Here is a 144,179-nt window from a genome sequence, read left to right on the forward strand (position 1 = left end):
AAAGAGTCAGAAGAAGGTAAAGAATTAAAAAACTATAAAAAAATAAATAACAAAGAGTAGGCAGGTAAGGAGGCTGGACTAATTAAATAAGTATCTGAAAATGTGATGTTACTTCCAAGAAAGAACCTCAGAAGGAGGGTGCATCACTGGGGTAGGCTTTATGTGGCCCTCTAGGATGCTGAAGACAATATGGCAGGGATGAGATTCAATATTAAAAGGGCACAATACTGAACAGAAGGATGTGGAAGACAGCAGTGTTTCCCTTATTGGCTTAAATATGAAATAAGTGTATTTCTGTGCTTGTTAATGCACGCTGTATATTTCATTTTTATGTTTAACTGGCATCTGTGGATAACATATTAGAGGAAGTTGTATGGCAGCTCCCAAAAATCTCAAAATCGGAGGATATTTATGCTCTCGGTTCATAATAATTAACTTCAATAGGCTTTGGGTTTCCAAAGGGAATAAGGCACAGAATATTACAAAATATAAGGATAGCCATCGCAAATTTCCATGACTGTATTAAAGTCCTAAATCACAAGCCGAGTGCTTTCACAGCAGTGATTTCTAATACAGAATCCTCATTCCTTTCTCCTATTTATTATAATAAACAAGCTTCATTAAGGGGTGTGACTCCCACTACTACCAGTGATCTTTTACTTGAAGGCATTACTAAGCACTGTTTATAAGAATATAATTCAGAGGGTAATTATGGCTTTCCTATATTATAAATAAGATAACGTACCCCTAGTTGAAAAATAAAGACAGAGTCACTAAGAAGTCTCTTGACCATATCCAGGCCATGGAACTCCATGGTGACTTCTATTGTCCCTTGGGTACATTTTTTCTATAATATACATGGCTTTAGTGTGCCATGTCAATTTCATCAACTGTTCTTTAAAGGGGTGGTTAATTTTTAGTATGTTATAGAATGGCCAATTCTAAGCAACTTTTCAAATGGTCTTCATTATTTATTTTTTATAGTATTTTAATGTGTCACAAACTGTAACCTACAACACTTTAATACCCCTCCGAATTGTGTCTGTAAGTTACTCTCCCATTTAGACTGTAAGCCCTACGGGGTAGGGCCCTCCATCCATTTGTCTCCTTGACACTGAGCACTTAATCTGTATTGTGAATTGAATTTCTAATAATGCACTTATTGTTACTTATTATTGCAGTGGCCACTTGTATGTTACTACTAGTTTATTGTTTTGCTGTGCAGTGCTTTGCCCTCTTCTAGTCATATTCCAGGACACAGGATTCGGATGAACGGAGGATAGATTAAAAAACTGGTATCTAATTGTGAGCAAGTTTATGTAGGGATGAGTAAATCTGTCTTTTTTTGCTTTGACAAACAAATTTGCGAAACGGCAAAAAACTCTTGAAACGCATTGAAGTCAATGGGCATCAAAAAGAATGTATGTGCACAACAATTTTTTTTATTGTCGCTTCAAAATTCTCAGTGGCAAACTTTTGCTGCAGTTTCATAAAGTGAGGAATTTCGCCACAAATCCATGCCTATCGAATGAATCCACTCATTACTATGTTTGGGCAGAGTTAAACATGAGTATCAGCCAATGCACATGCCAATCTGTAGACAAATACCATAGGGGCTGCTATAAGATGCCATAGACAGTCACTATTTAGTGGGCTGGTGGGGGCTGTTTGGGGCTCTGTGTACTTGAAATGCCTATATTAAAAATCCATGCATTGGGTTTGGGCAGTGCTGGGGGGCAGGGGAGGTTCAGGTACAAATGTTACTATCCTTATTTTTGTAGGGCTGACATATTGTGCAGCGCTTTACAGATCTTATACAAACTAGGAGGGCACAATATAGGGCACCTATCACATCCACACACACAATGTATCATTTTATCAGGAGCCAGTCTGATTTTGGAGTGTAGGGGGAAATCAGTGTTGCACAGCAAGTTAGTATTTAACACTGCAAAGTCAGTGTTCAAAAGTCAAATGGATCCCCAAAATATAGAGTTGTCCCAGATCAAGTCTTATAATGTCATTTGGGTCCAAAAGATAACAATAGAACTAGGGATGCACCGAATCGAGGATTCGGTTCGGGATTTAGCCAGAATTCTGCCTTTTTCAGCAGGATTCGGATTCGGACGAATTCTTCTGCCCAGGCGAACCGAATCCTATTTTGTATATGCGAATCCTGCTGAAAAAGGCAGAATCCTGGCTGAATCCCAAACCGAATCCTCGATTCGGTGCATCCCTAGTTCTATTGTTATCTTTTGGACCCAAATGACATTATATGACTTGATCTGGGACATATTTTGGGGATCCATTTTGACTTCTGAACACTGACTTTGCAGTGTTAAATATAAGGGGTGGGAGGGAAATCGCATGACTTTTTGTCACAAAACAAGGAAGTAAAAAATGTTTTCTCCTTCCCACCCTTAATTTGCATATGCAAATTAGGATTCAAATTCAGTTCGGTATTTGGCCAAATCTTTCTCGAAGGATTCGGGGGTTCGGCAGAATCCAAGATAGTGGATTCGGTGCATCCCTAAATTGAACAAATACTCAATATGCTCTTGTTATCCCCCATGTATGGCTTTAGTTTCTCTTTTTGTCTGACTTTTTACCCACTATATTTGAGTAATTAGGCCTTCACGAAGTGGGCTGGAATTAACTGTTGTTCCTAATTGTAGGGTATCAGTTCACTGACAGATCGCTCTGATCTGTGGGAATGTATTGAGTTAAAGGCTAAGCAGTGGTGTGTAGATTTTTTTGACCTGCTGCCATCTGTCAGCCTGAGTGCAGCAATGAGTAGGTCTAATGCCACCAATACCTGATAGCACAATAAAGATGGGAAGAACTTTATGTGATATCTGCATCAAACCATAGGCTAAATGTGGACACAGATAAATATGTCAATAAAAAAATGTCATGATACTGATACCACAAACTGCATGTGGGTGTGTGATCATTTCCATGAGCCAGGAAGCTATTGATTTTGTTCCTCCTAGTCAACCCCTAAGCAGATGATGATGCAACAATGGAGAGTTAGCATAGAGAGGTAACAAAGAGAATATTTCCCAGTAGCTGCTGGTCAGCAGCCAAGGCACTGTACCAGTATAAAAGGGGTTGTTCACCCTTGATTTAACTGTAAGTATGATGTAGAGAATGATATTCAGGGGCAATTTGCAATTGGTTTTCATTTTTTTATTATTTGTGGTGTTTGAGTTATTTAGTTTTGTATTCAGCAGATCTCCAGTTTGCACAGTCAGTGTCCAATGACCCTAGCAACCATGAGTTTATTTGAATAGGAAACTGGAATATGAATATATGAGGGTCAGAATGGAAAGATGGCTAATAAAAAGTAGAAAAAACAATACGTTTACAGCCTTAAAGAGCATATGTTTTATAGATCGGGTCAGCGGAAACTGCAAGGAGAAAAAAGACAAACCATTAAAAAAACTATAAAAAAATGAAGACATTCAAAAGGTGTTTAGAAATGGCAATTCTATGATTAAGTTTGAACCACCCCTTCAAATAGTGACCATGTCAGGCACTGTGACTTGTAGTCTAGGAAATCACCTTTAATTTGGGACTCTTGGTGGCCCAGCTCTGGCTTTTGAGAGTCTGCCCAAGGGCTCCAATGTTATAATGTTATTTGGCACAGTACATGAAATATTGTTTCCTATTTTTTTTTTCTTGAGCTCTATCAGGTTAACAAAAAACTCCCTTTCTTTTGCTCCATACGCGAGACAAAAACAATCAGGACGTGTCTGAATGCAAAACAACAGGCCTCGGGCCATTTTTCCTCATTCTCCACCACTTGGGATTTTTTTTTCCATGAGAACAAATACGCAGGGAAATCAGGCGGCATTTTGTGCATCCACCTGCCAGTCAGAGTCTGAATGGTGAATGAACGAGAAAGAGCTGCAATAACCCAAAGATCTGCACTTGTAATTGTGCGAGGGGGGACGGGATCTAGGAAATTTGGGAAGAGGAAAATGGGGTTCGGACACTAAAAGTTGGTCATTGGTATAATCTAATTTATTCTACTTCATCTGTTTAACACACAAGGGGCAATGCATGTTTCCTTCAAGGTTTTTTTTTTTTAATAATGTGACAGTTAGACCAATGTAAGTGAGATAGAAACCACAGAGGAATTGACCTTGAAAAGAAAACATCCATTAAAAAGGGCCAACGCTTGAAGATTATCTCAGATTAATATTTTCATTGGGGAAAAGAAAGAATGAAAACGAAAAGCACAAATCCGGGAGAGCAGGGCAGTGGCATTACACCCACACTCCAGGGTTACTATAGGCACATCCGCCTAAGTGAAGGCTTGATGCTGTTTAATTAGTGATTGCCAGATGTCTGTAGTCCAAAGGGACCTATGCCCCAGTTTCAGTAATTAGTAAACATTTTGTACACAATTTTCTGGTCCTTTAACAAGATCTTTGTCCTTGGGAGTTTGAAAAATGATTTCCTGGGTGTCGTTGGAGTATCTGTTCCCACTCCCCAACACAATGTAGGATCTACACCCCAGTAATGGCCATCGAACAGACTTGCCATCCCCTTTGTGCTCCATTCTTAGCGGATTCCATGTTACATGGAAAGGGATATATCAACAGCTTTAAAACATTGTACTGCTTTAACCTAATGCTTTTCCGAACCCTTATATAACTGAATATGGCCCTTCACTGATTTGTCTAATTTTCTTAAATCTGAAAATGCAAATTATGGTTAGGTTTCAAATCTTCTACTCAGAATTTGGCTGAATCCGGAAATGATGGCTTTGGTGCATCCCTAATGTTTTAAGTATTTAACGTTTTGTTCTGCAGCTGTCCAGTTCGGAATTTAAAGTGCATGAATTTCCATCATGACAAGGTGAATAGCAAAAGGTCTGAATATAAAGCAAAAAAATGCAAAACAATAACACAAACTGGATGTTGCTAGCCCTGGGCAACAGATAGCAATAAAAAGTAACACGTACCTCCTAACATTTGAAAAACTAAAAGAGGGACAAAGACTTGCCCATACCAATTTTATGGCCACACCCCCAAATTACCATGTCCATTTTACAAAATGTGTCAGGTTATTAAAGTCTGAACACATTTCTGGGAGTTTTAGTGCAATGTTTTATGTGTTATAACAGTTTTGCTAATAAAGGTGAAATTGCCCTTTAAGCTTCAAGTCACAGTTTCCCCAAGAGACCTGCATATCTTAAATAATTTAATTGTATCTTTGCTTATCTTAAATTGTTACAAATGTATCCAAGTGCCTCTGCTCAGTGTTCTGGGCTCTCTGCCAAAAAGCCTCTTATTTTAATTAAGTTTTAGAAACTTTGTATATTTTTCTATTTTTATATTTGTCAGTGCAGGAGATCAATGAGAAAGTTGGGGCATTTCAGTAAGACTGAAGACTGCGGGCTGAGCTTCATTTCAATTTCACTAGACCAACTGGTATCGAAGGCAAACTTTACCCCTGTTTCTGAATAATTCAAGCCCATCTAAACACCCATAAGCACTCATACATAGTTGTCTCTAAAGCTTTAAAGCTGGTCAGTTTTTAGACTAGTGATCATGCCCTTTTCCCAGCAATGTTCCTGAGTTTGCTGGCGATAGTGATCCAAAAGACTTACCCTGTTCTAGGATGCTGGCATGTATTTTTGTGAATGGCTGTGTAACTTGCTGTCGTTAATATAAATAAATGAAGAAGAAAGAAATCCAGTAGCACACAGAGATTGATGCACAATCCATGGTGATTTATTTAGCCCATATTTGAAAACAAGGGCAACGTTTCGGGCCCCACTGGACCCTTTATCAAGTGGGGCCCGAAACGTTGCCCTTGTTTGTTCATATATGAGTTAAGCCGTGCGTGCGGCCAGCCAAACAGCCGAAATGCGGAAGTGCACAGAGAACAGCCGAAGGACCTGAAGCCAGGAAAACAGCCGAAGTTCCAAAGCGGCAAAAAGACTCGAAGACACGAAAACAGCCAAAATGGAAGTCCTGAAGCTGATAAAAGACCCAAAGTCACAAAAGGAGGCGAAGTTGAAGTGCTGAAGCCACAAGTTCAATTCTACTGAACACCAATGTGGGTTTTTTTTTAAACCCCTGGCCACCAATGTATTATTTTAATATTCTATAGGCCCCTGTCACCAGTGGTTTTTTTTTATTATTGGGGCCCCAATTTTTTATAACTTGTAAGGGGGGCCCTGGCACCAATTTATTAAAAAAATATTTTTTGGGGCACCAAATTTTTTAACTTGTAAGGGGGGCCTTGGCACCAATGTTTTTTTTAAAAAATGTTTGGGGACCCAATTTTTTTTAACTTGTAAGGGGGGCTGTGGCACCAATGTTTTTTTTAAAAAAATGTTTAGGGCCTCAATTTTTTTTAACTTATAAGGGGGCCCTGACCATCAATAGCTTTTTATAACTTGTGTGTGGGGGGGGTTACTTTTTTAGCGCTGATGTCTGTGTGGTATTTGGGCGGGATGGAGTGGGGCTTGGGTGGAGTGGGCGGGATCTGGGGTTGGGGCTTGGGCGCTAGTGTGGGCAAATTTTGTTGTACGTGGCCCTGTAATTTCTAATGGCGGCCCTGAATGCTCATACACACGACATAAGCCAGCAACCACCTATAGCAATCTAGAGAAGCTGCTGCAAGGCCGGTGTACAATACCGTGCACATCATTCCAAAGCTATTCCTTGGTTTGCCTTTAGTTAACATAAAACCAAATTGTAGCTGGAAACATTTCTTAATTTCAGCATTGGCCTTAAAAGAAGGTTGTACAGATTATCTTTAATCTGAAATATTATTATAATAGTGCCATGCTTAGAACAATTCATATTCCTAGAGTAAAGAGTTCCTAAAACTATTCTCCTGTTTCATTTCTATTTGGCCTGCAAACCATGTTGGCCACCAACATAATGCAAACTGTCAGCTATGAACAACCACGATGCAGAACAATAATTTTTAGCCCAGATAGTAAAATCGACCTCCATCCAAACACTTACCTGACAGTAGTAATTTCCAAATTGTGCGACTGGATCTCATAGGGGGCTTGGAGCGGCAGCAAGGGGGTAGATTTCATCTTAAAGGACAGTTTAGCTGAGATTTGGGCAGAATATATAGTTTTCTTCTACCTAGAAGCCCAGCTTGAAGTTCAGTTAGGATGAGATTTGGGGTGAAAACTTACTTGCTGCCCTGCATATTCTTGGAACTATGGCTGACTAATAAGCAACTGTTATCCTCTGTCTGTCCTGTTATAAGCTAAACAGGGGCCTGACCAAAGGATGGAATTCCAAGGGGGCTTGCGCTCAGAATTTCTGGCAAACACTGCCCCACAGTCACTGGACCTTAATACAGGTACAACCCCAACCAAAAGACATTGAATTCAGGAGCAAGGGAAAACCTTATAAATTGTTGGTGTCTGTTCTAAAATGATGGTAGCCTTAGTCTTTTCTGTCCTTGTCAAAGGCAAGCCAATTCAGTAAAGGTTCCTATGTGTGGGTAGACATGAAGGAAATTGTCCAACAGGAATCTGAACACTTAAGGGGCACATTTACTTAGCTCGAGTGAAGGATTAGAATGAAAAAACTTCGAATTTCGAAGGTTTTTTTTGGCTACTTCGACCATCAAATTGTCTACTTCGACCTTAGACTACGACTTTGACTTCGAATCGAACGATTCGAACTAAAAATCATTCGACTATTCGACCATTCGATAGTCAAAGTACTGTCTCTTTAAAAAAAAATTCGACTACCTACTTCGCCACCTAAAACCTACCGAGTACCAGCCTATGGGGACCTTCCCCATAGGCTTTCTAAGTAATTTCTGATCGAAGGAAAATCGTTCGATCGATGGATTAAAATCCTATGAAATCATTCGATTAGAAGGATTTAATCATTCGATCGAACTAAATGTGCTATTCGAAGTGTGATATTCGAAGTCGAAGGATTTTACTTTGATGGTCGAATATCGAGGGTTAATTAACCCTCGATATTCGACCCATAGTAAATGTGCCCCTCATGTGTAAAAGTAGTTTTTCACTGGGGTAGCTACGAAGAGAGTTGGTAAGGGGCTTCATTGTGTAAAGTGTCCAGTGGACTGAAATTTTCTCCCACACCATGTAAAATAACTGGAACCCTTACTTTACCTTTACATGAACTTTTAGTATGATGCAGAGAGGGATATTCTGAGATCATTTGTAATCGGTTTTAATTTTTTATTATTTGTGGTTTTTGAGTTATTTCGATTTTTATTCAACAGCTCTCCAGTTTAATTTCAGCAATCTGGTGGATAGAAAGATGAATAATATAAATTTGCTATAACTATAAACTTGTAGCCTTACAGGACACTTGCTTTAAGATGGGGTCAGTGACCTCCATTTGAAAGACAGAAACAGTCAAAAGAAGAAAGCAAATAATTCAAAAACTATAAAAAAAAAAAAAAAATGAAGGCCAGTTAAAAAGTTGCTTAGAATTAGCCATTGTATACAGTGGCGTAACTAGTTGTTACTGGGCCCCATAGCAAATTCAATTTAGGGCCCCAAAATATTTATAAGTTGGCCTATTTTACCAAGATATATTAAAATTGCTAATTAATAAGGGTCTCACTGGGCCCCCTACACTCCTGGGCCCCCCTGCAACCGCAGGGTCTGCTTCCTCTATAGTTACGCCCCTGATTGTATAACATAGAACCCCTGCACCTGGCGTAGGCATGCAAGATGGAGGCTGAGGCGCTGAGCATATATATATGTAGCCTTAGGACAAGCTGGTTTAAATGAAACTGACACAATATTGTCCCAGTTTCCCTGGTACTTTGACAGAAACCATCATTGGTGCCAGTGTTGTACTTTAAACTCCAAACTCCGGAAGAGAACATGAAGCTGGCACAAGGATTTCTCCTTGGAGTGACATCAGTACTTATGGAGTGGATCCAGGGATAGCAAAATCATGAAGAGGGACAGCACTCTGGATAAAACGCAGGTTTATTGCTCCAGACAGCTGATGATTAAGCCTGACGCGTTTTGGGAATCACTAGCCTATGAATAAGGGAGTGATTTCAGGTGTAATCATCAGCAGTCTGGAGCAATAAACCTGCATTTTATCCAGGGCTTTCCTTCTTCATGATTTTGCTACATTTATAGAAGGGGGGGCCTGGTTATACAGGAGAAAGGAGCAACTTTGGAGGGCCAGTCTCTTGTTTCTAATAGTGTGGATCTGCGGATAGCCATGCGAGGAATTACACGGGCATTTGATTTCATGTGTTTGGGCTGATAATGTCATTTCCCTGATGAGCGAAATCCAGATTTCTTTCCCAAGCAGCAGATCTGCCGAGCAGAGAGGGGGAGGCGAGAGGTATGCAGAGCAGATGTGAGCTGTGGGTCATTGCAGCAGCACAACACTTATGATTTAGGGGTAACGATGCTGACAGTAACAGCATGAAGGCTGGGCAGACAAGCATAGGGAGAAAGGAAGCTATCACCCACAGACATGTGCAAGGAATCATGCACCATAAATCAACCCTCTCCCCCCCCCACACACAGACACACACTCAAGGTGCAGCTCCTGTCTGCCCCTAAAAAGACCCCATTTGGAAAGAGATCTTGTGTGGCACCTTTTAACCCATTCAGTCCAAGCAATGCGTTTAAAATAACAAGAAGGAAAATTGCATTTATAATGATGAAGGCAAAGGAAGAGGTATAATAAACAGGAACCTCTAGAGAAGGTTTTTTAAGCAGAAGGAAAGGCGTTCTTTACTTGGGGGTGCTAAGGAGGCACCCCCAAGTGATTGTATATACTTACCTGACACCCCCGGTCAGTGCTGTTATCAGCAGAAAACTGCACTGGTCCGGAGGTTATTTCAGTGAGCACCACAGAGCGATCGGCTTCCTTCTTCTTCTTTCTTCTTGCAGGTGCGCATGCTCAGTAGCACGAAAAGCTGAACTTTAACGAAGAAGTCACCTATTTCGTTCTACTGTGCATGCGTCTGCCCAGGGAAATTCGAAAAAAGAAGAAGGAAGGCAGTACCGGTTCTGACTTCTGAAAACACAGGAAGAAGCCAGCAGAATAAAAGACCCAGATGAGATAGGACTTCTGTCACATTGTTTCAAGAGTCAGAACCAGAGAACAGAAGGGGATAAACATTAGTGATGGGAGAATTTCTCCCGTTTCGTTTCGCCAAAAAAACGACAAAAAATTCACGAAAAATCGCGAAATCGGAAAGTTTCACAAAAATATCGCGAAATTCAGACATTTTCACGAAAAAAAATTTGAAAATCGGAAATTGACGCCCTCGTCCAATCTGATGCGAGCCGATTCTGACGCGAGTGACTTTTCGTCAAAACAAATTTGCTGGAAATTTGACGGAAATTCGTGCCAGGCAAATTCTATATTGCAAATATATAACGTTAAAGGAAAGTTCCTCGGAATGACATTTTCTTTCATTAAGGGGGGAGATCCCCTCTAAATATTCTTTAGTGTCCCTTTCAGCAGTATGTAGAATTAAGCAAGGCCTAGTTTTGTCAATGTTCACAGTGGAATGATTTGGTTAGGGAATGGATGTAGGGGCATAAGGTCAGTAATGGAAATATAATTAATGAATGAATTAACTTAGTTAACATTTAACTGAGCTTGTTACCAGCTCACTCTGTTATGTAATATTGTCTTGTATTCCCAGAGGTCGTGAAACAATGCTTGTATCTGCATTCCTCATTGGCTAATCAAGCCATGATCCATTAGTCACAGTGGTACAATTGCTCTAATACATGTGGGACAATTGCGGTGACCACAAATTTGTCCTCTTTTGTTCCCAGATCTATGCAAAAAAATCCATCATTATATAATATAACGGCTTTATGGCATTCTGTTCTTACTGGTCTGGTGCATCGGTGGATAATGCGAGCAAGAAGTCATTCCTCTGTCAGTGCCTACAAAACTCATCGGATTTATTTACAAGCAGCCTCCCAGAGGTAGCCTTGTGTATACAAAGAACCCTTGCAGTGTCAGTGCAGGTACATGTTCACTGATGACTAATGGAAACTGCATGTGAGTAGGGATAGATACTACCCCACTCCAGCTGTTCTTCATTTTCTATCTTGACTGAGGACTATGGGAGTTGTGGTACAACAAGCTTTGGAGGCTGTATTCTGTAGTCTGGTTATTTCAGAGCAAAAAGGAGAACTAATGCTGAAGTGAGACTTCTTTTATATATAGTATTTATATATTTATTCTGTTTCAGACTCTGTTAGCTCTGCTTGGGTCATGTCCAACAACAGCAGAATACGATGTTGATGCCTTGTACTTTTGGTGTGTGACAGGTCCTGGGAGGTACCATAATATTCCCAAAAAACTCTTTTTTTTGGTGACTCTCCATACAATACTGCACTGATACCTCACCCCTTCACCAATTTCCATGGCACTCCATGCCAGGGCTCCTTCAAAATCACCATGCCGTCTCATAACATAGTAAATTATGTTGAAAACAGAAGACACACGTCCATCAAGTTCAACCTCTCAACTATATATAACCTGCCTAACTGCCAGTTGATCCAGAGGAAGGCAAAAAACCCCATCTGAAGTCTCTCAAATTTGCCTCAGAGGGAGAAAAAAATCCTTCCTGACTCCAAAATCGGACTAGTCCCCTCGTGTCTTATTTATTGTTATTGCCTTATAATACACAAAAGCTATGAATATCTTGTAAATTATATCCTTATAAACAGTGAGTTCTGATGTCATCAGTTATAAATGGTGAGTTCTGATGTCATTTCTGTCACATGACTCACTGAGACTTGTGTATTATAATAAATAAAGTACCCCCAGTTGTAAAATATGAGGATATTAGAAGTTACCTTGGAGTTCCATGACCTGTATAAAAACACTCGGCCTTCGGCCTCATGTTTTTATATGGTCATGAAACTCCTCGGTAACTTATAATATCCTTATATTTTACAAGAGGGGGTACTTTATTCACTATATATTGTCTTCTACTTTTTATTTCTCATCTTTTTATGCAGGCCTCTCCTATTGATATTCCAGTCTCTTATTCAAATCAAACACATGGTTGCTAGGGTAATTTGGACCCTAGCAGCCAGACTGCAAACCAGAGAGCAGCTGAATAAAAAGCTAAATAACACAAAAAATTAAAGAATTAAAACCAATTGCAAATTGTCTCGGAATATCACTCTCCGCGGCATACTAAAAGTTAATTTAAAGGTGATAGAGTGCTAAAAAAGATAGGGGTTAAATTGAACCAGTGCAGTTATCCCTAGAAACCAATGAGATTGTTGCGTTAGCTTTCTACCCTGAAGCACAATGATCAAAGCTAATTGTTAATTGGTTGCTGCGCTGATCCAATTTAGCACCTACCACAGAGCGCTGCCTTAAAGGACCAATCAGCATGGCACCTATAAAGAAATTCTGCTGGTAATGGGACAAGCCGTCTTTAAATAGTGTTGAAGCAAGTGTAGGCTTTGATTTAATGAAGCTATTTTTTCACTTTGATTTTAGTTCTCATCTACTGTACATTTATGCTTTAACATTGTTTATAAGAATGACCTATTTTTTTATAAAGCGTGAGCATATATTTTATTGTGTGTGCTGCTCAAAGTCATATCTTGGGAGGTATTTCTTGGAAGAGCTTTAACCCATCACGTGCCTAAAAAATCCAGGAATGCTTTTCAAAACGACAGTGAATTAAATGACCCTCATGCGAATGTCCCCTCCAATTGAGATTTCTCCACAAACTGTGAAAATTGACCTCAGTTCATTTTCTTGCTTAGGTGACTCTATTCTGAGAATGGGATGATTACCCTCCCGATTTAGGAAATTAGATTGTCAGCTGCTCAGGGCATATATTTTTGATTACCGTAAGAGCACCTGCAGACACAGAATTATCTTCAAAAATAGCCTGTTTTGGCCGCAGAACTAAGCTGGAGCTGGCTGATTCTTTTCTGGCTATTTATATTGCTGTCACACTGTAAATTCTCAGTGGAATGGGCTCCATCTGCCTTGAATACAATGGGCCGCTGGGGACTTACGTATGGGGAATTTACAGAATGTGAGACAGAAACCAAGGTGACAGCAAGGGTGGGGAGGGGGCACCACAATCCAAAACAAGAGAACAAGAATAAAGGAAGATTCTGTCTGCTGACCACAAAAAATCATTCACCATCCCCCTGGTCCCCTTGAATTTTTATTAGGTGTCCTTTCAGCCCATCTCCCCTTTCGGATATTATCATACTGTACGCAATCAATGAGTTAAAGACTAATTGTGGCCATAATGCAAAGAAATAAAGGGATTTATAGCTGAACTCATCTCCCTTCTTTGTTCTCTATAGATTGTTTTTATTTGTTTTATTATTATGATACCAGTGGGAGATGCACTGGCAATAATATGTGGATGAACAAGCCGCATGCAAGTGGATTTTCTAAGGATATTCCTCCCTGAATCAGCTCTTCCATCCTACTATTATATGACCTGCCTTGCACATTAGTGCTCTGTGCCTCTCTATGTAAGCAGACTTAAAGGGGAAATACAGTGTTTACTAAAATCAGCCTAGTCATGTAGACAATGATGAATGGTATCTTTACCTTAAAATATGGCACCTTTATTTTAAGATAGTGTTAAAATAAAAGGTGCACAGCAGGATGTTAATAGCCAATCACAGTTCTGCAGAGGTAGACCAATAGGGTACCCCGTCTTGTGCGATCAGTTACTGATTGGTCATATTCCTAGTATAATACACAAAAGCCATGAATATCTTGTAAATTATATCCTTATAAATGGTGAGCTCTGATGTCATCAGTTATAAACGGTGAGTTCTGATGTCATTTCTGTCACATGACTCACTGAAACTTGTGTATTATAATAAATAAAGTACCCCCTGTTGCAAAATATAAGGATATTAGAAGTTACCTCGGAGTTCCATGACCTGTACCTAAACTCCTCGCTAACTTGTAATATCCTTATAATTTACAAGAGGGTGTACTTTATTCACTATATATTGCACAGCCTGGAAAATCAAGGGTGTTTGGGGAAATTCTCAGTAAAGCAGTAAAAACAGCTTTTGAAGGCGTATTCCTTTTAATGGGCATATCAGTCCTAAAATCAAAATTTGCCTAATAAAAGAAAAGATAATTCTAAGCAACTTTCCAATATACATTTATTAAAAATGGGAGTGCTTTCAAAGTTATTTGTAAAAACAATTGCTATTGAAAGCAGCATTTGCTTAACTTCTGCTTGTTACTTTTTAAACAATTTTGCAAAAGTCTTAGGACAGGTCTGTAAATCAGCTGCCTTGTCTCACATTGTTTCAACAGTCTGAGCCACCAGGGCAGAGAATAGAAAGGAAATATATACACTTAGGGGCACATTTACTTAGCTTGAGTGAAGAAATAGAATAAAAAATACTTCGAATTTCGACCTTCGACTACGACTTTGAATTGAACGATTCGAACTAAAAATCATTAGACTAATCGACCATTCGATAGTCGAAGTACTGTCTCTTTAAAAAAAAGTTCGACCACCTACTTTGCCACCTAAAACCTACCGAGCACCAATGTTAGCCTACAGGGAAGATCCCTATAGGGCGGCTTTCTAGCCAATTTCTGATCGAAGGAAAATCGTTCGATCGATGGATTAAAATCCTTTGAATCTTCGATTCAAAGGATTTAATAGGTTGATCGAACTATTATTCCTTCGATCGTACGATCGAACGAATATCTCTAAATCCTTCGACTTCGATATTCGAAGTCGAAGGATTTAACTTCGATGGTCGATTATCGAGGGTTAATTAACCCTCGATATTCGACCCTAAGTAAACACCATAGAATTTTTGTAATGAATGTATATTGCAAAGCTGCTTAGAATTATGTTTCCTTTTATTAGGCAAAAAGTTATATTTTTGGGCTGACATTCCCTTTAATGCAATGGCATATACTGACAATATATATTTAACTATTGCGAAAATGTAATATAAGCTTCATCATACTGAAATAAGAAACTTACTAAAAACAATCAATTAAATATTCTGTATCGTTTCTGAAATAATCAAGTTTATCTTCACTATCCCTCTCTCAGCATCTGTTTCTCTTCATTCTGTCTTCATGCAGCAGTTGGGTGTCAGATATTCATTGACAGTTAGATCCAATGGGGGGCTTCTTTCCTAGCAGATGAATTAGAGCTCACTCAAATAACCGATTCCAGTACAAACAAGATCTAACAAAATAACTGCCTTTTGCACAAATCCTGCATGTAGAGAGACATGATGTCTGGTGATTTTAATAGAGTGAGTTCTAATACATCCAGAGCCGGGCCAACCCGCCCAGGTCCCCTAGGCAACCTGGCCAGCCACGGTGCCGACTGAGTGCGTTCTTGATTGTGCATGTGCGAAAATGCTCTCAAGTGCGCATGCCCGAAACTGCGATTGGCCGTACCTGCGCGAAACGGCGTGGGCGCATGCGCAGGAGCGCATTTGCGCAAAAAAATCTTGCTGCAGTCGGGGAGAGACGGGACCAGACATGGGGTAGGCGACACAGCAGGTACGTGCCTGGCGCCGGCCCAGCTTTGCACCCTAGGCACGTGCCTACTCTGCCTAGCCCTAGTTCCGGCCCTGAATACATCTTCTAGGCAAAAGGAGCCTCCCAATAAGATATATTGGATCTCACTGCCAATGAATATCTTACACCCAACTGCTGCACAAAGACAGAATGAAAAGAAACAGATGCTGAGAGAGGAATAGTGAAGTTAAACTTGATTATTTCAGAAACGGTACAGAATTTTTTATCGATTGTATTTAGAAAACTTCTTATTTCAGTATGCTGAAGCTTATATTAAATTTTAATTTTCACAATAGTTCCCCTTTCTTAAGTATAGAAGGGCTAAAGCAACATTACCAGACAGATGATCCAGAGAGTTGCTTTGAAATGTAGCTACGATGGATAAAGATTGCTGGAAGACGTGAGGAAGGGATTTCATGTGTTGCCAGGGATCACAGCCTTGGAGGGGGATTGGACAGGTGCCCTAGATAAACACAAAAATTATATTTAATATCAGTTAACAGTTACTTGATTCCTTTATTAATAATGGCAAAAGAGGGATTTGTGCACACTGGGCCCCACTGCATATTTCTGCCCACCACAGGCATGCCCCCTTTCTATAATATGTAAGGTGCTGGACCTCCTCGCTGGTATCTGATTCCCAAACTTTACTTCCTCAATACAGTAAGGTTGCAAGGATCCGTTAACCATTATCCGGAAACCAGTTATCCAGAATGCTCCGAATTACGGAAAGGCCATCTCCCATAGACTCCATTATAATCAAATAATCCAGATTTTTAAAAATTATTTCCTTTTTCTCTGGAACAATAAAACAGTACCTTGTACTTGATTCAGCCTAAGATATAATTAATCCTTATTGGAAGCAAAACAAGCCTATTGGATTTATTTCATGTTTACAAGATTTTCTAGGAGACTTAAGGTATACCTAAAGATCCGTTATCTGGTAAACCCCAGGGCCGGGCATTCAGGAGGATAACAGATCCCATACCTGTACCAAAATAAATGTATGTATGTATGTAGGAACAGATACGCCAATGTAGAAACTGTGCCGCTATGTCATGTTTCGAACTGTGGGCTTTCTATAGCCGTACTTGCAAATCTACTGTATAGGTGCAGGCCTGGGGGGGGGGGCACTCCCCACAGGCCCCATATAAAGACATACAGGGTGAATTAAAAAAAGTGCCATTGACATTCATTTGGTATTAAATTCAGGAGTCAAATGTTTGTTTACTCCAGTAAATCAATCAGTACACTAATTTTTTTATATTCCATTCTATATCAAAGAGTTGGTCTAATGCTATTTCGCCAGTTTAGCTTCATCTCTCTGATTTTGATGTTAAACCCTAAAAATTAAAACTGTCATACAAATAAAGTTCCACTAGTAATCCCTAGAATAGGGGCCAAATCAGCAGCTGGAATCTGTTTTTTGCATTGCTTGACACCAACTTCAGGGGTACTCTGGAACAACAATTTAACAACAAATTATTAGTAGTAGTAGTAGCAGTAGTAGCATTATTATTATTAATAATAATAATTAATATAAGTATTTTTAGAGCACCAACATATTCCAAAATGCTGTAAAATAAAAAGGTTTATACAAAGAACATACAGAATTGTATTCATAGAGACCAGTAACTGATACAAAGGTGAAGAGAGCCCTGCCCAAAAGAATTTATAATCTAAAATTAATAAATTAAGGCTTTTGTGAATTTGACACTCTTTTAATTCAAATTATATTCCTTATTCAATTTCACTTTACTCCACTTTTGAGAATTCCTCACTAGATTCCTCACTAAATCACCTACTCCACCATAATAAAAGGTGTGTGGTCCTCCAGCTGTTGGTCATCCACAACTGCCATACCATACAATAGGCCCAGACTGGTATTCAAAACAGGCCCTGGTATTTCAAGTACTCAGAGGCTCAAACAGCCCTACAGCCCTAATAAATAGTGACTTACCATGGCGTCTTACAGCAGCCCCTGTGGCATTTGCCAGAATCCACAGATTGCCAGTCTGGGTCAGCCAAAGCATAATTAGTTGTATAATACACAAAAGCCATGAATTTAATATAAACGTAATCCTTTTAAATGGTGTTTTCTGATGTCATCCGTTATTATCAGTCATGAAACTCCTTAGTGACTTATAATATCCTTCCATTTTACAATAGGGGTGCATTATGACTATTTCCATACCTGTCAACTATCGCGTTTTCTGTGGGACAGTCCCAATTTTGACAGTTCAGCCAGCAGTCCAGGAATTTTATTAAAATGTTCCAAGTTTTGCTTTGATCTCCGGCCACCCTCTGAGATGTTCCTTTTTGCATAATAAAACTTTTATTTGCATCTATTTTGGAGTGAAGTCCAGTCTTTGTGCCAGCTTACCACTGAATTCTCTATGTCTGATACTATCTCCCCAAGCTGAAGGTCTGGGGCTTGAGCACCTGGACCCCCTGTCAGTATTGGTAAATTTACCTTACTATTCACCAGCTTTGCAACATTGGATCTTTTTTCCTAATCCCCCATCCCATGTTACCCCTGCACAAATTTACTCCTGCACTGACGTCAGAAAAAGATACAACGTTTCTGAAAATTAAATAAGAGGCTTTTGACAGAGAGCCCAGAATATGCAGCTCCTACATTTTTATACAATTGTAACTATTTAAGAGGTCTCTTGGGAGAACTGAGACTCACAACTTAAAGGAGAAGGAAAGGTTAAAACTAAGTAAGTCTTATCAGAAAGGTCCATCTAAATATACCAGTCAACCCCCAAAGTAGTGCTGCTCTGAGTCCCCTGTCAAAAGAAACACAGCATTTCTTTCCTTCTATTGTGTACACATGGGCTTCTGTATCAGACTTCCTTCCTTCAGCTTAAACCTCATTGCCCTGGGCAAGAGCATGCTCAGTTTGCTCCTCTTCCCCCTCCCCCTCCCTTCTCTACTGTAATCTGAGCCCAGAGCAGGGAGAGACTCAGGCAGGAAGTGATGTCACCCCACATTAATACTGCAGCTCCTATTCTAAACAAACAAGAGAGTTTCAAGAGCTTTTTACTCAGGTATGGTAAAACATTCTACAGAATAAATATAGCATTCTAGCTTGCACTATTGCAGCTAATCTATTGGCGATAAAATGCCTCCGTAGCTTTCCTTCTCCTTTAAAGGGCAATTTCACCTTCATTAGCAAAACATTTATAAGATAAAACACATAAAGCATGGCCCCAAAACTCCCAGAAATGTGTTCAAACCTTCATAACCTGCCAATTTTTTTAAAATGGACATGGTAATTAGGGGTGTGTGGCCATTAAATGGGCGTGGTCCAAAAAGTTCAGTGCTACAAGTGCCAGATCTTTTGGCCCTCTTTCTATTTTCCTAATTTTGGGAGGCAGGCTATATTAAGCCCCCAAAGTTTTTGCCAGTCCTTATGCTCAAGTACTTACCACATATATATATATTTATATTTATATATATATATATATATATATATATATATATATATATATATATATATATATATATAGATAGATAGATATATATATATACCAATTATTCTGAGACCAGCACTCCCTGTTATAAAAGCCAAATTCTTTATTATTCCATTGTGAGAGAGAGAGAGAGAGAGAGATGAAGAAGAATTCTTGTTAATGATTATTTGTTCCACTGTGCATACCAACATTTTGGTCCACATTTGGATCTTTATCAAGGAGTCAGACTATATATATATATATATATATACAGTAACTTTCAGTACCTACCCCCTTAGGGTGAGAAAGAGGGGTGACAGGGAGGCTCAAAAACAAGTCTGGGGGTCCCCATCTTTTGGATGGTTACATAAACTAGGAATTCCTGCCTTTCAGCTGGAGGGCTGGACATGCTAAGCGTTTATAGTGACAATAACATTTGTAGTTTGATTTTTACAATATAACACGCTCTGTGATTTTTCTAATACCACCAAGCTGCACCCTGTTGTAATAGGGATTGCATTTTATTTTGTAGTTGGTCCAAAACAGAGACTGAAGTGCCAGTTTTGCGTAAAAAAATATCCTTTTTGACTCTTTATGTGGAGGGTAAAGGCAATTAAGGTTAAAAGTGCCCATTGTGGCAATTGCCACACTTTTGCATCAAACAACATATAATGTGTGAGGCTCCTTTGAGTGTGCCCAGCAGGACCATGCTTTATGTTTGGCCTATAGTGGCTGTTTGGGTATTTGTGCCCTTGAAATGTCAGGGCCTAATGTGAATCTTAATGCAGATATGGTGCCAAGTTTGTTTCTTGTTGGTATCCATCTGATTTTCTGAGAGACCCATGTGTGAAAATAGGCCAAACCCTAGAAAGCACACACTTATGCAACACATAGGGACACTCCTTCCATGAGGTTAGGTGAGAACTTTGCATCAGACGGCACCACAGCAGTGAACGTCCAATTACCAAGGAAGGCAAAAAAGGAAGGCAAAAAGCTGCCTCTGGAAACTTTAAAGGGGTGGTTCACCTTTAAGGTAATTGTTATTATGTTATAGAACAGCCAATTCTAAGCAACTTTTTAATTGGTTTTCATTATTTATTTTTTATAGTTTTATAGTCATTTGCATTTTTCTTCTGACTCTTTCCAGCTTTCATATGGGCATCACTGACCCCTTCTAAAAAATCAAATGCTCTGTAAGGCTACAAATGTAATGTTATTGTTACTTTTTATTACTCATCTTTCTATTCAGGCCTCTCCTATTCATATTCCAGTCTCTTATTCAAATGAATGTATGGTTGCTAGGAGAATTTGCACCATAGAAACCAGATGGCTTAAAATGCTAACTGAAGAACTGCTGAATAAAAAGCTAAATAACTCAAAAACCTTCAATAATAAAAAATGAAAACCAATTGCAAATTGTCTCAGAATCTCACTCTTTACATCATAATAAAAGTTAACTCAAAGGTGGACAACCCCTTTAAGATTCAAATGTCCACATTTCTAAATGTAAAATTGGTTCCATTAGGGCAGAGAGCACTATAGCACTCATTGCACTTGTAGTAGGGTAAAATATTAATTGTTTAAAGCAGATATGAAATTAATAGTTCATATAAAGAAGATGCTGTTTAGCAATGGCGGAAATTGAAAAAAATCTATATGGCACAGGATAAATAGTGGATAACAGATAACATTATGTTCTGCTGAGCTTATCTGCTGTGCAACCTGAGCCTTTTTTTCTTTGAATGGCTGCCCCCAGTGCTACACAGGAGCTTATTTTTATAAACAATATTGGTTTAGTTTTTATAATAGTGTTTCTGAAGCAAACCCACCAGTGCAGGGTAACACTGCATCATATTTTTATTACTTTAAAACAATTTCATTTACGGTCCTTTAAGAAAAGTCCCCAGTGGGTCGAGAATAGGAGGCTATAAAAGGGAAGGTTGCAGGCAGGGATTTTGGAGATGCATTAAGGGAAGAGGGATGAGCAGCAGGCTTGGGAGCAGTCATCTCTTGGAAGAGCTATTGAGCCTAGACAGTGAGAGGGCTAGTGGTGAACAGCACGCTCTAGGAAGTGTAAGATAGGTGACTAGCATGGGCAGCTTTGGCCCCTACAAGGAGGTAGTGGGCATAGTGTTCCTAGTGGGAAACCAGCCAGGGCCTAAGAGGAGAGGCTTATCCAGATACAGCGTGTGTCTTTACTGAAGGATTTCCCCCACACTACAGGTTGGTGGTACATTGGGGTTAATACGGGCATGGCATAGAAGGCAGTTGCCAGTAGCCATGCAGCCCCCTCTTTGACCTGCTCCACCTTCAAATCTAAAATTTTAAAGTACAAGTAAACCTTTAAAATAAGTGAATGAGGGTGCGATTCTAAGCACTTTTGTCATTTACATTCATTATTTATTTTCTTTTAATTCCAAGATATTAAGGGATACATGTGCTGTTGATATGAATGAATTTTGTTACAACAGTGTCACCTGCTGGTTATTTTCCGACCAGTCTGACCACCAAGTAGTCAAGGAAATTGTCAGGAGAAAGAAAGAGGCTGCTCTGATGTTCTTCTGCTTAGAAAAGATGTGAGAAAAGTTTCTAATTTTTTTCCTAAGCAGAAGAGCATCAGAGCAGCCTCTTTCTTTCTCCTGACAACTTCCTTGACTACTTGGTGGTCAGACTGGTCGGAAAACCACCAGCAGGTGGTGCTGTTGTAACAAAATTCATTCATATTAACAGTACATGTATCCCTAAATATCATAAAAAAAAAACAAAATAATTCATGATTGCACATTGCAATAACACATTTCTTAGAATAACACAATCATCAATTTTACATTTACACTTGTTTTAAAGGTTTACATAGCACCAGCACTTTTTATTTCCCACCAAACCGGGGGAAGATGCAATCTCCTTTGCCGGCACCAATGATGCTACCGTAGTTAACCCAAAAGCCACAGTAATGTCTCAGCCCGTCCCTGACAAACTTGCTTTGTCCCTTCTGATTCAGGTGCAAATTGTTGTTTTCTTTTGGCAGTTGTGGGAATGGAGGCAGGAGATGCCAAGACACAGGAAATAAGGCGAGGGGGGCTCTGTCAGCGCCATCAGCTGCTAAATTCATTGTTCTTGGCAAATTTGGATAGAGTCGGGAACACCTGGGTTGGCAAACGTCCCGGCATTGACTAATGTACGGGGGAGCAGGGGTCTCATCTGTCTTGTGCGGGGTTTCCTAAAACCTCGCCTCGGAACATGTGTTTTCACTTTTCCCCTTTCTCTGCAGGAAATGGCAAGACAGTGGAGTTGTGGAATAAATGAGTTCCCCTCTCTGGGGTCAGCTCCTCTGGGACTTCACCAAAAATAACTGTCTTGTGAGAGCTTGTTAATAAGCCTCAGCTTCTCCCTGCATCTTTCCAGACCGGGATTTGTGACAACACAGAGATAGGAGGAACCTCTGCATCCTTAAATTACAATGAGTGGAGCATTGTTTTACTAGAGGATCCAGCCTATGTGCTGTGCAGTCACGCCCTATGCCTCACCTTCTGTACATGTAACATCATTAATATTGACACAGAACAGTCAAACCATTTTAATGGAGCCATTTAAGTTGTTTGTTTTTAAATCAGTTTTATTCCCCATCTATTGCCTTGGGGGTTAAAGGGTTATTTCCCTTTACATTAACCTTTAGTATGATAAAGACATAAGAACAGTGTTGGACTGGACTGGTAGGACACCAGGAAAAAACAGGAGTCCCCATCTTTATAGGTCCACACCGGCACTGTCCTCTCTCCCCGATGACAGCTGCAAGGATGGAAATACAAGGCAACGTGCGTGCGAGGGGGGGTCTGAGCGCTGAGAGGATGGGGGGGGAAGTGGGGGAGTATGTTCAGTTTGTATGGAAGGCCCTTCAGCTCACAGTCCTGGGCCCCCCCCCCGACGCCCCAGTTTGACCCTGTTTATGAATTATTTACAACTCTCCTGTTTGAATTTTCAACTGCTATTAGTTACTAGGGTCTCTATTGCCCTTGCCACCAGGAAGCAGCTTTAAGTACTCTGAATAGAAAATGAATAGGCTTGCGAGCTGGTAAAAGGCAGAAGGGCTAATAATCCAAAGATTTTACAGATTAAATTATGTTTAATCCATAACATACTAAAAGTTCATTTTAAGACAAACTTCCACTTAAAGGCAAAACCCACCTTATAGTTGAAAAACTGGTCAGGTCACCTTGTGCAGTTTGCCATCGTGTGATACTGCTTATCATTTATATATATATATATATATATATATATATATATATATATATATATATATATATATATTCACATCAATTATCAGCTCTCACCAGTGGCGGAACTACCGGGGGAGCAGGGGGTGCGAGCAGGCCAGGGCCCGCACCCCCTCAGGGCCCCCCAGCAGTACGTTCGCCGCTGAAAATGCCCGGCCCGGCTGCGCGTCACGAACCAGGGCCCGTCCCCCTCTAGGATCGCTACTGGCTCTCACCTAATATTTAGCCAGGTCCCGGGTGCATCTGCCACAACTTATCACAGCAATTCATGAACATAAGTGCAATGGGCTGGTTTTGCTTCCAATAAGGATTAATTAAATCTTAGTTTGGATCAAGTACAAGCTACTGTTTTATTATTACAGAGAAAAAAGGAAATCATTTTTAATATATTTGGAAAAAATTGAGTCTTTGGGAGACAGCCTTTCCATAATTCAGAACTTTCTGGATAATGGGTTTCTAGATAACATATCCCATACCTGTATATATATATATATATATATATATATATATATATATAGTCTGTGACAAACGACCGCACTCTGAAGACCGGACTTAGTTCTCTCTTGGTGGGTGCAGGGTCCAAAAGATTCATATAACGATTTGTCAGCAAGGATCCGCACACCAAAGTTTTCATTTAACCAAAGTGTTTTATTTCGTACATAGCTCCAACGTTTCGGCCCACATTAGGGCCTTTCCTTGAGAAAGGCCCTAATGTGGGCCGAAACGTCGGAGCTATGTACGAAATAAAACACTTTGGTTAAATGAAAACTTTGGTGTGCGGATCCTTGCTGACAAATCGTTATATATATATATATATATATATATATATATATATATATATATATATATATATATATATATATATATATATATATATATATATAAACAAGAGTTTGTTTTTTTTTTTTTAAAGATTTTATTTATTAGAAACTTTATATACATTTAGACATGGACAGAGAAAAACAATAAATCATAATACAAAAAGAAAACATAGACATTGCAGTCCTTTGACTTCATTCTAGGATGTTATCATGCATATACAACCACCCGCTACCATAGCTGTACTGCATTACCTGTCTGTTAAAACTGTGACTTTATTGGCTGGGTAACCTTGGAATCGATATCTCCGGGAGGCCTATTGTTGGGTTGGCATCAAGCCATGGTGTCCAAATTTTCTCAAACTTTTGGGTAGCGCCTCGGGCAAGATATGTCAGTTTTATAACCGGGATTGTCTTATTCACCAGGGCTAGCCATTCAGGTAGTGTCGGACCTTCAGGGTTCATCCATTTTATTGCAATTAATTTTTTAGCATAAAAAAGTAGTGTTCTCATTAGGTTTCTCTGGTGAGAACGTAGGACCAACTCGTCAACTATGCCTAGCAAACATACCTCCCGAGACTTAACCCTGGGCAGACCTAGTTGTTCTTCCAGGTAGTTTAAGACTTCAGACCAATACCTCCCAATGTATTGACAATCCCACACCATGTGAGCGAACCCGGCATCAACCTCGCGGCATCTAGGGCATTCTGCATTAGGAAGTTTCCCCATATATTTGAGCCTAATCGGGGTGATGTAAATTTGATGACAGAACTTAAATTGAACAAAACGGTCCCTTGTAGCTATGAGGAAATCATAGATATGATCCACCGCCTCTTCCCATTGGTCATCAGTCATAGTTGGGATCATGACCTCCCACTTGGTTTTGGCCCTATCGAAGGGGAACGGTTTTACCTCTATTAAGACCTTATAAAGTTGGGATAATAGTTTCTCTGTGTTTGGGGACCATAACCGTTCCTCCCATCGGGACATTCCTAATTCTAGTTTGAGTGAACCAAATTGTGCCTTGAAGGCATGGCGCAGTTGCAAGTATCTGTAGAACTGTAAATTAGGGTTTCCTATTCTCTCTCTGAGTATATCAAATTGGGGGAAGTAACCTTCCACGACAAGATCAGAGAGATCTTTAATGTCCAATAACGGCCAGTAGTGCATGTCTGGGAGCGCCCTTAAATGTGGAAAATTCGAATTCTTCCAGAGAGGCGTATGTGGAGAATAAACTGGCGTTACATTTGCTTTTAGTTTTTGCACCGTAGCCCATGCTGCCATAGGAGAGCTAATCGCTTCTGGCAGAGGAGGCATATCTGTCTTATGTCTGTATGGTGCGTTCCTTAATGCCTCAAGGGAGCCCATTATATTTCCATGAAGTGCCGTTAGGGGGTTGTCTGGGTCGGGATTAAACCAATTATGTACAAAGGTTAATTGCCCTGCTAAATAATAAAGATACATGTTGGGTAACGCCAGCCCTCCACTTTGGTGTGGGGCCATTAGTGTTGTCCAGCCTATCCTAGGGGTTTTATTAGCCCACACCAGTGACCTCATTTCACCATTCAGTTTTTTGAAAAACTTTTTCGGTATTACTACTGGAGCATTTTGAAGTGGGTACAGAAATTTGGGCAGGTAGATCATTTTGAACAAATTTATTCTACCCCACACTGTCAGAGGCAGTCTGATCCAGTATGTCACCTCTTTTTTAAACTTATTCAGGATAGGATCTAAGTTGGTTTCTTCATATTTAGTCAAGTCTCTACTAATAGTTATGCCTAAATATTTAAAGCTAGAAGCCCATGGGAGTCCGTGTGCCGTACCTCCTGCAACGTTTTGGTGCAATGAGAACAAATTGCTTTTCTGCCTATTCACTTTGAGGCCACTATGTTCACTAAAAATTTCTAGGATGTTCAGGGCTTTGTCAAGTGACCCTTCTGCATCTCTTAAGAATAGGACAATGTCATCAGCGTATAACGCTATTTTGTCCTCTACCCTATTTATCTTGAGGCCTAGGACTTCGGGATCTAGTCGCAGGACCACCGCCAGTGGCTCTATCGCTAGTGCGAAGAGTAACGGGGATAAGGGGCAACCTTGCCTGGTTCCCCTACCCAGTTTGAAATTGCTGGAAAGCGTGGTATTAACCCGTATACGAGCTGACGGCTTTTTATAAAGTAGTTGAATCCAGGCAATAAATCTGGGGCCAAAGCCGTAGCGTTTTAGTACTACCCAGAGAAAATTCCAGCTTACTGAATCGAAAGCCTTAGATATATCTAATGCTGCAAGTATCCCCCCTGTGTGAGTCAGTTTGGAGTGTTGTATATGAGTAAAGACCCTTCTCAAGTTTAAGGCTGTTGTTTTGTTAGGCATGAAGCCCGATTGGTCACTGTGGATCAACTCGGTTATGACTTTCATTAGTCTGTTGGCCAGCAGTTTAGCCAGTATCTTTGCGAAAACAAGAGTTTGTTTAAATATAAAGTCAAGTCAATGCTGGCCACCAATGAAATAAATTAGCTCCCTGAATTGTTTGGGCCAATCCACGGCTTGCTATCTACAGACATGGAGCCACAGGAAAATGTAGCTCTTCAAAAGCCACCAATTTAAAAAAAATTGGTTATAAATATGAATATAAGTTAAGATATTTATAAGATATTTATAAAATAGTAATAAAATATACAATACATTGTGTTTATTTTATACTATTCTTGCATGGTGGCACAACGATTAAGTCTTCCCGTGTCTTTGTGGGTTTCCTTCCACACTTCAGATACATGCAGGCAGGACTTTAAATTGCAAGCTCTTATGATCTATGTACAGTGCTGCAAAATAGATTGGCGATATATACAGAATAATAATTCATACTATTTATACACATATATTACATATATTGCTCTTAACTAGAATAAACAATCCATGGCACAGAACAGACCACTGGCTCCTGAAATATTACTTGAGCACAATACGAGGTTCCTAAATAGCAAGGTTTATAATTACTGAGCTATGGGAGAACAGTTAAACATTTCCTTAAATCCATAAATGCATTTTTAAGTGGATGAAAAAAAAATATTGCAGGAACTCTAGAGGGGCAACAATTACAAGAAATAGTCAATTTAAAGATCCCGTTGTTTGTAAGAAAAAAAAAAAAAGGAAATAAAAGATGAAGAAGAAACCTCTAATTAACCTTTCCTAATTTATAACATATGAACCCTAATCCCTTGATATATCTGAGTTCTACAGTTGCACCGCTTGACAAGAGCTCTGGTTTGATTAGCTAGATACATTCCATGGGATCACATTTGGCAAATTTTCTCTGTGTATCTGAGAGTGAAGCTACAAGGGGAAATGTGGGCATGTTGATGAGTACTTGCTCCGCCACAATATTCTATATAGACCCATGAACACACAGAAAGGTCACTGTTTCTAATGCCCAATGCATTTGCATTAACTACATGTAATATAAAGGTCAGTAGCACAATACAGCACCTTATCCAATCAAAACACACAGATCATACAGTTTATTGAAGTTAAAGCTTTCTCCTAATGTAGTGCTTTTCCACAATGAATAAAGGTATGGGACCTGTTATCCAGAATGCTCAGGACCTGGGGTTCTCCAGATAATGGATCTTTCCATAATTTGGATCTTCATACCTTAAGTCTACTAGGAAATCATGTAAAAATTAAATAAAACCAACAGGCTGGTTTTGCCTCCAATACAGATTAATTATATTTTAGTTTGGATCAAATACAATTTGGATATATTTGGATAAACTGGGGTCTATGGGAGACGGCCTTTCTGTAATTTGGATTTTTCTAGGTAATGGGTTTCCGGATAATGGATCCCATACCTGTATCATAACGATAGATACCTCAGCTGTGGTTTTATGGAAAAGGCTTTCAGAAGTGTAGGGCCTGGGCTAAATTAAAGGAAAATATTTGGAATAAATATAAGTATAATGTAAACATATTGATGACATTTAAAACTGCCAAAAAAATTTAGTAAAATTTGGACTGAGGCTATTTGTAAATAGGGAAAATTTATCTTATTTCTAAGCAACTTTTTAATTGATCTTCTTATATATTTTGTATGTTTTTTTTAAATATAATTTTCCCTATATTATTGCCTATTCTACATTGCAAAGTGCTGCCTAGTAATGAGGGCAATTAAGCCTAGACAACTGGACAACAGTTGTAAATCCAAGCCTGAGACTTGCCAGCAAAAAATAAAAATAATAAAATAATAAAATAAATAAATAAATAAAAATAGGAGGACTAGTGTCAAATTGTCTTAGAAAGCTGAGTATTGGCATCAAGCTGAAACATAGGGTGAACTTTAGCATTTCGGTAACATGCCGTAATTGTAAGAGCGAGGATATAATATGTCACAAGCAATAATCTGTGTTCCATAATTTCCAACTTCAAGTGTTTTTGCTGCTTCAATCTTTAAAGGGGATTGGGCTCCATCTGCTGCTCACAACATAAATCACAGCTTCTCTTTCATTGTTGCTGCCTTGGAGGAACATTAAACCAAATTAATATGGGATTTCATTTTGTTGCAGAGGTAACTTGTTATTCTGATAGCTGGTTCATACTGGGATTGGATGAGCAGCCACAGCCAGCGTGCTACGTTACTGAAACTCCCAAAATAGTAGTAAACCTGTTTATAATACGGTATAGTGAATAAAATACCCGCTCTTGTAAAATATAAGGTTATTATAAGTTACTGAGGAGTTTCATGACCATATAAAAACAGGAGGCCGAAGGCCAAGTGAATTTAAACAGTTCAAGGTGAATTCTAACATCCTTATATTTTGCAACATTGGGTACTTTATTTATTATAATACACAGGTTTCAGTGAGTCATGTGACATCACTAAGCTCCGATTATAACCGATGACATCACTAAGCACCTTTGTAAGGATATAATTTACAGGATATTCTTGGCTCTTGTGTATTATTACTTATAATAACCTGGCAGTGATAGATGATCAGCTGGAGCCTATACTTCTCTATGTGTGTAGTGCATTACTGACTTTATTACACACAGGCTGCCTCACTGATATAGTTCCCAGGAATAACACGTCACAACAGAGGGCAACTATATAAATAGAGGAAGCCTATAGGCAGGAAAATAGCACTCAAGTCAGCTAGAATATTAGGGTTAATAATGGTGACACTATAACAAACAAGGGGAAGTTGTGCACACCCATAATTTTTAAAACCATTTAAAGGGGGCGCAATGAGGCCACAAAATTCATACAGACAAACACAACGTAGGGAAGGGCAAATTTTTTCACCTTGTTTCGCAGCGGAAATGAAGCCCATAGATGTAGCCTTGTATGTCGTGTCAAAAAAAAAAAGACGCGTGTCAAAAAAAATCTTTGGCCGTCCATAGACTTTAGGTCAAATTCGCTCATCCCTAAACCAAAGAGGTCCTCTGCACTCAATCCATTATCAATAAGACAATGAGACATTGTGTGTCTTAAGCTACTAAAAGCTTTGATGTAGTTGGCCATCTTAAATTATTATTAACATGTATTTATATAGCGCCAACATATTGCGTAGCACTGTAAATATATTGCAATATATGGACAAACAATCCCTGTTTTGTTTAAAGGGTAAGGCATTTTTCAGTAGCTTAAGGCACAAAATGTCTCAATGTCCTCAATATATTGTTAGTGCAGAGAACCTCTTGTTTTTGTGAATATTGTGGTCACAGCCTCATTGCACCCCCGCTTAATGGTTTTAAAAATTAGTGATGAGAACAATTTTCCCTTGTTTGTTATAGTTATACAGGAGCAGTGACCAGCTCCATGTTGTAGCTCCCACCCTTCCCAGCTATAGTCAGGTGATCCCACTGGTGTCTAATAAAAGGGCAGCCAAGTTTGGGAGTTTTAACCTTGAAAGCAGCAAGTAAGTTACAGGTAAAATTTAGTCCCTGTGTAAAATGTATAATGAAGTAATAGAATTTTTAATGAATCAGAAGTAACTTGAGTGTAGGACTTGCCATACCAGGGATGATTACCTTATAACATTGTGTTTACGCCATTGCTTCTTTTAACCATTTCTTACATTCATTATAAATCCCATCATATGACCTAATGTGAAATTGCTCAGAGTCACCTGGAGCAATAAAACTGAGGTGTCGGGTGTCTTGTCTTATGGCTTCAGTAAAATAACATTTTGCCCTTGCCCAGGCCAAACAGGTTACACCCTCTTGATTTTGGCAGTGTAAATAACTGGTAGTATTGTAACATCAAGAACAAATTCAATTAAATTAATGGCATTTTGATCAGAAAAGCGCTCTGCAGGGGTGGTTCACCTTTAACTTAACTTTTAGTTTGTTAGAGAATGGCTGATTGTAAGCAATTTTTCAACAGGCCTTAATTTTTCTTGTTTGTAGTTTTTGAATGATTTGCTTTTTTCTTCTGATTCTTTCTAGCTTTCAAATGAGGGGGTCATCTAAAATGACAGATCATCAGTAAGGCTACAAATGTATTGTTATTGCTACTTTTTATTACTCATCTTTCTAATCAGGCCCTCTCCCATATTCCAGTCTCTCATTCAAATCAATGCATGGTTGCTAGGGTAATTTAGATCCTAGCAACTAGATTGCTGAAATTGCAAACTGGAGAGCAACTGAATAAAAAGCTAAGTAACTCAAAAACCATAAAAATTGCAAATTGTATCAGAATATCACTCTTAAAAGGTGAACAAACCCTCCCTTTAAGTTACGAGTCACATGTTCCATATCTGGCCACTAGAGGGAGAACCACAATAGGGAACCTTATTTCTCCAGTGGTTGGTCTTCAATCAGTGCTCAATGAAACATCAAATTAGAAGATTGTATGTTTATACATAGGCCTTACTTACTAAAAGGCACTGGACAAGTATCTATATATTACTCACAAGGAAAGTTTTTTGATGTTGTTGCTTCAAACTGACCAGAGACGTGACAGACGACTATTCCCTGTTCACTAACTTTTGTTTCTGACCAGTGCAACGTTACAAAATCTTTCCTTTTCTGACTAACTTAATTTTCTTCCTACTGTTTCCATTTGACCTTAATGAACAGCGGGTGGTGATGTAGTATCAGTGTAAAAAATGTCTTGAAAACGAAAAAAGTCAAATTGCAAAAGTGCTCAGAAGAACACTACAAGCAATTTTACATTAATTTGTTTCTAGAGTTACGTTTCCATTAAAGCTGAGAACTTTTGTCATGATGGTTTTCATTTAGGCCCCAGGCACACGGGGTATTTGTCAGTTGCTTCCCTCTGTAGAACAGAATGACTCTCTATCCGCTCCCATAGAGCTCCATCTACATAGACTGCATTATTACTATTATCAGTTTTGGACTGGCCCATCGGGATTGCAGGAAAGACATATCTTTTACACCCTCCAGGTACAGTTTTCTGGGGATGAGGCTGTTTATTTGTACCCCTGTAAAACATTCACAATGAAAAACAATATATTTATGTGTCTCCTGGAGAAAAAAAAAACATCCGCACTGATCAGTTCTGCAGAGTAAAGGAGTAAATTGAAGCCAACGGATGCCCAAATTACTTTCATTCATAATCTGACTCCAAAATCCATTCTTAGAAAGGAACCCAAATTCTGCCCACCACAACTATACTCAATAGTTTCATAAAGTTCTGCTTTGATCCATTTCTGGTCCATCTGGAAAGCACTAATATTGTATGGGAATAGGCAGAGGACCACATAACTTTCTTTTTCCTAAAGCCACTTAGTACACAGCTTTATGCAGTACTATTATTGCACATATTCCACAGCCTTGGTGCAAGGTATGATCGGTATCACATTCACACACACACACTGGGGTCAGTTAATATTATTATTAATGAATAGTTAAACACAAATGGGTGACAATAAAGCCATATTAATTATCCTAGGGTAGGGAGGCCACAAGCAGATGAAAGCTGCAGCCAAGTTGTTCCCTCAAGACTGAGTGAGCAGCATATCTGCCTATGTATGGGGTCTTCAGGAGCTTCTGCCTGTTTGATGTCTAGCCAAGGTATCAGTGGGACACGTTTAAATATCCTCTTGGATAAGGACCGCAGGGGTGTAGCGCACCATGTTACTGATCTTCCCATGTATGGCTAAATAAAGTCCCAGCTGGCAGGATTTTGACCAGTGAATATTATGTCTAAGTAGCTTGGACTCCTTATGGGCATAAGTCCTGGGAAGTGACGACAATTACATTTCTGGGTTAATTTTCCTTTCCATTTCTTGGACAACTGGCAGGGGCAAAACTACCATCAAACAAATGGTGGGCAGGCAGGGTTACTTTTGAGCATGTATTCCTTTGGGTACATAGATATCCACAGTGAAAACCGTATAAGTTTGGGGCTATGGCACCCAAGGGCCACCCTGTTAAAGTTGCCACCCCCTGGGCACAGTTCATATATATATATATATATATATATATATATATATATATATATATATATATATATATATATATATATATATATATATATAAATACAGCCTGGAAATTTGCATTTCTCAATGTTGCCTGTTAATTAAAAGCTGTGGTGCTTATTCAGTTCCAAACTGAATGCTGTTCTTCGTCTCCTAAACCTTAATTTGGGGGATCCCCAATGCTGACCCTGCCCATGTCATCATCGACATTTATAGGTAAAAAAATTGAAAGTGACCTATAATGAAATATTCTTTATGACCGATATTCCTAGTCCATGAAGTTTTTGAATGCTTTGTGAAACTGGGGAACACCCAACAGAACCAAAGCTGTGGCTGCCTGTGAACCGGCAATGAAAGGGTGTGAGCGAGGGAACAGAATCCTAAACATTGCAAAAGTCGTGTTTGCAGGGAGAATTTGGCTGCGGAGGTCACAGAAACCGCAAACAAAATATTAAATGTGAAAAAACTCCCCCTTTCCTGTCAGTTGATGAGTGAATCCAGCTGAAAATGATTTTCTCAATAAAAAGATGATTATTACTTAAGAATAAAAAAATAAACATCTGCGCTGGATCTTGAAGCTGCCAAAAGCCCTCTTTCCTTTCCCTGAGCTCCATGCCTTAGTACAGAGCAGAGCTCACTTGTCGCTGACAGGCTGGAGCGGAGCTTTGTGATACACACAGAACAGGGGCTTTTGTGGGATCCCAGAAACAAGGCCTAATTAATCCCTACAAAGCCCTCAGGGCTCCACTCACGCAATGCCCTCCTGCTGGTAATAAGCTACAACTCCCAGCATCCCCAGCCGGCCTGTAGGTGTTGCAGGTACACTTTAAAGCAACTGTGCTGTCTTTGAGTCAATTATTTCTTCCCACAAAATGTATGGCTGCAGAGCTTAAAGGGCATGTAAAGGCAAAAAAATAAAATCCCATTTTTACTTTCTTTAATGAAAAAGAAACCTATCTCCAATATGCTTTAATTAAAAAATGTGTACTGTTTTTATAAGAAACCTGACTGTATGCAGTGAAATTCTCCCTTCATTTACTGGATAGGAATTGTCAGACGGCCCCTAACTGCTGAGCAGGGAAACAATCATACTTATGAACAGCAGGGGGAGCCCCCGCCTTACTTCCCAGCCATGCAGAACTCAAACAGCTTTGTTTATGACGATCCCTAAGCAGCCCAGACCACACTGAGCATGTGCACAGTCTTAGTCTTGCAAAGATGTTTAACAAAGTTACAAGATGGTGACCCCTGTAGCCAACTTTGAAAGCATAAATTATTTGTTTGATTAGGCTTGTGGTGCAGTAAGTTCATGTTTATATTTAGTATACAAAATACAGCATTTCTAGCCTTGTTCTATTTTAGACTTTACATGCCCTTTAACAGTAAATGTTGTGCCCCCATAGACTTTTTACTGCACTGCATTACAAAGGAAGGGACATTATCTGGCCATTTATGAATTATTTGCATGGCTCAGTGAAACAAGGGCACTCTGTAGATAAGCAGAACCTTGCCTGGGTTAGGAAACACAATGGAGTGGCTATCCTCCAGCTCTGGTAAATGTTCCGTCTGGGGCAATGCTCAATGCCCCTGCCTCTTCTGCTTCACTGTCAGAACAGGGGTTCTCATTCATTTCATAGTGACTGCCACCTACAAGTAACATACAGGCTCATCCAGCACCGTTAATGCCTGCACTGGGCACTGGGCAGCTAAGGGGATTTGACAGTTGCCAAAGGGTTGCAGGTAATTCTAACACTAGTGTGCTCCATTGGTGGTATGTCCTGCCATCCCAAATAACTTTCTACTCTAGGCCCAGACTTCTGTGGACTTCGCATGAATTCAGGCCAGAACAGAAATAAAGGGCACCTTTTCCAGTATTTACGGAGGGTAGCAATTATTTTTTCTCATTCTGGGGTCACAGTGTCATTATATGCTGGGGTAACTGTGCCACTTAATGCTGGGTGACTATCAGGCCCAGATTTTCAGAGCAGGTATCCCTAGGCCAGATGAACCTCATCACTACTTTTCGCAACCTACTCCTCTTTCACGCATGCTATTTTCACTTGTCGGGTCCAGAGCACTGGAAATTTGAGCGACATGTAAAGAGCTATCAGATTTCCTGCACGTTCCCAGAGCTTTGTAACCAAGTTAGATGCGGTTGGATGGCCATCCCAAAATCCTGCCACCCTAGGCCCAGGCATTTGTGGTCTTCCCAAAAATCAAAGCCAAGTGTCTGTAGCAATATATGGTGGAAGTAGGCACTTATGGTGAACATGGTGGAGACCAGAAAGAGGTGATTTCTGTAGAATGTACCAACCATATCCATTAGGTGTGGTTACAAAAGTGGCACGGCATGTGCATGCATCCCGATTTAATCTTACTAAGTGCCCGTCTGGATGGGTTTTCGTAACTAACCTTTCTTGAACTACTCTTCCAGAGACCCTGTAGGTTTCAAAAGGATAACTTATCCCAGCCCAGGGTTCACAAGATCAATATTCGGCCTGCCCTCGGCCCATAGAATGTCAGAGAGAGGGAGTTGGAGAGCGCCGGAGGGAGAGGGAAACAAAACTGAAGGGAAATAAGAGCTCCTTCAGAAAGAAAAACATGCAGGGGAAAGACGTGGGTATATCAGGATACATATGGGCCACTGGGAACGTGCATTCCATTGGCATGATGTTATGAGAGGGGCAGATACCAGAGCACCTGCAAGGCTTCAATTACATGCTTCTCTTGAGCACCACAACATCACGGCTGGAACATGCCAGGAAATGCTCATGTTTTATATCAAACCCGCTTCCATGGGAGCAGATATGGAATACATCAAGTGTGGCTCTAACGGCACATAATCCCCCCACCCCTCAGATGAAGGCTGCAGATGTAATAAATCAAAACATCTTCACCAAATTAGAATGCAGGGGCAAAAGCAGGGTTTCCATTAGGGGGCAGTCACTGCATCCACCACCAAAACATGATGTGCCAATGGAGCCAAATGCAAAGGTTCTTGCTCTTGGGAGCAGTTGGACAACCGCCCCCCCCCCCCATTCCTGTGGGACTAATTGACTGGAGTAGGTGCTACTTTGCACAAGTGCAGTTAACCGTACAAAAACATTAGAACTTTGCTTTTATCTTTTCAACATGTCGTAGGGTGATCAAAACAGGTTCCTATGGTTACTAACAGAGCTGTTTCATTATACCAAAGTGGTTACCCACAGCAACCTATCAGCTTGACATTGTTAACTTTTCCTTCGATTATTCCAGATAGGTTTTGCTTGGGCTGATCTTAATGTTACACAAATGAAAGTGCAATTAACCGTGGGCAAAAAATCTTACCATGCGGCAACTGGTAGATATAGTTTCTAAATTTCACCAAAGCAGTTACCCAGGTACCCAATCATATCTTTGCTTGCTGAGTGCTTGATATGAGGGTCGGACTGGCCAAACCCATGCTCCGATCAGCTGGCCCCTACAGTGTGGCTCGATGCCGATGGTATAGAGCTTGGGTCCAGAGTTTGGAAGTGACTGTCAGGGGGGCCCTTGGGGATGCAGCCCTGGTGGGCCCCCAATGCTCCAGTCTGACCTTGCTTGTTATGGTTGCTAACATAGTTATTACTTGTAATAGGGTGATCACTCCTGGTTGCTATTGCAATAAAGCAATTGAGTCCATAGAAATGAGCCCCTAAATGCGCTGAAGAAATCACTTTGAGGGTCCTGCTCTTACACAAGAGTGGGCAGTAGCTTCCAACCCATGGAACAGAAAAGCAAGAGGAGATAAAAGCTCACATACATTTGAGATCTGTTAAAGGACATGAAAACCTTTGCAAATTCTTCTGAGCTTTTTGGCAATTAAGCTGGCCATAGACGCAAAGATTCACCGTGTGTGGAGTGTCCCGACATTTGTCGTGTTATGGTGATCGGTCGTTCAGTCGATCAGACAGGTTAGAATATTTCTGTCGGCTGCTAATAATTTCTCTGCATGTATTGCCGATTGTACGGTTTTCAGTGGGAGACTGTCACTAGCTTTTGTCGGACATAACTTTCGTACGATTGCTTTAGGGGCAGAACATTGTCGGATCTGTTCTTTTACTACTTTATTTGATTTGAAAGGTTAGTGGCAGGTCGAGAGATTGGGACGTCCGATTGTTCGTCCGATATAGCAGGTAAATCTGCACGTCAGATTAACCCAAATGTTTTTTAAGCTGTTAGCTGTTTTTACACTGATCATGTAAAAAAAGCAAACCAACAGCACCCCCTGTTGGTCATTTCAGCCAACTGGATACAGTCGGATAAAAATGTAGTGTAGTGATGAGCAGCACAGGACCGGAGAATCCGGGACCCACCGGGCTACTGTGTCAGGGACTACACCCCCTATGGCCCCCCACCCCACCTGCAACACCCCTATGCCTTCTCCATGCACCTTATTCTTTTTTTGGCCACAAATGAGGCCAGGGTGGAGGTCAAGGGGTAGCACCCAGAATTTCAAGTCACAGAGAGGGTCTTGGTTGGCAGGGCCCACCAGGTTTTTTCACAGTGTCCGGCCGGTACAGTCCAAAATGCATTGGAGCCAGTGGGTATGGCAAATGAACGCATGCTAAAATTCTAGGCAGAAACTCAAAAATGTTTGGCATTCACGAAAATGTAAATTTTGCCACAAATCTATAAATCTTGCTAATCAGCACAACATCACATGAACAGTCAGTTGAACTGATGAGTAGTGAAATCAATGATTACAACAAGTCCAGTTGTTTTAGAATTACTTCTACCAGATATAACATGGCAAGACTTTCCTTTTCTTTTCTTGTCAAATAGCCAGCAGGTGGCGATGTTGTTTAAACTCATTATATTAGCAGTGTAAATACTGAACAAAAATATCTAGAAAACTAGCGCAAAAAAAATTCATGCAAATTACATAAGTGTTTTGAGCAATTTTTACATTCGTTTGTTTCCAGGGTTTACATTTCCTTTAATGGAACATTGCAGAAACACCTTTCTTTGTAATTATGGTATTATTGCCCTTGAAACGGAAACAGTATCAGCCCACAAGAGCTTGCAGTCTAATTCTGCGAGAAGGATAAGGCAGGGCACAGTAGCATTACTAAGTCCTTGTTTTGAGTCTGGACTAAGTCGGCTGCTGGATGTGTTACAAAATGTCATGCTCAATTTCCCCTGCATGGGTTCCTGATACTAAAGCGCTGCTCTCTACTGTTCTCACACTCCTCAAGATTTTATCCGACCTTCTGCCTGGAAGGTCAAAATGTGGAAAAGAAATTAGTGTCTTTTCGGGTTTTTTCCAAGAATTATTATATTTTTATAAAACCCAGCAGTTCAGCCCTTCCTCAGCAGTGCAGTCATCTCTAGTAGCGACTCTCATTAGCCACAGCTTGGGTGGGTTATGGCAAAGGACTTTTAAAGGAAAACTGTACCTTTAGAACTGATACCATATATCAGAATAAATGAGCCATTAGCACATACTACTAGAAAAGTATGTTTTTCATGAAAAGCCTGTATATACAACCCTATTTTACATGTGATTAATTTTCACAGTCCTGCAATAAGTTTCCGTTTATTATTATTATAGTGTATATTATAGTGTTATATGAAGCAGCAATGTTTTCTGCAGCACAGTGCATTAAACAGGGACAAATCAATGCAAACTCAGAAAAAAGGTGGTAAGTAATAAGTAATAAGTAAAAACAACTTTCTGTAAACGGCACAAAAAAAACCTGATCACACACATTGTGTAACTAGCTGCAGGCCTCTGTGCTCCTTTTTAGAGACTGCATTAGGAAGCACTTGATCCCAGGGGGTTGACTGAGAGATGCCCACCCACCTCTTATCTTCCCCAACTTACGGATTCTACGCTACTTCCACAAGTGGTAAGCACAAGGCTGTTGTGCCTCCAGACCCCTGGAAGCAAGTCTTACTTAGATGAGCACTAGGCTAAGGAACCCCCTATCCCCCCAGGCAGCGCCGGATTTCACTTCTGGGCGCCCCTAGGCTGCGCAGTCCGACCAGGCGGCCCGCCTTCCCAGCGCACCGGCAAAAAACGCCGGCGCAGCTGGTGTAGTTGAACGGCGGCTGGGCGGCATGCAGCCCCTATTTTTTTGCCGCCCTAGGCCCGGGCCTATGCGGCCTTGCCGCAAATCCGGGCCTGCCCCCAGGATGTAACCCTACCATTCAATTAAAACACAGAGACGTATTTTGGCAAAAATCCGTCACAGGCTTTATTTAACAGTTTAAGTATCAAGGACTAGGTACACCCTGACCCCAGTTGCGGCTCTTATTCTCCAAACGTGGGCTCACTGCCCAAAAATTGGTCAAACATGAAGCAGGGATCATGGGGCGGAGCACCCTCCATGAACGCTTTTAAGCCCATCCCCCTGCTCCCTCGTTGTGCATAAATGGCACTAACCCAGTCTCTTGCATGCCTCAGACAAGACCGTGCAGTCCAAATCTGATGCACACTTGCGACTCCATCAAGGTAGGCCTGCACCATGACCAACTCATACTCCTAGTGTCATACTTCTAGAGCCGCACTGAAGCACTCTGGCTCAATACCACCTTGACCTTCCTTGAGCCACAGCTGACCCAGGCAAGTACTGTTGACCACCACAGATAATGGTACTCCAGAGGAAGGCAAAAACTCTAGCGCTTTTCAGCCAATTAGCACTACAAGAAAAATTCTTTCCTGACCCCATCCAGGGTCGTAAAACAACCTGGAGCACCGTTGTTTCAAATGGATCCATTTTACCTAGGGAGGGAGGGTGGGAAACAAAAAAACACAAGTAAGTCTGAATTATTTTACTGTACATCCCCTTAAAAACCCTTCCAAACCAGCACTCCTCCCCTTGCCTCCTCCCCTAGCCTGTCCCTCTTTTCTCCTCCACTGTTAGCCCCCCTCCATTGTTCTTACCTGGGGGCTGGGTAGTGAGAGACTAGGCTACACCTGGGGGGAAGGGGGGCCACGCCTAACCCCATGTCAGCCCTAAACGGGCTTCATTCCTCCTAAGGGGCATACTCTCAGTTGTAATTGGAGAACTGAAGGATAGTATGTATAGACTAGTCCAGGCACGTGGGGCCAATTGCGGACTGTTTTCAAATTTACACCGGCCCTCAGCTTCCATCATGAAATGAATCATATTGTGGCCCACCAGCATAGTGCGATCAGGAATCTCATAGCCGTAGCAGTAATATTTAGTATTAAGTGTTAGCAATAGACACATATGGCACTTAGTGATGCTCCGCCCTCACATACTTCTTTGGGGCTGAAGGTGCAATACACGTTCTGATGTTCCAGTACAGTAACACACACACACAGCAGTATAGACCAAGTGGCAGATCATTTCACTAATGTGCCCAAATATTACTGCTACAGCTACACGATTCTTGTAATTTAATGATTCTTGTAAAGAATGTCAGGCTGAATGGTCGGCCTCCACACATTTTCACCTCACCAAATCTGGCCCTCGTTGCAAAAAGTTTGGACACCCCTAGTCTAGTCAATTGGCAACAGTAACAGTACCTCTGATGAGGTTAAAAAGGCTACTGATTTCCAACTCCAGCAGTCCAGTGCCATAAGTTAGCCTCTCTCTCTTGATCTGCCTCCATTTACCTTCCCAGTTACACAAACCAGCGTGGTCACACCTACCCCAACTGCATTATATTGGTACACAGGGCCCATGTACGGTTCATGAGGGAGGGCCACACCAAAGAAGCCCCAGAAGATACGAATTGGGCAGGGCTTTATCTTATACGGCTTTGGCTGCCAACCTTTTATCTTAAAGGGGTTGTTCACCTTCCAAACAATTTTTCAGTTCAGTTGTTTTCTGATTGTTCCCAGAAATAAAGATTTTTTTTCAATTACTTTCCATTACTTATTTTTTACCATTTTGCCAAAATCGAAGTTTAAAGTTCACTATTCATGTCTGGTGTTTCAGTCTGGCAGCTCAGTATTTCAGATGCAGACTAGAATTTCACAACATTTAGGGTAGAACTACATGGCCAATTTCAATGCGTTTTCGGCGGATCTGACGTGCTGCACCAAAACGCAGGCGTCAAGTCAGATGCGACGGAAAATAAGGTAAGTAACAGCAATGTTGGATGCTGTTGTGCCTACATCCGACAGTCGTGTCGGATAAACACTGCGACACCATCCGACATTTGTATTACTTACCTTATTTTCTGTTGCATCCGACTTGACGCTGGCGTTTTGGCGCAGCACGTCAGATCCGCAGAATATGCACTGAAATCGGCCGTGTAGTTCTACCCTATGTTGATACAATTGGGGGCAAATTTATCAATGGTCGAAGTTCGAAGTTAAAAAAACGTCGAAATTCTAATTAAAAAAGAATAGAAGTCGAAGTTTTTTGGGGGTCCACATTTCTTTCCTTCTATTGTGTATACATGGGCTTCTGTATCAGACTTCCTTCTGTCAACTTAAACCTCCAGGGCTAGGGCATGCTCAGTTTTCTCCTCTCTACCTCTCCTCCTCCCTTTTCCCCCCTCCCTGCTGTAATCTGATGCCAGAGCTATGAGTGAGCAGGGAGAGACTCAGACAGGAAGTGATGAAACAGCAAGCTAATATGGCAGCTGCTATCCTAAACAAACAGAGAGAGCTTCTAGAGATGTTTACTCAGGTATGGTAACGCATTCGGCAGAATAAATATAGTGTTATCGCTTGCACTATTGTGGCTAATCTATTGCCAATAAACTGCTTTAGTAGCTTTCCTTCTCCTTTAAGTTAAAAGGAGCAGTGTTTTGCTTCCCCTGGTAACCTGCACCTAATGTGGAGTTTCCCAACTCACCTCATGGCAGCAACTCCCATGGTGGGGGCGGTGGAGCATAAGTGAGCGAGTAGAAGTTTGGGGTCGGATGGCCCTTCCAAGGTGAATTTGGTGTAAACTCTTATGAGCAAGGCCTTCAGATCCCATTTTTTATTCTGTAACCTTCCTTGTAAAAGACCCTGTTTGTTAAAAATGATTGTAAAGTGCTGTGTAACCTGCTGGCCACAAAGCCTGGGCCTACGGTGGCACAAATAAAGTTTTTCAGCATCCAACAACTTCTACATATTTTTAAGAATATTGGGAGCACGGGAGATTTTGCTTCTGAAACCTCCTACGCCGATAGGAGTAGTGGGGGCAGTGGAGAGTAAGCATGCGAGCCCTTCCAAAGGGAATTTGGCATTGCGGCACCCACCTGTAAACATGGGCCTGATGATGATCATGATGAGCGGTTTACTATTATATTCCCTGATTATATTTTGGATAGCTGACAGATGTGGCCTTATAAAACTTTACCCCTAGCCTGGAGATATGGCTGGTACTGGGGTTCTTTTTCTTTCATACTGTTGGGTACTTTATAGGGATGCACTGAATTCTACATTTAGTCAATTTAAGGGTTCTGTCAAACCCTGAACTGAATTAAACGGGTGGTTCACCTTTACCTTAACTTTTAATATGTTATAGAATGGTCAATTCTAAGTCACTTTTTAATTGTTCTTTATTTTTTTATATAGTTTTTGTAATTATTTGTATTCTTCTTCACTCTCTACATCATACTAAAGGTTAAATTAAAGATGAACGGCCCCTTTAAGCAGGACTTGCCCGAATCGAATCCAAACCCTTCAGGCCACGTTGATTAAGGGGATCAAAGTTTTTCCTGCAAACTGACAAGCACGAACTCTCTTTCCCCCTTCCATCTCTTTATTTTACATATTCAAATTGAATATGCAAATTAGAGTTCAGATTCAGTTCAGAATTCAGCTGAATTCTTCCTGATTGCAGAAGCCTGAAAATAGGGATTTGGTGCAACCCAATGCATCACCCATGCTTTGGATGAGATGAGGGGTTAATTATTGCAGTAAATATGTACATTATGTACACTCATTTTAAGTGGTCATTACTTATTTTAATATTACATATAAAAGATCTGTGCATGGGGGATACTGGCATTACTTTCTCTTTCTGAATCTTATATTCTCTTGTATCATGCAACCCACTTCCTAAAATGTAATTATTCAATTATCTTTATGAAGTTTCTTTATCGAAAAAACTTTATCTTTAAGCAGTGGTACATAGAATTGTTAGATATGTGTTGAACAGGTATTTGACAACAAATTACATTTTATTATTGAATTGTAATTTAGGGATAATCATACACAGTAATGGGCTTATTTACTTAAATCTGCATTGACTTCTACATGATCTCGGCAGGTTTGAGATGGAGGACTTTTTTATTCAGACTTTTAGCAGCATCAATGTTAAATAAATCATGAAAATTTCAAAAAAAATTCTACGAAAAAATTGTGTTTTTCCCCTTTAAAACGTACTCCCTCAAAAAAAATCATAATTGAGTAAATAACCCTCTAAGTGTCTTTCTTTCTTTGCATTAATACTGCATAATAGGGAGAGATTGTGCCTATAGTAACAGTGGGATAATAGTCTCTGGGAAGGGAGTGTGACCGTGGGATAGCAGGTATAGTAGGGAGAGATGGTGCCTATAGTAACAGTGGGATAATAGTCTCTGGGAAGGGAGTGACTGTGGGATAGCAGGTATAGTAGGGAGAGATGGTGCCTATAGTAACAGTGGGATAATAGTCTCTGGGAAGGGAGTGTGACTGTGGGATAGCAGGTATAGTAGGAAGAGATGGTGCCTATAGTAGCAGTAGGATAATAGTTTCTGGGAAGGGACTGTGACTGTGGGATAGCAGGTATAGTAGGGAGAGATGGTGCCTATAGTAACAGTGGGGATAATAATCTCTGGGAAAGGAGTGTGGCTGTTGGATAGCAGGTATAGTAGGGAGAGATGTTGTCTATAGTAACAGTGGGATAATAGTCTCTGGGAAGGGAATGTGACTGTGGGATAGCAGGTATAGTAGGGAGAGATGGTGCCTATAGTAACAGTGGGGATAATAATCTCTGGGAAAGGAGTGTGGCTGTGGGATAGCAGGTATAGTAGGGAGAGATGTGCCTATAGTAGCAGTGGATAATAGTCTGTGGCTGTGGGATAGCAGGTATAGTAGGGAGAGATGGTGCCTATAGTAACAGTGGGATAATAGTCTCTGGGAAAGGAGTGTGGCTGTGGGATAGCAGGTATTTAAGAGGGAGATAGTACCTAACAAATGTCACAAAAAACTTCATATGATAGCCAGAAAGGTCCAATAAATATCCAGACAGAGGAATAAGAAGATGATATGGAATAAGAGAAGCCTATAGAGCAAATCAGCCACCTCCCACCTGCAGGCTGTAAATATGTGTTATAATCTGGCTGTAGGTTTGTGTTGGCAGGAAAGCATGAGGAATAAAGGAGAGTTAGCAATTGTCGGTTGCATTCCTCCTTGCGGCCTGAGCCAGAGAGAGAGAGAGCGGCTTAAGCAGAAGTCAGGGGATTTGGCGCCTGTTGTTCTTGGCTGCCGTTCATCTGGAAGTTTTTCCATTCCATCCCTTAGCAGTAAGGAAAGGGTTCTGTGAAATATGACACAATAAAATCCATTCATGACATCCGCCTCTTCTTGCCTTCAACAAACAAAAATGGCGGTTGGGTTCAAAGACTATGCAGGGGGGCAGGAAAGTGGGGGTCATAGGGGCATTGGAACATTCCCAAAATTAACAGCAGAATTCTGCACTCAGAATGTGTAGCCTTTCTGCCTTGCCACTATACGCCATCTTTCCCCCCATACTCTGTTCCCAGCTACTCGTTAAGTGGCTAATTGCTCTCTCTTCTGCGCAGCTTAGCAAATCTGTACCTTTCTCATGGATGGATTGTGGGAGTGCCATACGCCAAGCTGTGGGAAAGATCCCTGGAGTCCCATCTAACATCTGATTCAGCTTTTACTTAAGCCCCAAACATACAGCTGAGGCAGTTTCTTTAAAGAAAACACAAAGCCATTAGGTTTATTTTATAAGCAAATATCAGAAGATTAAATCTTTACCTGCCAGAATACAATTTTCCTCCTGCTAGATCTTCTCACCCTAATGGAGCTGCGGTATTTTGTTTTTCTGTTTTTAAAGGGCCATAAACATCAGGATATGATAAAAATGCAATGTATGCACTTACACATAATAGTAACTAAAGCTTAAAGTACAACTAAACCCTAAAAAGAAATATGGTTACAAATGTCATTTTATATACTGAACTTGTTGCACCAGCCTAAAGTTTCAGCTTCTCGATAGCAGCAATGATCCAGGACTTCAGACTCACAGGGGGTCACCATCTTGGAAAGTGTCTCACAAGCTCAGTGGGCTCTGAGCAGCTGTTGAGAAGCTAAACTTAGGGGTTGTTGCAAATTAACAAGCAGAAAATGAGGTTTGTCTGTAATATAAGCTGATGCTACAGGGCTGATTATTAAATTCTGATGCTAATTGCTTTGGTTTCTGTGCTGCCATGTAGTAATTATCTGTATTAATTACAGCCTTATATTGTGACATTTATATTCTATACATACAGTATATTGTATATAGAGTCGGTTCCTAAGCTCAGTAAGTGACAGCAGCACAGAGCATGTGCAGTAAATCAGCAGAAAAGAAGATGGGGAGCTACTGGGGCATCTTTGGAGACACAGATCTTTACTGCTAAAGGGCTGTGGTTACATAGTATATTTTGCTGAAAAAAAACCAAGTCCATTAAGTTCAACCTTTTAGGTCTATATATACCTGCCTTACTGATAGCTGATCCAGAGGAAGGCAAAAAAAATCCTCTTCAACCTCAGAAGGGGGAAAAATTCCTTCCTGACTCCAAGATGGCAATCAGACTAGTTTCTGGTTCAACTTGTACTATGAGCTATTTCCCATAACCCTGTATTCCCTTCCCAAAAATCCATCCAACCCCTTCCGAAAGGTATCTAATGCATCAGCCATCATCACTGATTGAGGGAGAGAGTTTCACATGTTCATAGCTCTCACTGTAAAAAAAAAACCCTTCCAAATATTTAGCCGGAACCTCCTTTTTTTCTAATCGGAATGGGTGCCAACGTGTTGCTGGAAGGATCTACTGGTGAATAAAGCAACAGAGAGATTATTATATGATCCCTTATACATAGTTATCGTATCACGCCTCAAGCGCTTCTTCTCCAGCGTGAACATCCCCAATTTGGCCAGTCTTTCCTCATAGCTAAGATTTTCCATACCTTTTACCAGCTTAGTTTACAAGCTTAGTTGCCCTTATCTGCACCCTCTCTAATTCAATAATGTCCTGTTTGAGCACTGGAAACCAAACCTTGTTGCTGCTGACTGGCATTGCTTGCTACAGACAAGTTTATTATCTACAAGGACTCCAAGGACCTTTTCCATTATAGATATGCCTAGTGCAGTCCCATTAAAGTGGACCTGTCACCCAAACACAAAAATCTGTATAATAAAAGTCCTTTTCAAATTAAACATGAAATTAAATTTCTATATTTTATTAAAAGCATTCATAGCTGTAAGATCAATTCAAAATTTCAGCTTAGGCATAGAGGCGGGGCAGACAAATACTTTCACTTTCCATTCAGCACTTTCTAGATGTCACTACTCTCCCCACATTCCCCTGTTCTCTTCAACATTTAATTGTGTAGCCAGTTCATGGGGATGGACATCAGGTCCCCCATTCTGGTGCAAAAACATGATTCTGAGATTCTGCCTGCTTGCTGTAATTATGAATTCCCAGACTGAAGGAAACAAGATTCAAATAATTTATATTGTTAAATTAAAGTTCATTTTGCATGACCAATGTGATAAAATAGGATTTTGAATACATTTTTGGGTGACGGGTCCCTTTTAAGGGAATACATCCCAGGTGCATGACTTTACATTTATCATCATTGAATCTCATCTGCCACTTAGCCGCAAAGATTGCCAGTTTATCAAGATCAAGGATGCCGCATTCTGGATTGAATTAATTGGGCTGCATAGTTTTGTGTCATCTGCAAACACGGATACATTACTTACAATACCCTCCCCTAAGTCATTAATGAACAAGTTAAATAAAAATGGGCCAAATACCGAGCCCTGAGGGTCCCCACTATGCTCCACATGCTGATTGCTGCTCATAATGCCATTCACCAGGACAAAATGTTGAATGTGATCTCTTAACAAGCCGTCAAATACTTTTCCCATAACGGATGTCAAACTTACTGGCCTATAATAGCCAGGCTGAGATCCTAATCCCTTTTTGTATAACTGGAATTACATCATCTTTCCTCCAATCCATAGGTACCATACCAGATTAAACAGAGTCTGCGAAAACCAGAAATAGAGGCTGGTGTAAAACTGAACTAAGCTCTCTTAGTACCCAATGGTGTATTCCATCTGGCCCTGGTGCCTTGTTCACATTATTTTTTAGCAAAGCTTTATGAAAAATATTTTGTCACTGTCTAGTTTGAGATGAACAGTGCAGCTGTGAGGTGGGTCTTGATTCATCTACTATACAATGAAGAAAAGAACTGATATAATAAATTTGCCTGTTTAGTATCTGTTACAACCATGCTGGCACCATTATTTAAAGGAGCAACACTTTCAACCCACATATTTTTATTATTAATACACTTAAAGAAAATTTGGGGTTAGACTTTGACCTCTGCCGCAATGCATTCCTCATTTTCTATCTTTGCCTTCCAGATTGTTGTTTAACAACAATTATTATAGTGTTTATATTCATTAAATGCAGCTTCCGTTGCACAGACTTATAGTTTTTAAATGCCTTTCTCTTCTTTCCTATTAAAGAGGTTGTTCACCTTTGAGAACTTTTAGTATGATGTAGAAAATGATATATTGAGATAATTTGCAATTTGTTTTAATGCTTTATTATTGAAGGTTTTTGAGTTAGTTAGCTTTTTATTCAGCAGCTCTTCAATTTGCATTTTAAGCAATCTAGTAACTAGGGCCCAAATTACCCTAGCAACCATGCATTGATTTCAATAAGAAACTGGAATAGGAGAGAGTCTGAATAGAAGGATCAGTAATAAAAAGTAGCAATAACAATACATTTGTAGCCACACAGAGCATTTGTTTTTTTAGAAGGGGACGGCGACGCCCATTTGAAAACTGCAAAGAATCAGAAGAAAAAGATTAATAACAATAAAAAATAATGAAAACCAATTGAAAAGTTGCTTAGATTTGGCTGTTCCATAATAATAAAAGTTACTTTAAAGGTGAACCACCCCTTTAACTTCTTAACTTCTATATTAAGCCATATAGGGTGATTGTTAGAGCTTCTACATTTACTTCTTAAGGCAATAAATTGAGAACAGCAATGATTTAATATAATTTTAAATGACAACCATTGCTGTGCTGTGTTTTTAGCTGAAAACTTAATGCCCCAATCAATGCTCTGCAGGTCAGCCCTTAAGAAGCTAACATTTGCTTTTCTGAAATTCATGTTTTTTAGTTAGCCCAGTGTATATTTGTTTTTTGCACCAGCTATTAAATATCACATTATGGTCACTGTTACCCAGGGGTTCAATTACTTGCACATTTGCTGCATGTTCTGGGTCATTAGAGATCACTAGATCCAGAATAGCATTTTTTCCGATTGGTTCCTCAAAACTTTGTGCCATAAAATGGTCATGCAAAAAGTTTATAAACTTGTTCCCATTAACTGATCTGGCAGTACTGTTGCTCCAGTCAATATATGGATAATTAAAAATCCCCCATTATTACTTTTCCCAAACTAGCAGCCTTTTCTATTTGCATCAGGAGCTTAGCTTCACCCTTATTACATTAGGGGGTCTATAGCATACTCCTACAATTTATTTGCTGTCCACTTGTTCCCCCACATGCCGAACCCTAGCACCATGTAAGCAGCAGACTGTTCGCATGCAGGGTCCTTGCTGCAGATCACCCCTATTCACCTTTCTAATAATTGAATCCCCTATAACTAAAACCTGCCTTTCCTTCCCCAAGAGCCATATTAGAGGCACTGCCTCCCAGGGATCTCTGAGAGTCAAAATGGCAAATCTGTTGCTTTGGCCAAGCCCCCAACAATTCTATCCCCTACTTCTCCCTTTTTACTGTAACAACCCTGTCTCCCACAATAACCTCCACTGGCCCTTCTCCACCAGCCACTACAATGGCCCCTGCTAGTGGTTGCTCTGTCCCACATTGCTGCTGCCATCAGTGCTACAAGTTCCCCCCTTAGTTCAGATTCCAAGATGAAAACCCACCAGCATCTCTCACACATAAACACTGCATGGAACTGCTGCTCCAACACCACGTACATGTGACACAAGCTCAAGGCCACCATTTGAAATCATGGGGCCCGTACAACATTTTTGGGGCCCCCTGGGCCCCACCCACTCCACATCACAGTTAAAAGACCACATAGACATCAGCGCAAGAAAAGTAACCCCCCCCCACAAGTTATAAAAAGCTATTGATAGTCAGGGCCCCCTTATAAGTTTAAAAAAAAACATTGGCGCCAGGACCGCCCCTTAAAGTTTTTTTTAAAAAACATTGGCGCCAGGGCCCCCCTTACAAGTTAAAAAAAAAATGGGGCTTCAGCTCTCTTGGATTACACTGACTGGTTACCCTGGTTAACAGGCAGTAACCAATCAGAGACTTTAAGGGGGGCCACATGGGTCATATCTGTTGCTTTTGAATCTGAGCTGAATGAGGATCAATTGCAAACTCACTGAACAGTTATGTCCCATGTGACCCCCCCTTATAGTCGCTGACAAACTCAGAGTTAGAGAGCTGAAAAGCAGGAAGTAGTGTTCTGGCTATTATATTAGACATTCAGTCACTCCAGCCTTTATACATTACATTTTTGGCTAACTATATTAGAAACATTTTTTACTTTACACAGCCTATTTACACAGATTTTATTTTTACACTGAACTGTACCTTTAATTAGCAAGCAGAGGGAAAGCAAAAAAATGCTGTTCGCTACCAGCAGTAAAAAACAACCCCTTATTAACTTTAAAAAATGTTCCCCTTAGAAACTATATCTCCTACAAAAACACATGCACTAAATGTTTCTACCAGCTTACCCCACACACATCTGTCTCAGGCAGATCACACTCAGAACACACAGTAGTCAGTTATTTGCACTTACTCCCTCCTTGCACCCAGCACTCCCAGCTTGCACCAACACCTTTAGGTTTTTAACACCTGCTAAACACTTAATTCACATGCAACACTCGCTTAGCAGCTCCCACACTTGCTGTGCAGTCAGAGACTTATTGAGGTATCAAAACCCTTGCCTTGGGAAAGAAAAGACCCCCTAAACATAATGTGCAGATTTCTAGTGCAATTACTCAGTAGGGTAGAAATGTGTAATGTTAACGGGACACAATACCTTCATTTTTCCTAGTCTAATGGAAATTTTAAGAATAGTATGTTTATTTATTTTATATTTGCTTTATTTCCCCAAGCTGTGAAAGCAGTACTGACTCTGGTTCAGAAGGTGGTCTTGCCTAAGCAGCCATTATCTCACTGACAGGCAAGCCACAAGTTCCATATCACCTGCCTTAGGAACTATAATAATTCCATTGCAGATAGCCAGAAGAATATAGGCATATTATTGCATCACTGGGAGGGTTAGTAAACAGCATGTAACCATGAAAAGAATGTACCAAATCCCACATTCAGTTCAGGATTCATTTGAATTTGAGCCCTTTTAGCAGGATTCTGATTTGGTTGAATCCGAGAGCCTTACTGAATTACTGAAAAAGCATAACATTTTCCACAGGCGCTTCACTTGGCCATTTCTTCTTGCGAGCCTGCAATTAACATCATTATAGGTTCGGATTCAGCTGGATCTTTTATGTAGGATTTGGCCCTATTGGAAGGTTTGATGGATCCCTAAATCCTGAAGGTTTTTTTGTCCTATTAGTGATCTTGCAAAGCCTAAGATAAAAGTCCCATATTTTTATTATTATTATTTTTTTCTATAACTGGTATAAAAGTGATTTTCTGTACTTATTTAAGATAGGTGGAAAAATGAGCCAATATATGAAATGTGAACTTAAACCAATTATATTATCTAGCGCACCAAAGAAAAATGGTATTTCCCTTTGAGGCTACATGTGGGGGCACACAGTCATGCTGTAACAAGTAGTGGATAGTTGCAGCCAGACAATCATCTTATGAAAAAAAGATGGATTTGTAACCCAATATGGGGTTCCAGGGCAGTATATGAAAACACAACTTTTCCATACCACCCAACATTTTGGAAACAGAAAGAGGGACAAAAAGATTCTCTGCATAAAGAATTTTTTTTGACCACACCTCCTAATTACCATGTCCATTTTAACAAATTTGCCAGGTTATGAAAGCTTGAACACATTTCTGTGGCTTTTATGTGTTATTACAGTTTTGCTAATTAAGGTGAATTGGCCTTAGTTCCCCCATGAGACCGCCTTATATAAAACTGTTACAAAAGTATCTAATTATCTATTCTGGGCTCTTTGCCAAAAGCCAATTAAGTTAGAAACGTTGTATCTTTTCTGGCTGTTCAGTGCAGTAGATCAAAGAGAAAGTCGGGACGTTTCAGTACAAATGCGGGACTGCGGGTTGAGCTGTCAAAAACGGGACAGTGGGGATATATGCTTTTTGACCACAGTTGCAGATTTAATTACCCTTTTGTATTTCAAAAACCGCAGCCAACCATAGCAGAAAGTAAGCTGCAGGTACTGCACAATTTTTCCAAAGTACATACAATAAAAGTGCTGCCCGCACAGTTCAGATACATTTAATATTAAATTCAAATAAAGAATGTTGAAAAACGCCCGTTTTTACATAAAAAGGGAAAATGGACTCACATTAAAAACAGACAAATCTTTACATGACGCGCACAGTGAGACATTTAAAAGAGTTGAAAGCCTACACTTAATAATTCTTCCAGCTGCAAGAAGAAGAGGGCTGCACCAGTTAAACACACTGAATGTTTTAATCCATAGTTTCGGCTTTCGGATGGGAGAGTTCCACGGTTTTGGAGAAACTAGCAGATTCACTCCAGGTGAAGTCACCAACAGATGGCTCCATGAAGGGTAGAGGTGCAAAGAGTCCTCCTCCGAGATTTTTTGGCTACGATGGAGACAGGTTTGTTTTCTTTAGGTGGGCTCTGGATTTGGTCCTTAAGCAGCGGTTGGGAGGTTTCCGCTTGTGAAACTGTAGACAAACATATAGACTTTCTCCTGCCTGTTTCTTTCCTCTTTTCCTCCTGTACCCAGGACAAGCCAGCCACACCAGAATCCCTTCGTAGCCTCATGCTTCGTCTCACCTTCTTCTCAATTGGAAAGTTGGACCTCAGAGCATCTTCTATAAAAAAGTCTTCTTCTCCCATGCAGTCGCCTAATTTATCCTCCAAACAAAGTGATTCAGCAGGAGGATCACCTCCTATGCTCTCCTCTGCAGAAACTTCTGAATGAGCCAAAGATAAAACTGAGCTCCTGCGATGGAGCCTGGAGGACCGCCTAGATTTTTTGGCTTCTACGGTTTCTGTTGCAGAAAATAAGACATCATGTCTGCTGTTGGTGCAACTGTCTTCTGGTGAATTCTCACTATGATGGGATGGGATAACTTCATTGTTAACAGGCTGCAAATCAAATGTTTGCTTATTTAGACTCTCAGTATTGAGTGCTTTGGTTTCCAGTACTGCTTCAGTAGGTCCCTCTTCTCTTGCTTGCTGTGCCCCAATTTTACGCTTAATAGACTGCTTCCTGGTGCTGTTCTGGGAAGGTATTTGAATGGCGACCATACACAATTCCTTCCCCTCCAGAACAGGCTGCTGCTCCTTCTCTTCTAACCTCGATTTGTAAGTGGAATGGAAGGAGTCTTCGCTACTTTGGGAGTCAGTCTGGATGAAGGAGTCTAAACTAGTCACTGTAAATTGAGATATATTTGTAGGTGGGTCAGTACGGCCAGTATTAGAGGACTCAACCCCTAGACAGATTTGTCTACTGTCTGCTTCTTGTATGGTTCCCTCTGATCCATCCTTCTTTTCTTCTACTGCCGGTGCCACAGAGCCATTATTAGAGATACTGAGTGAGAAACACTCAATGTTGGGTTCAACTTTTCTACTTCTCCTTAAAACACTTTTTGTCTTTGCGGGTCTCTTTTTATGCGCTGGGTTCCCAAGTCCTAAAATGTAAAAGAAACATATAAACATATATTTAGTCTGAGCATGATCTCCCTAACACCTGAAAGGGATGCTGTGCTATGTTATTCTAGGGTTCTGATGTTCTGCTCCAGCAACCTTCTCCCAAAGTTTTCAGAATGCTCCAGGGTTGACCTTGTGATCAGTAGGGTCAGATATGAACTGATGTATATTTTACTTCTGTAAAATATATTTTAGGGGTCTGATGGTGGTTAATACTGCTGTACATGGAGAGTACTCACTTTTGCGTTGAGAGTCAGGAATAAAGTATCCCTGTAGGCTGGAGAAGGATCACCCAGTAAAGTGTGACCGACACAATAGACTCTCTAGACAAGCAGGGTATGTAGAAGTGATCCTTACACCATTCTTGTTATTGATTGGAAAAGATCAGTATCGCCTTAAATGGGATGTTCATTGCTATATTAACCTTTAGTACGTTATAGATTGACCTTTCTTAAGAAAGTTTTCCATTGGTCTTTGTTATTTATTTTGTATGATGTTCAAATTATTATGTTACTATTCCATCTATGTCTAGGCTGCAACCCTCACAGGTACACAGTTAGGGCTGAGATTTAAATAAATCCCCTCACAATAATTTTTAAAGGGGAACTATCACGAAAATTTTATATACAGTAAGCTTCCTCATACTGAAATAATAACATTTTCTAAATACAATGAATTAAAAATTCTGTACCATTTCAAATAATCAAGTATATTTCTTCATTCTCTCTTCATGCAGGAGTTGGTTGTCAGATTTTCATTGAAATTTAGATCCAATATGTCTTAAAGGAGGGCTCCTTTTGTCTAGCAGATTAATTAGAGCTCACACAAAACTGATTCCAGTACAAACAAAATCTAACATAACTGCCTTTTGCACAAATCCTGCATGTAGAGAGACAGGATTTCTGGTTAGTGAGCTCTAAAGCATCTTCTAGGCAAAAGGAGCCCCACTCATATAAGGTATATTGGATCTAACTGACACCCAACTCCTGCATAAAGACAGAATGAAGAGAAACAGATGCTGAGAGAGAAATAGTGAAGATAAACTTTCAGAAATGGTACAGAATTTTTAATTGATTGTATTTAGAAAGTTTCTCATTTCAGTATGATTAATCTTACATTAAATTTTCATTTCCGTGATAGTTCCCCTTTAAACTGAAACCAACTGCAAATTGCAATACAATACAGCAAACTAATTGCAAGGTGAACTTCACCTTTAATCACCAATACATTTTATTGGCCATGCATTGAAGCGGTGTCCATGCAAAAAATAAGAGCAGCTCATGGTTACATGGTTAGCATATGGAAAACTAGCATTGTCAAGAGAAAAGTCAGAACCGATCAAACAGGGGGATATTGTTGAAGCTGCTATTGTGGCCAGCAGTGGATTTAAAGGCAAACTAAAAATATAGCTAAAAGTACCATATTTTATATACCGAACGTATTGCACCAGCCTAAAGTTTCAGTTCTCAATAGCAGCAATGATCCAGGACTTCAAACTTGTCACAGGGGGTCACCATCTTGGAAAGTGTCTGTAACACTCACATGCTCAGTGGGCTCTGAGCAGCTGTTGAGAAGCTAAGCTTAGGGGTTGTCACAAATTATCCAGCAGAAAATTAATTTTGTCTGTAATATAAGCTGATGCTACAGGGCTGATTATTAAATTCTGATGCTAATTGTACTGGTTTCTGTGCTGCCATGTAGTAATTATCTGTATTAATTACTAATCAGCCTTATATTGTGACATTTATATTCTATGTGTACTGTATATTGTGAGTCGATCCCTGACAGCAGCACAGAGCATGTGCAGTAAATCAGCAGAAAAGAAGATGGTGAGCTACTGGGGCATCTTTGGAGACACAGGTCTTTACTGCTAAAGGGGTGTGGTTGCCTTGGGCTGGTACAGAAGTCTAAAACATAATGTACAGCATTTCTAGCCTACTTTTTTAGTTAGGCTTTAGTTCTCCTTTAAAGCAATTTCAGGAGATGTCCACGTTGTGTTATATATTGGAATAATTATCCCCAATGTAGGTTGTTTGCAATACAGGTGTAACTTGGCATAGCTCACAGCTGAAGTCTCTTTAGTTTCTATTACTATTGTCACTTGACATATCATATTCCAGTATAGTTTTGTTGGAGAGATTTCTATGTCTTGGTGACGTTCTGGGGTAAGTACAAGTTTGTGCCAAAAATGCTGCTAAAATGGTGAGTTTATCCCTGAGTGGAAAACGTGTGCTGGCAACCAGTATTCTCTCATCAAAGAGATGAAGACTCACAAAGAGAAAGACTTTAGGACACAAAACATGTGCTTACCCTGCAAGAAGTCTGGGGCTGGAGGGGTGGGATAGCACTCGGGCAGTTCTGGAATGGGACTCAGAAGTGGCTTTTTTGAGACCATCTCCCGTTCCAAATAGTGGGGTTTCCGGTTACTCTTCTTGGATTTCCCTCTGCTCTTCTTTGCTTTCCCACGAGCTGTTTTGATCTGATATGTTCAACAGGGAAATCATTCTTATTGGCACACAGAGTTGTAGGACAACCACTTACACTCTAATTAGCCCTCAGATGGTCAAACATTAAACCAGGCTGGTCACTAAGCACATCTATCAGGTCACTGGCCACACAAGTTGTACTTCCCCACAGGTACCAGTGCAATTTGGCTTATGTGTGTGTGAGACCGGATTTCACAAATCAGATGGATATTCAGTTTCTTGGCCTGTGAGTGGACAGCTTTAGACTACGGACGTCCATTGAGTTTACTGTATATAAAATATGGCAGATATTTTTGTAACCTCTTTAAGGAGGCTCAGTCAAACCCCCATATTTTCCTGCAATTTGTATTTGCTATACATTGCCCTGAGTTTCCTGCTGATTTTCCAGTAACTGTTGTGGTGCTAATCGCATGTAATTCACAATGTATATTTTAGGGATGAACCGAATCCACTATTTTGGTTTCGGCCGAACCCCCGAATCCTTCGTGAAAGATTTGGCCGAAAACCGAACCAAATCCTAATTTGCATATGCAAATCCTAATTTGCATATGCAAATTAGGGGTGGGAAGGGGAAAACTATTTTTACTTCCTTGTTATCTGACAAAAAGTGACGTGATTTCCATCCCCGTCCCTAATTTGCATATGCAAATTAGGATTCGGATTCAGTTCACCCAGGGCAGAAGGATTCGGCTGAATCCAAATCCTGCTGAAAAAGCCCGAATCCTGGCCGAATCCCGAACCGAATTCTGGATTTGGTGCATCCCTAGTATATTTAAGCTGAAACACTATTATAGTTCATATAAACAAGCTGCTGTGTAGCAGTGACGGAAATTGAAAAAAGGCTACATGTTAAAGCTACAGAGCTTATCTGCTATCTGCTGTGTAACCTGAGCCTTTTCTCCTTTGAATGGCTGCCCCCATTGCTACACAGCAGCTTATTTATATAAACAATAGTAGAGTTTCTGAAGCAAACACACCAGTTTTACCAGGGCAACACTGCATTACACTATTATTACTTTAAAACAATTTAATTTTTTGGTGTTAGTGTTGCTTTAATTTCCTTGCCAGGATTCCTTCTGCTTTGGCTCTACATTTGATGATCTAAAAAAACCTGCATTTCCACGGATGAGCCCTAAACAGGGGTGAAACTGGTCCTTGTTTGGGACCTGATCAGAAATTTTGCCGATTGTGCTTTCATACACAGTCGGTATAAGATATTGCATGAAACTTGAATTTGTTTCAGAGTGAAATGGGGTTTCCTTCCCAGGATTCATTGCATACAAATGAAAAGGAGGGTCTTCTTCCTCAAGATGCTTCTCGTGTGAATCCTATTTTGCTATCGCTGCACAAAAAGCCCACTCAATAGGCACATTAACAGAAAAAAGTGGTTAGCAAGTACTTGATGCATAAGTTGCCAACTTCAAAATTGTCAGACTGTAGCATTTATGCACTGGATGCCATGCATCCATGTGCTGCCATTAAACGATCAATGGCTAACAACACATCATTTTGATTCATTTGGAAAGAAGACTTTCTACCGGTGTTAACCCTTTACTTGCTGTTGAGTGACTAAACAAGAATGCAAGAACGCAGCATCTTTATATGTAAGGCAACTTTTGATCCTCGGCCTGTAGGAAATCAGTAGTAATGCAAAGGGTTAACCAGTGACATTCTATTTGGCCCAATGCTAAATGTTTAGAATTGTCTGCTTGTCGAGGAAGTGGTTTGCAAACTGCAATTCTCCCATGACAGTTTTCCAGTCATATTTGCACTGTATTTATAACTGGGATAAGGAGTTCTTGGTTCAGCTGGCTTGGAAACTTGGATGCAGATGCTGTTGTACCTCATAATGAATCAGCTCTATATACTGGTCTTCAGATACTTCTGCTCTGCTTTGGTTGAATAGGACTGGTGAAATACTCTGCTGCCTGCACTGTGCCACTCCCTGTCACAAACTGTCAAATAAGCTGCATAAGCTGAGATAGTTTGTAGCGCTCAAACGACCTCAATGAGCTTCTTGACATTTTCACAAACAGCTGGAGAATGTTTTCCAGTGTTTTGTATCAGATATGTCAGTAATATTTAGAGGATTTAGCAGTAACTTTGCAGTTGTTAAAAAGACAAAAAACAAAAGCAACTTGCACCTGTTGCTATTTGAATAATGTACCTTAATGAAATGTGAAACAGTCAAATTGTATATGGACAAGATATTCAAAACAATCTCAAATTCAAACAAAACTTTCTCAAAGGGCTAAATTATTTCATTTTTCTTATTTGTAAATAATATATTCAATTAAAATCACTGTTATATCAGAATATAAAATATGGGTATGGGACCTTTTATCCAAAATGCTCGGGACCTGGGGTTTTCCAGAAGTATCTTCATACCTTAATTCTACTATAAAACCATTTAAACATTAAATAAACCCAACAGGATGTTTTTGCTTCCAATAAGGATTAATTATATCTTAGTTTGGATCAAGTACAAGCTACTGTTTTATTATTACAGCGAAAAAAGGAAATCATTTTTAAAAATTTGCATTATTTGGATAAAATGGAGTCTATGGGAGACAGCCTTTCCATAATTAAAACATGGGTAACAGGTTTCTGGATAAAGGAATCCATACCTGTACTTAAGTGACAGAAGCCCTTTAAATTACTGTATGCTATGCTTTCTTAGCTTCTGGCTCAGCAGGTGAGAAATTACACTTACTATAAATGTGTTTGTGTCCGACTTTTTCCCTAATCTTATATACAACCCTATTACTTGGGATCAACATCAGTTTTGCCTTGCAGGGCCTTCCAATAGATCTGAAGAATTATTCCTCCTCCTTACCTGGTATGGGATCTGCCATCATCTTTGACCCTACGTATGTCAGAATCTGGCCAGGTTACAGAATATAAAAATGCTAAAAGCTATACATCTCCTAACCAAGCCCACCGTTATTTGTAATTTTTAGGGCACACTGAGCATACAAGAAAGTATATAAATGTCTGAAGAATAAAGAAGAGGACACGCTGTGTTCATTTGTCTGGGCATGACAAGCAGATACCGTTACCTGGCCTTTGCTAAAATGGATCCTACACTGTGTGAATATGATTAGGGACATTAGATTGTAAGCGCCACTGATTCTAATGAGAATGATATACAGTCTTTGTAAAGCTTTGATGAATATGTCAGCACTATAAAAAGAAATAAGAATAATGTTCACGTGCTTTACAGACCTGTCCTTTCTTGGCCACAACTCTTACAGGCTTCTTCTCCCTTGTAGACTTGCCCTTTTCTGCAACATTTGCTAAGCAGTTAACGTCCTCTGCCTGTGAGACACTAGCAGAATCTTCTTCAGAGCTGCAACTCTGTAGACAAATAGAAATTTCCTGTAATATCCACTGTATAATGTAGAATACAACATTATACAGTGGCTTCAAAACAGCCTGCTCAAGCAAGTACTGTACAGGCCAACACATAGGGCTATACACAGGGCCGCCATCAGTGGGGCACAGGGGGTACAAGTGTACCGGGCCCGGGCCTGAAGGGGGGCCCATCTGTGCAACAGCTGAAGTCCCGAAAAGACAGAGCTGAAATTGAAGTCCTGAAGCATTGAAAAGACCTGAAGCCACAAGTTCAGTTCTACTGAACACCAATGTGTGTTTTTTCTAAACCCCTGGCTACCAATGTATTATTTTAATGCACATATATATATATATTTAATATTCCCTGGGGCCCCAATCTTTTTTTAACTTGTAAAGGGGGGCCCTGGCGCCAATGTTTTTTTTTTAATAAAAACTTTTATGGGGGGCCCTAGCGCCAAAGTTTTTTTAAAAAAAAACATTGTATGGGGCCCCAATTTTTTTTTTTAACATGTAAACGGAGGCCCTGGCGCAAATTTTTTTAAAGTAAACTTTTATGGTGGGCCCTGGCGCCAATTTTTTTTTTTTTTTTTAACTTATGGGGGGCCCCGGCGCCAATTTTTTTTTAACTTATGGGGGGCCCCGGCGCCACAGTTTTTTTTTTTAACTTATAAGGGGGCCCTGATCATCAATAGCTTTTAATAATGTGTGTGTGGGGGGTTTACCTTTTTAGCCTTGATATCTGTGTAGTCTTTTAATTGTGGTGTGGGCAGGATCTGGGGTGGGGCTTGAGGGCTGGGATGGGCCCCCGAAAATTTTGTTGTACAGGGCCCTGTGATTTCTAATGGCGGCCCTGGCTATACAAAAAAAAAAACAACAAAATGAACATAATGTGCATATCCTGCAATAATGTACCTTTTTCTTCAAAGTAGAGCGTGTCACTCTGTTACCAGCAACAGAGGCAGCAGGTCCTGGGACATAGAAGCTTTTATCTGAAATACATAAATTAAATCATCAGAAAATATGTGGATTCATTCCAGAGTGGAAACAAATTGGTTAGAATTCTCAAGGTGGGCAATATCGGGCTGATCCGATCGTGGGCCCTCGGGCCCAACGATCAGATCCTAACAAATGGTAACGGGTGGTTGGATCGTGGGACCGCATCAACGAACAAATGCGGCCGCTATCCGACAGGATTTTTAGTCCCATCCGATCGAGATCTGGCCGACTTTCGGCCAGATCTCGATCGGGGAAGCCCATCGGGGGGCCCCATACACGGGCCAATAAACTGCCGACTCGATCTGTTGGCAGCTTTTATCGGCCCGTGTATGGCCACCTTTATTCTTAATCCACGCCTGCAGTTTTCAGCAGAGGGTGAGCATTTTTGGGTGCGAGAGCTGGACTAGATCACTATAAATTAGAATGGTGTTTAGCTGCTGAAATCCAAACACATTCTGATGAACGGAGACATGGATCTCCTTTAATAAATGTGTCAATTGATTAAAACCTTCCCTGTTGATAAACAAGGAAAATACTGAATATCTGCTAAATCTGCCAGAAGACCAGGCACACTTTGCATCCTTCTCTTTAGAACTTGCCACAATAGAGCTTGTTGACTGCCAGCAGGGGCACTGAATAGTGTTACCATTTACACTCTCTGTGTCTGACTGCAGAACAGAAGGACTCTTCTCTGGAGAGGAGACAGCTGGGGAAGGGGCGAGACCCAGGTCATGTTGCAAAGTGGACTGATCCAGCCTGCTTTCTTCCATTTCATGCCTTGGCTCAGCGTTGTCCTTATGACCTTGAAATAAATAGGATATGGTTATAAAAATAATAATGCACTTACTATAGTACGTGGAAACCATATAAAATATGTGGAAAGAAATGTTGTTTGGCAGAATAATGACTTTTTAGTACATTTTACATTTGAACTGCTTTTTGAATGAGAAGGAAAAGTACAGTATAATCACTTTTGGGGTGCCAAATTGTAAGGCGCTTATCTGAATCCCTGGGACATTGCTTCCCAGAAAACTGCACCCAGGGTAACACTCTTTCCAGAGATCCCTCATGGCCGATATGTGCAAGTGCATTGAAAAGTTGAACTTTAAAGCAAAAAATATAAAAATATATTTTTGCTCTACTGCATGTGCATATCCATCGTATTTTCTTGTTGTGCATGGAATCCCTGAGCAGCAGTGTTCCCAGATTGAGCACCACATTATGTGTTAAACAGAACCTGGATTTGCGTTAAAGTGATCTACGTAGATCTACAGTAGTACCCCTGGTAAGCAGTTAAAGTGATACTGAAACTAAAAAACTACTTTTTAAAATATGAATATACATTAAAGGTTACCTATAGGTCATGCCAAGAGGTTTGTTTTTGTAAGTGTTAGCTGAAGTTCCTAAACCTGACTGTTTTGCCAACCTGACTGTCCCATCTCAGCCTGTCAGTTAAGTTTCCAATGCTAACCGACTCCTGCTGCACAAATATGGCAGCCCCCTCATACAGGAACATGGGGCATCAGACAGGTAATATAAAAACATTGTGCAAATACTTTATGGTAAAGTTATAAGTAGCTTTCAAAGTTAATATTATGATATATGTAAAAAAAAAACAGTTTAATTTCTGGTGTCAGTATCTCTTTAAAATCACTGGGTAGTGCCTAACCAATTGGTACCCCCTGTGATTATACCTTTACTTCTCCTTTAAGTGTGTCAGTGGGGAGCCAACATGCAGTTTTATGGCATCCCTTTAAAAGGGGTAAGTTACCTTTCAATTCAATTCTAAAGTATGATGCAAACCGTGCTCTACCTAGACAATTTGTAATTAGTCTTCATTTTGTGTGCCTTTCATTTTGGCATTTCAGCAGCTGTCCGATTTACCCTAGTAACCCCTGCAGTGGTTTGACAGAAATATTGGATTATGAATGGGACATGGACTGAACAGGAAGATAAGGAATAAAAAGTAACAATAAAACAGTCGCAGAGAACTATTTTTTTTTGACTGGGTTCAGTGACCCCATTTGAGAGCTCGGAAGAGGACAAAGAGGAAAGTAAAGGATTCAATAACTATTTACAAAATAAAAAGAAGCAAAAAATGAAGACCAATTGAAAAGTTGCTTAAAAAGGGCAATTTTATAAACTAAAAGTTTACTTAAAAGTAAAATACCTCAGTAAATTACAACAGACTGCTTCTGAAAGGAGAACACATTTTTCACAGTACCTTCAGTTCCAGTCAACTCTGCTTCAAAACACAATGACAGTGGCTTAAGGGTCTCCTCCTGTAGAAAGAGAGAAAACATTGTTCAAAACATAACATAAAATATGTCAATGTCCTTAATTTAGTGATAATGGGTGAATGCCTGTTTTGTTTAAAGGGTAAGGCATTTTATAGTAGCTTAAGGCACAAAATGTCATTAATGTATTGATAACAGGTGAGTGCAGAGGACTTCTGGTATTTGTCTATATGAATTATGTGTTCACAGCCTCATTGTCACCTAATGGTTTAAATATTCATGGTAAACACAACTTTCCCTTTTTTGCACAGAGAAAAGTTTTTGCTTATCAGCAATTTTGCCACCAATTTCTGAAATTCATTCTATTCCTTAAGTCTCTAGTCCCTAAATAAACAATTGACACAGTTAATTCTCAAGAAAGAGCAGCTTAAAAAAAAAAAAAAAACAACTTATGAAATAATGAAATACTTATGAAATATTTTTTTTCTGCATTGTAGCCAATTTATTTACACTATGATCAATTGGATAAGTAATATGTAGTGTAACTGTTCTTGAATTTTGTTTTACAATTCATGAAAATTTACACTACTTATCTAATTGGTCCACAATTCTCTCACCGAGAGAAAATTCAGTTTAATGTTGTATAAATCGAACTTTGCCTTGTGTGATAATTAGCTGGTGCTAGTATATTTGGCCTTAAAGGAATTGTTCAGTGTAAAAATAAAAACTGGGTAAATAGATAGGCTGTGCAAAATAAAAAATGTTTCTAATATAGTTAGTTAGGCAAAAATGTATTGTATAAAGGCTGGAGTGATTTGACATATAACATGTCAGTCAGAACTCTACTTCCTGCTTTTCAGCTCTCTTGGTTTACACTGACTGGTTACCCTGGTTACCAGGCAGTAACCAATCAGAGACTTGAGGGGGGGCCACATGGGTCATTTCTGTTGCTTTTGAATCTGAGCTGAATGCTGAGGATCAATTACAAACTCACTGAACAGAAATGTACCATGTGGCCCCCCTTCAAGTCGCTGACTAACTCAGAGTTATAGAGCTGAAAAGCAGGAAGTTGGATTCTGGCTGTTTTATTAGAGATCTGTTCACTCCAGCCTTTATACATTACATTTTTGCCTAACTAACTATATTAGAAACATTTTTTATTTTGCACAGCCTATCTATTTACCCAGTTTTTATTTTCACACTGAACTATTCCTTTAAGTTTATCTGCAAGAGTCTAAGAAAACTGCAAGTATCACACAGAGATTTATACGTAACTGCACACACAATGTCTCGTCTGTTATACTGATTGCACTACAACACTCACTTCCTCCGTACAATCAAAGTTTGGTTGTGGCAGTGATTCCGATGGTTCGTCTGCTCCTTTCTCCTCTTCAGCTGTTGTACTGCCTTCTGATTTGCGGTGATGATAAGGCGTTCCACCACGACGCAGAGGGGTGTTTGCAGGTAGGAATCTATCAAAAAACTCAGGGCTCAGAGATTTCCCAAAAGTAACTTGCTTTTTCTTTACAGAACTATTGCCGCTTTCAGTTCTTTTTAAACACTCATTCTCCCCTGTAAAAAGACATTTCAAAAATTTGACATACAGACCAAACACAGTTACATATAATGATATAGTTTAATTGGGTTGAAAAAAGACTAAAGTCAATCAAGTTCAAGCCCTCCAGATAAAACCCAGCATCCATACACCCCCCCCCAGAACTTTACATAAAACATATATACCTATATCTATACTAACTGTAGAATTTAGTATCACAATAGCCTTTGATATTATGTCTGTCCACTCTTAAAGGCATTAACTGAATCAGCATCACAACATCACCCGGCAGTGCATTCCACAACCTCACTGTGAAGAACCCCTTCTCTTCTAGTCTAAAGGAGTGGCCTCTGGTGATCCTCTTTACGGGTAAAAAGGTCCCCTGCTATTTGTCTATAATGTCAACAACCCCAACCTTGACAGTCTACCCTCATAATTTAAGTCTTTCACAGGGCCGCTCCGGCCATGAGGCAAGGTGAGAATCTTGCCTCAGGCGGCACGGAGCGGCCAGTTACCAAGGGCGGCAAAAAGCCACCTCTGATAAATTTAAGAGATGAATTTCCGTTTTTTAAAACGGAAATTCGGCTCTTCGAGTGTAGCGAGCGCAATAGCACTAGCGATGTGGCCCCTCCTCCACTCGCTCCGACGCTGGAAGTTAGAAGAGCGGAGCAGGAGGGGGGCGGCATTTTTGGCTGCTGCCTCAGGTGGAAACAGCCCCTGAAACGTACCTGCTCTTTCATCCCTCTAACCAGTTTAGTTGCACGTCTCTGCACTCTCTCCAGCTCATGTATATCCCTTATAACAGGGGTCCCCAAACTTTTTGCAACAAGGGCCAGATTTGGTGAGGTGAAAAAGTGTGAAGGCCGACCATTCAGCCCAACATTCTTTGAACCATTAACATTAAATTACAGGAATCCAGTAATCGTAGCAGTAATATTTGGGCACATTAATGAAATGATCTGCCATTTGGTCTATACTGCTGCCTGTGTGCTGAAGGTGTTAGTAATAGACACGTACTGGCACGTAGTGACGCCATACTTCTTTAGGTTACTGCACTGTCAGTACGTCTATTGACATCTTCAGCCCTAAAGAAGTATGTGAAAACAGCTACGTGCCATTACGTGCCCAAATATTACTGCTATGGGATTCATGATCGCACTGTGCTGGGGGGCCTCATTATTATTAATTTCATGATGGTGGCTGAGGGCCAGTGTAAATTTGAAAAAAGGCCGCACTTTGGACATGCCTTATAAGGACTGAAGTCCAAAACTGCACTGCATACTCCAGATGAGGCCTTACCAGGGACCTATAAAGAGGCAAAATTATGTTTTCATCCCTTAAGTTAATGCCCTTTTTTATGCAAGACAGAACTTTATTTGCTTTAGTAGCCACAGAATGACATTGCCCGGAATTAGACAACTTATTTTCTACAAAAACCTCAAGATCCTTCTAAGTTAAGGAACTCCCAACACACTGCCAATTAGTGTATAACTTGCATTTATATAATTTCTGCCAAGGTGCATAACCTTGCATTTATCAACATTGAACCTCATTTTCCAGTTTGCTGCGCAGTTTTCCAATTTAGTAAAATCACTCTGCAAAGTGGCAGCATCCTGCATGGAACCTATAGTTCTGCAAAATTTAGTATCATCAAAAATAAAACAGTACTTTCAATGCCCACCTCCAGGTCATTAATAAACAAGTTGAAAAGCAAGGGACCTAGTACAGAGCCCTGCTGTACTCCACTGACAACACTGGTTCAATTATAAAATGTTGCATTTACCACCACTCTTTGTAGTCTATCTTTTAGCCAGTTCTGTTCCAGGCCAACATTCCTTAATTTAACCAGTAACCCTCTGTGTGGCACTGTATCAAATGCTTTAGCAAAGTCTAAGTAGATCACATCCACTGCCTTCCGAGAATTAAGGTCCTTGCTCACCTTCATATTTACACAAATTTCTTGTACCCATATTTTGGTTTTCACACATTCCTAACAACAGCATTTCTATTAATATATAAAGTAGTAACTGTTGTACATGTATAGCATTGCCATTGTATTACTGACACAAACTCCTTGTTTGCCAGGACAGCACTTGCTATTTTGTACTTTCTGAGCACAATTACTAGCCAGCAGGTTTGTAGAATGTTATTCCCTCTAGAGTTATAGTTACAGCTGGATACATACAGTGACGCCTCCATTTTACATACCCTAACTTTATGTTTTTCAAGTCAAGTCAAGTGGATTTTATTGCCATTTCAGCCATACACAGTAAATAAAGTACATAGTAGAAACGAAATGAGGTTCCTTCAGAACCCCCCGGTGCTATACAACAACTCTAGTACACGGTCATGCTGGGCAAAGTGGACATTTCAGTTCCTTATGAATATACAGTATTCAGTTCAGTCCTTGGGAGTTGAGATACCTGATGACTTGTGGAAATAGACTGTTTCGCATTCTGGAAGTCAGCGCTTGAATACTGCGGTATCTTTTACAGGATGGCAAGAGGGTAAAGAGATCATGTGCAGGGTGGGTGCTATCCCCGACAATGCTGGTAGCCTTCTGGAGACAGCGGGTGTGGTAAATATACATAATGGCAGGAAGTGAGACCCCAATGATCTTTTCCGCTGTCCTCACCACCCGCTGCAGGATCTTGCGATCTGATACAGAGCAGTTTCCATACCAGGTAGTGATGCAGCTGCATAAAATGCTTTCAATAGACCCTCTGTAGAAGATAGTGAGAATGGATGGTTGAAGGTGGGCATTTTTCAGCTTTCGCAGAAAGTAGAGACGCTGCTGTGCTTTCTTCACTATAGAGCTGGTGTTAAGGGACCAGGAGATGTTCTCTGCCAGATGTACCCCATGGAATTTGGTGCTCTTGACAATTTCCACCGGTGATCCGTCAATGTACAGTGGAGAATGATCCCCACGTGTTCTCCTGAAGTCAACAACTATTTCCTTTGTTTTGTTTGGATTCATAGATTATTGACTTTGCACCAGTCGGTTAGCCATTTCACCTCGTCTATATGCTGACTCGTTGTTCTTGCTGATGAGACCTACTACGGTTGTATCATCAGAAAACTTGATGATGTGATTGGATCCATGACTTGCCACACAGTCATGAGTCAGCAGTATGAACAGCAGTGGACTAAGCATTCAACCTTGGGGAGCTCCCGTGCTCAGTGTGATGGTACTGGAGGTGTTTTTTCCCATTCGGGCAGGAGAGCCATGGCAGATTTAACAACTTAAGTCCATCAAGTTAAAGTACAGAAAGTTTAAGTACAATATATAGAGTTAAGACAGAGTTGAACAGCAGTTGGATCAGAGTTGGACTGGAATCTCCAAGCAAACACTGGACATCACTGCTCAACAATTCTTCTATCAACAAGATAAACCAGATTATACTGTCCAACTATGTTTAATCTGATTGCCTTCTTTTTCTCTCTCTCCTCTATACTTCTGCATATATCCTCTGCACTCCAACATCCATCAAACTATCCTGAAATTGAAATCTCCTCTTCACTGCTCCCAACACCCTCTCTCAATCTAAGCACACTATCTTGTATTGTTAAATCTATAATCCCCTCTCATCCCATCAAACAATACACTGCTCGCACTGTCAAATCTAGGTCACACCTTGTCTCACTCTCATTATTACTGTTACTTGCAGCTGGGGATATCTCCCCAAACCCTGGTCCAACTCACTCATTTGTACCCTCACTTATTCCTACTCTCAGGCATTCAACAAGGTCTTTTACAGTCTCTCAGACTTTACGCACTTCTAATATTGCAAACCTAATTCACATAAAACCAGCACCCTCCCTGCCTTTCTCATGTGCCCTCTGGAACGCACGGTCAATCTGCAATAAACTAACAGCAGTCCATGACCTCTTTATAGCTAAATCCCTTCACCTTCTTGCAATCACTGAAACATGGCTCTCCCCCTCAGATACTGCTTCACCTGCTGCCCTCTGCTATGGAGGCTTCTCACTTACTCACACTCCTAGACCGGATGGCCGTCATGGCGGTGGGGTGGGATTTCTTCTCTCCCCCAAATGTAGGTTTCAAAATCTAACTACACCGACTTCTCTCTCCTTCACTTCTTTTGAAGTCCACAGCATACGTTTGTTTTCTCCAATCTCTCTGCGTGTTGCTGTCATATATCGCCCCCCAGGTCCCTACTCCACCTTCTTGGATCACTTTGCTGCCTGGCTTCCATACTTTCTCTCCAGTGAGACACCTGCTCTCATTTTAGGGGACTTCAACATCCCCATTGACAACTCTGCTTCTGCTGCCACCTCTAAACTTCTCTCTCTAACAGCTTCTTTTGGTCTCTCTCAGTGGACCGACTCACCTACCCACATCGAGGGTCATGCTCTTGACCTTATATTCTGCCACTCATGCTGCCCATCCAACTTAATTAACTCCCCCTACCCTCTGTCTGACCATCATCTACTCTCCTTTCAGATACTGCTTTCACCTGCACCTTCACAACCATCTCTCTCTACCCACACGTACAGAAACCTTAATGCCTTATCAACAGTATCAGCACAATCCATATCTCATATTAATACTCTCCTCTCTCTGTCCCAATATGGCAGCTTCTCTCTACAATGATGCCCTTTCAACAGCACTTGACTCCCTTGCACCTTCTACCACCCGTCACAGCCGGCCCGCTAAACCCCAACCCTGGCACACTGGTGTAACACGGTACCTCAGAAGATGTAGTAGATCAGCTGAGCGACGGTGGAGAAAGTCACGAACTGATCCTGACTTCATCCACTTCAAATTCATGCTCTCCTGCTATAACCGAGCTCTATCATTAGCCAAAGAACAATACTTCTCTTATCGAATATCTACTATGTCCTCCAAACCACAGCAGCTGTTTGCCACATTTAACTCACTCCTATGCCCCCTCCACCTCCTCCACCTATTAATGTTACCGCCCAAGACCTTGCTCATTTCTTTAATGAAAAAATCGATCTCATTAGGCTGAGCATACCGTCCGACAACAATCTCAGACCAACGTGCAGTCCACTCACATCTACTTTGCACTCCTTCACCCCTGCAACTCTAGATGAAGTTAGCAAACTTCTAGCCAGCTCAAAACCCACCACCTGCTCCCTTGACCCCATACCCTCTCGCCTCCTCCACCCAATCTCTGATACACTCTCTCCTGCACTTACCCACCTATTCAATCTTTCACTCTCTACTGGTACCTTTCCATCATTATACAAACAAGCACTAATCACTCCTATCCTCAAAAAACCTTCCCTTGATCCCAGCTCTCCCACTAACTATCGACCGGTCTCCCTTCTTCCATTCGCATCCAAATTACTAGAAAGGCTTGTTTACAAACGCCTGATCCAGCATCTCACTCACAACTCCCTTCTCGACCCATTGCAATCTGGCTTCCGCCCATCACACTCGACTGAAACTGCACTCACCAAAGTAACCAATGATCTTCTATTGGCAAAGTCTAAAGGTCATTATTCCATTCTAATCCTTCTAGATCTCTCTGCAGCCTTTGACACAGTTGACCACACACTCCTCCTTGACATTCTACACTCAGCTGGCATTCGGGACACTGCTCTTTCATGGTTTACATCTTATCTGTCTGACCATTCCTTTAAAGTTTCCTTCTCTAACTCTACTTCTACTACTTTCCCACTCTCTGTTGGAGTTCCTCAAGGCTCTGTTCTTGGCCCCCTGCTGTTCTCGCTCTATACAACTTCACAAGGAAAACTCATTCAGTCATTTGGACTTCAGTATCACCTTTATGCTGATGACACCCAGCTCTACTTGTCTACTCCTGATCTTTCTAATTCTGTCCTTTCCCAAGTCACAGACTGTCTCTCTGCTGTCTCCTCCTGGATGTCACAGCGCCACCTGAAACTGAACCTTTCTAAAACAGAACTCATCATATTTCCTCCAAGATCTTCCCCTGTCCCTCAGATATCACTCACCGTAAACAACACCACCTTTCATTCCACCACACAGGCACGCTGCCTAGGAGTCATCTTAGACTCTCATCTGTCTTTTTCACCACACATTCAAACACTTGCAAAATCTTGCCGTATTCAACTGTGCAACATTGCTCGAATACGACCCTATCTCAGTTCAGAATCAACTAAAACACTGATTCAGTCTCTCATCATCTCCCGCCTTGATTACTGCAACTTACTCCTCACAGGTATTCCAACAAGTCACCTTTCACAACTCCAATCTATTCTAAACGCGGCCGCTAGACTCATTCATCTAGCTCACCGCTCAACATCAGCTGCTCCCATATGTATGTCCCTTCACTGGCTCCCAATCTCTACTAGAATCAAATTCAAATTACTTACACTCACATTCAAGGCCCTTAATAATGAAACCCCTCCCTATATTTCATCTCTAATCTCCAAATACACTTCTTCACGAAACCTACGCTCTGCTTCTGATCTTCGCCTCACTTCTCCTCTGGTCACTTCTGCCCATTCTCGTCTACAAGACTTCTCTCGGGCTTCTGCTTTTCTCTGGAACTCTCTGCCACAAGCTGTCAGACTTTCTCCTTCCTTCCAAACTTTCAAGCGCTCCTTAAAGACCCATCTGTTTAAAGAGGCCTATTCGATGTACCTTAATTAATCATTGCTGTATCAAAAATGACAAAGTGTTTATATAATCCTAATGTCTCAATTGTACCCTAACCTTTTAGTTTGTAAACCCTATTGTACTCTGTAATCCTTGTCTGTTATCCACCATTTATTCCCTGTTTGCTATAACTGCAGTAAAGCACTGAGTATCTTGACAGCGCTATATAAATAAATGATGATGATATATATGATATATATATCATATATATACAATTTTTTGTGGTCCTACCAATATGTAATGCATAATATATTTCCCTGACTTTACACCATTTTTTATGGTCCCCTGAAAAATCTAAAATGGGGGTTCTCCTGTACATAAAGTAGAGTAACAAAACCAGATTGTGCACAACAAAATCTATGTTTATACATTCTATTTCAGTCTAGGGGAAAGCTACTTTGTTCTCAGAGTCACCCAAAAGGAAAAAATGAGGGGATACAAGACAGATTATTATAGATATTTCTATGTATACAGATATATAGAGTGAGGCAGAGGGTCATCACTCAGCAGAATGAGAAGGGGAAGGGTAAAAGAGGACCGTGAATAGTGAGGATATAGATAGGTGGGGGGATACAATGGAGCAGCAGGAAAAGGAACTGTAGGGTTAATGTACTTCCTTGTTTTTGTGACAAAAAAATTGATTTTCCGCCCTTAATTTGCATATGCTGAAAAAGGCCCCCCCCCTTACCCCTATATGTGGACGCCCATGGAGCCAATCATTTGGCTCCCAAACCAATGAACATTTCTGTCCGATATGGCCCTGCACATGGGGGAACAAATTGGCTACTGATCCATCTATTGGAATGCCTCGCCAAACAAGTGGATCTTCCCATGCAGCTTAGCTTCAGGTGCAGGAAAAATGTTGACACCCTGACTGTTGCAGAACTCTCAGCATCTCCCTCAGCAGCTCTGCTTTAGTAAATGTGAGGAATCTCATCCATTGGTGCAATCATTACCAGACTTTTTATTAGAAAAAAAAAATCAAGTGGTCTAAGACGTTTTCATCTTGCTCTTCTACCTGTTAGGTAAATCTTGCAGCTTAGTAAACAACAAGCACAAGGTACTGTCTTATTACAGAGAAGAAGCAAAACAGGACAGGAAATTACATTCCAGTGGTTCTGAGCTTTCTGGTTTCCATAAAAGAAATCCCAAAGTAGCGTGAACATTAACACATTCCATGGCTCCTCCAATTGCCTAAAGATCATTATACCTTCAGTAGCAGAGGCTGTTCATTACATCTTTAACATGATTCCATTACATTTTAGGAAGAATAACTCACTGCTGTCAGATGACTCCCCAAATGTAAAAGGCACAGCTCCCTGTACTTCATCCTGCTCCCAAAATGCAAATCGCTGTGATGACAACTAAAGGGAAAAAAGTACAAACATCTATTAATAGTAACTATCTTGTTCGCAATGCTTGACAGCCAAGTTTCTTTTAAAGAATGTTTTCACATTTATTTGTTCAAATTTACATTACATTTTAGTATGATTCAGAGAGTGATATACTGAGATAATTTGCAATTGGTCTTCTTTTTTTATGAATTTGTTTTTGATTATTTTGCTTCTTTTGGAATGTCAGCAACTGGTTGTTAGGGTCTAATTTGTCTTTGCAACCAGGCAGTGGTTTTAATGAGAGACTGGAATATGAATAAGAGAGGACCTGAATAGAAAGATAATAAAAATAGAAAGCAATAAAAAGTAAAAATAACAATCATTTTTTTTTGGCTGCTTGGGCCAGTGACCCCAATTTGAAAGCTGGAAAGTGTCAAGACAAATAATCAAATTTATACAAAATAAAAAATGAAGACCAATTGAAAAGTTGACCATTCTATAACATACTAAAAGTTAATTTAAAGGTGAATTGTCCTTTCAAACTCCAGTGACACAGGACTGTGTCTACTGGAGCTCAGCTACTAAATAGATTGTAATTACAATTAAACTTCTGGGGGGGGGGGCATTTTCACATGAAAACATGAGTATATTCTGGAGGTCATATTCTGTGATTGCCAAATGCAGCCACCAAAACCCCATGTCTAATAAGTTAGAAATTATGCGATAAATATAAAGTATAGATCTGCAATGTGCTCCCAAAATATTTCAGTGTCTGTAAATGCAAGATATTGAACTAGCCCTTCTATTCTCAATTTTACAGTTCACTGACCCTTTTCCAGTGCTTGGAATGCGTATACAGAGAGCAGAACACATGCCCACCTCCATATGAAAGGGATCCCTTTTTGGGGTCTTTTTCAGAACAGGCTTCAGGGTAAAGTTGGAGCAAGGCTGGGATTCAATAGGATTCTCTGTTGATTGATGGACTGAGACAGACTTGGCAGGCATTTCAGTATTCAGCAGATCAGAAAACATCACTTTTCTCTTCAAGGATTTAGGAGAACGTGTTTGGGAAATGGGGTCTTCATTGCAGGACAGCAAGGCAGGTTGAGTGACTGGAATACAGCGGAAGAAAAAAAAGAAGACATCATCAGAAAATTAATGATGGAATAAAATGAATGAAAGATGGACAGATAAATAGATTACAGATAGATGGGCTGAAACATTTTCTTTCATGACGCCACTAATAACTATTAACTTTATTATACATACACACATATACAGTGGCATAACTAGAATGCGCTGGGTCCCCTGCAAAAAAATCTTCAAATGGGCCCAGCACACTGCGATCCCCATTCTCCTTTCACTTCCTGCCCAGACTCCACCCACTCAACTGCCAGACTCCACCCACTATCAACTCCGTAAGAGTGCTGCTAGGGAAGAGGGTTCTTGTTGGCTATAGAAGAAGCAGCCCCCCTTTTCCCAAGGCCCCCTGCGACTGCGGGGTCTGCTTCCTCTATAGTTACACCACTGCACATATATATGTGTATTATTTCAGTTCATTAAGTGCCTGCACTCAAATGCTCAAAAAAATAAAGTGGGGTGCACTGTCAAAAATAGCATATAACAAACAAAGTTATAGTTTATTGCTTTTTATTTAACACATTGTACCAAAAAATTGTTCAACTTTTTAATAAAGCTAGACAGACACATAAAATCCTAAAGTTAAGGTGTCTATAGACCTTTAAATTTTTAAAAGATCTTTTTGTAATCGTAAGACCAAGCTTATCCAGAAACAATCATTTAAATATACAATTTGTCCATCAATTAAAGGACCAGTAACATGAAAAAAAAAATCGTTTCTTTTTAACGAAAAAAAAAAAACACCAAGACAGTTTTATCGTTTAATTAAGAAATTACTTACTGATTCTCTGCATGCGCTTCTCTTCAGAAACGGCGACAGGGCAACGATCCATTGTGTGGGGCTCAATTTCTCCTCCCTGACTTCTATAGCCAGGGAGGAGAAATTGGTAAGTAATTTCTTTTTTTTTTCATATAACAAGAAGAAATATGAATGAAAGTAAGGGGAAGCGAGGGGGTGGGGGTAACAAGGAGACATTTTTTTACAGGGGTAAGTCATTTCTTAATAAAAGCTTTGCGATTTAAAAGTTAAAACTGTCTTAGTGTTTGTTTTTTGTTTTTCGTTACAAAGAAACTAATTTTTTTTAAAAAATTTTTTATGTTACTGGTCCTTTAAAAAGACCATTTCAAGTGTCTACTTGAAGTCAGGAAAACTGTGGATAGCTGCCTGCTCAACCCTGCAAACAATTGAACAATGGATACATTTCACTGTGAACGATGAAAATTTTCTAGCCTGACCATTCGATTTTCTGACTGATGTCGGACAAAAAAATCATTAGATGCACGAACGTTTGGTGCCCCCTAACCTCATGATAATTTGACGGATTTGTCAGATCCCACTAAAATCGGTCGTTAGGGAGAGAAAAATCTTAAAGTCTATGACCACCTTTAGACGCAGAACTGTTTGTGGGAAGAAATTTCTTCTTTGAGTTGATTTTCCCTATGATACAGCCCTGTATGACATGCCAAAGAAACCAATGGAAGGCCAATGAAGGTGTGAGATAGGAGAACAGTATGCGTGTGCAACATACAACTTGTCTTCCATATAAAAAGGGTTTCACTCGTGTAATTGTAAGGAAAAAGTGTACTCACTGGCAGAATTGGAGTGGTCAGGAGGCGCTGCTGAGGATAACTTATGGTCACACTTGGGAATCTTCTTGCTCACAGAGGAGCTTAGGCCCTGACACAAAAAAACGTATGTCATCGATCCATAGCATTGAAAATAACGCACACAGTATTAAACAACATGCTAATGATTCAAAAAAGCATGAATAAATAAAACCTAAAGAAAGATATTGGTATGTGCAGTTTATGTGAGTGTATAAGAGGGTTGGCGTGAGTGTGAGAGTAGATATGTGCTCTGGGTTTCATTTGAAGGGGTTAAACTTGATGGACTTTGGTCTTTTTTTCAACTCAACTTAACTATGTAACACAATGTAACTATGACATCTGTATAATTTTCAAACTCTTCATATAATTTAACATGACAGGGAACATTTGCCTGGTTCATTTCTACATAAATTAGGGCCCTTACAAAAGCATGATCTATGATGTTTAAAAATTCATTTGTTTTATTTTCTCCTATTCGTGTTTCCCAGTAGCAGCCCAGTAAACCAGGATGTTGACTCCCTAAAGTCTGTTAAACTTTTAACATTGAATACATTAGCTACAGCCATTGCAAAGCTGCTTCTCGCAAATGACTGCAATTTACGTATCATATTTCAGCAGTTTAGAACAGCGATGGGCAACACGCAAGATTCAAGTACCTCAAATGTGAGCCCTGACTACTCATAATGGCCACTTTAAGTTAGTGATAGTGCCAAAAAATACCTTTCAATAAAAGAGAGATTTTTGTACTTACCGTTAAATCTTTTTCTCTTGTCCTATATTGGGGGACACAGGCACCATGGGGATGAAGATCCTGCAGCTTGGAAAAGGACACTAACTTGTTAACTTTTGACTCCTCCTCCTGCTCTGGGCTTCATCCCCTGCCTCCTCCTCCTATATTCAGTTTCAACCGAAGAGGAGTATAAGATAAGCAACCCAAAACAGAGAAGGAGTCCTCAACCCCCTCAGAACCCTCAAAACAAGGACTCCCAAAACGGAGTAACTATACACAAACGCAATACATTGCACAGTAGTAAACAACAGGGCGGGAAGGCCTGTGTCCCCCAATATAGGACAAGAGAAAAAGATTTAACGGTAAGTACAAAAATCTCTCTTTCTCTTGCCTAATTGGGGGACACAGGCACCATGGGGATGTCCCAAAGCAACCCCTGAGGGCGGGACACTGTAACCCCAAAGATGATCAGGTAATGACAGCCTGTAACACCTTCCTCCCGAAGCTGGCTTCGGCTGAGGCCTGTGTGTGCAGCCTATAGAAGCGCGTGAAGGTATGCGGAGATGCCCATGTAGCTGCTCTGCAGACTTGCTCAACAGACGCTTGATGACGAATTGCCCAAGAAGTGCTCAAGGCTCGCGTTGAGTGAGCTCTAACTTGAAGTGGAGGCTCCTTGCCCTTCACGGAGTATGCTCTGATGATGGTGGATCTGATCCACTTAGCTATCGTTGCCTTGGAAGCTTTCGTGCCCCTCTTGGGGCCACTCGGGAGAACAAAAAGAGAGTCTGACCTCCTCATCCCTTGTGTTGCATCTAAGTATGCCTTGATTGCTCGAACCACATCCAACTTGTTTAGCTTGGTCTCCAAGGGGTTCCGGGGCTCCGGACACAGCGAAGGAACTATCAAGTCCTGGTTGAGGTGAAACTCTGAGACAACCTTGGGGAGGAAGTCAGGCGTGGGTCGAAGAACGACCTTGTCCTTGTGGATGATGGTGAACGGGGACCTGCAAGAGAGTGCAGCCAGTTCCGAAACTCTACGTGCAGACGTGATTGCCAGTAGGAAAACAACCTTTTCGGTAAGTGTGGCTAGCGGAATGACTGCAATAGGTTCGTAAGGGTCCCCCTGAAGGACGGAGAGAACCAAATTGAGATCCCATGGGGGAACTGGACATCGATAGGGAGGCACGATTCTAGTCGCTCCTTGTAAAAAAGTCTTGATATGGCTCCGTAAGGCAAATCTTTTCTGGAAGAGAATGGAAAGGGCCGACACCTGCACCTTCAGAGAGCTCAGCGCCAAGCCCTTGTTGAGCCCATCTTGGAGGAAGGAAAGAATGTCACTCTCAGTGGATCTAAGTCTCCTTGTTCGCACCAGCCGATGAAGGTTCTCCATACTCTATGATAGACCTTCGCGGATACTGGCTTACGTGCCCTAAGCAAGGTTGGAATGGCTGCCGTGGGGACCCCCGATCTTCGAAGGACTAAGGTTTCAAGAGCCACGCCGTTAAAGCCCAGCGATGAGAATTCGGGTGTTTGACGGGCCCTTGTGTTAGCAGGTCCTCTCTTGCCGGGAGATGAAATGGGACGTCGATGGCCAGGTCCACCACGTCGGCGAACCAAGCCCGTCTTGGCCAGTAGGGTGCCACAAGGATGGTCCGAGTTCCCTCTCTCTTTATCTTCTTGATGAGTCTCGGAAGAAGAGCTAGTGGAGGGAATGCGTAGGCCATGGCGAAGTTCCATGGAATCACCAGAGCGTCTACCGCGAAAGCTAACGGGTCTACGCTTCTGGCAACGAAGCTCTGAACCTTCCGGTTGCATCTGGATGCCATGAGATCCACCTCTGGAAGACCCCACCTGTCCACGATCAGTTGGAAAACCTCCTGGTTGAGACTCCACTCGCCCTGGTCCAGAGTTTCCCTGCTCAGGTAGTCTGCGAGCCAGTTGTCGACCCCTGGTATGTGTACAGCGGAGAGCTCTGGAATGTTGTCTTCTGCCCAAGTCAGAATCTTGGCTGCCTCCAGTAAGGACGCGGGACTGCGAGTGCCCCCTTGGTGGTTCACGTAGGCCACAGCGGTCACGTTGTCCGACTGAATCCTCACTGCCTTGCCCCGAAGGAATGGCGAGAATTGTTGCAGTGAGTACAGGATGGCTCTTAGTTCCAATAAGTTGATCTGGAGAAGTCTCTCCTCTTGGCTCCAACAGCCCTGGGCTGTTCTTTGGCCTAGAACTCCGCCCCACCCTGTTAGGCTTGCGTCTGTCGTGACCACCGTCCAAGTGTGGTTGGGGAAGGGCCTTCCCTGCGTGAAACGGAGAGGGTGGGTCCACCAGAGAAGGGACTTCTGAACCTGCACCGGGATCACGATCAGGCGGTCCAAGTGCCGTCGATCCCTCCATTGATGCCTGAGAATCAGGTGTTGGAGAGGCCTGGTGTGGAATTGGGCATATGGGATGGCCGGGAATGAGGCGACCATTGTACCCAGTGTTCGCATGGCCGTGCGAAGAGGGACCGGGGTGATTGATCTGAGAGTCTGTATGCGCGTCCGTAAGACTTTGGCTTTCTCCTGTGGAAGGAAGACCGTCGCTCGTTGGGAGTCTAGAATCAGCCCCAGGTATTCTATAGTCTGAGTCGGGCAGAGATGTGACTTCTTGTAGTTGATGACCCAACCCAGAGTCTCCAGAGCCTTGAGTGTCTGAGAAGTGTGTGACTGGGCAATCGCCGCAGACGGACCCTTGACCAGGAGGTCGTCCAGGTAGGGAATAACTGTGATGCCCCTGATCCTGAGCTGTTCTAGTGCTGCTGCCATCACCTTGGTGAAGGTCCTGGGAGCGGACGATAGACCGAATGGCAGCGCCACGAACTGCCAATGAGAGCCGTTGACATAAAACCTGAGGAATCTGTGATGATTCGGGTGAATCGGGATGTGGAGGTAGGCGTCCTTGACGTCTATGACTGACATGAATTCGTTTTCCTCCATGGATGCTAGGACCGACTGTATGGATTCCATTTTGAAATGGAGCTTTCTCACAAAGGGGTTGAGGTCCTTTAAGTCCAAAACCGGTCTCAGGGAACCGTCCTTTTTGGGGACCATAAAAAGGTTGGAATAGTATCCCCATCCTCTTTCCCCTGGAGGCACTGGCTGAATAGTTCCTGCTGAACAGAGGTTTTGGATTACTGAGAGGAACTTTTGCCTTCTGGGAACATCGAGGGGCAGTCGGGATATGAAAAATCTGCGGGGAGGACGATGAACAAAGTCTATGAGGAGACCCTGAGACACTACTTGAATGACCCAGAGGTCCCGTATTTGGTCTTTCCACACCTCTCGAAAGGACATTAGACGGCCGCCCAGAGGGGTCCCTCCGAGGGTGGGTACGCCTTCATGCTGTGGCGGATTTGTCCTGGGAGGGCTTGGCCTGTCCCTTTGAAGACGACCAGTGGGCTCCTTGCTTGTGCTGGTAGCGTTGGCGAAAATTAGAGGTGGACTTGTCCGCTTGAGACTTCGTCCGCTGTCCCTGGCGAAAGGGCCGAAAAAACGGTCTTCTCTTGAAAGTTGCTCTCTTCGCTCTAGTTTGAGGGAGCAAGGTACTCTTACCGCCAGTGGCTTGTGAGATGATCTTGTCTAACTCGGCCCCAAAGAGCTGTTTGCCCAGGAAGGGGAGGCTAACGAGTGATCTCTTGGATGTCAAATCAGCTGACCATGACTTCAACCAAAGGAATCTTCGGGCGGCTATGGATTGAGCTGATGCCTTAGCCACCAGTTTAGCAGCATCTAGTGAAGCGTCACAGATATAGGAAGTGGCGTCTGCTATTTGTGATAAGAGGGCAGAGGGGTCATCGGACCCAATAAGTTGTGCTGTCTGTTCAACCCAAACTTCCATAGCCTTGGCTACCCAGGCTATAGCAAATATTGGTCTGAAAGCCATACCGGAAGCTGTAAAGGTTGCCTTGCAGAATCCCTCTAGACGCTTGTCAATTGGATCCTTGAATGACGCTGCGTCTGCCACAGGAATAGTGGTGGCCTTGGAAAGTCTGGAAACTGGTGGGTCAACCGCCGGAGGGGATGACCAGAGATCAATGCAATCTTGTGGGAAAGGATAGGTTTGGGAAAAACGCCTGGAGATTTGCACTCTGTGATCAGGGGTTTTCCATTGAGATTTGACAATTTCCTCTAATTGCTCATATGCTGGGAAGATGTAGGTGGCTTTCTTTTGCCTCTTAAAGGAGAAGGAAAGCCCCAGGGCGCAAAACCCCTCCCCCCCTCCCCTGTGTTGCCCCCCCTCCCTCCTCCCCCCTGGCCTACCTGTCCCCCTGGGCAAATGCCCCAAACTTGTTACTCACCCCTCTGCGCAGGTTCTGTCCACGGAGTTCACAGTCGCCATCTTCTCCCACGCGCGTCTTCTTCCTGCTCTGACCGGCGTCTTCTGGCGCATGCGCAGTAGGAACAGGTACCGGTACAGCTCTACTGCGCATGCGCCGAATGTCACGAAGTTTTCCGATTTCACTTCGTGACATTCGGCGCATGCGCAGTAGAGCTGTACCGGTACCTGTTCCTACTGCGCATGCGCCAGAAGACGCCGGTCAGAGCAGGAAGAAGACGCGCGTGGGAGAAGATGGCGACTGTGAACTCCATGGACAGGACCTGCGCAGAGGGGTGAGTAACAAGTTAGGGGCATTTGCCCAGGGGGACAGGTAGGTCAGGGGGGAGGAGGGAGGGGGGGCAACACAGGGGAGGGGGGGAGGGGTTTTGCGCCCTGGGGCTTTCCTTCTCCTTTAAAGATGTTCTTGGCTGGCTCTACAGTCGAATTTGTGTCTTCGATATTGAGCGTTGTCAGTACTGCCTGTATAAGTCCCTCTACCTCCCTTTGGGTTCTGGGAGTGTCCTGATCTGGGTCAGGCTGATCCTCTGAATCGTCGCCCGAAGGAATTTGTCCCTCCTCATCAGAGGGGCTAAACTGTTCCCCAGGGGAATCTGGGGGCGAGATAATGGATCGTTTAGAGGCAGTAGGTCTATTGTCCTGTGACCTTGTAGGATTAGACAGTCTTTCTAGAACCTTGTCTAAAGTCTCAGGAATGCGGGATAAATTTTGTAGTCCAGCAAGTGAGATAGAGAGAGCACGGACCAAATCGGTGTCTGAAGTGCTGGCTGTGTTTGCGACAGGTGGAGAGGGAGGGTGTCTACACGCTGCGCACACAGATTCAGACGAAACACTCTGAAATTTGGTGTTGCACACTGCACATGCAAGGTAAGACACTTGTGCAGCCTTGCGAGAAGGTGCTGAGGACTTTGAGGTCCTGGGCTCCTCTGTTTTGTCTGCCATATCGTAGTGGCAATACAGCCTGAAAACTCCTTATATAAAGATAAAAGGAGGGGCAGGGGATAATCTGGCGCAGGGCCTTGGGATAGAGCCTGCAATAGAGAGGGGAAATATCGATTATTCCCAGCTCCCTAAGTCACACATGTCAGCATAAAAAAATACAGGCAGCCTAATGCGCATAGGAGCAGTGGTATCGAGTACTCGCCTGAAAGGTTGTCTCTCAAAGTGAGGGGTCCGGTGTCTCTCTGATGTGGGCGAACCAGGAGAGCAGTCGCGGGAGAGCTGAAGTGCGCAGGAGGTTGCCGGCTGCGAAGCGAACAACCGGAAGTGCGTAGTTCCGCTCGTTTTGGCGCCAGTGACCATATGCGTATCACCGCCGCATGGCGCCCAGGAGACAGAGAGAACCGGAAGTGCGCGCCTGAGAGTTGCGCTGAGCGACGAACGCTGTGTGACTTAGGGAGCGCGCCTGAGAGTTGTGAGTTGGGCCCTTAGGAGGGGGGAGAGGCGGACACAGGTGACATAGATATACTCACCCAGTCCATCCAGCCGTTGAGTGCCCATGGAAGTTGGAAATCCCTGTAGATATAAAAAAATATATATATCTTGCTAAACACAAAGAAACAATAAAAAATTAATGTGAATAGCAAGACTGGTTCAGACCTCCGTAGAGCGGAAACGCAGTCACAGGGAATGAGGGGAGCTAGCCTGCAGACCTCCGTAGAGCGGAAAGGCTGTTGGGCACAGGATCTTTTTTAGGTTGGAACCTAAAACAGCTGGGGGGGCGCGTGAAAAAGATCAATGGCCCCCATCTGTGGCATGATCATAACCGTGGTCCTAGATCAATTGCTCCAGCCACAAGTTTTTTTGTGTCTTCTCCTCTGAGGACACTAAAAGAAACTGAATATAGGAGGAGGAGGCAGGGGATGAAGCCCAGAGCAGGAGGAGGAGTCAAAAGTTAACAAGTTAGTGTCCTTTTCCAAGCTGCAGGATCTTCATCCCCATGGTGCCTGTGTCCCCCAATTAGGCAAGAGAAAAGATATTTCAACTGACAAGACCATTCTGGCCCTATATTCTTTGTATGCTGGGAATAAAGGGGCCAAACTGTTGGGCATCACATTAGATCCTTACTGAGCTACTGGGAAACCAAACTAAAGCTGACCACACATTTTGGTGAGGCAGTTTGGATGATTCTAAAAGCTACTACAACAGCATCTGCCCATGTGTGCCCAGTCAAAGGGGAGGTGGGGCATTCAGACACATAGCCCTAGTGATGGAACTAGTTCTGGAGTGCATGCACTTAGAATCTTTCCTTTAATCCAGTGAACTTACCTTGGAGGCTTTTTCTGATGGTGATGGAAGAGCTAAAGGAGAGGGCTTCTTGACTGCATTCTCACACACAGGAGCCAAAATACTGTATATTCTTTTCTTCTTCTGTAGAGGTTCAGTCATCTCTTTAAAATATTTAAAATATTTTTGGTTGCGAATGAAGAGCAGCTCTCAAGCAAAAGCAACACCATACAGCAAACAAATGGTTTCCAAAGGCATACTGTTTTGCCTTAAGGTGGCCATACACGTAGCGATTCGCCAAACAAGTGGATCTCACCCCGATGCAGACGCAATCCAACTGGATTTTTTAACCCTGCCCAATCGACATCTGGACAACTTTCGGCCTGATATTAATCGGGGAAGCCCGTTGGAGGGCCCCACGCACGGGCCGATAAACTGCCAGCTCGGTCTGTCGCGGCTTTCATCAGCTCGTGTATGGCCAGCTTTAGGCTATGGACACACAGGCCGTTGTCAGAAACAGATCTACTCAGTGCCCCTGCTCCATTGATTTGAATCAGATCAGATGTGCGGTCACACATAGCAGAGCTGAAGCTGAGGTTAGAGTGTGACCGCTCATAGGCTGATCTGATTCAAATCAATGGAGCAGGGGCACTGAGTAGATCTGCTTCTCTCAGCCAGCAAAAGTACTCTGATAACAAAGACTGACAACAGCCTGTGTGCCCATAGCCTTAAAGGAGAATTTAACCCCCCCAACAAATGAACCCCTACCCTCCACCTGTAAATGCCCCTAAGCCTGTAATAACCTCTTGTTGCAGAGCCAGTGCAGCGGAGCTCACAGGGGCTATCTTCCGGTGCTTCAGTAATTTTCGTCACTTTCGGCGCATGCGGTTATCACAAAGCAGAAGACTGCTCCAACTGCATTAAGGCTCTTATTTACCAAAGATTACCGAAACGCTGAAGATGGAGCCAGTGAGCTCCGCTGCGCTGACTCTGCAACGAGGGGCAATTACAGGCTTAGGATAGAGACACACACTCAGATTCGGGGAGATTTAGTCACCTGGCGATACATCGTCTCTTCTTTGGGACGACTAATCTCCCCGAAATGCCTCCTGCCGGCTAGAATCTAAATCGCCGGCAGGATGGCACTCAGAGCGATTCGTTTTCAGTTCAGTTGTTTTCAGATTGTTCCCCATAAATACTTTTTTCAATTATTTTACATTATTTATTTTTTAATGTTTTTGCAAAATCTAAGTTAAGGGCAAGGCCAGGCATGGCGTTTTTAAAAAAGCTCCGCCAGGCGTAAATATGCATAAACTGCACTACCACTGAAACTAATGGAAAACACACTATGGCAATTCACACAGGGCACTTGCAAGCCGAAATCCACCACAGGACACCAGTATTGGCATTTTTCAGCAGAAATGCCAATACGTCAAGAAACTACCAAATCAATAGACTCTATGGGATCTGCACGTTTGAAACACTTTGCGTAAATATGCATTGTATTTTAAATATGGTGTCCAAATTCTCAATGAGAAGTGCATGTTGGGAAAAGAAACCTACGTGCTGAAAAACGCATGTTGACGGTCGCGTGTGGTTTCAGTGGCGTTTTTACACCCGGCGTTTCTTTTTTAAAAACGCAACGTAAAAACGCCACGTCTGGCCTTGCCCTTGAATGTTGAATGTTTCTGTCTCTGGTGTTTGAGTCTAGCAGCTCAGTAATTCAGGTGCAGACTCTAAACTGTTACAATTTTTTGACATTTAGTTGATAAATTTCTCAACAGCATCTCTGGAGTATGTCACTATTGTATCAATTCTTACAGCTGCCTTTGATGAAACTCAGGGATCCTGCTCAGCAGGGACAAAGATAAGAAATGTATCAACTAAATGTATCAATTTAGATGTTTAAAGGGTCGACGACCCCTCCTCCCAGAGCTGTTTTAGAAGGTTAAAAATTCAATTTTACACTTCAATATTATAAAAACGGTGACAGATAGAAAATAGAACACAACTAGTTGTTTGAAGATGAACAACCCCTTTAAGGGAAAATTATTAAAGCAAAATTAATGCCAGATGCTCCAAATTTGGCCTTCCTGTAATTTAAAGCTTTCTGAATAATGGTTTTCCAGATAAAGGATCCAAAACCTGTACAATGAATAATACAACCCAAAAACAATGTATTAATGCTTTAACATCCATGCTATTAAATACTTTAATTAGTGACCAAGTAACTTCTTTGGTTTAGTAACAACAGCAAGTAAACCCCAGAAAACTCACTTATATCGAATGGTCTCTTCTAGTTTCTCTTTGACTTATTTACAAGGAAAGTCTAAGATACTGAGGGGTGGCATTTTTTTAGGTAACCCCCCCATGACCAAAACTTTTTCTCTCTAGTCTGGTGAGCCTCTTCTTTTAGAAACAAGATGGCTCAGAGTGCTTTCTCTCCAGAGAGCTGCCACTTTCCCCTCACTCATTGGATGGCACATCTGCAGTTCTGATCTTACTCGGAGGCACATTGTACTGCACATGATGCTTCCAGGTTGAATTGGTTTGAGATGGTGGAATGGTGCTCCGGATATGAGTGACGCAGGTCACACTGTCCTGGTGAAAAGAGGTAGCACTTTTGGTTACTGAGCAGTGCCTAACAAACTGGCACCCCCAGTGTTTATGCTGTCTTTGTCTTTTAAATGGAAAGTATAATGATGGCCATAAGCCCAATAATTAGGTCCTCCATTGGGCACATTTTGTAAATAAAAAATATGAAATTACTTGACACTTGATCCCACTTCCTTGGTTTTCCATTGCAAATTGTGAGAGGAGGATAAGGCAGCTAAACTATTTACCCTACCCAGTATGTATACCTGAACACAAGAAACAGTATATAGGGGAGGGGTTAGTTTCGTTAGTTTAAACTCTCACTTTCCATGAGGCGCAGAGGAAGAGGTAAAACATAAGAATGTCAGGTTAGTAATTTATAATGAAATAAGAAAATGTGTGCGTTTTTTTTAATTATATAAAAAAAAAATACAGGCAGAACACATTTTCAATAAAAGCATTTTGAGTATGTCCAATGTTGGACATAGGAGTTTATTTTCACTGTAAAAATTGACATGAAAAAAATGGACTATATTGTAGATGAATGTAATGTAAACAAGTATAACTTGCTTATTGGTTTGATTTTTTTAAAATTGTCTTTCTGTTCTGTCTCTATTCAACCTAAATACTCCCTGAAATTAAGAGTCAAAGGCTGTTGAACCACAAAACAAGCTGCTCATCATGCTATATTTGTATCAATAGTAAAAAAAAAAAAATTAGTAAAAGAACATCTTATTCAGAGTTGTCATAAGAAAAAAAACAGTAAAAAGATGAAAAACAAAGTAGTTCTTATGCTACAATACTACTTCTTAAAGGATTAGTAAACCTTTAAAACAAGTGAATGTAAAATTGATGATTGTGCTATTCTATGTAATTTTCCAAAGTACATTCATAATTTATTTTGTTTTTATTCTGAGATATTAAGGGATACATATACTGTTAAAGGGATCCTGACATCGGAAAACATGTTTTTTTCAAAACACATGAGTTAATAGTGCTACTCCAGCAGAATTCTGCACTGAAATCCATTTCTCAAAAGAACAAACATTTATTTATATTAAAAGAATTGTTCAGTGTAAAAATAAAAACTGGGTAAATAGATAGGCCGTACAAAATAAAAAAGGTTTCTAATATAGTTAGTTAGCCAAAAATATAATGTATAAAGGCTGGAGTGATTTGATGTATAACATGTCAGTCAGAACACTACTTCCTGCTTTTCAGCTCTCTTGGTTTACACTGACTGGTTACCATGGCTACCAGGCAGTAACCAATCAAAAACGTTGAGGGGGGGGCCACATGGGTCATTTCTGTTGCTTTTGAATCTGAGCTGAATGCGGAGGATCAATTACAAACTCAATGAACAGAAATGTACCATGTGGCCCCCTTCAAGTCGCTGACTAGCTCAGAGTTATAGAGCTGAAAAGCAGGAAGTTGGATTCTGGCTGTTTTATTAGACATCTGTTCACTCCAGCCTTTATACTGTACATTACATTTTTGGCTAACTAACTATATTAGAAACATTTTTTATTTTGCACAGCCTATTTACCCAGTTTTTATTTTCACACTGAACTGTTCCTTTAAATGTTGAAATCTGACATGGGGCTAGACATTTTGTTAATTTACCAGCTGCCCCCAGTCATGTGACTTGTGCCTGCACTTTAGGAGAGAAATGCTTTCTGGCAGGCTGCTGTTTTTCCTTCTCAATGTAACTGAATGTGTCTCAGTGGGATATGGGTTTTTACTATTGAGTGCTGTTCTTAGATCTAGCAGGCAGCTGTTATCTTGTGTTAGGGAGCTGCTATCTGGTTACCTTCCCGTTGTTATTTTGTTTGGCTGCTGGGGGGAAAAAGGGAGGGGGGTGATATCACTCTAATGTGCAGTACAGCAGTAAAGAGTGATTGAAGTTTATCAGAGCATAAGTCACATGACTTGGGGCAGCTGGGAAATTGACAATATGTCTAGCCCCATGTCAGATTTCAAAATTGAATATAAAAAAAAAAGTTTGCTCTTTTGAGAAATGGATTTCAGTGCAGAATTCTGCTGGAGCAGCACTATTAACTGATTTATTTTGAAAAAAAAAAAAAAATTTCCCATGACAGTATCCCTTTAATATGAATGAATTGTGTTATAAAACCGCCACCTGCTGGTCAATATCTGACCACCAAGTAGTCAGGAGAAAGAGGCTGATCTGATGTTGTTGTGCTTAGGAAAAATAATAGAAACCTTTCTCAAATATTTTCTAAGAAGAAGAACCTCAGAGCAGTTTCTTTCTTTCTTCTTGGCTTCTTGGTGGTCAGACTGTCAGAAACTGACCAGCAGGTGGCACTTATGTAACAAAATTCTTTCATATTAACAATTTAACAGTACATGTATCACTTAATATCTTGGAATAAAAACAAAATAAATAATGAATGTAAATTACAAAAGTGCTTAAAATAGCACACCCATCAATTTTACATTCACTTGTTTTAAAGGTTTACTTATCCTTTAAGAACACAGGCACAAAGGAGCAATAATCGTTTAATGGTTTCTAATAAAGTAGCTTGGAATTTCAGTCTGGTATGCTTGAGGTGAACCATAAATCCATGCACTTTCCAGGCTTCGGCTGTCAGTGTGATGCTCGCTCGAGTCCCATTTCTTGTTTTACTAATTGTACCAGCCATCTTAAGTCCATGCTATGTAATTTAGTGACCAGTCTCTGAAATGTGCGATCTACTGCCTAAAGTGTCTTCACTACCTTACTACAATAATCACTACATGAACAAATCTACAAGACAAAGAGATGAGTATCCAGTGTAGGAGGAAAGCATGCTTGAGAACCACAGGCAAACACAACAGGCTGGCATCATGCACTGCTATCTTTTGGAGCATTCAGTCATCCTAAGTCACAGAGAAAGAAAGTGGTTTAAAATAAAAAAAATTAAAAAAAACGTAGAAAATAAAAAGTATAAGTTTCAACATGTTAATACCATGGGAACTTATCCTTTTGGGAAATCATTTGTGATGAAAATAGTACAACATAATTCTTTAAGTTTGCCCACCCCAAACATTTTTGCAGGATTGCCAACTACGCTACCATGGTGTCCATCAGAGAATAGAAATGCCAATTCCTACAATATGGCAACAAAACTGGTCATTTCAAGTGCACTCTAGGCATTTCAGCAAAATACCCACTTTAAGGGGCTGTTTTATCAAAGGTCGAATGTTAGTGGGTTTTTTTTTTTTTACCTCGAATGAAGTCGAATGACCTTGAAATTCGAATAGTATCTTACTTAAGCTAAAACTCGAACGAATATCACTGACCGAAACCCAAATTGAAATTGAATCGAATTCGACTAAACTCGAATCGAGTTTTTCTATGAAAAAAACTCAAATGTCAGGAAGGCTATTACATCCAGTGACTGGATGTCTAACATTATAGCCAGAATCCAACGTATTGCTTTTCAGCTCTCTTGGTTTCCACTGATTGGTTACCAGGCAGTAATTATGTCCCATGTGGCCCCCCTTATAGTTGCTGACTAACTCAGAGTTAAAGAGCTGAAAATCAGGAAGTAGTGTTCTGGCTATTATGTTACTCACAAAAAGGATTCCTGATTCCCCAGCCTCTCCAGTCAAATAGCGTGGTGTCCGGAAAAGAGGTCGGCACCTCTCCAATAGACATAGAGACGAAAAATTCACCAGACACTCAACAGCAAGTGAAGCGGGGCGGACCCCTGCGTGTTTATTCAAGTCTTGTGATGTAACGTTTCGGGGGCGGGCCCCTTCGTCAGACATCAGGCGGGCCCCTGTCTGACGAAGGGGCCCGCCCCCCAAACGTTACAGGGGGTCCGCCCGCTTCACTTGCTGTTGAGTGTCTGGCTATTATGTTAGACATCCAGTTACTCCAGCCTTTATACATTACATTTTTGACTAACTATATTAGAAACATTTTTTATTTTGCACAGCCTCTCTATTTACCCAGTTTTTATTTTTACACTGAACTTTTCCTTTAAGCACAATTTGCCAATCTGTGTGCATAATACAACCATTGGCTTTATCTTCTAGCATGCTGGGAAAAAATGCTGCTAAGCACTAGAAAGATGTAAAAAAAAACTGTCAGATTTTTCATCATAACCCAAAGGAGTCATTTCAAAACGCTCTAAGGAAAGGCCTGACTATAGTGGAAAAAGCATTAATAGCCTAAAACCTCTGGAGTGGTTTATTTTCACAAGCAAATAACAATTGCACTTGTGAATGATATCCACAGATCATGGATTCATCTTCATAAGACCTTTTTTTCATGGAACTTAATCTAGACTCATAGAATAGAAATGGTTTCCAGTTATACCTGTACACATTCATTACACGTGTTTTCCTCACCTCTTTCAGGCTGAGATTCTGTCTCTTCTGAAAATCCAGGAAAGGGGATTTTCCCTTCATCCTCCTCAAGAACCTGGAAAGCATTCCGAAACGAACACATTTTGTCTTTTAATAATAAATTTCGAGGAGATGTAAATGGGGTCTCCTGTTGGAAACAAAATAAACCTATGAATTTCAACTTAAATTAACAATATCTTAGGTAATACTTTCCTTTTTCAGTCAATATAAAGAATTGTACCAGTGTTAATGTCACCTATCAGAAACCCTGGACTTAGATGGACTGCTTTTCCATTCATATTGAAATAGCAGCTCTGCAGCACTACCAGTTCAACATGACATTTTCTAAAAAAGTTGTTTATGCATCTAGTCTTTTTTTTAATTTTCCAGTTCAAATCACTCTCGTTAGTTTAAGAGTGAAAGTCACAACAAGAAAAAGGAGTATAGCTGTAGTTTACACACACGAGTGCAGTTTAGAGTTTTTGGTTTACATATATTTTTTAAAGAAGAAGAATTATTTTATTCTATGAAGAAGTTTTTTTGTTATTCTTGCAAGATTTCCAGTGCACAGATCAACACATGCATCACAGCACATACAGAAATAAATCTGTCTGCAACATAATGAGAAATCCTGCGTATAGCTTAACTTCCGGTTTTGGCAGAAGTTGGGTTAGGAGATGTGGAGAGCAGATCCTGCAGAGTAAGTCGCCCTATCGCCTTTTCTCAGCAGACAGGAAGCAATGTTTTCTCATATTATTTTTTTAATAAAGCGTTAATAATAAACGTTATGCAGTGTAGATATGTTATTAGTGTAGGGCAGAATAGATTTTTTTAGTGTTACAGTACCTTTAATTTAATCCATTCCCTACAACTTAATCATAACGACACATATTGATGGTGTGACCATGTAAACGGTTCAGGATATTACTTACTCCTTCTCAAACAGTGATGCAGCAGAACCAAGAAGCTGCAGTGTAAAAGTGGTTTCAATTTCAGTATTTGCTTTATTTATTGCAACAAATCACAAAAATAGATTTTTCTTAATGAAAACAAAAGGCCCAATTATTACAACTAACACAAACCCTTCCCATTAAGCTCATGGTATATTAAGGGCTGTATTTAGGCCCAAATGCTGCACTAGACCTCGAACCACCCCTTTCCCAACTCAGATTGGTGTAAGTGCAGCACAGTCTGTACATCACAAAGTCAGGGTCATTTTACCAAGGGGTCTGGCTCTCTCTTCTCCTTGCACCTTTGCTTGGCAATTTGGCAGATAAGAAAGTTCATTTCAGGCGAGCCTCTGACACCAATTGTGGATCTTCGTCTATGCTTCAGCTGTGATTTGGGAGATGTACCTGTATGGGAATAAAGTAACATCCTGCTGAAGATACGCAAAATTCATAATAATAAGCTCTTACACTGCTACTCATTTAGTACTTTACAGAACTATGCACCGAAGTGAAAGAAATCCTCCACGCAGCAGCAAATCAGTGTTTGTCTTATATAATCACCTAATCTGTGAGTACATGGGCAGGGTGGAGGCGATTACCATTCAGGGAAATGGATAAATATTACTGCTTACCTGTGTGCTTGGTGAAGATGTCAGTAGTAATACCCAGTTCATTCACATCACTTTTGGTGAAGTCTATTGGAGTATGGCAGGACTCTGTTGTCAAATTGGATTCTCCTCTGGTCCTGCTAGGTGTGCAATTAGTCCCAGTTTCTGCCTTGGTTTCCATTTCCTTATAATCATGTGCCGGCTGGAGTAAAGTGGAATAATTTTGAGATCCTGAGACTCTCTCTTCAGATTGTGAATGGGAATCCCTTAACCTGTCACTTTTCTCTGAATCCTCCAATATTTCTGGCACTTTCTGCTGGTGTTCAACTTGCCCCTCTGTGGAGCATTCCAAATCTGGGGGCACCATATTCTCCTTGCATTCATCATATATATCAGTCCAACTGCTGGCTGCTGGAGGCTGCTTCCTATGAAAGACAGGCCGCTGTACATCTTCTTGTGGCCCCTTCTCAGCTGATGGAGGTAAGATAGGAATCTCCTGCAAAACTTTTCTGGAAGCCATCACCTGGTACATAAAATACAAGAAGATAGGAGGATCAACAAAATATTGTGACGTGATCATACTGAGACATTACTGGATCCCTAATCACAGCAGGCTGCCATATTTCATACACTGTATTGAATGGAGACCAAGGGTCTAAATAATCGCACCATAAAAGAACAGGATTCCATTCGACCTCTCTTAAAACAATATGCAGAATCTCGATTCATCTGATACCTACGGTATACAAAGATATTGTTTTTTTAGTCCCCTGCCTCACCAATATTATAGATCCCTGCCCTCCGTACGCGATTCCCCTTTTGGAGACAGCGGTGCGCGAGCTGCTGGCCCTATCGCACCCTCTGCTCCCCCGGTAGTTCCGTCACTGGCTATGGATCCCCCCTTCTGCATCAACATGAAAGCCAAATGTAGGGGTAAAGGAACACAAATGTGTGGGAGGATGGTTTGTTGACTCTCCAGGCCCATGGCTAGGAGGCTGCTGTCACTAGAAATATATATATACATTATGATGTCCTGGAGTGCGTCATTCCTTGGAACACGACTATATATATATATATATATATATATAGTTGTGTTCCAAGGAATGACGCACTCCAGGACTTCATAATGAGATCAAGCAAAGCGAAGTTTATTTGTCAACGTTCCGGTCCAGTCTGGACCTTTCTCAAGACATAAATTCTGCTGGATTGGAGTGCACCACAGCCTGAACTGTATATATATATATATATATATATATATATATATATATATATATATATATATATATATATATATATATATATATATATATATACACACAGACACAGGGAGCGCACACCATAAGCCAGGGAAATAACCTGGGTGCTAATCCGTAGAAAATAATATAACAAAGCAATGTGATAGCACTCCAAGGATTTATGACATAGACATCAGTCAAGCGAAAAGGTTTATTGTACAATAAACCTTTTCGCTTGACTGATGTCTATGTCATAAATCCTTGGAGTGCTATCACATTGCTTTGTTATATATATATATATATATATATATATATATATATATATATATATATATATATATATAATCCTCGGAGGAGGCCGAAACGTTAGTCTTGCATACAAAAATAAATTTATATTTATATAAGACCTGAGAGTGCGGATCCTCTGTGCTAGTTATATATATATATATATATATATATATATATATATATATATATATATATTTTCCATTGTAGCTTGTACTTGAACCAAACTAAGATATGATTAATCCTTAGGGCTCTTACAGACGAGAGTTTAAAGCTGCGCTCCCCCGCGTTCTGGTTTTATGCGTTCAGTCGCAGGGGAGTGTAGGAGTAGACGCATTCAGTTTTTTCAATGGGGCTCTACTCACACAGGCGCATGTAGGAGCCGAACGCAGGTTGAGACGCAACATGCTGCATTTTTCCTGCGTTCTGCGCCTATGTGCGCCTGTGTGAGTACAGCCCCATTGAAAAAAACTGAATGCGTCTACTCCTGCGCTCCCCTGCGACTAAGCGCATTAAAACCAGAACGCAGGGGAGCGCAGCTTCAAATGCTCGTCTATAAGAGCCCTTATTGAAAGCAAAACCCGCCTATTGGGTTTATTTAATGTTTGCATGATTTTCTAGTAGACAAAGTATGGAGATCCAAATAACGGAAAGATACATTATCCGGAAAACCCCAGGTCCCGAGCATTCTGGATAACAGATCCCATACCTGTATATAATATTGTATTATAGTGGGGCACATTAAACCCAGAACGGTCTAAAGTTTACACACCTATCTGACTTCAGCGGGCACCTGTAGTTCCAAACACCACTATATCAGAGTGCTGTCAGATCTGATGGTAAATAATAAGGACAATTGGTCCAACGACAACTGAGAGTATGAACAAGTCCATGCAATCCCACTTGAACTGCTCAGTGAACTTTATAAGCCTGTATGGGCACATTTATTTCATTGTGGCACCTGCTCTATTCTTAAAGGGAATGTAAACCCCAAAAAATACCATTTTAACCAGATTAAAGACACTGAATTCTGAATTTTACACAATAGTGATTACAAATGCTTCAAATGTTATTTGTAATTCCTCCTGAAATATATATATACGTCTGTCCCCTTCTATTTTCTGCACTGACGGTTCTGACTTTTGAAACAATGTAGCAGAGGATGGGAAGAAGTATCAAAGGCTTTTGTTAAACTGTTTCATACAAGCAATCCTGAAACCTTTCAGGTCACTCAGCTAAAGAGGGTCTAACCCTCTTCATAGCAGCACCCCCTTTACAAACGTTAAAATGGAGAGAAAAAAAACTCTTAGTACAACACAAACATGCGAAATGTCTACATAAACAACACTGAACAAAGACGCAGAACAAAGAATGCACAAAATAAATCCCCTGTAAACAACATACGCACACTCACCTCCTTTCCAAGATTCAAATCTGCCGCTCACTGCTCGTATCACTACGCAGACTGAAACAAATAAAATAGTACCAGCTGGCACACTAGAACAATAACACGTGCGGGTGAATCGATAAAGGCGAGTCACAGAATCTTCGTTTCACTGACGTTACAAATGATAAACCAGCACATACAATTTCCAGACACGGAACTGTAATCCTTTATCCGCGGTAGGATACATTTCTGGAACGTCAGAGTGAGTGCTTGGTTTCGCCGGCGAGAGAGGACATTGGGGCGCGTGCGTAAAAGAAGTAAACTTACGGGCTAGGACCATCCTGTACGCGGTGAAGAACGCGCCATTTTAGTTTTGGGCAAATTATTGTCTATATAATTATTTTAAAGAATAGTTGTCTTTTCTGTCCGATTCGGTGATCACAGCGGCCATTTAATATAAAAAAAATATACTTAATTTTTTTTTACACAAATTTCCGTTTATTGGGGTAAAAGAGCAGCACTACGTAGCTTCAGTCATTTCATACAGGGGTAGCGCCTTTGTAAGGTAGAACTCCGAACGCAGGAAAGGCAAATAATAGAAAGCCATGGTCTTAAAGGCAGTACAAACCCTTTTTTCCACATGACCGTAATCCACACCTATCCACACTTTTGTCACCCGTGTTAAACTACAGTGTCAAATTGTAAAATGGCTCAAATATGCTTCATACCTCCCAACATTTTGAAAATAGTGAGAATGACAAAAAGATTTTGCAGCGTGTATTTCTTTTTGCCACACCCCCTAATTACCATGTTAATTTTACAGCATTTGGCAGGTTATGAAAGTTTTAAACACATTTCTGTGGTTTTTATGTGTTATTCCATTTTTGCTAATGAAAGTGAATTGCTGCAAGTCAAAGTTTCCCCAAGAGATCTGCTTATATTAAATTGGAATTGTTTCTTTGCTTATCTGAAATTGTTACAAAAGTATCCAAGTGCCCCTTGGTAGCTGTTCTGGGCTCTCTGCCAACAGCCAATTAAGTTTCAAAAACGTATCTTTTTCTGGCTGTTCAGTGCAGCAGATGAAAGAGTAAGTAGGGACATTTCAGTAAAAAGATTGGACTGAGGGTTGAGCTGTCAAAAGCTGGACTGTCCTGCGACAGCAGGGCCGGAACTAGGGGTAGGCAGAAGAGGCACGTGCCTAGGGTTGCCACCTTTTAAAATAATCTTTACCGGCAGGTGGAGGGGTGGGTTAAAAGGGCGGGCCATGACGATAAAGGCGGCGGGACCGTGACGCGCTATTGGCTGGTCCGAGTCGTGCCGTCAAAGGGGGCAGAGCCAAACGCGTGAATTTGGCAAGAAGCCCAGGAAAAAAGGTAAGTTTGGAGCCGGCTGTGGGCAGGCCACATGCTTTTTTTAGGTGTATTACAAATTTACCGGCAGCTACATTGCCGGTAAATTTGTAATACTGGCCCTGGCCTTGGCTGGTGTTTTATCGGCTAGGCCGGTAAAATACCGGCCGGTTGGCAACACTACACGTGCCAAGGGTGCAAGGGTGGAGGGGCGCCAGGCACGTACCTCTTCCAACACCTACCCCTAGTTCCAGAAGCTGTGGCAGCAGTTTTTCTCCTCATGCGAGTGTGTGTGTCCTCTGTGCACGTTGTCTTCCGTGCATGTATATTCGCGTGTCATTGGCGCATTTGCAGCGCATGCACTGTTCCCTACAGCAGGGGGTGACGTAGTCGGCCAGGTTGGCTGGGGCACCTGGTCGACTTGGCCCGATGCTGCTGGACAGTTGGGAGGTATGATGCTTGCCAATCCATTTTTGTGTTTTTTGTGAGAGATTTGAATGGCATACCCACAATAATTTTGCTGCTTGCTAATGGCAGGGTGTTTTCAGGTTTTTTGTCATTAGTGTTTTAACATTGGCAACAAAACTCAGCATGTGTGCACCAGCCTGGGGTACTACTAGGGTTACCACCTGGCCGATATTTTACTGGCCTGACCAGTAAAAATGATGGTTGATCCCACTGTTATTAATAGGGAAAAAAAATATATGTAGGAAGGCCGTTATGTTTTCCAGAAAAGGTGGCAACCCTAAGTACTATCCCTTAACGCACCATGCCGATGTTGATGTTCCTGTGATCCCCTTCACTGTCCTGGACAGCCCGTATGTTCAGTAGAACATTTTTTTTTTCAGGCCCCCAAAATGTGTAAAGGTTTTACCAATATTAACTGAAATTGTATATGAATTAGGGCACCTATACCTCCTGGGCCCCCTGCAGCCACAGGGTCTGCTTCCTCTGTAGTTACACCCCTGATTTTATTGTAAAAGAAAAGAGGGCAGCATAAACTTAGTGGGATTTTTGACATTGTGTTTGAGAAACTAATGTATCAATATCTGGTTCAATGGAAGTAGTTGCAATTCTCAGTGAATTCTCAAGGTGCTCATCAGATAATTTGATTCTAATTTTACTCTGTGTGCTTCTCTCTTGAAAAAAAAAAAGCTTCAGCATACTGAAATAATAAACTTTCTAAACTTCAATTAAAAATGCTGTGCTGTTTCTGAAATAATACATTTTATCTTCACTATTCCCCTCTCAGCATCTGTTTCTCTTCTTTCTGTCTTCATGCAGGAGTTGGGTGTCAGATAATAATTGACAGTTAGATACAATATATCTTATGGGGGGGCTCCTTTTGCCTGGAAGATGTATTAGAGCTCACTCTATTAAAATCACCAGGCATCATGTCTCTCTACATGCATGATTTGTGCAAAAGGCAGTTATTTTGTTAGATTGTGTTTGTACTGGAATCAGTTATTTGAGTGAGCTCTAATACACCAGCTAGGAAAGGGAGCCACCGCACGCGTATGCGCTCTGTACATGACATTGCGACATGACGTTCCTTGATTGGCGGAAGATCAAGCTAGGCCGCATTCATATGCAGCCCGCTGCCTGTGGCTTGGACATCCCTGTTCTAAACTTTAAAGGGATTCTGTCATGATTTTTATGATGTAGTTTTTATTTCTAAATTACACCATTTACATTGCAAATAATTCACTCTACAATAAAATTTAATTCCTGAACCAACAAGTGTATTTTTTTTAAAGTTATAATGTTGGCATGTAGGCAGCCATCTCAGGTCATTTTGCCTGGTCATGTGTTTCAGAAAGTGCCAGCAGTTTAGGATGAAACTACTTTCTGGCAGGCTGTTGTTTCTCCTACTCAATGTAACTGATTGTGTCGCAGTGGGACCTGGATTTTACTAATAAGTGCTGTTTTTATTTCTACTAGGCAGCTGTTATATTGTGTTAGAGAGCTGCTATCTGGTTACCTTCCCATTGTTCTGTTGTTAGGCTGCTGGGGGGAGGGAAGGGAGGGGGTGATATCACTCCATTTGCAGTACAGCAGTAAAGAGTGCCTGGAATTTAACAGAGCACAAGTCACATGACTGGGGGCAGCTGGGAAACTGACAATATGTCTAGCCCCATGAATTTTCTTAAATATAAGAAAATCTGTTTGCTCTTCTGATTTCTTTTCAGAATTCTGCTGGAGCAGCATTATTAAAGTGATACTGACACGTTCCTGTAAAAACAGGAACGCGTCTGTATCAGTGACAAGAAGCTGCACACAAAATATAAGCAGCTAGAAGCTCACCAAAGCTGCCCCAGCCCGGCAAACCTTAGAAACGGCAACCCTCGAAACACCATTAAATCATCTTGTTGAGTTGTTTCAGTCACGCTGGCTGTGGGCGGCATGATCCCTCCATAGGCTGGAGTCCTGTTTTCATTTGTAATTAGCCTATTGAGGGATCGCTGCCCCCAGCCCAGTGTGACTGAAACAACTCAGAAAGATGATTTAATGGTGTCGGAGGGTCGCCGCTACCACGTTCCTATTTTTATAGGAACACGTCAGTATCACTTTATCTGATACGTTTTGAAATTATTTTTTTTCCCCATTAAAGTATTCGTGCTCAACCTCTGTGCCTTATCCCTTGGGACCAGGTGCTTAGCAGTCAATTACCCAATCTGCCATGGGTAAGTAAATGCAATATCCATAAGACCGCTGCACACTAACAAAGTAAATGCTGTGCTTTGTGATTTTTATTGGCTCATATCAACATACCAACTGTCCCGTCTTTAGAGGGACAGTCCCTCTTTTGACAGCTCAACATGCAGTCCCTCATTTTTACTGGAAAGTTCCAATTTTCTCTGCACTGAACAGCCAGAAAAAGAAACAAAGTTTCTAACTTAATTTACTTTTGGCAGAGAGCCCAGAACACCCACAGCTGCAGATAAGATACTTTTGTAACAATTTTAAGTAAAAAAAATAAGTCATTGTAACAATATAAGATAACTAGGGTTGCCACCTTTTTTAAAAAGCTTTACCGGCTGGTGGGGGGCAGGGAAACAAAGGGGCGGGCAGTGATGTCAAAATGGGCGGGCCGTGATGTCAAAAGGGATGGGGCCGAGCCACGGACGCAGGAAGAAGCATATTACAAATTTACCGGTAAATACATTGCCGGTAAATTTGTAATACCAGTGGCAACCCTAGATAACAGGTCCCTTGGGAAAAGTTAGACTCACAGATTAAAAGGCAAGTCACCTTCATTAGCAAAACTGAAATAACTGGAAAAAAAACACAGAAATAGGTTCAAACTTTCAAATCCTGCCAAATTTTGTGAAATGAACATGGTAATTAGGGGGTGTGGCCACAAAAAACGAAACGCGTGGCAACTTTTTAGTCCCTCTTTTAGTTTCCAGAATGTTGGGGGGTATGTATCAAGTAGACAAAAATGGCAACGTTTGGGGCCTCACAGGGCACTTTATCAAGCCTTTATTTTAGTATCCCTTTAAAGTTGTAGAATGTTTGCCAGGCATTATATTGCAAGCAGTACCGTTCTACAAAGCATCTTTCAGACAAAGGAACTTTACCCAACAAAAATACAGTCATTACTCTTTATTCCAGGCGGAAAGCTGAAGTGGGCACAGCCTGCCAGCACTCAAAATGACAGGCAAGTTACAACTATAGTAAAGCGGTTCCACTCTCTTACTAGAATTAGCCGGGCGCTTGCTATTGGTCCCAGCGCTTGGAGGCAATTTTGATTGGCCAATGCGGGATGCTGTCACGTCAAGCCTCTGCTTTCTTCCGGGTTTGCACAGGAGACCTGAGCATGAGGCGGGTCACCCTGTTTGTGAGGGGAAGCCCGTTGCACGGAAAGGTGAGTACGGAAGTGCAGGCTAAGCAAAGCAGTCGGTGCTGCTGCGGCCGCCATTAGGTTTTAGGTGCAGCCAGTGGCGCAGGGTTCTACAACCTGCTGCTCCTCGCGTCTGGGATAGGCGACTCGGTGACTTCTGGCACTTTTAGTTCCACAGGAGCGAAACTAGTCCGTAGATTTGTACTGAGATGAGCCCATATTGGGTGCTTGTAGGCGAGGTGTTAAAGACACGCTTGGGACGGAAAGTTAAAGGGCATCTTTTAACCAAAAATAGATTTTTTGCTTCATGAAAAAAAAAGTGTAATGGGGTGGAGGGACCTTTTAAGATAATGCAACAAGGACCAGGGCATAGAGGCTATTAGCTGCTCTCAGACTGTACCATTACAGGGATCAATGGGGGGAGAGTAGATACAGTAAAAAGTCCACACAACTACCAGGGACCCCTCTTTATTAACTGTTCTTGCTGTCATATAATTATAACCTTTCAATATACTATAACCCTTGCACAGGCAGCCTTCTATTCTCCAACTGAAGTGGAACTACAACAGCCAACACATAGGCTTCTCTGCCAGTTCTATTTTATCAGTTTGTGTGAGCAGCCATGTATTCCAGTTGTCAATTGGCTATAAATGTCTGGTTATTGTAGAATTATGGTTGCAGTGTATTACAATAGCTGGGTGAATTGAAACCTTGTTAAACATATAGATATATATATATATATATATATATATATATATATATATATATATAGATATATATAGATATATATAGATATATATAGATATATATATATAAAACGTCTAACAAGGACGTCACCCATTAACAGGTACAGTCATATGAAAAAGTTTGGGAACCCCTCTTAATTCTTTGGTGTTTTTTTTTATCATTGGCTGAACTTTCAAAGTAGCAACTTCCTTTTAATATATAAAATGCCTTATGGAAACAGTAGTATTTCAACAGTGACATGATGTTTATTGGATTAACAGAAAATATGCAATATGCATCATAACAAAATTAGACAGGTGCAGAAATTTGGGCACCCCAACAGAGATATTACATCAATATTTAATAAGCAAGTAGAGTGGATTCAACCAGACTGTTCAATCACTGTGCTTCCGTCCAATGAAGCCTAGAACACGTGGGAAAAGTAGTTATGAACTTTAGTCAGATGCAGTGGGTTGCTGCAAAATAAGTGCTTTTATTGAACACTACAGGTTTCGGGCTTCGCTCTTTATCAAGTGCAAGGACGCTTGATAAATAGCGAAGCTCGAAACATATAGTGTTCAATAAAAGCACTTATTTTGCAGCAACTAAAGTTCATCACTACTTTTCCCCTACATCGATATTTAGTTGTGCCTCCTTTTGCAAATGTAACAGCCTCTAGATTCCTTCTATAGCCTTTGATGAGTGTCTGGATGCTGGGTGGCGCTATTTTTGACCATTCGTCCATACAAAATCTCTCCAGTTCAGTTAAATTTGATGGCTGCTGAGACATGGACAGCCTGCTGCAAATCATCCCACAGATTTTCGATGATATTCAAGTCCGGGGATGGCCATTCCAGAATATTGTACTTCTCCCTTTGTAGATTTTGAAGTGTGTTTAGGGTCATTGTCTTGTTGGAATATCCAACCCCTGCGTAACTTCAACTTTGTGACTGATTCTTGAACATTATCTGAAGAATTTGTTGATATTGGGTTGAATTCATCCGACCCTCGACTTTACCAAGGGCCCCAGTCCCTAAACTAGCCACACAGCCCCACAACATGATGGAACCTCCACCAAATTTGACAGTAAGTAGCGGGTGTTTTTCTTGGATTGCAGTCTTCTTCTTCCGTCATGCAAAGAGCTTTTTGTTATGACAAAATAACTAAATTTTTGTCTCATCAGTCCAAAGCACTTTGTTCCAAAATGAATGTGGCTTGTCTAAATGAGCTTTTGCATACAACAAGCGACTCTGTTTGTGGTGTGAGTGCAGAAAGGGCTTCTTTCTCATCACCCTGCCATACAGATGTTCTTTGTGAAAATTGTGCTGAATTGTAGAACGACGTACAGATACACCATCTGCAGCAAGATGTTCTTGCAGGTCTTTGGGTATAATTTGGGTTGTCTGTAACCACTCACAATCCTCCACATATGCTACTCCTGTATTTTTCTTGGCCTGCCAGACCTGGGTTCTACAGCAACTGTGCCTGTGGCATTTCCTGATTACATTCCTTACAGTTGAAACTGACAGTTTAAACCTCTGAGATAGCTTTCTGTAGCCTTCCCCTAAACCATGATACTGAACAATCTTTGTTTTCAGATATTTTGAGAATTGCTTTGAAGATCCCATGCTGTCACTCTTCAGAGGAGAGTCAAACAGAAGCACAATTTGCAATTGGCCATCTTAAATACCTTTTCTCATGATTGGACACACCTGCCTATGAAGTTCAAGGCTTAATGAGCTAATCCAACCAATTTGGTGTTGCCAGTAATCAGTATTGAGCAGTTACATGCATTCAAATGAGCAAAATTACTAACTTTTTGCACAGCCAGTTTTTTACATTTGATTTAATTGAATACTGATTCACTAAAAATCTTTGTTCAGAAAACACCCCGCCCCAGATGTTCCTGGGAAATGAGACATACCACTGTTATCTTTTTTGTTGAAAGTGGAGTAAATTGTTATGCAGGCTGAGAGGGTTCCCAAACTTTTTCATATGACTGTATATGAAGCTGATTGCTTTCTATCTTTTACTCTGTGCATAAGGTGATTCCAGTCACTGGGTCGCTCTCAGACCTGCTCTCCCTGGCCAGCATCACATTTGGAATCCAAGCAACGCAAGTGTTCAATGAAAATGGAGGACAGATAGATGACATCTCTCTCATCCGGTACTGTCTGAGATAGCAAAACACCGTAGGGATGAAGACATCAGCACACACACACACTGCAGTGCATATAATCATACTATCCAGTGGAGTGGTAGATAATAGACCAAAACTTACATGGACAATTCAGCCCTGAGTTTATCATTAGCAAAGCTTTCTCCTTCCTTCAATTGTCACCTGTATCTCAGGTTTACAGATAAGGAGATCAGAGGGTTGAACTGTGCCTGTTAATTGGATTTAACTTCTTTCTCCTCTTGGAAAGGAGGAGAATCGATTTTACACGCACTGTTTAAAGAAGAAGGAAAGGCTAAAACTAAGTAAGCTTTATCTTTATAAATACACCAGTAAACCCTCAAAGTAATGTTGCTCTGAGTCCTCTGTCCTCTCATGGGCTTTTGTATCAGACTTCCTGTTTTCAGCTTAAACTTCCAGGGCTCGGACTTGAGCATGCTCTGTTTGCTCCTCTCTCCCTATCCCCCTCCCTTTTCTCCCCTCCCTGCTGTAATCTAAGCCCAGATCTATGAGTGAGCAGGGAGAGACTCAGGCAGGAAGTGATGTCACACCAAGCTAATATGGCAGCTGCTATACTAAACAAACGGTGTCTAGAGCTGTTTACTCAGGTATGGTAAAGCATTCTGCAGAATAAATATAGTGTTAAGCTTGCACTATTGTGGCTAATCTATTAGCGATAAACTGCTTTGGTAGCTTTCCTTCTGCTTTAACGGAGAAGGAAAGCTACAGAGGCATTTTATTGCTAATATATTAGCTGCAATAGTGCAAGCTAGAATGCTATATTTATTCTGTAGAATGTTTTACCATACATGAGTAAAAAGCTCTAGAATATCTCTTGTTTAGGATAGCAGCTGCAGTATTGGCTTGGTGTGACATCACTTCCTGTCTGAGTCTCTGCCTGCTCACTCGTAGCTCTGGACTCAGATTACAGCAGAGAAGGGATGGTGGGGGGGGGAAGAGGAGCAAACTGAGCATGCTCACGCCCGGGGCACGGAGGATTAAGGTGAAGGCAGGAAGTCTGATACAGAAGCCCATGTGTACACAATAGAAGGAAAGAAATGCAGTGTTTCTTTTGACAGAGGACTCCGAGCAGAACTACTTTGAGGGTTTACTGGTATATTTAGGTGGACCTTTCTGATAAGGCTTACTTTGTTTTAACCTTTCCTTCTTCTTTAAAAAAAGAAAGGAAATATTGCAATGTTGATAGTTTGTTCCCCTGCCCTTTCTGCCTGATATTTGTTGGAGCTTTTTGGGTGGCAGCAAGTTGGCAGCTAACAGTAGCCTGTGTAGGGAGGACTTTTATTCATGGACCAATGTTGAATATAGTTGTTTATTGCTCCTTGAAATATGTTTTAGCTGTCAAATTTTTACATCATCTATATGTCTTTAATTGTGTGTCAATTTGTTTTATTCACTTTGGTTAAATCTTTTTGATTGATTATAATATTATTATGCTGTGGGAATTGTATTGGGGCATAAAGTGACTTGCGCCTTCTGCAATGAGCAGTCGCAATCTCCGATACAATTACATCAGATTGTATGGATGCAGTAGAGGCTCGTCGGGCCACCCAAAAACACCCCCCAGAGTGTTTTATGCCTGTTACCAAATGACAACACATACAGCCTTATCAAGCAGACTTTATCTGGTTTATTCATGTGCTGCCTGCCTTCTCTTTGTCTTAGAGATGATGATGTCCTCTACGTGGCTGAGGAGGAGTCAGAAGTTGGTAAGTTAAGATTCCACCTACCTGACAAAAGATGTAGGACCTACTGTGTATTCACATTGACCCTGTTTACTTCACACCATCTCTCTTATGTGTTGTGTAGACCCAATGGCCAGTTTTGAGATCCCTGAGCAACTAACAGGCGGTCATACAGACTGGTTAACCCTTAATGTGGGAGGTCGATATTTTACCACTACAAGGTAGGTTCCTAGTTTAGGGCTAAAAAATCACAAAGTAGTTTCATCAGGGCTTGCATCATACCCGGTGTAAGTATTTGCACGGGATCACAGACAGTTGGCAGATTATTGGCCCGTGTATTAGGCTCTTTGACTCACTTCCCCGATCGATATCTGGGATGTTGATCGGGCAAGGGTAAAAAATGCATCAGATTGCGGACTGAATCTGTTCGTTGATGCGGTCAAACAATCTGACCTCATGTATTCTTTGTATTATGATAAGGCCCAATGATCAGATCACGCCCTTAAGGTGGACATATTGGGGAGAGATTCACTTGTTTTTGCAACATCGCCAAACAAGTGTATCTTTCTGTGTATGGCCACCTTTAGTCACAGCTGTTTGCTTCCATTATTTTTTAACTTAACCACAAACGCATTAATTATTTACTTAGCATTGCTGTTGAGGGGGAAATGATTATTCCTGGTACTACATAAACCCCCTATTTTCACATGGTGAACTCCACATAAGTGGGGGGGGGGAATAATGGGTCCCTACCTTTCAAGACAGAGTCTGTGCTTTTTTATAGGAAAAATGCTGCTGTTATTTTTAGTGTTTAACCCATTTTTATTGTGTTTTACATAAACAAACAAGATTATAGCAGAAGTCCAACAACGAACTGATATATAATTCTTTACAGCTTCGGGTGTACATGGAATGGAAGAATATCAGGCTATAATTCATTGGTGGCAACACCATCTAAACTGAATTAGCCTACGGTTACAGCTGTTGTTTTTACCGACCCCATGTATCCTTCATAGACTTGTAAATGTGCATGAGAATAAAATGCTGTAGAGACTTCCACAGGACAGTGCATTTTATAAGTGGTTCAATTCACTGATGGAAAAGGGCTGCGTAACATTTTGGCTTACACTGCATTAAAATGCCTCTGACTCACATGACATGGCATGGGGGTCTTGAAAGAATACAGGAGTGCTGAGCTGAGTTGGACAGAAGGCCCTCCAGCACTCATCCAATAGAAAAAATAGAAAGAATCGGGTGTACACTTGACAAAGTGATGGTTCTAATGCCTCCAGCTTATAAATGCAGATGTCACCAGCACTGTAGAGCTTTTTTATTACAGTACAATTAGCAGGATGACTTCTAATGAAATGTTAAAGGAACAGTAACACCAAAAAATTAAAGTGTTTGAAAGGAATGACAATATACTGTAGTGTTGCACTGCACTAGTAAAATTAGTGTGTTTGCTTCAGAAACACTACTAAAGTTAAAGGGATACTGTCATGGGAAAAAACATTTTTTTCAAAATGAATCCATTAATAGTGATGCTCCAGCAGAATTCTGCACTGAAATCCATTTCTCAAAAGAGCAAACAGATTTTTTTATATTCAATTTTGAAATCTGACATGGGGCTAGACATATTGTCAATTTCCCAGCTACCCCAAGTCATGTGACTTGTGTTCTGATAAACTTCAATCACTCTTTACTGCTGCAGGTTGGAGTGATATCACCCCCCCCCCCCCCACAGCAGCCAAACAAAAGAACAATGGGAAGGTAACCAGATAACCGCTCCCTAACACAAGATAACAGCTGCCTGGTAGATCTAAGAACAGCACTCAATAGTAAAAACCCATGTCCCTCTGAGACATTTCACAGTTACATTGAGAAGGAAAAACAGCAGCCTGCCAGAAAGCATTTCTCTCCTAAAGTGCAGGCACAAGTCACAAGACCAGGGGCAGCTGAGAAATTGACAAAATGTCTAGCCCCATGTCAGATTTCAAAATTGAATATAAAAAAATCTATTTGCTATTTTGAGAAATGGATTTCAGTACAGAATTCTGCTGGAGCAGCACTATTAACTGATGCGTTTTGAAAAAAACATTTTTTCCAAAGACAGGATCCCTTTAATATAAACAAGCTGGTGTGTAGCCATGGGGGCAGCCATTCAAGCACAAGATACACAGAAGATAACAGATAAGTTCCGAAGAATCCCATTGTATACTAAAGAGCTCATCCTATATCTGCTGTGTATCCTTGTGCCTTTTCTCCTTTTTCTCCTTTGAATGGCTGACCCCATGGCTACACAGCAGCTTGTTTATATAAGCTATTGTAGAGCTTCTAAAGCAAACACACCAGTTTTACCAGTACAAGGAAACACTACGTTATATTGTCATTCTTTTAAAACACTTTTGGTGTTGCTGTTCCAAGAAATATCTATAGCTACAGAGAAGCAGTTTCCTGTGTTGAGCATGGAGTAGCACAGGGTCATTTTTTTAACTAGCTCCTGGTCCTGGGGAATTTATTATTGCAGGTGGATTTTCTTCTTCTTTGCTTACGGATTTTCTCCTGTTTCATTTACAGGAGCACACTTGTCAGTAAGGAGCCAGACAGCATGCTGTCCCACATGTTCAGTGATGGAGGTAATTAATAAAGAAGCACAGACTTGTTTGCACAGTCCCTGTTTGTTTCAAAGCATAAAACAGGAAACATCACAAAAAAAATCATAGCTATTGCTCTTCCACCTCAATCTCTTTCCTCTTTAAATTATTTTTATAAGTGTTCTCTGTTCATTTTATATACTAGTCATTATCATGAAGTTATTTGAAAAGGCAGCTCTTAGCAAACCGTTATATACCAGACCAAACCTTTGTGTCCATTCTTTGTATATGTATACACTTAATTGGATCTCTGCTCTTGTCAGATGCCTGGGGAAATAAAAGGGATCATACAGGTGCGTTCCTGATTGACCGTAGCCCGGAATATTTTGAGCCGATCCTAAACTTCCTGCGTCACGGGCAGCTAATTGTCAATGATGGAGTCAACCTGCTGGGTGAGTGTTTTTAAGACGGTCATCTATCTGCATGGTGTGCTGCTAATGTAGGATTATGTGACTCCGATTTATCTTACAGGAGTACTGGAAGAGGCCAAGTTCTTTGGCATTGATTCTTTGATAGAACACTTAGAAGTGGCCATAAAGGTGAGACTGGGGTGGTAACTTAAAACATGTTCTGCAGAGCTGAACTGAAGGCTCCCAGGGTTAGAAAATAACTTTTTAAGCAGGTACCTGTGATCGTAACAGTATAGCAGTTTACTAGTGCAAGGTTTATCAAATATACATCAAAGCAGAATAGTGAATAAATACAAGAAATGAAAAACAAATGAGCAGACTCGTTTTTTTAGCAGCACAGGTTTGTGCAGTGTGATTTTTACCTGAAAATGGGACAGTGTGCATTTAAAGGCAAGAATTTCCAACAATACCAGGTGCAAGGGTAAATTTGGGTATTTTTTTAGTTTGCTGCTACTAAAAATCATGACTTGATGAGCAAGTCCCATCTCCCGTTGCCCTTAAAATAGAGCTAAACCCTAAAAATTAATACATTTAAAATACCATATTTTACATACAGAACTTATTGTACCAGCCTAAAATTTCAGCTTCTCAGTAGCTGCAATGATCCAGGACTTCAAACTTGTCACAGGGCGTCACCATCTTGGAAAGTCTCTGCGACACTCACATGCTCAGTGGGCTCTGAGCAGCTTGTTGAGACGTTAAGCTTAGGGGTCGTCAATAATTATCATGCAGAAAATGAGATTTGTCTGTAATATAAGCTGATGCTACAGGGCTGATTATGAAATTCTGATGCTAGTTGCACTGGTTTCTGTGCTGCCATGTAGTAATTATCTGTATTAATTAATCATCCTTATATTGTGATATTTATATTCTATGGGTACTGTATATTGTGAGTGGGTCCCTAAACTCAGTAAGTGACAGCAGCACAGAGCATGTGCAGTGATACAGCAGAAAAGAAGATGGGGAGCTACTGGGGCATCTTTGGGGACACAGACCTTTACTGCTAAGGGGCTGTGGTTGCCTTGGACTTGTACAGAAGCCCAAAACATAATGTACAACATTCCTAGGCTGCTTCTTTCAATCGGATTTAGTTCTCCTTTAAAAGAAGAAAGTAATAAGCATATGCAGATTTGGCTAATTTAATCTGTTATTTAGTGTGAATTGAACTGTATTAGTCTCTCTTCTGTCCTTGCTACTATGTATTTTGAAACACTCTTCAAGACCACAGCAACCATAAATGATGCTGTGATGCATATTATGTGTTGGGTTTTGGGCTACGCCATTGAGTAAATTGGTTTGTTATAATAGAGAGTTGATGAAAACTTTGCTTTATGCAGATCTCCTTATGAGCTGTGCCAGTAATTTCATTGATTTTTTTCAAGTATCCCCTGGGCAGGCACATGCACACTATAGTGTTGTACTGTTCCATTCATGCTGTGTTGTATTTCTTTGCCCTTCTTAACTTCATCTTCCTTTTACTAGAATTCCCAACCTGCAGATGATCATTCTCCCATCTCCCGTAAAGAGTTTATTCGGTTCCTTTTAGCCACTCCCACCAAATCAGAATTGCGTTGCCAGGTGAGTATAGTAGCTATGCTTGTGTCTTGGACACGAACATCAACTAACTTCGGTTATCCTCAATATTTGCACTATTATGTATTCACAAGTGTTATTGGTAAGAATTCAAAGCTTTAGGTAGTGCTGGATACAAAGTTGGTGGTGGGGAGAAACCGGTGGTCCAAGCTGACCAAACAGTTAGTTAGATGTAGAATATACACGATAGGTTTCATGTTAGAAGGACACATTTATGGGAGACATCCATTTTCTTTTATGATAGTTAAAGGAGACATATAGGATAAATGAAAAAAACATAATTTTTAGGCAATTATGAGCAATGTATGGTGTTGCTTTTACATGGTGCTTAAAATTATTATCTTTAAAAATAGCCCCTTTATTAGAGCTCCCTATAGATGTTCACTGGTCCCTGACTCATATGAGGGATGGGCATGTCCTAATGATTTCTGCCAGAAGCACAGTATGAGGGGGACAGCCAATCACAGCCCTGCAGTCACGCAAGCACAGACAGGCCTCGGTTCCCTATCAGGTCCTGCTAGCTGCTGATTGGTTCCTGTCCTACAGTGCACTGAGCTGAGTGCCGCTGGCTCCCCTGCACAGCCTGGGAATTCAGGGAGCAGGAAGTGGAAGAGAAGAGCGGGATTATTAGGGTTTTTTGCAGAAATATTCAATAAATCCGCCTGAAACACTACTTTTTTAAGCATATTTCATCTATATCTAAATGAGTATAACGCACTGGTACATTCTTATTTTTTACACACAATGTCTCCTTTAAATCCTTCTTCCTTTGCAGGGTCTCAATTTCAGTGGTGCTGACCTCTCTCGCTTGGACCTAAGATATATAAACTTTAAGATGGCCAACCTAAGTCGATGCAATCTGGCTCATGCAAATCTATGTGGATCCTGCTTGGAGAGGGCTGACCTCTCTGGATCTGTACTGGATGTAAGTCTATCAAATTCTGCTTCTGCAAGGTGCACTGATCTGATATAATGTTAAAGCTTTATTTCATTTGTTAGTTTTCGGGGAATCTGTGTAGTGACCGTTGCCTGGATGTGACAATGAATAATGTTTATAATGGCATAACACTGATCCTGATGAAGTGATGCAATGTAGGTATTTCTGTTCTGCAGGGGGCCAATCTCCAGGGTGTGAAGATGCTCTGCTCCAATGCAGAAGGGGCGTCTCTTAAAGGATGTAATTTTGAGGACCCATCTGGCTTAAAAGCAAATTTAGAAGGTAAAAAATCAAAATTGCCCTCATTTTGCTTCACAACAATGAATTCACACATTAGTGGTTTTACTCATTAAAGGAAAACTAAACCCTAAAAATGAATAGACCTAAAAATGCCATGTTTTATATACTGAATTTATTGCACCAGCCAAAAGTTTCAGTTCTCAATAGCAGCAATGATCCAGGACTTCAAACTTGTCACAGGGGGTCACCATCTTGGAAAGTTTCTGCGACACTCACATGCTCAGTGGGCTCTGAGCAACTGTTAAAAAGCTAAGCTTAGGGTTGTCTTAATTTATGCTATGGGGTGGAATATTAAATGCTGATGCTAATTGCACTGGTTTCTGTGCTGTCATGTAGTAATTATCTGTATTACTTACTAATCAATCTTAAACTGTGACATTTCTATTCTATCTGTACTGTATATTTTGAGTCGGTCCCTAAGCTCACTAACTGACAGCAGCACAGAGCATGTGCAGTGAGTCAGCAGAAAAGAAGATGGGGAGCTACTGGGGCATCTTTGGAGACACAGATCTTTACTGCTAAAGGGCTGTAGTTGCCTTGGGCTGGTACAGAAGCACAAAACATAATCTACAACATTTGTAGCCTATTTCTTTAGTTTAAACTTTCCTTGTCCTTTAACAGCCAATGAGGTATATTTATCAAAGTGTGGCGTTAGAGGTCGCCACAGTCCTCGAGTGAAATTCCGCCTCCATTCATTTCTATGGGATTTTTAAATGAGTATTTATCAGTGGGTGAGAGTTCATCCTTTGATAAAAACGCCTTTCAAAATCCCATAGAAATGAATGGAGAGAGGCGGAATTTCACTCTAGAGGACTGTGGTGATCTCTAACTTCACTCTTTGATAAATATACCCCAATGCCGTCTTTTTTTTTTTTTTTTTACCTCTTCTACCTGACAGGTGCTAATCTGAAGGGCGTTGACATGGAAGGCAGTCAGATGACTGGGATTAACCTACGTGTAGCAACTCTTAAAAATGCCAAACTGAAAAACTGCAACCTACGGGGCGCTACCCTGGCAGGAACAGACCTAGAGGTGAGTGGGCAGATAACATGAAGGGCTCGGTGGAAGCATTCCTACAAGTGTGATATTTTTTGTTTTTCTTCTTTAATCTAAAATTGGGTTAGCCTGAATCCCAGAACTTTCTGCAGAATTTGGATTTGGTTTGACTGAATACTTGAAGGCATGTGACTAAAGCTGTGAAAGGTGACTGATCGGGGAAAAAGCTATGATATGTATTAGCTACTGCGGATAGAAGAGAATTTTTACTATTGAGTGCTGTTCTTATATGTACCAGGGAGATGTTATCTGGTTACCTTTCCATTGTTCTGCTGACGGGCAGGGTAGATATTATGTAAACAGACAAAGGGTGGTGGCACACGATGCTATTCAGGAATATTAGTCGCCCAGTGACAAATCTCTTCTTTTTCGGGTGACTAATCTCCCCGCAATGACTTCCCGACGACTAGAATGTAAATCGCCGGCTGGATGGCACTCGGAACGCTTCAGCTTTCCAGAGTCGCCCGAAGTTTCCAAACCGTTCCTTGTTGAAATCTAGTGTGCAGGGAATTGTGGGGTTTGGAGGATGTAGGCTTGGGACAGATGGGTGCTGATACAAACAGTAGTCAGCCAGCTCAGCAAAGTAGTCAGACAGATCAGCAGCAGAGCAGGGGGCTAGTCTTAGAGAACTGTTCCAAACCATTAAAAATCACAAAGTCTGCATATTTTTTAATTGATGTATATTGCAAAGTTGCTTGAAAATATGTTTACTTTTCAAGATGTTTTTGTGGAGTTCCCCTTTAAGTGGTGCAGCCTCTGTCCAATGAATTTACCTCTCTTGTCTTTAACAGAACTGTGACCTCTCGGGATGTGACCTGCAGGAAGCCAATCTCCGGGGCTCCAATGTCAAAGGGGCCATCTTTGAAGAGATGCTGACCCCATTGCACATGTCTCAGAGTGTCAGATAGAGAGACATATACAGGATCACTCCGTTTATAGCACTACAGAGCCTGCCTCTTGCATTGCAGGTGTGATGGAGTCCGCCTGTTTGTCAGAGAGTGCAGCACTTATTTAAGTATTCCTGGACTGAATCCTATTATCCTATATTGTTCTGTTGCACAACCAGAAGTATTTAATCCATGTGTTTCATAGCCTACTGCAAACACAAGCTCACATGCATGCTTAGGCCCAAATGACTGGTACTATAGCAGAATTATATATTCCGTAATTAATAAAAATATATATATATATATATATATATATATATATATATATATATATACAGTATATATTTATTTATTGCAACACCGCAGACAGTATTATTCATAACGAAATGAAGTCACCAAGGTCTTTAGAGAGCAGGAATAAATATGTACATTTATTACCAGGAGACTAACGTTTCCGCTAGCAATCTAGCCTTTCTCAAAGTGCTAATACAAACAACGAGAGTGCTTAATATACCCATACTGCCCAGTATATAAGGCACTCTTGTTTGTATTAGCACTTTGAAAAAGGCTAGATTGCTAGCCGTTACAATCCTGAACTCATGCAATCAATGAGCTATCTGCACCTAATAGGTGATTATTTATTACATGTCCTATCTTTCAACAGCCAGTGGAAGAGTTGAGTTGTTTCCTAACTGGCTGATGATGGGGTTGCCACTATTAGTAATTAATGATGGCAAAATGGGCATTTATGTACATACGCAAGCCCACTTTTGTTGTTAGCATAGCACATAAACCATTATACAGAGTATCCATGGCATTCCTGGCCTGCACCTCTATAATCATAATAAATTGAGGCTGCGCTATGGATGCTGGAGCCCTCGCAAGCATATGTAAAAGTCCAGATCTGTTGCAGACATTAGGGGACAGATTTATCAAGGGTCGAATTTTCGAAGTAAAAAATACTTTGAAATTCGACCATCGAATTAAAATACTTTGAATTTGGCAATCGAACGATCGAAGTAAAATCGTTCGATCGTACGATTAAATCATTCCAATCGAATGATTTCAGCGATTTCTAAAGACTTAGAAAACTGCTCTAGAAGGTCCCCATAGGCTAACATAGCACTTCGGCAGGTTTAATTTGGCGAAGTATTGAAGTCAAAGTTTTTTTAAAGAGATAGTACTTTGATTATCGAATGGTCGAATATTCGAACGATTTTTACTTTGAATCGAAGTTGAAGTAAATTCGAAGTCGTAGTATCCTATTCGATGGTCGAAGTATCTAAAAAATTACTTTGACTTTCGTTTTTTTTTTTTACTTCGAAAATTCCCTCGAATTCACTTCGACCCTTGATAAATCTGCCCCTAGGAGTCACTTTGTGCCTTAAAGTCACAACTGCTTCTGAAAGAGATTTTCAGTTATGCAAAGTTATGACCGTAGCGTGCATTGAACTGTTATCCTTTCCCTTATATACAATAAATATTTTTTTGAGTAAACTGCTGTTTAGTCTCATTCATAGGCCGGAGGGTGATTTTATTTTGTTTGGGTAGGCTAAGTCTAACAGTTTCTTTACCAGCAGTTTTCCACTGGCAGAGAAACGGCTGATTCAGTCCAATAATATCAGCATTGGCAAAAGTTTTATTGCACCAGTCTGAGCACACGGGTTATTTTTGTTTAAAAATGCACCTCAATCTGAAATGTGTCCTGTACATGGGCTGACTAAAGAGCTACTAACTGATGGGCCCAAAATCTGCTTGGTTGAGTACTAAGTAATTTTCTACTTGCCATGGACGAAGCCTAGACTATTTTGAAAATAATATTCATAGCACTCTCTTATTATCACAATTATAGAAAAAGTTCAGTTCATCCACATTACTGGATGATTGGGTTGTTTAACATTAAACTATGTTGATTGGTCTACTTTCACATAAAACAGGTGGAATAAGCTAACTGTGTCATTTATGAGACATCTTATATGCAATAAGTATAATGCAGATATATTTTGGTCCCCTTGCAACAAAAAAAAGCTGCTTTTTTTACTGCAGTTTCAAAGTAGAACTTGCAGTCAACCATCAACTCGTAGCCAAACTGATCTGCTAACTGACCCAGATGATGCAGGAAATATAATAAAGGCAAGTGTGTTGCAGTTTAAGTTGTGATACCAATGAAGTAGGAATGAATGGTATATTTATTTGGTCGGCAGTTAAGGATACAAGGCTCTTAACCCTTTAAGGAAACAATCACCAATATCCAGGTAGGTGTTGACATAAACTAACACAGGTGTGAGCACAAGTGTCAACTGGTCACAATGGTACCACAACGACCGCATCACACCTCCACTTTTTTTCAGTTTCAGCTAACACCTGAATAGTTTAATGGAACTGCCAGTGACCATCGCATTTTGTGCCAGTAACCCCTTGCAAAAGGGGAAAAAGAAGCGCACCATACCTGTACTTCTGCTCCTGCCTTCAAACCATTGCTTTGAAGGCAGAAGCCGAAGTATGGTGTGCTTATTTTTCCCCTTTTTCAAGAGATTATTGCGTTGGGATTGGGCAGCCTGGGACTGAATGCACCCTATAAATATCAAGCCGAAGACCAACTGTTTTTTAGTAACCCCTTGCAATAACTCCTTCCAAAACCAGAATGAGTAGAGATGTAAGGGAAGTTGCACATATCAGAGAAGCAGGTGGAGGATAAGCCGCTACTTTTTCCTGGCCAATGTCCATCAACATGTAAAAACACTAATGGGTATTTCCCTCTGGTACCAAAGGCAGGACAGAAGGACCAATTATTTGTGCAGCTCTAAGACCCTCCCCTTCCTGTGGACTGACAGTCTATTTCCTTCTGTCTGAGTTGGGACAGGTTATTTCTTTTTTTAGCACAGTCCCTGTGTTGCAACGGTGTTGTTTGGGTGGGGATCAGGGATCAGCATACCCTGTTGACTTCGATTAAAGAGACTGTGTTTCAAACAGTTGAAGATTCTATGGAAGTGCAAGTACATCACAGAAGTAGAGATTCTATTTCTATTCAATATAGTTCTTCTGAGACTGAGGTGTCATCAGATAACAAGGAAGAATTAGCTTTTGATCAAAGACATTTGGGTCCACTAATTAAAGCTATTAAGCTTACTTTGAATATAGAGGAGACAGAACAGGCAGAAACTTCTCTGCTGTTTTCTAAGAAAAAGAAGCCAGCCTTTCCTCTGCACAAAGAGATCAAGGATCTTATCCTGCTAGAGTGGAATAAGTTATCCAAAGGAATACCGGTGGAGAGGAAATTGGAGATGTTATATCCCTTTTCCGATGAGTTCGTAGAGGTTTGGAATACACCCCCCTACAGTTGATGCGCCTGTAGCAAGGTTGTTAAGGAAGACAGCATTACCTATAGATGATTTCTCAGCCCTTAAGCACTCTATGGATCGATGCATGGAGTCCACATTGGCTCTTTCTCTTTTAAATACCTTGCCAGTTGTATCATATGATCCAGAGCCGGGCAAGGGAGGGAGGGAGCAGGCTGGAGGCAGGTTGTGGCATGGCTGGGGGGCCCAGAGGGAGCTTTGTGACAGGGCAGAGGGGTTGGAAGGGGGCCCTTGAGCCAGCAGCCTCAGTGGGCCCCAGGCCCCCAGTCTGACCCTGGGTTGTGGCATAATGGGGCATGACCAGGCCAGATCAGTGGCATTGTCATGAATGAGCAATCCCTTCTTTTTCTATTGTGGCCCCATTCTGTTGTTGACAGGGCTAACCTCCATGAGGGCTTAGATGACCAATAGTCGTGTCCTTTCCTGGGGGAAGGGCCCTTCTAACGTACTAGTAGACAGCCCTCTCGTTTCTGATGGTGGCCCTTGCCCTGAATACAATCATGTAATAGAAGAACCTATAACACTGATACTTTATAAATCTCATGAAAGAGCAAATGAGCACACATTGCAGTTTAGGGCAAATTTAAAAATGTAACTTTAGAGTACTGGGAGTATGGAGTACTGAGAATCACAGAGTATATGGGAATGTGCCAAGTGAGCATGTAATGCCTCTTTTAGTCGGACATGGCACAGCAAACTCAGTAGGTTCACAATGGCTTTATTTAACATCCTTTTCAGTGATTGACCCTCCTGCTGTTGCTTTCTCTTCTGCAGAGTTGTCATCAGTCTATGCAAAACTCCTTTCACTTCTCAATCATTATAAAGTCACATTGCCCACAAACAGCTCATTGCACAGTGTTCTTCCACATAGACAGCCCTCACCCAGATACATTAAAGTGACAGCAATCTCTTATAGTGCTTCTGGGCCAAGGGTGCCTAGTCTGAAGACTGTACAAGACTGACCAGTTATTAACAAACACTCATTTCCTTGACATTGCATTTAAACAATGAAGGTATCCACAAGGGAGATCTAATGGAACTGTTGGACAATGGTAGGCTGTTGTCATCTACTGGTCCGTATCTGCTGGCAGATCTCTATCTACCCTTGTGACATGTACACAATGTTTTGGGGTGGCCAATAAAAGGGCGACTCTCATTACAGCCGGCACAGGAGAAGAGGAAGCGGTTGGGGTGATAAGTCGCCTCAAAGAAGAGGCAATTAGTCGCCAGGCACTAAATCTCCCCGAATCGCCTGGTGTGGACTAAGCCTTAAAGGAACAGTAACATCAAAAAATGAAAGTGTTTTAAAGTAATACAAATATAATGCAGTGTTGCCCTGCACTGATACAACTGCTGTATTTGCTTCAAAAACACTACTATTGTTTATATAAATAAGCTGTTTTGTAGCCATGGGGGCAGCCAAGGAGAAATGGACATTGCTAAGCAGCAACATCACAAGACTTCCCCCTGCCCTTCACCAATGTAGTTTTCTGCTGTTCCCAGTCAAGCAAACTGGACTGCAGGTGGCACTGTTGTTTCAAATACATTAACTTAGAACTGTACAAACAACCAATATCTTAAAAACTAAATTAATTTAAATCGGAGCAATTTTCCCATTTGTTTTGAGGATTTATGCATGCAGCCTGGCTCCATTTGAAACTGTTTAGGAGCCTTCAGTTGTCATGGATCAAACAGACATATTTTAAGCATGCAAAATGGTACGCTAAATTAGCAGTTGATTTGTTAATCAATTTTGTTTGCTCATTTTGTGCCAATATACTTTAGCCAGAGGACAGCAGTCTCACAAAGGATAAGCCAACAAACCCACAATTCATTGTGCATTCACTTTATTTTGCCCCAGTGCCCACCAGGGGGCAGCAGAGTACCATACAAATGATCTAATATATCTGTCATTTCTGTACAAAACTTTAGTTACCATGTAAGGAGAAATGCTAAGATAAAAACAACATACATCCCATCCTTCCATTGGATAAAGGACACTATAACATGTGTTTTCTCTATTTGCTCATTAAATAAATTGCATAAAATCCACAGAGAATGAATAAGAGGCACCTAATTTAAAATAAAAAGAAAGTTGAAGGCACAAAGCAGCTCAGTAGAGGGTAGTGCCCTGGTATCTTCAGCCTGCATCGTCGTGCTGTAATGAGCCATATGCAGGCCGGGCTGGTTGGTCAGGGGGTGAAGGCCCGAGGGCTAGTGATTAGGCTAGTTACACGGACAGCTACTTTATTACACATCTTACTAAGAAATCAAATGTGGCAATTGCTGATCAATAAATACAATTTGTACACACTGAAGGGTCATTGCATGCTGGAAGAAACCAGGAATGGAAGCTAATAAAAGGCTCCAGGTCTTGTAACTCATAGCAACCATTCAGATGTTTAGTTTAACTTTACTTTTAAAGAGACCAGTAAATGCTTCCAGCTAATTGGTTGCTGCCGGTGACTAGAACTGGAGCCAAGGCTGCACCTGCTATCACCTTACCCTAAATCTGTCTTGGTGGAACTCCATTGAACGTGAGCTATCAACAAATGAATGGTGTGCAGGGTCAAGTAAAGTACAAATGAACCAAAAAGAAGAGAAAGAATGACCCATTTAACTGCACCCCCCCCCCATTGTGTTTGTCAGGGATTCCCACTGAACAAAAAATTATTTAAAACGTAACTTTTAATAATAAATTATAAAGGTATGCCTAGAACTTAATTTTTTTAACCTTTTTCTGTAAATTTCTGGGCATACCTTTATAATTTATTATTAAAAGTTAAATTTTAAATAATTTTATGTTTGGTGGGAATCCCTGACAAACACAATGGGGGGGGGGTCATTCTTTCTCTTCTTTTTGGTTCATTTGTAATGTAATGCTGATCTCAGCAGCCCTGCTGTTTGGCTTGGAACCTGTGACCCGTTGCCTCAGTTATTAAGATACAGCCCCAGCTTTATGCTTGGTCGGCTCCCTGCATCAGGCAACCCGCTGGCAAATCCAGTCACTGGTTGAAGAGAAACTAGAAATCACAATTGAATGCACCACGAAACAGAGTAGTGGAGACACAGCTTTCCAGCCTAAGGCATAGGCATCAGCTGCAGCTAAGCTACAGGGCAGCTCCCACTCCTATATATCAGTGCAAGAGTACAAAGAAAGGGTTGCAATACAATAAACCATATCCTCATTATGTAAATGGACACAAGATGTTCAGTATATATACTACCCCAATAATCCTGTATAACAAGAGCAACCTACAGCCATCCAACAAATGCTGAACTACAATTTCTAGCAACCCCCATTGCCCTTTATCTATCAGAGGGGTGCTGGGAGTGTAACCCGTGCCTCTTGCACTACCTTTTTTAGCTTACTGAAATAGTGCAATAGTGTTGACCCGTTCAAGTTTTATTACTCAATGACATCCATTTATCAGGTTTTCATTCCCCAAAGGTTTATGTAGCAGGGACTCCCAGCACCCTCAGTTGGTTCTTGGTAAACCAATTCCTAATTTCTTTGAAATAAAGTGTTAGCACAGAGAGATGTTGGCAAGTTATTTTTGGGCATATGAACAGGCTGGATGAGCACAGCTGGATGAAGGTTCTTTGGGGATATGTAACCATGGAAAAAGCAGCAGACACTCACAGATCCCACTAGAGGCAAAGTAAAGGAACAGCAGATTTTATTTCAGGCAGGAATTGAAAACAAAGCATTACACATTTGCCTGACTGCATGAAACTCGTCAGGCTGTGTGTTCATTCACTTCCTGCCTGAAATAAAATCTGCTGTTCCTTTACTTTGCCTCTAGTGGGATCTGTGAGCACTAGCTGCTTTTTCCATGGTTGAATACCTCCACCCTGAGCTGTAAGTCCGGGGAATGTGCACCTGGACTCCATGTGGTGAGATTATAAACTTTGGTTAAGAACTAGAATTTTTTTTCTATATTGAAGGTTCTTTGGGGTCAGCTTCATCCAAATCCTGCTGCTCAGTTTGGACCCTTCTGATACAGTTACTATTCCTCACGCTGACTCTTACTCCCATACCAGCCTCCCGCTAAGCATACATAAAAGAACACTTCCCAACATTTCCTTGGAGTGACTAAAAAAAAAAAAAAAAAAAAAGGCACAGCAAAATGACTTTCTGAGAGCTCCTTACTGGATTGGTTCAGGAATTCCGATCCGGTGGATGAGATACCAATGATTATTTAATAAAGTGTCAGTATCACTTTAAAACTAGTGATGCACCGACTTATTATAATGTCATGTTTCGATAAGGGGGGTGCGATCTGTAAAATAAAAATATCATTATATGTGTTGAGAGACACCATTGCAGATAGTGATAAAGATAATGATGAAGAGGTCTATGGCGCACTCACCTCCACCAAAAGGCGCTGGCTCCCTCTCATTTGATCTGCATTTTGGGTGTGGTGGAGGAGGGGATCCCAATATCTATGAGGTTGTGTCAACATGAGAAGAGAGAGAAGGGAAGCCTGTCGGATGAAACACACAGAAGCTCACAGTAAAGCTGGTGAGAAATGTAGTGGAAAAGGAAGATGATATTGAATCATCCTTCCGAGTCCTACTCGAAGGCATGGGCTCCGTTGCACAAGTGTCTTAGGCTCGGGCAAAGGACACCTTGAGCAGGTGGGTCCACCTTCGCTAAAGCTATGGTGGGCTCACCATCCCCACCCCCCAAAGGGGTTTAGGGCCATTTGGATTCCCCTTCGCCGAAGCTAGGGGGGAGTCCCGTATACCATTGGTTCTGCCGAAGCTTCCCCCGGGGCACAAGTCTTGGCTTGGGGTCAAGCCCAAAGGACTATGACACCCAGCGCCGATTCAGGAGAAAACGCCGCCTGAGGCGGCTCCTGCAATGCCGCCCTACTCCCCAGTTTACCAGTCGGGAGGGGAGGCAGGAACTCTAATGCGGAGAGCGCAATTGCGCTCTCTCGCATTAGTAAAGCCGAATTTCCAGTTTTTAAACCGGAAATTTGGCTCCTAAAGGTACCAGGAGCGGCTTTTTGCCGCCCCTGGAAACCTCTCCGGCGTGCCGTCTGAGGCGAGTTTCTCAACTCGCCTCGTTGGCGGCGCGCCCCTGATGACACCCATCCAGGGTGCTCAAACCAAACACAAAAAAGGTGTTGGAGTGTGCGGTTGCAATGCCATTGATTGCCTTGGTAAGGCTCCAGCTGGCAGGCGGTAAAATAAAAAACTTCCCGTCTGCCTTGAGTGCCAATTCTTCAGGACAGGGGAAGGTGCATTTAATCACCCAGACAGCACCCATCTACAGTTATGCCCATAAATCTTTGGACAGAGACAACTTTTTTCTAATTTTGGTTCTGTACATTACCACGATGAATTAAGAAAAAAAAACCAACTCAGACGCAGTTGAACTGCAGACTTTCAGCTTTAATTCAGTGGGTTGAACAAAAAGATTGCATAAAAATGTGAGGAACTAAAGCATTTTTTTAATTTCAGGGGCTCAAAACCAATTGGACAAAATAAAAAAACTGAAAGTAAAATGTTCATTTCTAATACTTGGTTGAAAACCCTTTGCTGGCAATGACAGCCTGAAGTCTTGAACTCATGGACATCACCAGATTGTGGGTTTCCTTTTTTTTAATGCTCTGCCAGGACTTTACTGCAGTCACTTTCAGTTGTTGTTTGTCTGTGGGCCTTTCTGTCTGAAGTTTAGTCTTCAACAAGTGAAATGCAGCTCAATTGGGTTCAGATCAGGTGACTGACTTGGCCATTCAAGAATATTCCACTTCTTTTCTTTAATAAACTCCTGGGTTGCTTTGGCTGTATGTTTTGGGTCATTGTCTATCTGTATTATGAATAGTCAAATACAAGAGTCCTCTGCACTCAACCCATTATCAATATAGTTAAGACAGCGACATTTTGTGCATACTGCTACTAAAAAATGCCTTACCCTTTAAACAAAACAGGGATTGTTTGTCCATATATTGCAATATATTTAAGCTGGCCAACTACGTCAAAGTCATCCCATATCTGGCCAGTCCTATGCTCAATTTTATCTGATTCATTAAGAATTCTATTGCTTCATTATACATTTTACAAAGGGACTAGGTTTTACCTGCAACTTACTTGCTGCTTTCAAAGTAAACCTCCATACTTGGCTGCCCTTTTATTAGACACCAGTGGGATCACCTGACTATAGCTGGGAAGGGTGGGAGCTACAACATGGAGCTGGTCACTGCTCCTGTATAACTATAACAAACAAGGGAAAGTTGTGCTCACCACTATTTTTTAAAATCATTAGGCGGGGGTGCAATGAGGCTGTGACCACAAAATACATATAGACAAATACAAGAGTCCTCTGCACTCAACCCATTATCAATATATTTAAGACAGAGACATTTTGTGCATACTGCTACTGAAAAATGCCTTACCCTTTAAACAAAACAGGGATTGTTTGTCCATATATTGCAATATATTTAAGCTGGTCAACTACGTCAAAGTCATCGCTGTCTTAAATATATTGATAATGGGTTGAGTGCAGAGGACCGTTTGTAGTTGACTATATGTATTTTGTGGTCACAGCCTCATTGCACCCCCGCCTAATGGTTTTAAAAAATAGTGGTGAGCACAACTTTCCCTTGTTTGTTATATCTGTATTATGAAACACCTCCCAATCAATTAGACTGTATTTAGATGGTGTATTTTCAGATTCGGAGTTGGAATAGCTCGGGGGTATAATAAATTGCAGAATAAATTGTGTCTTTTTTTACCACAACTTACTAAAAATTTGAGCTTTAATAAATAACCACATTATTTTGCAGAATATTGTTTCTTCTTGAGTATGTTTTTCAGACACTGCTTAAACTGAACACTAGGTGTCACTCCATCCCTGCAATAAAGAGTAAAAACTGAGTATGTTAAGTGATAACACCCATTTCATTTACTGTATTCTCAGTGAAAAAGGACATTATCATAGGATTTGGGGAGTTTATACAACATACCTACTACAGGACTGCACTGCGGACGGCCTTTTAAAAAGTATAGCTATTTTACAGGTGTGCCGCATCAGAAAGGATGTTGGGCCATATCAGGGCATGTCTGTTATATCCATGGTGACGCTACATTGATGCTGATTTAGCTATTAGGAAAAGGAAAAAGGCTCAGCATCCTGATAATTCTCCTTGCTGATGACCACCAAATAGTCAAGGAAGTTGTAAGAAGAAGGAAAGAGGCTGCTCTGATGTTCTTCTGCTTAGGAAAAAAAATTGAAAACTTTCCCACATCTTTCCTAAAAAAAGAACATCAGATCCAGTCCTCTTTCTTTCTCCTGACAACTTCCTTGACTACTTACTGGTCAGACTGATCAGAAAACTGACCAGCAGGTGGCTCTGTTGGAACAAAATGCATTCGTGTTAACAGTACATGTATCCCTTAATATCTTGGAATAAAAACACAGTAAATAATGAATATACATTGCAAAATGTCTTAGAATAGCACAATCATCAATTTTACATTCACTTATTTTAAAGGTTTATTTATCCTTTAAGTTCAGTCTTTCCCCGGTGGTTTAGGCTTGTTCCTGTTGACTCTTATGTTTCTCTGATGTCTGAATAGCGTGGTCAGGAGGCCCATTGGGATGATGTCACCAAGCCTGCGACATCACCAAGCATTTTGTTTGCGACTTCCTCTAAGGTTTTAAAACCTTTGAGGAAGTCGCAGATGAAATGTGTCTTGCTTGGTCAGTGTCAGACTGGGCACTGGGAATAAACCTGGTGGGCCCTGGTCCTCATGGGCCCCGCTGGCCCAGTCCCGCCGGCCTAGTCCCCACAGAAGCCAGAAGTGGTTTCCGACTTCCCTCCCTGGCGGATGGGATGTTGCATCTGGGGTGGGGGGCTGGGGGTGGTGGTGGGCCCTGAGGTGGTGGTAGGCCCTGAGGCGGTGGTAGGCCCTGAGGCAGCAGCCCTGGTGGGTCCCAGGCCCCCCAGTCCGACACTGCACCCCGTGAGTTATAAGAATACTATTGCTGGAGTTAAATGTATATTGCTGCTATTTGGAGCCAAGATTGGAATTCTCAATGCACCAATGAAATTTGGTTTGTGAGTACCCACCTTGACTAGAAAGTTCACATTAATAAGGGAAGTACACATCTCCCCCTTAGGTTAATAAAGATGTGAGCACTGCTTTCCAGTTTTGGACAATAAGGTTATAAGAACACCTTTCCAACATAACAAAACTGTGTTTTATCAAAAAGGAAATACTACTCTATATTTAAATCTGTCTGTTTTTTTCCTGTGCTATAAGCGCTGGCTTCCAATTTGCTTTGGTTTGGCGCATTATACACTACAGTGAGTGTAATTATCAGATGATAGCATGTAGTGGCGTAATGAGATGTTATATTTTAGACCCCCAAAATATTCAGAGGTTGTCATGTTTTACCAATATATATTGATATTGCTTAAGTAGAGTCTCATGGGGCCCCTTTACCTCCTACCCCCCCCCTGCAGCCACAGGGTCTGCTTCTTCTGTAGTTCTGCCCATGATTGCTTGAGTGACATCTTAACCAAACAGCAGGTGGTGCGGTAGTTTCAAATTCATTATATCGCCAGGATAAAACTGCTAGTATCTTGAAAACTCCAAAAAAGTTATATATGTGGCAACGGTGCTCAGACAAGCAATTTTACATCAATTGGGATACTTCATTTGTTTTCAGTGTTATATTAATTTTATTTTTTTCCTTTAAAATAAGTTATTAGTGGAACTTTGCTTACAATTTAATTTATTTTGCAAAAAAACTGCTTTGAGTGGAGTTTCCCTTTAAATAGAACAATGAACAACATCCCTCCAAAAAAGAATTCTGAGTGTGAAGGGTTTGCAAAAGAAGAAGAAGCTATAGAAATGATCATTAGGGGCACCTACTTATCACTGAGCCATTAACTAGGTGTCTAGTTTCCCTTACATGAATAGGGAAAAACTGTGTGGTAATGGAAAATATGAGTTTCATGTGTACCAGCCTAAAGATTCAGCACTTCTATAACAGTAATGATCCAGGCCTTCAAAGTTGTTCAAAGCGTTTCAGAGTTTGTTAGAAGTGTCAGTGGCACTGCACATGCTCAGTGTGGTCTGGCTGATGTTGAGAAGCTACGTTTAGAGGTTGTTGCAAATTATTAAGCATTAAATAAGGTTTATCTATCATAGAAGCTGAGTTGCCATGTAATGTGAATGTGCACTCATTACCAATCAGCATTGTATTTTGACATTTATATTCTATATATACAATATATTGTGGTAAATGCAAAAAGGAAAGGTTGTGGGAGCACTCCATGGCTAAATAAAAATGTACTCAAATACAATGGAAGTGCTACTGATCTGGCCAAATTGATTAACTACAGACATAGAGAAAAAGAAAAAAGATTGATCACTGCACATTCCGTGGTCCCCTGTCACGTAAGTAATCTATGTAGATGCATGTATTTACAAAGACAGAGGTTTTTTTTTAGTTACAAAATTATTATCATAAAATTGATAAGCCACCATTCCACAAGGTAAAACCCATATGGCGGTCCCTTATTATTTACCTCTGGTCATAATATTCAAATGCTAAAGCCTCCCGGCATAACAGCATTACCTGATTGTGGTAAATGGCAGCAGCCCTTAAAATACAAACTTAATTCTTTCTACTTTCCCTGGTTTCCAGTGTGCAGCGAGTAGAGTTGGAAGGTGAAGCCTTGGGTCATTTTAATCCCCAGTTGAAAAAAAGGATCCTCATTTATCACAATAGAAAGGCAGGGGAAGAATGAGGAGGAGGGAGTGTGTAATTTGCTCTACAGAAATGCCAAGTCGTTGAAGCCATATTTTATTTTGGCCCCTGGGTCTAAGGAATAACATCCACTAAGCAGTATGGTTACAGGTATGGATGGCTGAGCACTGAGTTATAGGGCCTGGTAATCTAAAACTGTAACATTTATTTCATTTTTGTTCAAATGTTTTAATCAAAATGGGGGTTCGTGGGCCCTCTCTCCACCAGCCCCCCCACCCCCATAGTTCAATAGTGGATTAACTAAGGACCTAAGAGCCTGGGAGCCATTGGTTGGGGACTTGGGGTGAATCCATTTAGAGTCCCCATGGTAGAAGGGGGCCACAGAGGCACTGAGGGGCAATTTGCAGGCTTCAAAGAGGGGACAGGATTTGGATGGATCATGAGTAGGTTTTTGTTATCATGGGTATGGCCAGGTGGATCCAGGGAATAATGTGAGTGAGACATTTTTTTTTATCATTGGGACCCCGTGCTACTTGTTGGCAGGGCCCATCATCTTGGGAACCTAGCAGAGTGGTGGACTAATAATTGGGCCCCCTGGGGGGAGGGCTCAGCTGCCTTAGTAGCATGTGTGTCTACTCATTCGGTCCCCTTAATTCTTTGTTCCTAGGGGCCCCCCTGAGCTCCCATGACCCAGGTACAGTCACACCTTCTGTAGTTACACCCCAGGTGCCAAATATATTTAACTCTAGCTCAGGAATATGCAGCTCTGACCCTCCAGCTATGGTTCAACCCTAGATAGAATAGCACAAAAGGAAGGCACAAGGCAATGGAGGGGTTACTATAAAATGGCAGCACCCTTATTGCAGGTTTCATTGATTCTCTTTCGTGCCAGAGTGCAGGAATCCAGCTGACAGAGTACCAGGCCGATGATCATCTTCTGCAGTCTCAGCATTGGAAATCTATCTCTCAGCTCACAATAGATTAACCCTTTTTTTTGCAAGGTCACCTAGGAATGATGAGCACCAAACCTCTGGTCCTTATACATGCTCCCATATGTATGATAGGCCTATTGTGCCTCTATACAGGTGCCTCTATACAGCTGCATATTATATGTCAATTTCAGAGAAAATAGCCTTCCCGTTTAACTGCTGCACAGACATTTTCTGCATATTTGTATTTAGATGTATGTAACACCTTCATATTGCTGTTTATGGCCACAAGATACCACTGTCCAACCGAGGTCTTCCCTAGAATGCATATGCTAACGGTATACAGTATGGCAACTCTGTCTCCCATGTAGAAACTATAACAAACTAGGGAAAGTTATGCTCACCAATAATTCTTATTAAACCATTAAGTTTGGGATGCATTATACAGGAGCAGTGGGAAGCTCCATGTTGTACCTCTCACCCTTTCCAGCTATAATCAGGGGATCCCAGTAGTGGCCAATAAAAGGGCAACTATGTTTGGGAGTTTTAACCTTGAAATAAAGTGAGTTGTAGGTAAAACTAAGTTCCTTTGTAAAATTTATAATGAAGCAATAGAATTCTTAGGGGGTTATTTATTAAGGTCAGAATGCCAAAAACTCAAAACATTTGAGTTTTTTTTTTATTATAAAATCTGAATTTTTAGTGGGAAAAAAACCCTCAAATTTTTCTAGATTTATTATACCCTAATGATGGAAAAAGTCAGAATCCGAAAATTTGTCATATCACACCTGCTGAGGCTGTATATAAGTCTGTGGGAGAGGTCCCTATCATATTTGGAAGTTTCTGTGGTCTGCCTCAGGCGGCAGCGCCAGGTACATTTCCAGGGGCGACAAAAAGCTGCTCTTTTGAAACCGGAAATTCGGCTTTACTGGTGCGAGAGAGCGCAGTTGCGCTCTCCGAACTAGTGTTCCTGCCTCGGATGCCTCCCGATAGGTAAGCTGGCGAAGGGGGTGGCATTTTAGGAGCGGCTCTTTGATCAGAACTGGTGGTCGGTGTTGGCATTAGCCTGAAAATCCGAATATTTCAGACTTTTCGGCAAAAACCCGGAAAGACGGAAAAAATCGAGCAATTCAGGAAAAAACTATGGGAAAAATCGTATGATTCAGATTTTCACTTGATTTTTTCGTGTTAGTCCCAATCAGAATAAATCATGCTTTTTTAATAATAAAAATGTCCAATCGTGGATTCTAGTTTGGTCAGACTTTTTTTATAAAAATATTCAGAAAAATATGAGAAATATGCCCCTTAATGAATCAGATGAAAGTGAGTGTAGGACTGGCCAGAACCGGGATGACTTTGACGTAGTTGGTCAGCTTAAATATATGGACAAACAATTTGTGTTTTTTTTAAAGGGGAGGCCATTTTTTAGTAGCGTTAGGCACAAAATGTCTCAATGTCCTAAATATATTGATAATGGGTTGATTGCAGAGGACCTCTTGAGTATTTGTCCCATGTAGAAATACAGACATGCAGAGAAAGTATATTCTGTGCACAAAATGCTTATGAACCATTGTACTGTGCATATAAGCTAAAAATAAATCATAAGCACTAATGACAAACAGGGGTTATGTCCTTTTTGAGATGACCAGTCCATTTCATTAAAGGGCAAGTAAAGCTGGGCTGGTTCTCATGGTCATCCGTTGCAGGTCTCTTGCTTTATAGACCTTGGGGTTCCTCCTATGTGTCTCTATTTTTCTTCTAATCCTGATAAAAGTAGATATGCAGGGTTCCTCCTTGGGGTACAGGTTACCAGTGTGTCAGTCTGAATGGTTGGGGGGTCACATTGTTCATGCACTATGCCCTGGTCTTGGAAGAAGAGGAGGCAGGGCCTTTTAATTTTTGAAGGGGCCTTCAGCAAAACAGATTTTTAGTGGTCTTTTAGCACATCTGCACTAGCCATGAATCCCCTGCTCACATTTTCCTTGAATTAGGTGTAGTGGTCATCATTGCAATCACCAAATTGCAACCCCTAAAGACAACTCTAGGAGAAAGGCAAATTGGGTAACAGTTGCTGTAGGGAGTGTAGTTTGGGCATTTCAGATATTTCCTGTATTGGATAAAATCTATTATTATATTGTGTATCCCCAGGGATTGTACATTTGTAGCTGAGTGGCTCCTGGCTGCCAATACAGCACATGAAGGGTATTACTGACTAAGGCAGCAGATTGCTGCTATTTATACCCAGTGATATTGCAGTATATGTACTATGGCAGGTTATCCTCTGCATTCAGTAACCATAAGTGAAACAAATCAATGCACGCAGGCCTATAATGCAGAATGGGAGAAACATGTACTCAGTATGTCGGCTCACGTATGATCAGCTGCCTAATGCTTGCATTTACATTCTAACAAAGCGTTGTTAATTATCTACTGCAGCTTATTGCCATGCCTGTATTATACGACCTAGGTTTGTGGGCTTAAAGGGGAGGCATTGCCAAATCATGTTGTATAAATATAATTATGCCTTCAAAAACCTATATTTGGTCTGTATTATTTCTAAATGTATCCTGACTGCAACCAACTAGAGAATGAGAGTTGCAGTACAGCCACAGGTGCAGAAGGTCAGTGCTTTTGGACCATATATCATGGGAGTCACTTTCTATCATTCAGCAGAGAAATTAAGGGAAACATTGTTTTCAATAGCCACTACAGATCAATATCCAATGTGTCTTAATGTTTCTGTTCAGTAGCCAGGGCCCACTATGTTATTGCTTCATTGGTTCATTGCTTATATGTCATGAACAGACCGTCCATTCTTCTGCCTGCCGTCTGCTTTGTCCAGGGCAATACAGTCCCTAGACTCCTTTCCAGGTAATAATGATCAGCTCTAGGTGATATTATTATTGTTCACTAATCACTTGGCCTTTAAATCCAGATTTGCTGTTATTGATGTCTTATTAACGGGAAAAAGCTGGCCATAGACGCAAAGATAAAGTTGCACTAATATTAATTTCGTACAATTTTTGGACCATGTGTCGATCGTCCCGACATTTTTCATACCATGTTTATCGGTTGTTTGGTTGATTGGACAGGTTAGTAGATTTCTGTCGACTAATGATAAAATCTCTGCATGTATTACCTATCTGACAATATCAATGGGTGACTGTCACTGCTATTTGTCGGACATAACTTTCAGATGATTGTTGTCCCGGGCAAAACATTGTCTGGTTTGTTGGATATGAGGCTAAAAGCTGCACGACTATGGCCAGCTTTAGCCTCTATTCTACTAAGTGATCACCAACTCGCAGACAAAAATAAAGATCAGTGTACCCCAGCCTCAAGCACTACCAGCCCTTTTATTCTCTACAGGTATTTACATTGGCACAAACCCAGTACCTAGATCATCATATGCCTTAGGGTCTTCTAATATCCTCATAAGTTACAGCGGGTGGTTCATAATCCCTTATAACACTGTACATGATCAATACTTGGAGTTCCCTTTATACCTCAGTCTACAATCTTGTACCTTTATATGGTCACAGAACCCCTCAGTGCCTTCTAATATCCTTATCATTTACAGTAGGCAGTGTATTATCCCTTATAATACACAAGTGATACCCAGAGTTCCCTGTATAATTGTGCCTTTATATGTTCACAGAACTCCTCAGTGCCTTCTAATATCCTTATCATTTACAGAAGGGGGTACATTAGGCCTTATAATACATGAGTGATACTCAGAGTTCCTTATATAACTCAGCCTGCAGCCTTGTGCCTGTATAGGGTAACAATTAAGTGCAATAGTAGAACAATGTTCCAACAGCAGTGTCCGACTGGACCACTGGGTTACCAGGAAAACTCCTGGTGGGCCCAGGTGTCAGTGGGCCCTCAAGCTGATAAATATTTGGCCATTCCCTATTTCTATGAGAAAAAAAATGCTAAATAGATGAAATATAGCTATATCCATCACTGCCAGGTCTAGATCTGATGTACAGAAGCAAGATTCAGCAGTATAAACTCAGTACAGGGAAACTAACATGATTTCCGACAGTAAGGAGATCACCCTAGATAGGCCAGGCACCCTGATCTCTTAACATCCCTATACCCAACACTGTGTGAAGAGGTTGAGATGTTTAGGAGCCTGCACTGTGATAAAAATACAGCCCTGTCCATGCATGCAAAGATCTGCTGCAGTCAGCTCTGCGGTGGTTAATATTTGTGCAGGTTGCTTCCAGGAATGAGCCCAGACTTGGTAGTTTCTCTCCCATCAGCAGCTCTGTAGGATTAATATTGCATGAGCAGCAGGAGGTGCTGGCTCTGCACTGCAGCAAATTCTCCCCCGACTCAAGAGCTGGCACTTTTTTTTTACAGCAGTGAAAATGTTCAGTCAGCACTGTGATGCAAGGCATCCCATGCTTATAGAAGGTAGAATGTTGCCATGCATTGCAAGCCTTAGATTCCTCTGCTGAAGGGATAGTTTTTAGAATATCCTATACCCACTGCACTGTCAGCCATTGACACACTAATCATCTTTGTCATCACCATTTATTTATATAGAGCTAATATATATATATATATATATCCCATATACACACTGCTGTGCAAAATACATCCGTAAAATACAAATACATACTCTGTACATGTATATACTGCATTGTGTTCAGTATACACCGCTCTGCCTTCCATTCATAAACATTGCTCTGGATTCTAAACATTGCCACTGTTCTTCATTCCACTTATATACAGTGTCCAGCACTCCATGCATACACCCTGTTCTATATCACATTTACTTCCAGAATGCCATACAGCAATGCAATAGTGCCTTATTGTGCTCTAAACTAGTGATATGATGCAGTTTGCAGAATGTACCTACTTTGGTGCACAAGGTTGAAGGAGTGGCATGCTATGGTGCAAGAAACCCCTGTAGCTAATCCCTGACCAGGTGGTAAGTACAGGGCTCATTTTCCAAGTTGAAACCTATAGGTGCTTGGTGTTCTGCCAGCCTAATGGCGTGAAACTGTGTAGTGCAAGTCACTTCCATCGCAGGCCCAGGTTATAAACTTCTGGCACAATTTGACAATGTTTAATTACGGGTAAGAACCATAGGAAATTACAGTATATCAATATTTTACGCTTTGCCCTCGTTAGGGCTCCTTATTGCCAGTGCCACAGCGAAAGTGCAAAGTAAAGGAGGCATGGATGCTACTGGGCATGAATATCAAGGGAGCCATGGAATTAACAGCTGTCATGAACTGACAAGCTGAATTGAACCTAGTGAATCCCAAGCCAGTAGCATTTTTGCAGCTGTCCAATGGTGTGGAAAAAGTCATGCATACTTGCATCTGATATCCCAAAATGGTAAATGGCATGGAGGTTGGCATTCGCATGGCGCTATGTTGCATTTGTGGAAAGCTCCTTCGCTTGTGTGAATAAACCAGTCCCTATACATTATCTGTCAGCGTTTAATCACTGTTGTGCCTGCTTATTGTTTGCTCCGCTGCTGAGCTGTACTGAAGATTATTTGTTTCCCTTTTTCCTGCTGATTTAATTGCAAATGATTCTACATTCTCTGAGCACTAATTATCTCTGCATTTGCCAGAAGCTCCATAATAAGATTCTTTGCTTTCACTCCATATTGCTTCTTGTACTGTTCCCTTTTAATTGGGGCTGAGACCAAGGACTAAGTAGCTTGAGGGGAGCCCCCTTCCAGTGTTGGAGTGGGATGCCAGGGGCCCACCAGAAAACTTTAGGCTGAGGGCCCAAACTATTATTCCTCCTCTATTCACTCAACCTCTTTATTCTTCTAGACTTTTCTCTACGTACTATACGGTGTTCTTCTATTAAGCCTCTTTGTTTCCATAAAGCCTCTTTCTTTCCATAGGCTAAATTGTGAGAAGCAAGAGGCCCACTGACACCTGGGTCTACCGGGAGTTTTTCTGGTATCCCGATGGGCCAGTCCGACACTGCCCCCTTTATATAACATGCAGAGCTGTCCAAACTGCTGCACTAGGGGCCTGTTTATAATAACATATATGTGCAGAATCCATCTGCTAAAAATGGATACAATGTGTTCTTTACAGCTGGGCATTTAGTTTTAATGATCCCTAATGCATACCTCCCAACATTCTGGAAATAAAAAGAGGGACAAAAAAGTTGCCACGCGTATCGCGGCATAATTTTTTGACCATGCCCATTTCTGTAGGCCCCACGCCCTAATTACCATGGTCATTTTACAAAATTTGCCAGGATTTGAAAGTTTAAATCTATTTCTGTGTTTTTTTTTCAGTTATTACAATTTTGCTAATGAAGGTGAATTGCCCTTTAAGCTGCGAGCCTAACTTCCCCCAAGGGACCTGTTATCTTATATTGTTACAATTACTCATCTCAAAATTGTTACACAAGTATTTTATCTGCAGCTGTGGCTGTTCTGGGCTCTCTGCCAAAAGCCAATTAAGTTAGAAACGTTGTTTCTTTTTCTGGCTGTTCGGTGCAGAGAAAATCATGACTTTTCAGTACAAATGAGGGACTGCGGGTTGAGCTGTCAAAAGAGGGACTGTCCCTCTAAAAACGGAACAGTTGGGAGTATGCCTAATGAATGGAGATAAGTTTAAAGCAACTGGAGCTGAGCTGAACTGAAGAAGCTGCTTGGATAATTGGTGACACATTTTCAAGAATACTCAAAGTCCAATTGCTTTAGACTGATCTCTATTAGATACTGGCCCACATCCTTTGTGTTTCAGTATTTGTCCCCCCCCGCCAAGGAAACCTGTGATACCAAGCAAGTGCCTTCTTTGTCCATCTCTCAAAGCAAACTTCCAAAGCAGACTAACTGAGGAGCACTCAAGCCCAAATTTACTGGTGTTTTTGTTGTGCAATACTCTGTATAACCATAAGGGGGCAGTTAAGAGCTGCAATACATTCACTTTCTCACTTATGAACAAATAAGGGCCCTTTAAAACAAACATTTTACTTTCTTCCATGCTGTGCTTGTTGCTATTATGTAATTATTTAATAGCAACAATACAGGCAGGGCCAACTATCCATATTGCTGCCTCTGCTCTTCGGTACAATGATATATAGAGACTTTGAGGCTTTATTTCATTTAAATTCCTTAGCTGGCATCTTGCTCATATTACTTGGTAATCAAATGTTACAAATTAACAGCACGGTCTCCGAGCTTCCTCCTAATATCAGGCAACTGCTATTCATTTGTAAAGGTCATTTTTAGGGCTCTTGCAGACGAGCGTTTTTACCTGCGCCCGGTTTTCTGCGTTCAGCCGCAGGGGAGCACAGGAATAGACGCATTAAATTTTTTCCAATGGGGCTGTTCTCACACAGGCGCGTGTAGGCGCCGAACGCAGGTTGAGACGCAACATGCTGCATTTTTCCTGCGTTCGGCGCCTACACGCGCCTGTGTGAGTACAGCCCCATTGGGAAAAATACAATGCGTCTATTCCTGCGCTCCCCTGCGGCTGAACGCAGAAAAACGGAATGCAGGGGAGCGCAGGTAAAAACGTTCGTCTGTAAGAGCCCTTATTAAGGCTGAGCTTTAGTCAATTAACGCCTAGTGGGATAAATAACAATATAATATATATTTTCAGGGTCAGAATAGATGGGACATTTATTAGGACCCTCGACTCAATGTGTGCACCTTAGTGCTCATTTATAAAGCATTTGTAATGAGCTCTACGGTTCACACTTGAGTCCCCCTCGTTCCCTAGCTTGCACATAATTCAGACGTGCAGTGCTGATGATGTCACAGAGACATGGCAATGACATCATGGGGTGGAGGATTTTGTGGATCAGGGTACTGGTGGTAAAGAGTGGGTCTGGGTGTTTTAATGTAAGTGGGAAAACGTAAGGAAATAGGCAATTACAAATACATTTGAATACTGGTTCTATCTGATGGTTTATTTAATTACTGGCCAGGTGGCAAGCCTTAGTGCAGTCAGACCATGGACACGGGTGATTTTTGAATGAGCACTAAGTGGGGGTCCTTTTGCATCTCATATTGTTTTCCTTAATTACAAAATTGCTCTGCATGCCAGGGTTCCCCGGGAGATACAAGATATTGCTGAAATCAATCAGTGGAATCAAAACTCCTGGGCCAGATGGAATACTCCCACAAGTCCCTAAGCTATTTCAAATGTAGCCAAGCATTTATTTTTCATGGCCTTCAACTTCCTGCTGCCTGCGGTGCTTCTGAAGGGAAGACGTTGTTATACCAATATTAAAAGGGTAACAGCGTTTTCTTAAAGGAACAGTTAAGTGTAAAAATAAAAACTGGGTAAAAAGGCTGTGCAAATTATAAAGTGTTTCTAATATAGTTAGTTAGCCAAAAATTTAATATATAAAGGCTGGAGTGATTGGATGTCTAACATAATAGCAAGAACACTACTTCCTGCTTTGCAGCTCTCTAACTCAAAGGGCCACACATGGTACATATCTGTTCAGTGAGTTTGCAATTGATCCTCAGCATTCAGCTCAGATTCAAACGCAACAGTTATGACCATGTGCCCCCCCCGCTCAAGTCACTGATTGGTTACTGCCTGGTAACCAATCAGTGGAAACCAAGAGAGCTATTTTTTTTATTTTTTTTATTTTGTACAGCCTATTTAGCCAGTTTTTATTTTTATACTGATTAATTCCTTTAAAGGATAAGTAAACCTTTAAAATAAGTGAATGTAAAATTGACAAGGGTGCTACGCTAAGCACTTTTGCATTTTACATTCATTCATTATTTATTTATTTCAAGATATTAAGGGTACATAACATGAATGAATCGTGTTACAACAGAGCCACCTGCTTGTCAGTTTCCGACCATGATGTAGTCAAGGAAGTTGGCAGGAAAAATAAAGAGGGCTGGGCTGATGTTCTTCTGATCAGCCATTAGAAAGAAAATCATTAAAAACCTCTGATAACTTTTCTCATATCTTTTCAGACCATCACTCTTTCTTTCTCCTTACAACTCACTTGTCTACATCACGGTTGACATTCACTTATTAAAGGTTTAATTATCCTTTAATTAAAACAACAATTAAAACATATCCTTCATGTAGGCTCTTTTCATTGTACTACTGTTGAATAAAGGGGTATGGCATTTAGTCCATACAGTCTTGTAGAACAGCATCAATTTGAGGCTGATGGGAAATGTAGTCCAGCAGCAGCTGAAAAGGTAGCAGCACCGATTCCCTTTTACAGGTGTATATATGAACCAGGCTTGATCTACTCCTTAGTCAAACAACACAACTCAGCTTTCTCAGTCCATGAGCGGATCCCACGTGCTGCGTCATCAGAACTGCACATGCTAGAGGCCAATCAGAGAGCAGCACTCCCAGTCTTGGCAATAGGCTGCACCCAAGCATTGTTTAACTCATAGCACCCGAGGCACAGGGAAAATAACAAATTATTCCCTCTACTGCTTCATTAAAGGGCATATAACCCGACAAAAAAGGCTTTCTAACACAGAACGAATGTATATGCCAGATGTGCTCAGAGAAGCACCTTGAGCAAGTTTACATCAATCCACTTTTTTTAGCTTCCGATCGCTGTTGAGGTTTGTCCAGCCTATGCCTTTCAAGCTATTCTGAAACTACAACTCCCACAATTCCCTGCAGCTGAAACAGAGCCAACAACAACATGTGGCCACAAGGTGGACATCAGGAGATACATAGTCTCATAGTAGTTGAGGTTGAGAAAAGACATATGTCCATCAAATTGAACCGTTATTGTTAACTAAGTACTTCCTAACATCTAGGGAACACAACTGTCTCAGTTCCTGTCTCCCTTTCTATTCTCTTATTTTCTGTTCCCAACCCCTCACTGCATATCTGTATTGATAGCTGTTGATCCGTCTCTCTCCTCAATGTTCATCTGGCCCTCGTTTCACCTCCCACCTTCTTCAGTCACTCCCATCCTCTCTCAACTTGCTGCAGTGTTGAACACTTGCCAAAGAGACTGCACCAATCTGCAGTTTGTCCAGGACCCTCCCTATAGCGAGAGCTGATTCTGGGAGGAGACATCACAGCTCCAGCTCACCCCAACCATCCCATCAGACCATGGAGGAATGCTAATGATTAACCCTATATGATATCTTCCTTCCCTTCTCAAGCACCTGTGAGATGAGTGCCTAGTCGATCAAGATCATGGCTGAGACTCTGTCTTTCACAGCATCTCTTTTTCAGCTGAGAGATGCTGGGGGTTCTGGGATCTGCAGTTCAGCAACATCTGGAGGGAAAAGAGTTATTGATCCCCTGATATACATAAAGCATTATACACACAGAACAAAGGCAACACATGTCAAGTTAAAGCGTAATCCATAGAGTGTCCTTTCCAAATTGCCCCCCCCCCAACATCCCTGTAATACACTCCACTCTCATTCTTCATATATTCCTGTCTCCTACTATTACAGATCACTTTCCTCTGCAGTCACATGGCCAGACATAAAAATGAAAATTCCTTTAAGTGCCTTAAACTATGCATCATAATGAGAATGAATAGAACATATTTCAGCTGTGATTCAGCTGCAGCTGGAACAAACCAGGGTTTAAAGCAGACATTTGAGAAATGCATTTTAACTGTCATCTTCTACATTAGTGCTTGTTAACCCATAGCACTAAGTCCTGTTCTTACTACCTGCCCTACAGTAGACGACTGGACACATGTGCTGTTTAAATTATCACTAAGTTGTAATCTATTGCTCCCCTTTAGGGCTCTGACATTGCATCCAGGGGGCAAGACCATCCTGCAGCCAATTAGAGCAATAGAATATGCAGATTAACCCATAGCCAATGGTAGCACTAAAACAATCATAAAATCCAGCTACTGTAGGCGCGACAAATGTTGATTGGCCATGCATGTGCATCATATAGAGGCCCGTTTATTAAAGGTTGAATTTTAGTGCTATTAGAGATTAGAAAACACAATTAAACTCATTTGAAAGCTATTAAAAGATCCGAATACAAAAAGTGGGAAAAGATACTTAACGATGCCCTAAAAAATGTGAAACCTCTAAAAATTCAGTATGGCAAATAGATATTATTTTACGTCAGCCAGTCCAGTGTAGAGCAGATTAGGACTAAGAGCCAAAATAGGCCCTGGCCCAAACAGCTCCCACCAGCCCAATAAATAATCCGTGTCTACTGCATTTTACAGCAACCCCTCTTTCATTTGTGGGTTCATTTGCCAGAACCCACAGAATGCCAGTCTGGGCCTGATATAGAATGTACCAAAGCTCACACCAGATAGAAAACTGTCAGTTTAACACCGCTTGTCTTATTATTCATGGGTAATATTTACATGTCACACCATATGTGGTGCTCTGCAAGCTTCCCACTCCTGCTGATTGTTATTTGATCTACATATATTAATCCCTGAACCATGAATCTCTCTATCAGGCTGGAAGACAGCAGTAGGCATCATAATTAACTGCATGCAAGTGGGAAGCAACGCTTTGCCAGCTAACACGGATTCCTGCCAGCCTCACCCCTCTATGGAAACCAGGAATCACACGCAGAAGATGCAGCTAGGCTTTTTTTTTTTTTACACGTAAACCCTGCAAAACTGGTATGTTTAAGTTAGCACTGTATAATCAGTGTTATGTCATTTTAAAGAAACAAGAGATGGAAAGGACCTGAATTGGTTTCTCAGAAGCTCTTAAGGTGGCCATAGATGCAAAGATCTGCTCGTTTGGCAACATCGCCAAACGAGCGGATCTTTCCCCGATATGCCATTAACAGACATGGCTATATCGGGTGTAATCTGATTGTTCGGCCGCATGGCCGAACGATCCGATTACGATGTGCCCTGGGTTCCGGCGGGATCGGTCGGGTCAAAATCAAACCTGACCGATCGATCAAACGACCGATCTCCGCCGGACGAAAGATGTCGGCACACGCCATACACGATCCGAAAATCGTACGAATCCTCGATTCGTACGATAGGATCTGTGTGTCTATGGCCACCTTTAGAAACCATGGTACTATGCTGCATTATATTACATTTATTTGTGTATACTGCACTAACTAAGAGCCTGCCTCAAGAACCTGTACCTCCTAGGGCTCTTCTTCTCAGCCTAGAACCATGTGCTGCATCCACTAAGGCTCAAGAATGTGGGTGATGCCACATGGGGGGCATTGCTGAAGAGTTTGGTGCAATGTGAAATTCAGTCAATTAAAGGTTTTAATGTTATAATATATGTGTTTTTTCATTGGCAATGGACAACCTGCAGCTCTTTCCATAATAAAACTGAAAAATGACCTGTAAGCAGTTAATGTATAAACTGGCAAAAATGTTATTCCTATAAGTGTGAAAGTATAGCAGAGTTAGGAGAATGCAATAAATGGCTTTTCCATGAGCCTGAAAGACAGTCGAGATGATGATGAAACCCAAACCTGCCTCGGATGCACTTCTCAAATACAGAAAGATCATGAGATGTGAGAAATGACCTTCACCATCCTGGGCTAGACACAGAGTGAGCAGCAGCTGGATATATGACAGATAGATAGATGATAGAAGAACAGATAGTGTGATAGAGAGATAGTATAGGATGATAATAAAATACAGTAGTATTGGCATATAGACATATAGATCGGCAGACAGACATATACAGTAGTTAACTTGATTGTTAGCTCTCACAGACAGGGTTATATGAGCTTAAAGTATTGATTTAAACTTGTTCCATTATTTATAAATATGTTTATTATGTTTGTTGTTTCCCCCCCATACATTGAACCGCGCTGGCACTGTATAAATAAACAATAGGAAGAAGAATAAATAGCGAAACAGATGGAATAGGAGACCAGACTTTAGGAAGGAAAGACTTGTTTGCATTCATACATATTTATTTGATCTAGGCTGCCATCAGAGAGACACTTGACCCTCTGGTCTTGGTGTCCAATTGGATTTACAGGTCCCAGTTTAGCTACAACTTATACATATGGATGGAGATAGGAGAAAGGGAGAAGCTGTGGCTGACAACTCCATTGCTACCATGCAGAATTTGCATCTGGGCTCTGCGTCCCAAAACTAATTTGTCAAATAACTGAAAAATCACTCCTTATCAATGGATATGGAAGGACCATTTACTGTTTTTGGGTAGGACCATTTACTGTTTTTTTCTCATATGGTCAACAGCATCATCAGGGCCAAAAGGGGGGGGGGCAGCATTATTATAGTTGCCACCTCAAGTTTTGTAACAGAAGGAATGCCATGCAGAAGAGGTTTGGGTGGGTCAGAGACAGATATTACATTATAAGTGCTTAGTTTGGCTGGGGAGCAGCAGTTTTCACTTTGGACACCACTTCTCTGAACTTCAGATATAAAGCACTGAAAAGGTTATGAGGTCCCATCAGAATGGTCCATATTGGGGCCCTTCCAAAACAAACTTTTCAAACTCATAACTTGTATCTCTGCTGCAGCCCCATTTTGTATTGGGCCCCATAATTGCTATTGGTCTCCTACTTTTCCCTATGCTTTTAATTACCTGAATCCTCTTAGTGGTTAAAACTGTATTTAGATTTAGAAGGATACAGTTCTGAGCCAGAATCAGCCCCGGGTTTGTGGAAAGGCCACCAAGACCCGGGCATAGGGTGGCAGGATTTTAGGGGGTGGCATGCTGCCCAACCACACCCGCATTGGTCCAGAAACACTGTGGATTCACAGAAGATAAAATAGTTTTATAAATTTCCTGTGCACCAATCCCCATTGCTCCGGTTCAGACAATGGAAATTTCAGTGAATAAAAGGGAGGGGATGGGGGCTGCGAACGTCAGAGGGCCTAGGGCTGCCTGGTATGTAAATCAGGCCCTGGCCAAAATAGATGTTCAGATAGAAGAGAGTCTGTGTCCAATACTTAATAGAGCAGATGGATGATCAGAGGGTTAAAATAAAAACCCTTGGGACCTGGTGGTTCCGCAGGTTTGGGCCAAGAAGTGATCTCCAGGTTGGGCAGATGGAGAGTAAACTTTAAGCAGGGCCCTTCCCTTTGTTGATAGTTATAGTACTGACCCCCTTTCCTATGTTGGATGATCCCACTCATATGTGAGTCTCAAGACAGGGTGTGGGACATAAAATAGAAGACAGGGTGTGGGACATAAAAGAAGAGGACTTCAGCTGGGTTGAGTGCAGATTGAGAAGCTGAGCTGGACGAACTAGAACTGTTGCCTAAGGTAATACTACATGGCACAGTGCCCCCCCGGCCTGCCCCCTGCCCACCCACAGTCCCACTACACCCCCCACACACACTCCAATTCCTTCTTTACTCACACTCCTGCCTGTCAGAATGATCCAGGTATCACTGGGGGCAACCCATGGGAGTAACTACATTGGAAGCAGAGCCACCTCGGGGTGGAGGGGTTAATGACTAAAACTAGGCAGGTTTAGTATTTATTAAAGACTTTTTCCCAAAGTAGGGATTCAAATAATTTTGCTGTGGGGCCCAGAGTAGTTTTGGCACTGATGGGAGCTATAGTGGCTGTGAGTGCGTGTGGGTGGCTGTGTGTGGGTGGGAGAGGGGCGGCTGTGAGTTCAGATGGAACCGGCACCTCTGCAGTTACTGAAAAGCTCAACTGCTCTGTCCTTGGTGCTGAATGATAAAGAACTCTTGGCACCACGCATGCGCACTGAAGTCGCCGCACCATATAAGAAGGCACTGAGCGCTCCACTCTCTCCAGCAGCACCAGCGGCACCATGAGCTCGTATAGTTACGACCCGTATTACACTTCGTACAAGCGCCGGGTGGTGGAGAGCAGCCCCCGGGTGCACATCAGGAGCAGCTATGTCTCTCCCAGCAGAACCACTTACTCTCCGGTGCTTTCCAGCAGTATGCGCCGAAGTTACGCCGCCTCTTCTTCTTCCTCCTCTTCCTTCTTGCCCAGCATGGACACCATGGACCTGTCGCAGGTAGCGGCAATCAGCAGCGACCTGAAAATCGTGCGCACCCAGGAGAAGGCGCAGCTGCAGGACCTCAACGATCGTTTCGCCAACTTTATCGAGCGAGTGCACGAACTGGAGCAGCGCAACAAGGTCCTGGAGGCAGAGCTGCTCCTCTTGCGCCAGAAACACAACCAACCCTCGAGGTTGCGGGAACTGTACGAGCAGGAGGTCCGGGAGTTGCGCCTGGCGCAGGATGAGGCGTCGGGGGACAGGCAGACTCTCCGCAACGAGCGCGAACGTTTGGAAGAAGCGCTGCGCGTTCTGCAGGGGCGGTATGAAGAGGAAGCGCTGAGCCGGGAGGACGCGGAGGCCAGGCTCATAGATGTCAGGAAAGAGGCCGACATGGCAGCCCTGGCCAGGGTAGAGCTGGAGAAGCGCATGGACAGCCTCCTGGACGAAATTGGCTTCCTGAAGAAAGTACACGAGGAAGAACTGGCGCAGCTACAGTCGCAAGTGCAATACGCGCAGATCTCCCTCGAAGTTGATGTGGCCAAGCCGGACCTCAGCTCTGCCCTGCGGGATATAAGGGCCCAGTACGAGAAGCTGGCCTCAAAGAACATGCAGTCCGCCGAGGAGTGGTTCAAGTCGCGATTTACCGTCCTGACACAAAGTGCAGCCCGCAACACGGACGCAGTCAGAGCCGCCAAGGATGAGGTGTCCGAGAGTCGCAGGATGCTCAGCTCCAAGGGACTGGAAATCGAGGCTTGCAGGGGGGTCAACGATGCGCTCGAGAGGCAGATTCAGGAACTGGAGGAAAAACAGAGCGCAGAAATCGCTGGAATGCAGGTACTGGGGTTGTCTGCGCTGCAGGGGAGTGGGGTAATAATAATATGGGGATGGGGAGAATTCTTACTCCTAACACTAGTTCAGCAGCATGGATAGGCATGGGGATAACATAAATTCAGCCCCATAGATTCGCAGGGCAAACTCCAGTTCAGCACCATAGATAGGTATGGGGAATAACAAATTTAGCCCCATAGATTGGTAGGGGCTAACTACAGTTCAGCACCATGGATGGGTATAAAATCTATGCAAGGCTATGTTGTAGTCTGAGAGTGGAGGGGAAGATTTGTCATCACAGACAGGAATGAATTTAGTGCTACTGTGTCCAGGGAAATAAGGGGGTGGTTTACAAATATTAGGGTCTTAGATATTCCTTATGCCATGAAAATCAATGTTTGGCATTTGTTCATTATTAAACAGGGACCAGCATTTTGCAGCTGGATGGGGCTCCATGAGAAAATGGGGTCCTGGTTGCCTTGCCTGTCTGTGGTGACCCAGTTTGAAAGCCAACATACCTCTCCTTACTTATTGCACCATAACTCCCATGAACCTTTCCACAGATGCTAGAAATCATAATTAGAAAAATGCAGTGTGGACAAACCTTCTTGCCTTATTGTACACACTAACACAATGTTAAAGCCATTCGATGAAAAGAGAGTGATCTGTGAGCTGCATGAGGGTTCATTATGTTTTCTCTGCACAGAACTGCCCCACGTCACTAGATCCTGGAGTGGGTACAATGCACGGACCCCTACAATATAGTGCTGCCAGTCTGCAGAGGTCCAGCTATTACTGAACTTCAAATCACAAGGCTGGTACACAGCTTTGTAGTACAAAATAGCTTTCTATTCTGTGGAGATTGCCTGCAAGCAAAGCTATGAGGAAAATTGTATATCACTCTCATGGGTTCAGCCTCTGCTGTGCATTTTATTTGCTAGAAAGAACTATTTTACTTGCCAACAGAATCACCACACCCCTTTACGCAGGCATTTATTGAATTCATATCCATTTCTATGCAGCACTGCAGAATGCTTTCATATTAATTACTAATGAGCCAATCAGCATGAGGATTTTATCTGATTCTAAAGGGATAAGGGGGTCTCCTTACCTGCAGATATCTAGAATTCCCCTGTACCATTATATAAGCACTTTAAATCATATGCCTAACCTATAAGCCTCTGATTTAACACTTAGCTACATTAAAGGTGACATTTGCAAACACTGCATGGAGCTATTGCCATGATCTGTGCAGGTTGAGATGTGAACATTTTCACCTCTCGAGGGCATAATGGATCAGAGCATTTGATATATATATTTATCTTGAATCGCAGATTGGTATCTAAAATAAGATGAAGAATGGCAATTTCTTTTCTGCAGGATGCTATAAACAAATTAGAGGAAGAGCTAAGGAACACCAAGAGTGAAATGGCGAGGTATCTGAAGGAATATCAAGATCTGCTCAATGTCAAGATGGCTTTGGATATAGAAATTGCAGCCTACAGGTACCAGAGCTCAGCTCAATGCAAATGCACAGTTTTGTTGATCCTGCATGGCTTATTCTCTAGATGGTAGATTTCAAATGACTCTTTTTTTTGGAGGCCCTTTGTCCACTACATAACTAATTTACTTAGTCTTGGGTAACAATGAACAAAAGTTGAGAGGATATTTGCTAGAAAGAAAGACCAAGAGAAGCTACACATTATGTACCCACTCCATATCGAACTTCCACCTTACCACAAGGTAAAGATAAGCTTAACTAGCTGTTTAATGCTCAGCTTCTACTACTGAAGTTTAAGCTGGAGACCCTGGTTTAAAACCTTAAGTCTTCTTGTGACCAGTGACTAGTGACCTTAACTTTTTATAGCGCAGCTGTAATATGGCTGCCTTAGGCTAGGCACGCCCCTTGACAAAGGGGCATGCCCCGAAACATTGCACTGCATTAATAAAATTGCAAGGGCTTGCCCTGCTAACTGAATTCTTGTGTGCCGGTGATTCTTCTACGTAATTTGGTTAGGAGGTTGTCGATTCCCCTACCACCGAGCACCAGGACACGCTGCTTGAGTTTTGTGACGTGTGCGGTCTCTCCGATTGGCTTGTGCCTTAGGCTAGGGGCACACTGCTCAACCACACCCACAATGGTTCAGAAACACTGGGGATGAGCAGGAGATACCATAGTTTTTTAAATTTCCCAAAAATTGGAGTGAATAAAAGGGAGGGGATGGGGTTGATGAACGTCAGTGGGCCTAGGGGCGCCCGCTATGTAAATCCAGTCCTGGATCTACTTAGTGCCCCCACTCCATTGATTTGATTCCAATCGGCCTGTGTGCGGTCACACACAACGGAGCTGAAGCTGTGGTCAATGTTTGGGCAAAACAATAGAGCAGGGGCACTGAGCAGATCTGCTTTGCTCAGCCTACAAAATACACTGGCTGACAACAACCAGAGCCAACAGCCTGTGTGTATAAAATGTGTTTTAAGGCAAGACAAGAGAACATTCCAGGCAAAGGGGAATGCTGGGAGCTATAATTTGCTTGTCCTGTGGATCAGGGGTTGAGCACAAGCCTGCGTAATACACAGACTTCATTCATCCTCTTGCACTTACTCTACTTCATACCTAATTCTTTCCAGTATTATCATAGCCAGGATAAGGTTTCTCTTTCCCTAAATCCTAAATTATTCTCTATTCTCTATTTTTTCCCTATTTGTCCTCTTAAACTCAGGAAAGATGACTGGTGCCTCTTACATATATTTAAATTGATTATCAGTCTGGGTCCCCTTGATACCCACATTACACTTCTTACAATTTCCCCCTCATTATGATTCATCTTTGAAGTATGTGCGATGATCTTCTAGTATGTTAGGTGTAATGTTTGCCTCACTTGCCCTGTTCCTTTTTGTTTTTGCAGGAAGTTGCTTGAGGGGGAGGAGACACGACTTAGTTTCTCCGGGGTCGGAGCCATCACTAGTGGGTACACGCAGAGTGCCCCTGTCTTTGGCCGTTCTGCTTACAGCCTGCAGAGCAGCTCTTATATGACTGCCCGGGCGTTTCCTACATACTACTCCAGCCATGTCCAAGAGGAGCAGCTTGACATAGAGGAGACCATAGAGTCTTCTAGAGCAGAAGAAGCCAAGGCAGAAGCCCCAGAGGAAGAAGAAGAAGAGGCTGCTGAGGGAGAAGGTGGAGAGGAGGCTGAAGAAGGTATGGCTTGGTTCAGATATACAAACAACTCTCACTTATCAGTTTATCACTTAGCATGGTATTGGTCTTGCCATATTATATGAATCCATGTGCTGTTTGACATAAGGTAAATCTCTACCAATATGCAAGCAGACATTCAGTATTATTACACTGGACATCTGCATTCATTGTGAAAAGTGCAGGCAATACCAATAAAAAAAAGGTCTGTTTATGAAACCCTGTACCTTGGGCATGTCGGGTTATATTTAATGTTTTTTAATACATGCAACATTCTTATTTTCCCCCAAACATATCTGTTTTTAAATTATGTTTGTCTGCAGGTGAAGAGGGAGAAGAAGCCAAGGAAGAGGAAGCTGAAGAAGAAGGAGGAGAAGAAAAAGAAGAGGGAGAGGAAGAAGGAGAGGGTGAACCAGAGGGAGAAGGCGAGGAAGAAGGAGAAGGTGAGGAGGAAGAAGAAGGCAAAGGAGATGAAGCTGCAGAAGAAGAAAGTGAAAAGAAAGAAAAGAAGAAATAGAATGTCAAGAGGGAGAATAATGGTTTCCCAGCTACTAGACCCACCTTTGCAATTCCAAACTATCACCATACTCCATCCCATCACAACTTGAGTGATATAGAGCACTTCATACCTTCACACTTTCCCTCCCATGGTTAACTCTATGGTTAAATTACCCCCCCCCCCCCCTTATCCACCATTTGGACCCCAGCTTCAAGCAAACCAACCTGGCCCTTTCACCCCTCCCTGGTTCTGCATGGTGAAATAAGAGGGAGTTTTAGTTCCTGGAGTTCTTGATTGTTTGATCCTCAGTTAAGGACGGATGTGAAACTGATCCCTGCAGCACTGTGGGGTTACTTAAAGTCTTAGCGGCTGCTGCAGGGTTGGTGGCACATTGTGTCTAAATACCAATAGGCTGGCAAGGTTACTTGAATGTTCTCCTCTGT

General features: G+C 41.4%; 3 protein-coding genes across 5 annotated transcripts in view; 2 read left to right on the plus strand and 1 right to left on the minus strand.

The window, feature by feature from the left end:
- Window positions 1–51,163: 51,163 nt before the first annotated feature.
- LOC108712713 (cell division cycle-associated protein 2) lies at window positions 51,164–92,982 on the minus strand. 3 transcript variants are annotated; one of them, XM_018255076.2, is made up of 15 exons: window positions 92,700–92,982; window positions 89,790–90,288; window positions 89,429–89,562; window positions 88,211–88,355; window positions 81,299–81,420; window positions 73,913–74,000; window positions 72,062–72,294; window positions 71,128–71,212; window positions 62,987–63,234; window positions 61,650–61,707; window positions 60,072–60,227; window positions 59,342–59,418; window positions 58,301–58,432; window positions 54,900–55,068; window positions 51,164–52,570 (listed from the first exon to the last, which is right to left on the minus strand). In XM_018255076.2, the coding sequence occupies exons 2-15, from the start codon at window positions 90,283–90,285 to the stop codon at window positions 51,453–51,455; spliced, it is 3,261 nt and encodes a 1,086-aa protein (XP_018110565.1). In that variant the 5' UTR covers window positions 90,286–90,288; window positions 92,700–92,982; the 3' UTR covers window positions 51,164–51,452. The 3 variants fall into 3 exon arrangements, with proteins under 3 accessions (XP_018110565.1, XP_018110566.1, XP_041444044.1); XM_018255077.2 differs by lacking the exon at window positions 92,700–92,982 and adding an exon at window positions 92,058–92,671; XM_041588110.1 differs by lacking the exon at window positions 60,072–60,227.
- A 4,826-nt stretch (window positions 92,983–97,808) lies between these two features.
- Window positions 97,809–111,804, plus strand: kctd9.S (potassium channel tetramerization domain containing 9 S homeolog). The gene is given in 12 exon segments (NM_001097914.2): window positions 97,809–97,889; window positions 100,637–100,758; window positions 102,451–102,494; window positions 102,595–102,691; window positions 105,048–105,106; window positions 105,388–105,516; window positions 105,596–105,663; window positions 107,017–107,112; window positions 107,903–108,052; window positions 108,241–108,346; window positions 109,263–109,396; window positions 110,212–111,804. Coding segments are annotated over 12 exon segments (1,170 nt in total). The 5' UTR covers window positions 97,809–97,841; the 3' UTR covers window positions 110,329–111,804.
- A 27,170-nt stretch (window positions 111,805–138,974) lies between these two features.
- nefl.S (neurofilament light chain S homeolog) overlaps window positions 138,975–144,179 on the plus strand; it is a 5,350-nt gene continuing 145 nt past the window's right edge. The window contains exons 1-4 of the mRNA XM_018255079.2: window positions 138,975–140,044; window positions 141,419–141,543; window positions 142,948–143,240; window positions 143,561–144,179. The exon at window positions 143,561–144,179 is cut by the window's right edge and continues 145 nt beyond it. Of these exons, the coding sequence (XP_018110568.1) occupies window positions 139,013–140,044; window positions 141,419–141,543; window positions 142,948–143,240; window positions 143,561–143,754 (1,644 nt within the window). The 5' untranslated portion in view covers window positions 138,975–139,012 and the 3' untranslated portion in view covers window positions 143,755–144,179. The remainder of the gene's footprint in view (window positions 140,045–141,418; window positions 141,544–142,947; window positions 143,241–143,560) is intronic.

The sequence above is a fragment of the Xenopus laevis genome, chromosome 3S (assembly GCF_017654675.1).
Source record: "Xenopus laevis strain J_2021 chromosome 3S, Xenopus_laevis_v10.1, whole genome shotgun sequence".
Taxonomy (NCBI): Eukaryota; Metazoa; Chordata; class Amphibia; order Anura; family Pipidae; genus Xenopus; species Xenopus laevis.

What these genes read in the sequence shown, in the direction of transcription:
- LOC108712713 (XM_018255076.2), bottom strand. Translation starts at nt 90,285, where the DNA reads ATGGCTTCCAGAAAAGTTTTGCAGGAGATTCCTATCTTACCTCCATCA. An exon ending in CATCTTCACCAAGCACACAG is followed by an intron (nt 89,563 to 89,789) that starts GTAAGCAGTAAT and finishes ATTCCCATACAG; the next exon opens with GTACATCTCCCAAATCACAG. An exon ending in TGGGGAGTCATCTGACAGCA is followed by an intron (nt 63,235 to 71,127) that starts GTGAGTTATTCT and finishes GTCTTTTTACAG; the next exon opens with GGGAGAATGAGTGTTTAAAA.